General features: G+C 43.1%; 2 protein-coding genes across 3 annotated transcripts; one reads left to right on the top strand and one right to left on the bottom strand.

The window, feature by feature from the left end:
- Positions 1-52165: 52165 nt before the first annotated feature.
- Positions 52166-118349, top strand: thoc5 (THO complex 5). Of its 2 annotated transcripts, XM_063034240.1 has the most exons (20): positions 52166-52486; positions 55941-56084; positions 59936-60049; positions 61351-61448; positions 64441-64587; positions 65920-66034; positions 76644-76776; positions 77392-77427; positions 84515-84592; positions 85828-85871; positions 92933-93032; positions 96685-96793; positions 99287-99388; positions 100011-100107; positions 101321-101435; positions 106583-106686; positions 110482-110569; positions 114791-114906; positions 115654-115844; positions 117816-118349. In XM_063034240.1, the coding sequence occupies exons 1-20, from the start codon at positions 52271-52273 to the stop codon at positions 117877-117879; spliced, it is 2211 nt and encodes a 736-aa protein (XP_062890310.1). In that variant the 5' UTR covers positions 52166-52270; the 3' UTR covers positions 117880-118349. The 2 variants fall into 2 exon arrangements, with proteins under 2 accessions (XP_062890310.1, XP_062890311.1); XM_063034241.1 differs by lacking the exon at positions 77392-77427 and having other exon boundaries at positions 52168-52486.
- Positions 118350-134403: 16054 nt separating this feature from the next.
- LOC134338472 (neurofilament heavy polypeptide-like) lies at positions 134404-140020 on the bottom strand. Its single transcript, XM_063034306.1, has 3 exons — positions 138972-140020; positions 138606-138730; positions 134404-136856 (listed from the first exon to the last, which is right to left on the bottom strand). Exons 1-3 carry the CDS (start codon positions 140010-140012, stop codon positions 134948-134950), a joined length of 3075 nt encoding a protein of 1024 aa, XP_062890376.1. The 5' UTR covers positions 140013-140020; the 3' UTR covers positions 134404-134947.
- Between the last annotated feature and the right edge of the window lie 4159 nt (positions 140021-144179).

Below are 144179 nucleotides of genomic sequence, written 5' to 3'. Positions count from 1 at the left end.
GGGGAAAATATGTGCTGTGTGTTTAATATCGAAACGTTACTTAAAATGTTATGATGCTATTGACTTATATAACCATATAACAATTACAGCACGGAAACAGGCAATCTCTGCCCTTCTAGTCCGTGCCGAACGCCACTCTCACCTAGTCCCACCGACCTGCACTCAGCCCATACCCCTCCATTCCTTTCCTATCCAATTTTTCTTTAAATGATAATATCGAACCTGCCTCTACCACTTCTACTGGAAGTTCATTCAACACTTACTTCAAGCTCCCCGTCCTCCCCTGATAATTGACTTCTCGCTATATTCATGCGAGGAAAATATGCACTGTGCGTTTAATATTAAATTCGTTAGATAAACCCTTTTAGAAACGAAACTGAGTGTATTAGCCACTTATCACCCATATTCCAGTCGTGATTCACAACCCCCCCGAACAGAATCGCCAAAAATGATTTGTAGAAAAAAATCGGCACGTACACGACTACGCATGCACACTGGTGCCCGCGCAAGGCTTCATGGTCATTGTAGTCTTTATCGGGGTAACTCAATGTATTTGACTGCTACTCTTGTTCGTTGGCAACCCTACCCCCCACCCCTCCGGTCGGCCGGTCCGCAGGGCGAAAAAGGTTGGGGACCCCTGTCTTAGAACCTTTCAATACCATTACCGGTTGACTAAAATGAAGCACAAATTGAATGAAAAGGCAACCCTTTTCGCTCAGATGAAGGAAAATAAAAGTTGTGCAATCTGTGATTCCAGGACATTGAAGTCTCTCACAATGGAAAAAGAGCATTTTGTTCTGCTGTGCTGTGGGGATATAAGTGAATACATAACATTTACTAATAAACTCGACGAACAGAAAGAAGATATTTGGGAAGGTTGGTTATCCCTGATTAAAGGTAGCCTAATGTACATAATTAGATTGACATTTTAATATAATGGTGTTACTCCTGACAATTGCCAGAGCATTGTAGGATAAAGTCCCTGATTTTACTTATTAATTTATTGAGATACAGTGTGGAATAGGCCTTTCCGGGCCTTTGAACCACATTACCCAACAGTCCCCTGATTTAACCCTCGCCTAATCACAGGACGATTGACAATGACCAACTAACCCTTGCGTCTTTGGACTGTGGGAGGAAACCAGAGCACCCTGAGGAAACCCACACGGCCACGGGGAGAACGTACAAACTCCTTACGGGCAGCAGCAGGAATCTGACCATAAATAAATAATCCAAGTTGACTCTTTTGTGCTGGGGTTCCCAACCCAGGGGCCACGAACCCCTTGCTTAATGGTCTCGGTCCATAGCAGAAAAAAGGTTGGGAACCCTTGCTTTCGTGAAAGCTTGACAGAGTGTGGCATCGTCCACCAGACATTAAATTACTGCCATTATTGCACAATTGTTTTAACTTTCTCTAGAACCACTGTCTCATTTCAACCATCTTCTGCTGACAAAATCTCTCTGTCCAACTGAGCAGAAAGAGTATTGTTTTCATTCCTTTTCCATTAAAATAAAACTCACTCCTGCTTGGTTGTACAGTATAAGGGTTCCTTGACAATTTTTCTGGAGAAAGTTAAAGAATCCATCTTCCAGCAACTAAGATCAACAGTCCTGATGAGGGGTCTCGTCCCAAAATGTCCATTGTTTACTCTTATCCATAGATGCTGTCAGACCTGCTGTGTTCCTCCAGCATCTTGCAGGTGTTGCTTTGGATTTCCACCATCTCCAGAATTTGTCGTCTTTGTAACTAAGATCAACCTGTTATCTTTCCACTTCTGTTCATGGGGCCTTGCTCAGCATAAACTTATGCCTCCTTCTGTCTGCAAAATTGTGGTTTGAATGTAATTCATTAGCTGTGAAGTGTTTAATGACACCCTTAAGGCATGCAATGCACTTTCCCTCATAAAAACATAATCACATCACTGAATGTTGCTGCATGCACTTTCTGATAAGAGGAAATTATGTTGCAGCCATGTCCACTGTCCTAGAAATCATGTTTCACTAATCATGTCAAGACCTGGCTGGGAGGAATTGCAAGGCTATAAGTTAAGTGCGTATTAGCATAACTCAAGGGCAAGTAGTAAATGAAAGAAGCAAGGAATTGCTCGGAACGGAATCTTTCAACAAGCTGGAGACCAACATTGGAAAGGCATTTGACGCTGAGAGGAAAGCATCAGTTTAATTGGAGAGCGGGCACTGATTAGGGGAGACAGCTGCTGTTGTAATTCAATTTTTAGCCATGTAAACATTTTTCATAATAAAGAAACTCATGGCTGAATTTTGATGTATTGAGTTATTGGAATTTTGTTATTTTAAATAATGCAAGGCCTAACTTGGAGTTTTACCCACATTATTTTGCTGACTTTGATTTATTTGAAGTGAGTGATGCAGTGGCTACTGTAGCTACTTGCCCAGACAATGCATGCAAACGTGAAGTCGTATTAATTCCAAATTGCTAGATGCGTGCGTTCTGACCAAAGAAGAAAATGGCTGGAGTCGTTCAGCACTTTAGTGCAAGTGTACTTTATTAAGTGTGTCAAAAAGCAAACTTATAAAAATTAGCGAAATTAGTGAAAAGAAAACTGCCAATTTTCACAAATAGGTATCTACCAAAGACACAATAATACAGTACATAGAGGTACATACACCTCATGTAGTTATTATCCAACACCTACAGTCACAAAATAATATTAACACCAGTCCCTGAATGACAAGGCCTGAAGATTAACAGGTTGTAATTAAAGTGTGGGTTTTATGCTTGTTTTAAGATAGTACAATGTAATTGGCACTATTATGATAGAACAAGCAGCAGTAGTGAAACAGCAGCGATAAAAGATGAAAAATGACCAGTGTAAGATGAGAGCGTGTCTCTGAGTTGGGGAGTCTGGAGGAGGGGGTGGTCGGTAGAGGGGCACATGAGTGCTGGGTGGCAGCAGGGTGTGATGACGTCTAACAGCCTGGGAGGAAGAGGCTGTTATCCAGCCTGTCCCTTTTGGTTCTAATACTGTGGTGTCTTCTGCTTGATGGCAGCCCCGATCTCTCCCTCTCTCTCTCTCTCTCTCTCTCTCTCACATTGAGAGTGATGAGCCCCATTTACTTGGCGGCAGGACATCCCACCTTTAATTACCCACACTTCTCCGTGGATTGTCACCTTGTCGTGGTGGAGAAGCTTGTGTGGTCCTGTGATCCTGAGAGCGATGCCATCTGGAGCTTTGCTCCTGGTAGGGTCACCCAAGGCGGTAAGGTCGAGGGTGAGGTCCCTGACAAAGAACAATCCAACCAAGACCTCAACGGTGGAACAGGTGGACGAAGTTACTTCGAACTCAACGGCTGTGAAGGCGGATGAAGGCTACAACACATCTATCAGCTCCAGTCATCATGGTTTCCTTGCCATTGGAACCAGTTGGTTGATTTGTGAAGTATCGTGTGCTTCTTGGAGTGCAACATCAAGCACACGTTAAACAAATACACAGTCTTCACTCTGTACAGAACGAATACCTTCATCCTCGACCTGGAGGGATAGCCACGACGATGACGAATTACCCACAAAGCTAACTTAAGACTACACATGAATTAGAATATAATGCACACCACAATGTAGTTACAATCAATTATAAAATAAACAGAAGTATCTACCTTAAACACAGTATACAAACAATATATAAACATTTACACATCCCCATTACTAAAGAAACAGCATATTCCACCATCTATGGCAGGAAAGGCACCATAAAGCCAACCCAAATGCATCAGTTTGGTTTAGAACCCATTATGAGAATATACCGGGGGAAGACATTGAAATGTACACACTCAAGCAATGACAGCAGAATGATAAAGCAATATTTATATGTGTGTAAATGTACAAATGTGTGTACATGCATGTGTAGGAAATGCATTCACAGAGTGCCCTCTGTCACACAAATATCTTACAGGGCGTGCAACTATCTTCATGCCTTTAACGTTGAAATTATCGTTTGCATCAAGATCTCCAGCTGCAGTCCTCCTTCACCACCCAGCAAATGACTGGCGTACAGATGAATATTTGTCCTTCCAACCCATTCCCAGTCCCTGAATCCTGATGAAGGGTCTCAGCCCGAAACATCGACTGTTTACTCTTTTCCATAGAAGCTGCCTGGCCTGCTGAGTTCCTCCAGCATTTTGTTTGTGTTGCTTTGGATTTTCAGCACCTACGGATTGTCTCATGTCCCTGATATCACTGTTCCCTCTAAACCGTGTGAGCGTGTGACCACACCGTAACTGAAATGCTCCCACATACATGGCCTTTGTTCCCTTGCAGCTGGAGTTTTCTTTTATATAATATCGATATAATTTTGCAATAAATGTTAATATAATTGTGAAATGCCCTGTAATTATGTTAACAAATAGAATCCATAATTTTTCTAGATAATAAACATACCACAAACTTTATTTTGAAACATTTTAGAGCTTCAACATATTGACATTGTCAGTGTTTCAAGTTACAACACTGTTAAAAATTGTAACAATAAACACAGAATGGAAGTTGGAGCTCATTGTTAATAAGCTACCAGCCCACTGAATCCCAATGCCATCTAGTCAAAACATTTTACTTTTGCCATTGTGCCTGTCTGTTGCTTTGACTGCCTGGTATTGTTTATTTGTGTTGTGAGTTGTGGTTTGTCTTTCTTCGATGTGAAAAAAATCGATATTCTGACGTCTTTTAATTACAAAAAAAAAATTTAAGATGCCACACAGTTTTCAAGCTATATGAAAATTTCCTGCTCAGAGCTAGTCTGTGCAGCTGCAAACAAAAATTAGAGGGAACGTTGCTGATAATGCTGTATAAGATCACAGGTGGCAAGAACCTGGTGGCTTTCTGACAAGAAAGTAGCCTAGGCATTTTTAAACATCCATCTCTTAGTTTCACTCGTAAATAGATAAAAGTTACTCTCAGAGGAGTCTAAAGAATCTTCTACTGAGTCACTTGCTAACACATTAAGATCACTTTGGCAGGTTGCCATCAGTATAATTTATCTGTTTCCCAATGTCTTGCAGACTGTGCTAAGTAACAAGAGGGAAGCATGGAGAGTTCTAGATGATGTGTCAAGTTTATTTAACATTTAGATTCACGGAATGATGTACATGTTGTCAAGTACATCATGCATGACATCACAGTCATTTACATATACTATGGTTAGCAAGTTCATTCCAAAAAGACTCTTCTATTCAATGTACATATGAACATCACTACATAGAGACATTACAGCAGCTGCATACACTTTCCTCAACATCTACAATAACTGAACTGGATCCCACTGTTAATTTGCTCTTATTTTATTCCAGAGCGTACCGAAAATATCTGAAACATGGTGTGTTCTAGAGTGTTCAGGTCTGTCAAATGTCATCCACACAGCAGTATAGGGACCATTTAACTCTGAAGCCTGTAATACCAAGGCTGACCAGCACCTCATTCCCTCACTTCATCTAATAAAAATCTCTGAATTCCATTTTTAAATGGTGTTGTTGATTTCAGAAGAGATTTCCAAACATCTACACTTGGCTATGTGGCAGTGAACCCCAAATTTCAGCTCTGTGGTAGTGCACACAATCATCTGTCAAAGGTAGTCCAGAAAGTTACACAACTACCAATTCATCTGTCGCATCCTTCTATGAAGTTTACTTGTCCTAATGTACCCGCAAAAGATCAAGTGTCAATACTTGAAGTACATTATCTATTTAAAATCCAAATTTAGTATCAGACAGCCACAGGAGGATTTTGTCTGCATATTAAAATGATATGCTGGACCATCACAGTATCAGCCATACATAGACTTTTAATTAACCTTTCTGAGGCCCTCTTACAGCCATGTCCACAGCACAAAGCATTAAGTATAACACATTACCCAACGAGGAAATGTGTAACGCTGCTTAGAAAATACCACAAACACCAGACAACTCAAAAAGGAACAGAAAGCTCAGTGAAAAATATGATGATTTGTTGATCTGAAAACTTAATACTCCAAAGATGCTGCCTGACCTGCAGATATTTAGCAGCAGATGGTAGCGGCACATTAGAGTTTAACAATACAAGCAAGTTCCATGTCACAGTGCCAAGTTCAGCAACCAGGCAGAAACAGTGCAAAATAGAACACTAGTTAGCAATAATGCAACAGAGAACCATCCAGCACCTCAGCATACTGCAGCCCTGGGGCCCATACACGAGCCACCAGCCATTATCCAACAGTTCACCACTGGCGTCTCCAGAAAGTTACACAGTTATCAGTTCATCAGTCACAAAATACTCTGCAGATGCTGGGGTCAAAGCAACACTCACAACACGCTGGAGGAACTCAGCAGGTCGGGCAGCATCCGTGGAAACGATCAGTCAACGTTTCAGACCAGAATCCTCTGTCAGGACTGAAGAGGGAAGGGGCAGAGGCCCTATAAAGAAGGTGGGGGGAGGGTGGGAAGGAGAAGGCTGGTAGGTTCCAGGTGAAAAACCAGTAAGGGGAAAGATAAAGGGGTGAGGGAGGGGAAGCAAGGAGGTGATAGACAGGAAAGGTGAAGAAGGAATAGGGGAAAGTACAATGGGTAGTAGAAGGAAGTGGAACCATGAGGGAGGTGATAGGCAGCTGGGGGAGGGGGCAGAGTGAAATAGGGATAGGGGAAGGGAGGGGGAGGGAATTACCGGAAGTTGGAGAATTCTATTTCATACCAAGGGGCTGGAGACTGCCTAGATGGTATATGAGGTTTTGCTCCTCCAGCCTGAGTTTATCCTCATCATGGCAGTAGAGGAGGCCATGTATGGACATATCTGAATGGGAATGGGAAGCAGAGTTGAAGTGGGTGGCAACCGGGAGATCCTGTCTGTTGTGGCGGACGGAGCGGAGGTGCTCAACGAAGCATTCCAGGTGAGGTAACACTTCACTTGTGAGTCTGTTGGAGTCATCTATTGCATCTGGTGCTCCCGGTCTGGCCTCCTCTACATCAGTGAAACCCGATGCAGATTGGGGGACCGCTTCGTCGAGCACCTCCGCTCCGTCCACCACAACAGACAGGATCTCCCAGTTGCCACCCACTACAACTCTGCTTCCCATTCCCATTCAGATATGTTGTGAGTTCATCAGTCACATTCTTTACCTGTCTTGATATTCCCCTAAAAGATCAAATGTCAATGTTTGATGTATATTATCTACTGAATACCCAATTTTAGGAACAGGCTGCCACAGGAGACTTCATGTACAAAATACATTAAAAAACTAGATCTCCACAGTATTACAGAACTGCTATATTATATAGAGTCTGGCAATGTAGTCCATTACCTGTCAGCAAAGTACTAACAGACATTATTTTTCTGCATAGTTACACAGACAAAGATAGTTCATTCGTTAAGTGCCATGTCGTTTGACGTGGGAGATCATGGTCTTTTCATGACCATGATTGTTCTTTGCAAATTTTTCTACAGAAGTGGTTTGCCATTGCCTTTTTCTGGGCAGTGTCTTTACAAGACGGGTGACCTCAGCCATTGTCAATACTCTTCAGCGATTGTCTGTCTGGCGTCAGTGGTCGCATAACCAGGACTTATGACATAAATCATTTGCTCATTTGCTCATACGGCCATCCACCATCCGTTCCCATGGCTTCATGTGATGCTGATCAGGGGGTTAAGCAGGTGCTACACTTTGCCCAAGGGTGACCTGCAGGCTAGCAGAGGGAAGAAGTCCCTTACACCTCCTTTGGTAGAGACGCATCTCCACACCGCCACCCAATCAAATATAGTAGGCCAATAAAATAAATATATTACCTAGAACAAGAATGAAGTTCTAGAAACGGACTCCAATACAGTCCATTACCTCACAAGATAAAGGCCAGCTATACATCTGATGGACATTGTTAAGCAAGACCACCACCAGAAGGACCTGAGAGTCGAAACTACAGAAGCAGGTTGATGGATGGTGGTTCACTTCCTAATCCCTCAAAGACTTTCCACCATTTGCATTCGGCAGGAGGATCATGGAAACCCCTCAGCTTGCAGAATAATTAGAGCTTCCTCACCAAAATAATCATGCTATGGTCCAAGACAAAGCAACTCCTTCGCTTGTTGCTTCATCCAGCTTTATGAAACCATCACTCACTCCACCATTATGACTATAGTGTTTCCAGTCCATAAGAAGATTGGAAATGACTGACAAGAATTTTCTACAGCTGCTTAGAGACACCCTTAACCCTGGCACCAGGGAGGCAACAGACCAGCTTCACATCCCTTCTGCAGCCACCCAATCCGCTGTCTGTCTCCCCTTATATTTTGTGCCTCAGAGGAAGACGTAAGGAAAAACAGGTTTAAGGATGGAATTCCCCAGCTCAGGTTCAAGGGAGTAGGCATTTTAAGTGGTTTGGTACAGACTAGATGGGCTGAAGGGCCTGTTTCTGTACTGTACTTTTCTATGACTCCTTGACTCTCAAGGTTCCTTCAGCAACATCTCCAAAACCCACTTCTACCTCCTGAGGGCAAAGACAGCAGACACAAAGGACTCTCACCACTTGCAAGTTTTCGGCATCCGAATCAGACACCAATGCTCCTTCATTGTCTTCAGGTCAAAACCCGGCAACATCTCTACCTTCACTGCATCAGCAAAAGCAGTTCAAAAAGGTGGGCCCACTATCACCTTGTGAACTTCAGCAGGGGATGGGCAATAAACAATGCCCGTGATGTCAACATCACACAAATTAAAAATCCCACTTGTAAATAAAACGAAAGCTATCATGTAGCAAACTTATTTACCCTGGTGTGGAAGTTGTCCTGTCCAAGACTGAAAGAAGCTGCAGAAGATCGTGAACACGGCGCAGCACATCACATAAACCAATCTTCCGTCCTTGGACTCACTTTACACCGCACGCTGTCGGAGCAGTGCTGCCAGGATAATCAAGGACACGACCCACCCAGCCAACACACCTTTCGTCCCTCTTCCCTCTGGGAGAAGGCTCAGGAGCTTGAAGACTTGTACGGCCAGATTTGGGAACAGCTTCTTTCCAACTGTGATAAGACTGCTGAACAGATCCTGACCCGGATCTGGGCCGTACCCTCCAAATATCCGGACCTGCCTCTCGGTTTTTTTGCACTACCTTACTTTCCATTTTCTATTTTCTATTTATGATTTATAATTTAAATTTTTAATATTTACTAATTTTTACTATTTTTAATATTTAATATTTGTAATCCAGGGAGCGGAAAGCACAGAATCAGATATTGCATGATGATTGTGCATTCTAGTATCAATTGTTTGGTGACAATAAAGTATAAAGTATACCCAGATATGATGGCACAAAAGCTTGCAGATAAGCAGATCTCAAAGCATTGAGCATGAGAAGAAACCTCTTTGCATAATCCATTCATTATAAATTTACCTTCAGTCTCTTGGGTCTGAGATTAGTTTGCTTCCACCCCAGTTCTGTCATTCCAGAGCTAGCTAATGAGGTCAACATGGCACTCACAGCTCCAAGTGGGGCTTGAAAGAGCAGAGGTTTTGTGTCGATTGTGCGTTGCTTTCTCTTTCTGCTGCTTACACTTCGACTCTATGTACTCCCAAAAGACAGCCACAGAGCGCTCGGAGCTCTCTGGGTTACATCTCTAACAGTTTGATCCAAGAATTCCCATGAGTCAGTGAGGATAACACATTTTTTTTTAAAGAAGACTTTGAGAACAGCCTAGAAGCATTTTGTCTGCCCTGAAAATCACACTCAGAAGAGTCTGCTTACATCAGGAGTCTGGTGTCAGGTATGTGAACGATGTAGTCTGCTTGTCAAAGCTGATCGAATATGATCGCCACCTCAAAACTGGCAGTGCTGGCCTCAAGGAGAACAGGAACGTTAGCTTGCCTGTCCTAACTGAGAATATGCAATGTTGCAGAGACACCTTTGATGGTATTTCTCCAGCGCTTTGACATATCTGCTGTAAGTTGTCAATGTCTGCGATGCATACTGATGTATAAAAATGCAAACCACACAATCACAGATTAAATATATCAAAAAAAGCTGAAGTGTCTGAGTTTAATAGAAATTGATCTATTGCAAATTACAAGAGTCTGTTGTGAATTAGCGTGAAATGAAAGCAAGCTGTGTAGAATATCAATTTAAATAATATTCTCTCCAGAGGTCTTCCTTTGCTGTCTTTTGCTTTAGCAGAGTAATTATGAGAAATATGTCTATTCTGCGCTGTTTTTTTTTTGAATCTAACTATTTTTTCAGCCTTAGCAACACACACAGAATGCTGGAACTCAGCAGGTCGGGCAGCATCTATGGAGATGAATAAACAGTCGATGTTTCGGGCTGAGTCCCTTCTTCAGGAGGAAAGTGAGAAAGTGATGGATGAAGCCAGGCGGGTTGGAAAGATAAGGGGCTGGAGAAGAGGGAACCTGATAGGAGAGAATAGTGGACCTGGCTTCACCTGTCAGCTTCTAGCTGCCCTCCTTCCCCTCCCCTCACCTTTTTTTTTATTCCGGCATCCTCCCCCTTCCTTTTCAGCCCTGTAGATGGGCCTTGGCCCGAAATGTCGACGGTTTATTTATCTCCGCAGATGCTGCCTGACCTGCTGAGTTCCTCCAGCAGTTTGTATGTGTTACTTTGGATTTCCAGCATCTGCAGCCTTCCTTGTGTTCATTGTTTTTTCGCGAGGAACAGAAGACAGTCAGATAGCCGATAAACTGAACAAAGCAGTCCAGGGATTGAGGCCACATACCAGTGAACGGTACAGCTGGAGTACACGGAAGAAATGTCCAGCAGGGTGAGAAACTAGAGCTTAAAGAATGGCACTGAGGTAGTACAGGGAAGCTGAGGTGTTGACGATCATTCAGCCCGACAACTGGAGTAACACTCTGGAGATTATTGCTGAGTATGACATAGAAACACAACCAGGACGGAGACAGAGCAGAACTGAAAGGCCACAACCAAAATTCTGACAATGTGAAGTGGAGCCTAAAGATTAAAAGCCACAGTAAAGGGAGGCTGGAAACACGTCAAGATCCTCCGGTCAAAGATGGCGCCTACGTACTATGCTCCTTCGGTCGACATCTTCTGGATAGATCATGAAAACCTACGGAGTATAACACTGAATACAATCCAGGAATTACATGTACATTAGGTCTTCATTGCTTCCCAAAGTCCAACCCTACATCCCTATCGTGAGAGGTGGAAACGAGTAAGACCAGCCAACAGGGCTCTGGTGAAGCTGTGTAGGCCAATCCCCTGTACTGTGGACACAATGGATTACAGAAACATTGAAGGACTCCAACCATCCCATCGACTTTGTGAAGGACGACGGAGATGGGAGGTTATCAGTGGCCTGTGTTCTACAGGGAGCTAAGGGCCCAAGAAGAAGAAGAAGATTTTTATTAAACTTAACAACCTTAGATCTCACGTACAATTACATCATCACTTCACAAGTACATATAAGGTCCAGAAAGTTGCTCTTATCTTTCTAGCAAAAACCGTAACGGTTGCATCAGCCTCTTCATATTCTGTAGGGTTGCTTCTGGTGGTTTAATTCTGTACCTAGAGTCTTCACAGAGTTATACAGCCACAACTGACTCATACTGACCTAGTTGTTCAGCAGGCTAGTCCCATCTTCCTATGCTTAATCCATTGCCCCCTGAACCTCTTCCTTCCATGCCTGATCGGTAGCGTGGTGAGTTAGCACAACGCTTTACCGTACAGGTGACCCGGGTTCCATTCCCGCCTCTGCCCATAAGGAGTTTGTACGTTCTCCCCGTGACCGTGTGGGTTTCCTCCGGGTGTTCCAGTTTCCTCCCACAGTCCAAAGACGTCACGGTCGGTAGGCTAATTGGTTATTGTAAATTGTCCTGTGATTAGGCTTGCGTTAAATCAAGGGATTGCCGGGCGGTATCTCAATAAATAAATAAAAATGACAATCTAGATGCCTTTCAAATGTTGCTTTTGTGCCCAGCTCCACCATTTATTCTGGCAGCTCGTTCTGAAATCGCTCCAGCCTCGTGCGATGAAGCTGCTCCTGATCTCTCTTTTAAATCTCTCACCTCTGACACTTAAACCTACGCCCTCTTGTTTTTAGCTCCCCCTCCCTGAGAAGAAAGACTATGTGTTCTCGCCCTGCCTATGTTGGGACCAATGGGCAGAATAGAATGACAATTGGAATTTAACGCAGACAAGTGTGAGGTATTGTACTTTGGGAGAACCAACCTGGGTTCATGGGGACTGGTAAGCAACTGAGGAGTGCAGTAGAACAGAGGGATCTGGGAATACAGAATAATTCCTTGAAAGTAGAGCCGCAGGTGGATGGGGTTGTAAAGAGAGCTTACTATGTTTCATAAATCAAAAGTACCCCTAAGTATTGAGTGCAGGAGTTGGGATGTCACATTGAAGATGACAAAGATTTTGGTGAGGCCTAATCTGAAGCATTGTGATATCAATAAGACTGAAGAGTGCAGAGAAAATTTAGAAGGATGTTGCCAGGACTTGAGAACCTGAATTATGGAGAAAGATTGCATAGGTTAGGACTTTATATGCTGGAGCACTGGAGAATGCAGGGGGATTTGATAGAGGTATACAAAATTATGAGGAGCATCGTCATCTTCATCATCACTATGTGCTGTGTCATATGACATGGGCAAACGTGGTCTATCCATGACTATTACTGTTCTTGGCAAATTTTTCTACAGACGTGGTTTGCCACCATCTTCTTCTGGGCAGTGTCTTTACAAGACAGGTAATCCCAGCCATTATCAATACTCCAGAGATTGTCTTCCAGGCGTCAGTGGGTCACCTAACCAGGACTTGCGATTTGCACCATTTGCTCATACGACCTTCCGCCACCTGTTCCCATGGCTTCACGTGACCCTGATTTTGTTGGGGGGGAGTGAGGGCTAAGCAGGTGCTACACCTTGCCCAAGGGTGACCTGCAGGCTAGCGGAGGGAAGGAGCGCCTTACACCTCCTTTGGTAGAGACACATCTCCACACCGCCACCTGAATAGATTGAGATAAGTGCCAGTAGGGTTTTTCTACTGAGGTTGCGTGCCACTCGAACTGGAGGTCATGGGTTAAGGATGAAGGGTGAAATGTTTGAGGGGGTAACTTCTTCACTCATAGAGTGGTGAGAATGTGGAACGAGCTACCAGTGGAAGTAGTGGATGTGGATACAATTTCAGCGTTTAAGGGAAATTTTTATAGGTACATGGATGGGAGGGGTATGGTCCAGGTGCAGTTTGATGGGACAAGGCAGCATAATAGTATGGCATAGACTAGATGGGCCGAAGTGCCTGTTTTTGTTGCATAGTGTTCTATAACTCCATGTCTCTATGTCCCCCATGATCATATAAACCTCTGTCAGGTCACTGCTCAATCTTCTGACAGATTTTTAGTCCTGACATTTTCAGGTAAGTACTACTGATAGAAGATCAAAAGCAATACATTATGTGTTATAACGTTCAATAATCAGATTTGCCAAGTCGTAGTTAAGTATACAGAATGATCAACCACACTGAAGAAGAATTATGCAAAGGAGCCAAGGATCAATTGGATATATGTATTTAGGGCCTATGAATACTGCAACTTTGGAAAATATAATTAACAAATCTGTAGAAATCTTTAAATTTGTTTATACTGGCTTTACCAAGGCAGTCTATTCTGTAAAATGCAATTACTAGAGGAGTGGACAGACTCGGGCAGCTGCTCACACTTTAACCACACACAGATAGGGTCTACCCACGTGTATACAGACGGACCTAAAAACAGGCCTCTTGCCTTCACCACTTTACCCGGCCCTCTTCACTCATCTCACTTCTCTACAATCCCTGTTCATTACATTCCTCTTCCCTCCTTCATCCTACCTTTGTGCAGTCAACCCTGCTCTCTCCCTTTCTGATCATGACACCCCACAGAATCTTCCTCCTCTACCACTCCACTAGCTCACTCCCGCTCTTCCAGGCATATACGATGCTTAAACATAGAGACTTCCTGATAGACGTGACGCCATAAGATTAAACTGGCTGCAAGTTCCATCATTAGCAACACGCACAAAACGCTGGAGGAATTTGGCAGGTCAGGCAGCATCTATGGAAAGGAGTGAACAGTCGACTTTTGGGGCTGAAGCCCTTCTTCAGACTTACTCGTGGAAGTTCAATCATTATTCACTTAAAATTCATTGGCATACAGAGTCATGGGGCCATAAAGTATAGGGAAACAGGCCCTTTGCCCCATCATGTTCATTCTGTCCATTCTGCCTCTAATCCCATTTGCCTGCACTGTCCTTCTTTGCAGATCCTTGAGGCTAGCAAAGCCAGGGATAGGTAGCGGAGAACAGCTCAGACTGCCTACTAAACACTCCCAATAGCGTGCACCTCAAGTATTCTCTGACAGCCAAGTCCGGCTCCTGGCCTCCGCGTGAGGCTTAGCTGCTAAGCCTGGTGGAACCGTTTCTACTGACAGGAGAAGGGGCAAAGACGGGTTACTGGCTCCTTAAAACCAGTTGCCTTTGTGTAGATGGGACCCGTCAGCTCATCTAGGAGAAGGAAAACTTTGATCTCAAACTCCTACTGCCTTGCATCTATACCTGTTCATGGGGAAGGATTTGGAAGTCAATCCCAAGGGAGAAGTCCAGAGCTGGAGGCCCTACGGCAGTCCTGCAATGAATTCAATGCTGACTGGGAACTCCTGCAATGCTTCTGGGACCAAACTGTATCGGTCTCTGCCATTCCTTTGGGCTCACCAGATGCGTGGAGATCGGGCGTTTGCTACATTGCCAACAGCTTGCTCTCCATATTGTACGGCCCTGGCTTATGTATCGAGACAGCTCGTTGACCCATGGTCGACCCTGACCAACGGAGGCCTAAGATCCTCCCATGCCTTGCCTCTTCAAGTGTCTGTCTAAACCGTTCTTAAACATAGAGATCGTGCCTGATTCCACCAACTCCCTCACTGGTGAGCTCCAGGTGTCAAAGCTCTCTGTGTCCAAGATGGCGCTGTGTTGCTACCTCTATGGAATGGCAGCTCAGATTCGAGTGTTTTTTTTAGGTTCGTAAGGATGGTTTTGAGGACAGGGAGGGGAGTTAGAGGTCAAGTTTAGGGTCAGGTATGGGGATGTGGGGGAATTAGAGGTCAGGCATAAGTCTAAGTCTTCACTCCACATTCCAAGTCCAGTAATGCAGATGTGCGACATTCATGGTTGGGTGTCAGATATAGGGCTGGCAGGAAGTGAACGAGCTCCCCCCCCTCCCATGGTCAGCAAGTTGTCAGGGGGCTCCAGAGTCAGAGTTCCATGTGGACAAGAGGAATGAGGTCCATTAGCCCTCCGGGTCTGTGAATCAGTGAGTCCAGAGTGTGGAGCCTAATGTCCTGTGTCCTGTCACTGAAGAGTCCAGAGTTTGAGGCCTAGTGCTCGGTGATCAGCATGTCCTGGGATCTATGCCAAGGGTCGAGGCCTGAAGGTAGAATCAGAAGTCGGGAGGTCAAGGCCTGTTGGCTGGAGCCAAGTCTGCAAGTCCCGACAAGTACCTGGGGAAATCAAAGCCCAATATCTGCCATCTTGAGCCCAAAGTCTGCTGGAAGCCGAAGACAGCCAGTATTGGGGTTTTAGGGCTGTGTATGTGTGTGGGTGGGAGGGAGGAAAGGGGTTTGTATTGCTGTAGTTGTTTTGTTGTGTTCTCTATTGTTCTGATGAGCTTTGCGGGCTTGCTATGTCGGTGTTGGAATGTGTGGTGACACTTGCGGGTTGTCCCAGCAAACCCTGGGATGTGTTGGCTGTAAACACAATCTGAATCACATTTAATAACTCTGGTATATTTCATGAAATGTGTTGTTTGTTGTTATGTGGCAGCTGTACATTGCAATACCTAATAATAAAAATACTAATAGGCATCCGTTAGTCTCATGAGACCATGGATTTGCACCTTGGAAGGTTTCCAGGGTGCAGGCCTGGGCAAGGTTGTATGGAAGACCAGCAGTTGCCCATGCTGCAAGTCTCCCCTCTCCACGCCACCGATGTTGTCCAAGGGAAGGACATTAGGACCCATACAGCTTGGCACCGGTGTCGTCACAGAGCAATGTGTGGTTAAGTGCCTTGCTCAAGGACACACACGCTGCCTCAGCCAAGGCTCGAACTCTCGACCTTCAGATCACTAGACCGACGCCTTAACCACTTGGCCTCGCACCAACACATAAAAATATTATTGTTGTAAATTACAGTGTATGTATATATATTTCAGAAGTTAGATTAAATATGTAGTGCAAAAAGAGAATTTAAAAAGTAGTGAGTTTGTTCATGTCCATTCAGAAATCTAACAACAGAGGGGAAGAAGCTGTTCCTGAATCATTGACTGTGCGCCTTCAGGCTCCTGTACCTCCTTCCTGATGGTAGCAATGAGAAGAGGGCATGTCCCGGGTGGTGGGGGCCATGAATGATGGACGCCGCCTTTCTGAGGCATCGTTCCTTGAAGATGTCTTGGATGCGGGGGAGGCTGGTACCCTTGATGGAGCTGATTGAGTTTAAAACTCTCTGCAGCTTTTACTTTGATCCTGTGCAGTAGCATCACCCCCCCCCAACCCCACCCTCCATACCAGACGGTGATGCAGCCAATTAGAATGCGCTCTGCAGTACACCTGTAGAAATTTGCGAGTGCCTTTTGTGACATACCAAAGCTGCTCAAACTCCTAAAGAAATACAGCCACTGTCGTGCCTTCTTTGTAACCGCACCCTTCACTGTTCGTTTCAATGTCCACATCTTAAATAAACTTGAATCTTGAATAAAAAAGTCTTTCAATCAAGTCCCCTTTAAAACTAGTTTCTGTCACCTTAACCCTATGCCCTCTTGTTTTTAACAACCCTACACTGAGAAAAAGATTCTGATTATTTACCTTAGTTGTTCCACATGAACAGCCGGAGCAACTTACATGGAAGCTTCCTAATTCATGTGAACTCTGTTTCCGTACTACTTAAATAAAAACAGGTTATTTTGGTGGAGATGCCCAGATTCTCTTGAAAAAGCGGATCTCCTTTAATAATATTTTTCATACCCCTTACACATAACCCCACTACAGGTTTCCTTCAAAGATTCCACCGGTGGACCCCAGCTTAACTGTATCCATAACCCACCGACTAGCAACTAGTCGGGACCCCTCCCAGCACAGACTGAAGGCCGGAGACCCCCCCGATCCTTCATATGTCCCACCAAATGACGTTCTGACCTTTCCTCCCCTAGTGACCTATAACCCGTGGCCACAAGTGAGTGCAGACGCTGGAATCTGGAGCAAAAAGGAAATTGCTGGAGAGACTCAGTAGATCAGGAGGAATCTGTAAAGAGAAACGCACCATGGATGTTTCAGGGTGAGAATATTCACCAGTTTACAGGTAGAGACTGAATGGGTAATAGATCCGGTCAAGAGGTAGCAATGGTTACAGGGCAAGTGGGTGGCTTTTTATTATTTCAGCCGTAGTGGAGCTAGCAGAGAGAAGGACTTTGAGCATGTTTTCAGTGCAAGCTCTGCTCTACTGTATACCTTACCTTGGGACTCTTGCACATCACAAAATATACACAAAAACTGCAATCATCCACAGCACCTGAACAGCTTGACATCACTTCTGAAGTGCTGAGCAAATTTCAGCTCAGTTTATCTTCTGTGGAATATTTGTGAGGACCGGCTTAGATTTAATAACTTTTCAGCGGCAAGAAGAAAACATGATTTTTACAATTGTAATGAACCTCAAAGGAGGTTCATGAAAATTATTCTGGAATTGAAGAGCTTGTCATACGTGGAGTGCTTGATGTTTCTGGATCTCTACTCATTGAAATTCAAAAGAATAAGTGGGGGAGGGATGGCCTAATTGAAATCTGTTGAATATTGAAAGGTCTTGATAGAGTGGACGTGGAGCTGAAGTTTTCAATAGTGGGAGTCTAAAAGCCAGAGGACATGGCCTCGGAATAGAGGGGCATCCCTTTTGGAGGAATTTCTTGAGCCAGACAGTGGTGAATCTGTGGAATTTGTTGCCACACGCAGCTGGGGAGGCCAAGTCTTTGGGGACAGAGGTCGAGAGATTCTTGATTAGTCAGCGCGTGAAGGGATACGGGGAGAAGGCAGGAGATTGGGACTGAGAGGGAAAATGGATCAGCCATGATGAAATGGTGGAGCAGACTCGATGGGCCAAATGGCCTAATTCTGCTCCCATATCTTATGATCTTGTACAGGTTTATAAAATCCTAAGAGAGCAAGACAAGGTAAGCGTTAGGAAGCAAGTGAGTGCAGATGCTGGAGTCTGGAGCAAAAAGGAAATTGCTGGAGAGACTCAGCAGGTCGGGCAGAATCTGTAAAGAGAAACGCACTGCCGATGTTTCAGGTCGAGAATCCTCACCGGTTTACAGGTAGAGACTGATTGGGTAGAAGATCTGGTCAAGAGGTAGCAATGCTTACAGGGCAAGTAGGTGGCTGGGTAGGGACAATGGGAGGACAATTATGTCTGGCATGAATCAAGAGAACATGGTACTAGATTCTGGCTGCAATAAATCAAGATGCTGGAAGAATACTGTGAGTTAGGCGGGATATGTAGAGGAAAATGGAGGGTCTCTGTTTAGGGTTGAGACCCTTCGTCTGCACAAGATTGAGATAGGATTGAGATGTTTCCACCTGTGGGGGAGTCTTCAACGAGGGCACATACTTACAAGAGAATGCAGCAGTCATTTCAATCTGAGATACGGTGCTGTGCAAAAGTCTTAGGCGCACATATTTAGCTAGGGTGTCTAACACTTTTGCACAGTACTGTAGTAGTTTTATGTATTGTACTGTCCTCCTGCCACACAGCAAAAAAAAATTCATGTCATACGAGTGATGATAATCCTGATTCTGATATGGGTCTTAATTGTGAAATGAGAGTCATGGCTCCGTCTGTCTAAGTAGACAATGGATGCGCCCGGTTCTGGGGCGCAGACCTGGGCGGTGAATATGGAGATCCTGGTCTGCCCAGATATCAAGATCCCCCTCTCGGCCAAAGGAATGCAAAGCAGTACATTTGGCATCAGTTTGGCTGCAGGAGCTGCCGGGAGGTGACGTGATACGTCATCCAACCGCCCTAGGGGCTCCACTCCGGATTTGTGTAGGGTTTACTCCTTAGCCTTCTCTTCTCCCGAAGATACCCAGAAGGCAGTGGGATCCGTAACCCTGGGTAGGGGCCCATACTGGGTACTGTCAGCCGGAGCCAGCTGAGCCCAGGACTCGTGTAAGGCAGGGTCGTCACGCCCTGTAGTAGTGACATATGGAGTCACTACCCACTACCTGATAAAGTGAGAGTGGAAGAGGGGGATCTTGGTTGGGGAGAAGAGACGGGAGAAGGAAAGAAACGGGAAGCACCAGAGAGGCATTTTGTTATGGTCAATAAACTAATTGTTTGGAATCAAATTACCTTTCCCGGTGTGTCTGCACCCGGAAAAAATCTCCGCCCCGGCACTTCTTCCCTGCCACGTGTCCCACACCCGTCCCACCCTTGCCATTCCCAACATTCTTCGCATCTGCCAGATTTACAAACTTGCAGTCCACTCCGTCACAAAGAGGGCGGTGAAACTCAGCGACTCTCTAATCCAGAGGGTCTGGGAGAGTAAACCACCAGAGGTACTTAAGGAGGATCGTAAACACAAAATAATCTGCAGATGCTGGGGTCAGTTGTATTTAAGGAGGAGGCAGGTACATTTTGAGAGATCTGATCATTGAAGGCTAGTTGGAACTGGCACAGAAGCATAGCAGCTACCATAGCGACTCAGGTTCAATTCCCATTCTCGTGACCACGTGTGCTTCCCCTGGGTGTTCCGGTTTCCTCCCACAGTCCAAAGACTTACAGTTTAGTAGGTTGTAATTGTGCAGTGTGGGGTCATGGGCTGGCAGGGCCTGTTACCAGCTATATTGCTGAATCAGGGGTCCCCAGTCTTTTTTTTAATGCCATTGACCCCTACAATTAACCGAGGGGTCCCTGGACACCAGGTTGGGAACTCCTGGTCAAAATAAAAAAGTACAACAAAGAGCTGATAGACCAACCACGATTATATTAAATTGCAAGAGGACCTGTGGCCTACTCCTGCTTCCATTTTCTTGTTTCGATTCTTGTACTTAAATAATATTGTTTAGTTCCCTTTACGTTCCACTATTACCTTGCATCCACTGACTTCAGAATATGTCAACCCTGAACGAAAGATTGGACTGGGTCAGTTTATTCACCTCTTCCTGTTCCTCGCTCTAACCTGTGGCTCGAGCCTGTTACAGTGACAGGAGATCTAGTCTCCTTGATCATGGTGACAGAAGCCCTTCAGTGACTCAGATAGGAAATCCCAGCTGGAATCCTCCATGTGCCTCTTCTACCCCAGGAGACCTTTCCAATCCCTCTCATGAGCAGTTAGCGAGGCGAACATCAAAAGCACGTCTTGCCACTATGTAGCAAAGGAACGGTTTGACCCAGCCATGCCAACTCTTTGCAGGAACCGTCAGTCGCAAGGAGAAAACAAACGAAATGTAAACCAGGTTAATTAAACCCAAAGATGTAATGTTAGAAAGCTCTATGTGTGAAGGGAGGAAATGAGACTTACAGGATTGCAAAGAGAACTTGGGAAAAAATAGCTATGGGAGAACAAGGCGTGCGACATGGGCAAGTGACAGAAACACAGCAAACTATAGAAACTTACCAAAGATAAAACTGTTAAAAGTGGAATTAGTAGTTAGTATTTCGACCCTACTTGTTGAGAATCCTCAGGGTGGAACCCCTGGAGGAGAGACGATATCGATAAATGATTTATTGAAGCTGTGGCTATTATGAGTACTTGCTATAGCGAGACAATATCGGCAGCGACAGAAGTCCAAGATCTCTGCCGTGAAATAAGGAATTAGTTCTGTTAAATCATACCAAGGGATGTGGTCAGGTTTTTTTTTGTGTAGTATTGTGAATCGACCTTCTGCGAATGATCCACTATTTCATCCAATGAACCAAGAAACAAGATGGCGAGCTACTCAAGATCGAGGAACCAGCACGGGACCAGAACGCTTCAAGATGCAGTGGATTTAATATGATCCGATGTATAATTTTATTTCTCATTTGAAGGATCTGAATTTGATTTTCTGGAAGGACTGATTATTTTTTCCAGGACTTTGATAAGTGACTGAATGAGATTTACTTTGTTTAGAAGTTATGATGTTGGAGTATTTGTCAGGAAAGGAGTTAAACCGTGTATATATATTTTTTGGCGGGAGGAGGGTTGAATTTGAATTTGTGGACACACTGACCTAAACTGAAACTGGGAATTCAGTTTGGTTTCCAAACTAACCAGGTTAGTCTGTAAACCTTTAAATAGAGAATAACACTCGATCTAACTAGTTAAAGAAATTGGAGTAATACAGGTTATTCGAATGAATTGCACTGATTCTAACTAAAAAGTGAATGGTGGTGCTGGCTTGAAGGGCTGAATGGCCTACTCCTGCACCTATTGTCTATTGTCTATAACAAGGAATTTGGTTTTCATTTGATATCTGAGATTTGGTACCTAAAATAGAATGTTGGAATTCTGAATTGTTCTTATTCATGTAAATATTTTGTACACACAAACACGAGGAAATCTGCAGATGCTGGAATTTCAAGCAACACACATAAAAATTGCTGGTGAACACAGCAGGCCAGGCAGCATCTATAGGAAGAGGTACAGTTGACATTTCGGGCCGAGACTCTTCATCAGGACTAATTGTACATTATTTTGTACATATTGCTTTTTATTATATTAATATTTTGTATTATATCACCTCCAGAAGTTTCCTGTTCACTGCCTCCTTTCAATTCCTAGAGCTTCTGAAGGCTTGCAAGCACCTAGTATAGCACAATATAATTAGATTTTCCTCATAAAGAGTGTGACGACCAGTCACACAAGATCAGACCAGCACTACACCGGTGTTACCGAGAGGTTAAAGAGAATACTTTTCAAAGGCATGAGGTATGTTTACATATATTGAGTTATGAGTCATGCCTGGTCCCAGTAAGGACTAAAGAAAATTGAATGTAGTTAAGCTGATAGATTCTGCTTTAAAAATGCCTTATTCACAAAGGAAAAACTGAGCTAATGCCAATGATTCAAAAAAGGCGAGGAAGAAGCAAACTTTCAATCGTCCTTTTCAATGCTACAATCTCTGACAGCAGCTCATCATCTCTCACTCTAATAACTGCAACATGTCACCATAAACTTAATTTGGCTGAGCAGTACTTGTCAGGGGATCTAAATTGTCTCTTCTCAAAACGCCCAGAGTTCAAGCTTCATACCTGAGGCCTGAGCTCAGACAGCTGGGCTAACACTCCAGTGCAGTAGTGAGGGCATGCTGCAATATCAAAAACTCATTCTTTACGCTTTGAAATTTATTATATGAAGAAATTATAATCCCACACAGATAAACTTAGTGTTTTTTCAATAGTTCCATTTAATATCAGAGAATATCTACAGTATACAACCTGAAATTCTTACTCTCCTCAGACATCCACAAAACAGAAGGAAAAAAAACCCAAAGAATGAATGACAGGAAAACGTGAGAACCCAAAGCCCACCCCTCCATCTGCATCACACAAGCAGCTGCAAAAGCATCAACCCCCCCCCACCCACCTGCCTCAGCGAAAAGCATCAGCTGCCCTTCCCCCACCACCCACCGTGCAAGGAATAGCAAGACCCCCAAAGAGACCACAATCTAGATTCCATCAAAAACAACTGTTCACCCCAATAGTTTGACTTAGTGAAAGTGTTTCCTAAACAGCCACTGAAACTTGGTATACCATTAGTTGCTCACCTGGACCATTAGAAAAGGAGCACCCAACCTTTTTTATCCTGTTGACCCCTTCCATTAACTGAAAAGTCCATAGAACCATTTGCAGATATTTCCGTTGTTTAATACAATTACTCACCTCAAACCCAATTAGATCTAAAATCTCTTTGTTTTATTGGACCACAAATTAAAATAAAGGCGTAGTTAAAGGAAGTCTGCTGATTATGTTCCTCCACGACCTGGATCAACACGTTGACGTCATGTGGGGGCTTGTGTGCTTCAAAGACTCCACCAGGCGATGCCAACTCAGGGCCACCCACGTTGTGGACGAGATGCCAGACGAAGATCGATCCAACCCTGGCTCCCTAACGGGGCAAACACGTGTCTGCCCCTCCTGGGCCTTGCCATAAGGAATAACAACAATGACTATGTTGATGAATTAGTAATTCAGTGCGTGGACTAAAAATACAAATAATTTGAGTTTGAATCACACCAATGGCAGCATGAAACTCTGTCATGTTTTGTAAATTAATTCCAAGGATGACACAAGAGTCCAGGAATACAGGTCTAGTTCAAGTTTACTTTAAGCGAGGCACGCACGTATCATGTGATATCATGATGACATATGCAATTAATGTATTTTTACATATAACCTATAATTAAGTATGTAAACAAATAAGAATGCTTAATCAAGTAATATACATACAATATTATTAAATTATTGTTGGAATATTAAATACACAACAAACTCAGAGAAAAGAATTGAAGTACAGAGTTGGTAACAGTAATAGTGACTGTAAGCAGTCAGATGAAGCTTGTCATATTTGTTTTGCTCAGAGACAATCAGCTGCTCTTCCTTGACCTTTCCTCAAAGGAAAGGCTGCTGAGAGAGAGTGAGCACACCAGCCCGGCAAGCTGACCATATCCTGACACCCAAGGTCTTCAAACTAAGTTCACTGCCTGTCAGATCTGACATTGAGAACTCCCAGAGCAAACCATCCGTGAGCTGGGAAAGTTCTTTTCTCCTAGGCAGCAGAGTTCAAGATTTATGATTGTAGACTGTCCAGCTCTTGACAGAGGCCTGTCAGATTGTGAGGGGGGCCCTGTGAGAGGACAGCATCGGCCAGCGATGACTTTCAGGACATCCTCAATAAGCGTCTCAATTGCACACCTGTAAACCTCATTTTTATCTGAAATTCATCGACGTAGTGGCATGGAATTGAAGCAGGACAACAAATAGCCCCTCAATTATTGCAGAGGTGTACCACCCAAGGGGGGGGGGGTTATTATGGTGGTGTCGGGGGAGGACGAGTGGCAACAGTGTCATTGGTTTTAAAAAAAAATCAAAGAACACAACTTAACACTTAACAATGTAAGAATGAAAAGGCTTGCATCGTTTATACTTGCATTTTTTTTATTACCAATAAAATTTATTTTGAATTTAAAAACCTATGCTTACCTATGCAGACATAAGCAGATACAGAAAGCACCGTTTCTTCTTTAAGGCTGATAAGTTTTCAGTGTGATATTTCTGTTTATTTTGCAATAGGATCTTATTTAACAGCGAATAGAAAGAGCAAGTAAAACCCAATTATCAGACACATCAAGATGACAATATAACATCTAACATTTATCAAAGCTGCCAAACTTTCAGTGTTACCACTCACTAAATATGCCAAAGTATCACAAATTTTCGTTTATTATTTCATCAAGGTTTTGTATAATAGCTACATTATTGGTACAAACTGGAATTATTCTTCGGTGCATGTAACAGCTGCACATTTATTTACTTGTTTATTTATTGAGATACAGCACGGGTATTTGCTGATGGTGCAACTATTGTTGATAGAATGTCAGATGGAGAAGAGAAGGCATACGGGAGCGAGATATGCCAACTAGTGGAGTGGCGCCGTAGCAACAACCTTGCACTCAAGGTCCGTAAGATGAAAGAGCTGACTGTGGACTTCAGGAAGGGATAGTCGAAGGAACACGTACCAATCCTCATAGAGGGATCCAAAGTGGAGAGAGTGAGCAGTTTCAAGTTCCTGGGTGTCAAGATCTCTGAGGACCTAACCTGGTCCCAACATAGTGATGCAGCTATGAAGAAGGCAAGACAGCGAATATACTTCATTAGGAGTATGAAGAGATTTGGTATGCCAAAAAAAAATACTCAAAACCTCTATAAATGTATCATGGAGAGCATTCTGACAGACTATATGACTATCTAGTATTGGGGTTGGGGGGGCTACTGCACAGGACCGAAAGAAGCTGCAAAGGATCATAAATTTAGTCGGCTCCATCTTGGGTACTGGCCTACAAAGTACCCAGGACACTTTCAAGGAGCGGTGTCTCAGAAAGGCAGCGTCCATTATTAAGGACCTCCAGCACTCAGGGCATGCCCTTTTCTCATTGTTATTATCAGGGAAGAGGTACAGGAGTCTGAAGGCAGACACACGGCGATTCAGGAACAGCTTCTTCCCCTCTGCCATCCGATTCCTAAATGGACACTGAACCCAAGAACACTACCTCACTTTTTTAATATATATTATTTCCATGTTTGCTCAATTTTTAATCTATTCAATATACATATACTGTAATTGATTAATTTAATTTTTTTAGGGTTTTTTTTCTTCTATATTATAATGTATTGCATTGAACTGCTGCTGCTAAGTTAACAAATTTCACGATACATGCCAGCGATAATTAACCTGATTCTGATTCTGATTCAGAACAGGCCCTTCCAGCCCTTCGAACCACAACGCACAGCAACGCACTGATTAATCCCAGCCTAATCATGGGGCAATTTACAATGACCAGTTAACCCAGCAATCGACACACCTTTGCACTGTGGCAGAAACCCAGGCAGTCACGGGGAGAACGTACAAACTCCGTACAGACAGCAGCGGCGGGTATCGAACCGGGTTCGCCTGCACTGTAAAGCGTGGCGCCAACCGCTACGCTGCCGTGCCTCTTTTAGAAGGCACAAACCAGAAGAGGTTTTGTTTGTTTCACTATTGAGATCAGTCTGTTGTTGCTCAGCTGCACAATACTTGTGTCCTGTGGAGAAGGTGGACTGCTGGCCACTCTGCTGCTGCATTCATTAAATTACTAGAGTACTGGTGTCAAGATGATGTTGTGATGTGTCTAGTGAGGAAGTGCAGCAGGGAGTACTTGTCACTCTCAATTTCAGCTTTCACCACTAGCTAGCAGTCTCACAAATAGGAGAGCTGAATGTGTAAGTGTCTCCCTGTCAGCACACAGCCTTTCCAACAGCAAGACTCGTGTAGTGCCTCCTCGCTGGTGACGCACGGAAACTGAGCTCCTTTCAGACTCAGGCTGAACTACAGAGGACGGGGAGGAGGTCTGGCCCCTGCACACGAAGCACGCAGGCTCACCGGTGTGTGCACACGCCCTGGTGCTCGTGAACCAGATCCCCAGCTATGGGTAAATGGCCACACTCACAACACGCTGGAGGAACTCAGGTCGGGCAGCATCTGTGGAAACAATGAGTCGACGTTTCGGGCCGGAATCCTTCGTCAGGACTGAAGAGGGAAGGGGCAGAGGCCAGAGGCCCTATAAAGAAGGTGGGGGAGGGCTGCAAGGAGAAGTCTGGTAGGTTCAGTTGAAAAACCAGTAATTTGAAAGACAAAGCGGTGGGGGAGGGGAAGCAGGGAGGTGATAGGCAGGAAAACAATGGGTAGTAGAAGGAGGCGGAACCATGAGGGAGGTGATAGGCAGCTGGGGCAGAGTGAAATAGGGATAGAGGAAGGGCGGGGGAGGGAATTACCAGAAGATGGAGAATTCTATATTCATACCAAGGGGCTGGAGACCACCTAGACTGTATATGAGATGTTGCTCCTCCAACCTGAGTTTAGCCTCATCATGGCAGTAGAGGAGGCCATGTATGGACATATCTGAATGGGAATGGGAAGCAGAGTTGAAGTGGGTGGCTACCAGGAGATCCTGTCTGTTGTGGCGGACGGAGCGGAGGTGCTCGACGAAGCGGTCCCCTAATCTGCGTCGGGTTTCACTGATGTAGAGGAGGCCGCACCGGGAGCACCGGATGCAATAGATGACCCCAACAGACTCACAAGTGAAGTGTTGCCTCACCTGGAGGGACTGTTTGGGGCCCTGAACGGTGGCAAGAGAAGAGACGTAGGGACAGGTGTAGCACTTACGCTTACAGGGTAAATAGCCCCACTGCCTCGTGGGCAGCCTCAGGAGAGACAAAGGTTACAGGAGTAAACCCAGACAGCAGATCTGGAGTGGAGCCCCTAAGGTGGCTGGACATTATTGAACAGCCTTCTGGCAGTTCTTGCAGCCAAGCTGGTGCCAAAGGTATTGCTTCATGAGCTTTCCTTTGGTGAGGTCAAGAGGGAGATCTTGACGACTGGGCATCTCAGAATCCCCATACCTTCCGCCCAGGCTTGTGATGATGATTGTCCTTCGAGACAGACAGATGCCAACCACTAGAGTACTGTGCAAAAGTCTTGGGCTCCCTGGCTATATATATGTGCCTAAGACATTATCACAATAATGTATTATATTATTTTTAAATTTATTTGTGATCATCTTATTTTATGTGTCATGTGTGAATTATACGTACTGTGTTGTCCAGAGGTGTTGTTTCATTTGTTGGTATACATGTATACTGCTGAATGACCATACACTTAAACTTGACCATGAGCTCACAGTGCACTGAAGGGGTAATTTCCATGCTAAATCTCTCTATGATTCTAAGAGATTCAGAAAATAGCAAGCAAAGGCAAAATCAGCATGCAAAGGCATTCTGCTGCTCTTAATCGTGCAAGAAATTCTATTCCTTTGGTTAATTTAATTTTATATAAAACCTACTCTGAAGAGCTCCTATGAAGCTGGTCTCTGATCTTTGTTATAACCTGCTCCACATCATGTGTAATGACCCTTGTCTTTATTCCAGCTGTTGAGGTCTATTAACAGCTTGATCACAGCCTAATGATGCTGTCTCCCCAGTGATTGATTTACTGACTACACGGCGGTACAGAAATAGTCGAAAATAAACTGATTTTGTCATAAGTCTCCCTCACTATCAAGCCCAGTACATTAAGGAAGTTCCTAATAGTCTGCGATTCATTACAACGGTCTGAGACCTTTAGAAGAAAGAGACCAGATTGAATAAGAACCTGAAGAGAATAGGTGTATGAGAGCTTCAAATCACAGACATGAGAAAATCCAAAGTAACACACACATAAAACACTGGAGGAACTCAGCAGGTCAGGCAGCATCTATGGAAATGAATGAACAGTTGACGTTTTGGGTCGAGACTCTTCTTCAGGACAGAGAAGGCAAGGGGAAATGTGCCTGAATAAAAAGGTAGGGGGAGGGGAAAGAGGCTAGCTGGAAGGGTGGATAGGTGAAGCCAGGTGGGTAGGAAAGGAAAATGGCTGGAGTGGAAAAAATCTGATAGGAGAGGAGAGTGGACCATAGGAGAAAGGGAAGGAGGAGGGGAGCCAGGGGGAGAAGATAGACAGGTAAGAAGAGGTGAAAAGTCAGAGTGGGAAATAGAGAAATACAGGAGAGGGAATGTTTTTCTCAGGAAATTATGAATCCAAAGACCTAAAAGAAAATAATGAGGGGTTACAAGAGGATCTAATAATCAGAGAGTTGAAGGCAAGGAGGTCTAGCAGGGTTATGGTCTCAACCACCCCCAATATCATTCCAAATGTGTATGTATAACTTGAGATTATGAGCAAACACACACCTTAACCCCTTTACATTAAGCACATAGGTACATGACTCTAAAAGCAGGCTGATTTGAGGCCCTGCACACCGCCCTGATTAAACAAAAAGTGAGGAGGTTGTGAAGGTGGAGCTCCAACAAACCAGGGTCTGAGAACAGCAGGAAAAAGGGAGGTGAAGCTGAAACAGAAGGAACTGGTGGGGTGGTTCAGGAGGGAAAGAGATGGGCTGCACGAGTGTTTTGTCGTTACTATAACTGGACACAGCTCGTTGGTCCCTGCTTTACATAGAGTACCAGTTCAAATACAAGGAGCTTCCCTGAATTTCCAATGGCCTGTGAGAGGGGAAGGAGTGAAGGAGGGAAGGAGAAGAAGGGAAGGTACATATCCCATAATAGAGTTATGCCATCTGCTTGATCTGGACCTGAAATTTAAATCATTCTCTAAATGCTGTTAGTATCCAGTGTAGTGTGTGTCTGGAACTTTATGATGCCTTTGCTGGATACCTAAAGAGGAGACTTGATTCTGTCATATTCAGAAAGCAAGGAATCCCTGAACTTATCAGAACCTGAGGCATGAATCTGGCTGACGGGGGCAGTGAGGGCTCTCCCTTATAGCATGTAGTGGCAGTAATTGTGCCACTCCCTTGTGGGGGAGGTTCACATACTGTACACTCTGGGTTGTCAATGACGTTCAGTTAAGTATCCTGCATGCTGATGTCCTGGTGTGATCTGCACCATCCCTCAATAATGAACACAACATAGCACATGATGTGAGTAGTTTGAATCTGACACTAGATTTTGCTTATGATATCAAAACAGTTTAATGAGGCAGGTCTTCTCTTGAGAGCCCAGCTGTGACAAAGAGCTGAGCCTGCCCCAACGTCTTTCCCACACCGCCACCATGAAGTCCCATGGAATCGTGAAATCTTCCAAAAGCCCTCCGCCTCCCCATGCCGGGACAGACTGTTCATGTCAAGCTTTCATCAGGTGAAACCTGTGCAAAAAGCCTCATTCAAATGAATGGAGCATGTTGGTTTCCAGGAAAGGCCTTGCGTGCCCAGATGATAGGGTAGGGACAAGGTAAAGGAGCACTGCATGGGAAAGGAACATAAAATGAGTTGGTGGAGATGCTAGAGTGGACTGGGGGAATCACGAAAGGAATGGCCCATCCAGGATGCTGAAAGGGTGGGTGTTGTGCTTCATAACTTCAAAATATTAAACTTATTCGAAGTTAGACGTGGGAGTCCGAAACGTGGGTCTAACTTAGTGTTCACTTCAAGTGAGGCACCCACATATCCCATGGTAGCATGATTACATATGCAGTTCACTTATAAGACCATAAGACAAAGGAGCAGAAGTAGGCCATTCGGCCCATCAGCCATTTTATCATGAGCCGATCCATTTTATCCTATTTATACATATAACCCATAATGAATTATTTAAACAAACAATGCCTAATCAAACTAAAGAGGTAGATAGAGATAGAGAGATAGTGAGAGGGATAGATAGAAAGAGAGATAGAGAGTGATATTTATACAAGATTAGTCAAGTATTAAGGAAATACTGAATACAGAACAATGAGGAAGAGGGAAGATATGCCTAATGTTGAAATTGTGTTGTTAGTGATGGAGAGTGCAATGAATGAACCCAGGGAGGTTTGTGGAGTGGAGAGAACTAAGACGTTCTGCCCTTGTCTATTTGAGTGGGAAATAAGATGTGACGTGGCCAAAGGCTCCGAAAATGGTGATAGAGGGGAGGGCATAGATGAATGGACATATTTTTTCTTTAATTAAGTCAGTTGACATGTTTCAATTGTTTTTCAATCATTGTGCATACTTCTACTACCTTATGACAGATCTCAAATTTAATTGAATGCTTCAAAATATAAAAGGTTTTCAGAAACATTCTGGAAGTGAAATATTTTGACAGCTGGTGAAGCAACAGTTGGGACCGCACCATCTATCAAAGTCCTTCTATGATTGCAGCCAACTGCTTGGGCTGAGATAGCCCCCAGTGCTGCCCTCACTTCGCCAGAGAGAAGTACTGGGAACAGGGGTCCCAGTGGTAGACAATGTTAGGGCCACATCAGAAGAGGAAACGTGGTCCATATTTACATTCAGAGATGCTCTTCTGCACATCACTGTTGTAAAAGTTATTTGAGTTACTCCCTGTCAGCTTGAACCAGTCTGACCATTCTCCTCTGACCTCCCTCATTAACAAGGCATTTTTTTTTGTCCACAGAACTGCACTCACTTGACGGTTATTTTTTTTGTTTGTTTATCTCACCATTCTCTGTAAACTCTATCTGTAAACACTAGAGACTGTTGTGCATCAAATCCCAGAAGATCAGCAGTTTCTGAGATACTCAAACCACCCCATCTGACACCAACAATCATACCATGGTCAAAGTAACTTAGATCACTTTTCTACCCCATTCTGACGTTTGGTCTGAAAAACAACTGAACCTCTTGACAATGCTTTTACGCATTGAGTTGCTCTCACATGATTGGCTGATTAGATATTTGCGTTAACAAGCAGGTGTACAGGCGTACCTAATAAAGTGGTCACTAAGTACAATGCTGGTCTTTTTCCTGTGTTGAGATGAGGCCGTGTCAAAGCTAATTCTCTCTATTAATTGTTAAAACTACCTTCAGAACTTGATAAGCTGTCTCTCTTGCACAGAGCCATTGCTAGTTCTTAAAGACACGAGAAGTGCAATTGTGAACATGACCCCAAAAAGGAAAAAACTTCCTTCAAAAGGTGCCAACCATTTCAGAAGTAGCTAATTACCCTGAGGCCCATTATCCCAATTCCTTTCCTAGACACTTTGCTGGTTATCTCATTTCACTAAATACAAAGCACCTAGGAAATTGAGACAATGCATCAATCATACATCTTGCAGGTTCAGCAAAAAAAAACAAGTTCCAAATGTCAAAAGGTGTTTAATTATGCAGATGGAACAATTTCTATTGCTGTGCCCCCACTAGAACTACAATTAGATATTCATTTAAATTATGCTTTCTTCTACTCCTTCGTGCTATCTTTGCCAAAAAAGTAAGGTTGATTCACAATACCTGAGATATGCTCTTAAAAGCACTTAATGCCTCTATAAACTGTACTGCTGAGATTCGCACTCACCAGGCTTCATGCTCTCATGTATGTGGGCATCTACGAGCACACTTCAAAGGTTCATAGGTTCATCTATAATCAATGTATGCATGCAGTATACAACTCTGAGATTCATCTTCTCTAGATAGCCACGAAACAAAGAAAAACCATGGAAATCAGTTCAAAGAGAAAGGGCAAACTCATCCCTCCCCGCACAAAACAGAACAGCAACCTGCTCGTCAACCCCCCCTCCCCCATACCCCCACCCCCACACAAAACACAACATCAACCCCCAAATCCCCCTCCCCCGCACAAAACTCAGCAAGAACGTCAACCCCCAAATTCCCCTCCCCTGCACTAAAAACACTAACAAAAATGCAACAAGAACATCAGAACATCGCCTCCCCCCAAACCACCGACCCCCCCCCACACACACACACACACACACACACACACACAAAAAAGCAATGAGTAAGAACGGTCCACAACACAGTATATGAAAACCACAAGACTGAAAAAGTCTGTAGTCCATAGTCCAAACCCATAAACGCAGAGCCTCGGTAACATCCTCCGACACTATCGAAAGAGACGCTGCTCGAACACAGAGGCCCACCCTCCAAGCAGAGCAATAGGGCCACGCTAGGCTCTTCCTCCAGCAGCAGAGCGATCCCGTCAGCCATCAACGGGCAGGTAGTCAGCACTTACCATGCTATATTGAAAAGCAGCACCCTTATGTAAAATTCATGCCTGTTCCTTCATAAATTCTGGTCGAGGCTCTGTCTGTCAAATGATGAGAAGGATAAGAGAGTGAGTGGTTCCAATTACAGTCGATCTCAGAGGCTCTGAGATTCTTGCTTTGGTCAAGAGATGCTCCTCCAGGACCTGACCTTGTTTCTCCTCAAGGTCAGATTTCTAGTCACATTCTCTTTCAGGTTTACAGTGATTTCCTCAATGCCTTCTAATTCCAATTTTTAAACAAATCATCATATCGGTGACTATACTTAATATATATATTTAATCCACATTAATTGTTTTTTTATTTCAGCAGTTTTATCTATGAAAAAAGTACCTTATTTAAACATACTGGCCCTGGAACTCTAAACTGTTACTGACATTGGTTTAGGGTCATATCCACAAAAGGAATCTTTTTGTTGTTGGATATAGTCATTTCTGCCAGCTTTACACCTCAAAATGGTGTGCAGTTCTGTGAAGTAGAGAACTTGCATTTTTGACCAGGTTACTGGTGATAAATTAAGTGTACTGACTTTAAGGATTAAGATTAAAGATTGGCTTTATTTGTCACATGTACATCAAAACACTGAAACGTGCAGAGAAATACCTCATTTGCGCCAACGACCAACACAGACCCAGGATATGCTTGGATTTCACTCTTGCCCCATCATCAATCTGAAGGATGTGGTTCCTTATGATGGGACCTCAGTTCCCACCATTTCCAATTTAGAAATGAATCTCACAAAGTAATATTTTGCGCATTAGTCCTTTGATAAAACTGTATGGCATTTAAAATTGACTTGTTTCCACTTGCAATGCAAAACAAGTATTGCAAGTGGAAACAGGCTGATAAGTACGACAATATTTTACAGAACGAGCAGTGATCCACTTCCTGAGATATATGATTATATTTTAGTGTACGATTTTATGCATGGGTGTCCAGGGAGGAGTAGTATCTCTGGTGAGGGGGCTTGTCATGTCCATTCCCCGGCAGCTCACTCACTTTTGGTCCCCACATTGAAGGCAAGCACTCAATATAACCATATAACAATTACAGCACGGAAACAGGCCATCTCGGCCCTTCTAGTCTGTGCCAAACTCTTACCCTATCCTATTCCCACCAACCTGCACTCAGTCCATAACCCTCCATACCTTTCCTGTCCATATATCTATCCAATTTAACTTTAAACGACAACATCGAACCTGCCTCAACCACTTCTGCTGGAAGCTCGTTCCACACAGCCACCACTCTCTGAGTAAAGAAGTTCCCTTTCATGTTACCCCTCAACTTTTGTCCTCTAATTCTCAACCCATGCTCTCTAGTTTGAATCTTCCCCACTCTCAATGGAAAAAGTCTAACCACGTCAACTCTATCAATCCCCCTCATAATTTTAAACACCTCTATCGAGTCTCCCCTCAACCTTCTACGCTCCAAAGAATAAAGGCCTAACTTGTTCAACCTTTCTCTGTAACTTAGGAGATGAAACCCAGTAAACCTCCTCTGTACTCTCTCAATTTTATTGACATCTTTCTTATAATTCAGTGACCAGAACTGTACACAATACTCCAGATTTGGCCTTAACAATGCCTTATACAAATTCAACATTACATCCCAACTCCTATACTCAATGCTCTGATTAATAAAGGCCAGCAAACCAAAAGTTTTATTCACCACTCTATCCACATGAGATTCCATCTTCAGGGAACTATGCACCATTATTCCTGATCCCTCTGTTCTAAAGCATTCTTTAATGCCTTACCATTTACCATGTACGTCCTATTTTGATTAGTCCTACCAAAATGTAGCACCTCACATTTTTCAGCATTAAACTCCATTTGTCATCTTTCAGCCCACTTTTCTAACTGTCCTAAATCTCTCTGCATGTTTTGAAAACCTACCTCATCATCCACAACACAATCAATGATTCAGGAAGATCTTCTTCCCCTCTGCCATCCAATTTCTGTCGTCGTGGATTTTGAGCGTTCTCGCTGTGACCTCATGGCTGTCTCCTGGGTACCCTTTCATGGCGGGGTGGAGATACGTCTCTCCCAGAGGGGGTCAATTGGTCTGATGACATCACTTCCATTTGTAAAACAAACCCACCACGTCATAAGTACATGGGATTAAATTTCCAACACAATTCATGATGAAATCAGCTGTACCACAGATGTTAGTCCAACTGCAAAATATCAGAATCAGGTTTATTATCACCGGCATGTGACGTGAAATTTGTTAACTTAGCAGCAGCAGTTCAATGCGATACATAATCTAGCAGAGAGAGAAAAAAACTAAGTAAAACAAAACATCATAATAAGTAAACAAGTAAATTCATTACGTATATTGAATAGATTTTAATATGCAGTTTTTCTGTGCAAAAACAGAAATACTGTATATTAAAAGAAAGTGAGGTCATGTCCAAAGCTTCAATGTCCATTCAGGAATCGGATGGCAGAGGGGAAGAAGCTGTTCCTGAATCGCTGAGTGTGTATCTTCAGGTTTCTGTACCTCCTACCTGATGGTAAAAGTATTGGTTTCTGAACTGCGATCAGAATTACTAACAGGTTTGGAGAACTGGGAAATAATTCCTCAATTAAAGGCGGATGAAATAATGAAACTATTTACAATTACTTAATGGGTTATCTTGTTGAAATATCTAACTACTATTTGCTGTAAGTGAAGAATGTATTTTAATGAGATCTAAGATCAAACAAACAAATATGGGGTAACTTTGATCGGCAATAAATTGGAAATTCTGCCCTTTACAACCACATCCATTGTCATTGCAGTAATCCCATTAATGCCTTGCCTCTGTACATTGTACAACCTTCGTTGTTTCCAACAACCTTGCTATTTTCCTGTCCACGTTGCAGTAAATCTTTACACTGTCATGGACTTCAACTTTATGACAATCCTCTTAACAAAAGCCTTTTGGAAGCCTACGTCAATCACATCTCTCCCACTCACCCTATAGCTTACCTCATTAGAAACCCAGATCTGGGCTGTACCCTCCAAATATCCGGACCCGCCTCTCGGTTTTTTTGCACTACCTTACTTTCCATTTTTCTATTTTCTGTTTATGATTTATAATTTAAATTTTTAATATTTACTATCGATTTGTAATCCAGGGAGCGGGAAGCGCAGAATCACATATCGCTGTGATGATTGTACGTTCTAGTATCAATTGTTTGGTAACAATAAAGTATAATGTTAGCTGAACCAAACTTGCCTTGAACAATCACATGGACCGTTATCAATCTACCCTTGCCCAAGTAACAACTATTTCTGACCCTGATTATTGTTTCAAGCACTTCCACTACTATTCAGGACCATCACTGCACTTTACAGATGACATGCAATAATAACCTGCAAACTGAATTCCACTCATTTTGTGTGTCAGATTAATTCTTTTCCAGGACAGCGTACAGTATGTTCCAAATGAGTGTAATTTCACTGATAAAAAGCACAGCTTTATGTTTGCAAACAGGTTTTGATTTTAGCTGTAGTTCCTTTCCTCCACTGACCCATTTGTTCTCTTTATAAGTCATTCGTTTTGGTTCCTACACATTGCATCAGCACTGGGCTTCGAGGCGAGTAGTCCTGGGTTCGAATCCGGCCGGCTCCTTGCACGCTTCCCCTCTGTGCTGGGTTGAGCATCGAGCTAGCAATTTTTTTAAAAAGGCAAAATGCTAAAGAAACTGTGAGGTTGCCACCCAGTACACCACGAGGTGCAGAGAGGAATAACACACAACAGTATTATAGCAGTAGTGTGTCTCAATATGCAAGCTGTGTAAAGTAGTCATAAATCTGACATTAAGTCATAATCAGGTTTAATATCACTGGCATATGTACATTGCAATACATAAGAATAAAAACTGTGAATTACAATATATATATCTGCAGGCTGAGAATAAACAGGGAAGACAAGAAACAAGTACAGAACTTTTGCTACTTAGGAAGCTGGGTGACATCAGATGGCAGGTGCGACTTGGACATCAAAAGAAGAATAGGGATGGTAAAAGGCACCTTTACGAGAATGAAGAATATACTGACCAACACTGAGCTAGGCATGACAACCCGCCTCAGAGCACTGAAATGTTACGTTTATCCAGTTGTGTTATACGGCTCAGAATGTTGGACAACATCTAGTAACATGAGGAAACAAATTGTAGCAGCAGAGATATGGTTTTTGAGGAGGATGCAAAGAATATCATAGATGAAACGTATATCTAACGAGCATGTCATGAACAGAGCAAACACAAAAATGTATGAGATCATGAAAAGGCAATGTAACTTCATTGGACACGTGATTAGGAAAGAGGAGTTAGAATGCACGGTAATTATGGGAAAGATTGAAGGGAAGAAAGCAAGAGGAAGACAAAGACAAATGATGATGGAGACAGCAGCCAGAGAACTGGAAATGAATACCAATGAATTGATCCACTTGACCCGAAACAGGAGTGTGTGGGCCATGACAGTCAAAGCTCAAACTGGGCACGGCACCTGATGATGATGATGATGATGATATATTTTAGAAGTTAAAATAAATACATAGAACAAAAGGAGGTAGTGAGGTAGAGTTCATGGATTCAATGTCCATTCGGAAATCTGATGGCAGAGGGGAAGAAGCTGTTCCTGAATCACTGACTGTGTGTGCCTTCAGGTCCTGTACCTCCTTCCTGATGGTAGCAATGAGAAGAAGGCACGTCCTGGGTAATGCGGGTCCTTAATGATGGATGCCCCCTTTTTGAGGCATCGCTCCTTGAAGATGTCAGGGATGCTGGGGAGGCTGGTACCCCTGATGGAGCTGACTGAGTTTACAACTCTCTGCAGCTTAGTTTGATCCTGTGCAGTAGCCACCCCCCATCTCCCTCACCCCCCCCCCATACCAGACGGTGATGCAGCCAGTTAGAATGCTCTCCACGGTACATCTAAAAAAATTTGTGTGTGTCTCGTTATTTATTGCTATTTGTTTATATTTGTATTTGCACAGTTTGTTGTCTTCTGCACTCTGGCTGATCTTTCACTGATCCTGTTTACAGTTACTATTCTATAGATTTGCTGAGTATGCCCACAGGAAAATGAATCTCAGGGTTGTATTTGGTGACATACATGTACCCTGATAATAAGATTTACTTTGGATTTTGAATTGGTTTATATCGTCGTACTTACTGAGATTTATTCATTATGCGCTGTGTTGTATGACATGGGCGATCATGGTCTTTCCGTGACCAAGATTGTTCTTGGCAACTTTTTTTCATAGAATTGGCTTGCAGTCACCTTCTTTTGGACAGTGTCTGGGCAATTACTGAGGTACAGTGAAAATAAACTTTGTTCTCCATGCTATCCATACAGATTACTTCAGCACATCAGTGCACTGAGGTAGAACCTGGGAAAACGATAACAGAATGCAGAGCGAGGTGTTACAGAGGAAGCGCAGTTCGGGCAGAGCAATGAGAGTAGATAATGAGATCAAGGCTCCATCTAATTGTACTATCATTAGAAAAGTGTGATAGAAGTTGTCCTTGGGCCTGGTGGTATGTGCTTTCAGGCTTTTGTATCTTCTGCCTGATGTGAGGAGTTCAGGGTGTGGGGGTCTTTGATTATGTTGGCTGCTTTACAGGGGCAGCAAGATGTATAGGCAGATTCTATAAGACGAGGCTGTTTTCTATGTTCAGCTAGGCTGCGTCTACAACTCTCTGCCACTCCTTGCAGTCACAGCCCTAATCAAGCCCCCTTCGATTCATTTAAGGGAGAAAAAAATGAATCATACCACCCGTGATCTCATCCCCATATAAACTCAGGTTAACGTTTCCTTGGTCATCCTGCTGGTTGGTAACGTAACTACAGTCCCATCCTACAGAGCGGGCCACGTCCACTCTACCTTAAGTCACTTGCGCCCCCTTGTGGCTGCAGGGAACAAAACACACTCCTTCTCTTTGCTGTGAAGATAGACCTGAGTCTCTCTCAATCTTCCTTTGCAACTGTCTGTCAAACATAGGAACATTTAAGGTATTCCAATTCTTCCAGTTTTGTAACATTAAGTTGACCACAATAGTATGCTTTTCTCACAGAAAATAATTGTGGAAATTGGTTTATTGTTGGCACTCGAACTGAGAGACAGTGAAAAACTTTTGTCTGCATGCTCTGCAGGTCTTTCCAGACACAGGTACATCAAGGTTGTACAAGAAGAAAACAATAACAGAGGCAAAATGTAGTGTTACAGTTACAGAGAAAAGTACAATGCAGACTGGCAAATACAGTGCAGGGGTCATGGTAGGTAGATGGACCGAACAAAGGGTCAGCTTTAGTTGCAAGTTCAGAATCAGAATCAGAGTCAACATCATGAAGACCAAAGAACTGACTGTGGACTTCAGAAAGGGTGAGGGAACACACACCAGTACTCATAGAGGGATCAGAAGGGATATAGTGAGCAATTTCTGGTTGGCTGCCGGTGTCTAATAGTGTTCCACAGGGATGTGTCTCGGGAATTATTCTTTTTTACGTTATATGCCAATGACTTCGATGATGGAATTGATGGTTTTGTTGCAAAGTTTGCAGACAGTATGAAGATAGATGGAGGGGCAGGTAGTTTTGAGGAAGTAGAGAGGCTACAGAAGGACTTAGGTCAGGAGACTGGGCAAAGAAACAACAGATGGAATACATTGTCGGGAAGTGTAAGGTCCTGCACTTTGGTAGAAGAAATGAAAGGGTTGACTATTTTCTAAATGGAGAGAAAATACAGAAAACTGAGGTGCAGGGGCACTTGGGAGTCCTTGTGCAGGATTTCTTAAGGGTTAATTTGCAGGTTGAGTCTGTGGCGAGGAAGGCAAATGTAATGTTAGCATTCATTTCAAGAGGACTGGAATATAAAAGCAAGGATTAATGTTGGGACTTGGTAAAACATTGGTGAGGCCTCACTTGGAGTATTGCGAGCAGTTTGGGGCTCCTTATCCAAGAAAGGATGTGCTGACACTGGAGAGAGTTCACAGGAGGTTCACGAAAATGATTCCAGGATTGAATGGCTTGTCATATGAAGAGCGTTTGATGGCTCTGGGCCTGTACTCACTGGAATTCAGAAGAATGACACATGACCTCATTGAAACCTATCGAATGGGGAAAGGCCTTGATAGTGTGGATGTGGAGAGGATGTTTCCTATGGTAGGAGACTCTAGAACCAGGGGCCACCTCCTCAGAGTAGAGGAGCGTCCTTTTAGAACAGATATGAGAAGGAATTTCTTCAGCCAGAGATTGGTGAATCTGTGGAACTGGTTGCCACAGGCAGCTGTGGAGGCCTAGTCATTACGTATATCTAAGGTAAAGGTTGATAGATTCTTGATTGGTCAGGGCTTGAAGGGATACAGGGAGAAGGCAGGAGAGTTCGGCTGGGATGAAAAATGGTCAGCCATGATGAAATAGGCCAGATGGTCTAATTCTACTCTTATATCTTATGGAAAGTGGTGTCACAGGTAGATAGGGTCATAAAGAAAGCTTTTGGCACATTAGCCTTCATAAATCAATGTATTGAGCACAGGAGATGGGATGTTATGTTAAAGCTGTATAAGGCAATGGTGAGGCCTAATTTGGAGTATTGTGTGCAATTTCAAAGGTTTCGAAGGTACATTTAATGTCAGAGAAATGTATACAATATACACCCTGAAATGATTTTTCTTCACAACCATCCACGAAAACAGAGGAGTGCTCCCAAAGAATGAACGACAGTTAAATGTTAGAACCCCAATATCCGCCCTGGCTCCCCCTCCCTCCCACACATGTAGCCGCCCCCCACCCCCGGCCACCCTCAGGGTCGCTCGGCTCGCTGTCGTCTAGGGAAACAGCCTCGGCCCCGGCAAACTGGGTAATTCGTTTGTGTGGATGCTGTGTGAGGTATCCCACCCCGCCCAAATAACAGACAATACATCAGATGCAATTAAATGATTTACAGTTTATAGATATTACTGGAACTATATAATTCAAAGAGAATAAAATATAAAAGGAAAATAAAAGGCGCCACACTTATCAAAGTTCAATCTCTTCGTGCACAAACAGTTGGAGCTCGGGACCCTTCTTCTTCACCCTGCGACCCCTCGGACCACCTCGACCAGCCGCCTGGGACCAACAACGGTGGTCGACCAGACGCTCCACACGAGTCCGTCTCCGTCTCCTCGCCAAACGTCCCGCTCAGGTCCGACCCTGTTAGCGGACTCACAGCACCTCGTCCATCCTCTGTCTCGCTCTCCCGCCTTCTCCCCCAAAACCCCGCTCATACAGTATCTTCAAATACACCAAAACCATAACAACTATCTCAATTGGTTAATAGTACTCTCTTATCACACTCTAAAGCAAAAACAAACTGCTAGTGCAAACTTTCTCGGCGTTTAACACAACAAAGCCGCATTCCCCAGATTAACATAACAAAGACGCCATTTTAATTAGCCTCCGCAGTAACATAAAAGTCGAAACCCCCTTACACTCTCCCCCCACCAAATAAAGTCATGTCCTCATGACTGCTAAATAACTCGCCAAACAGTCCTGCAGACACACAACACACACATACACAGATACACACAGTGACAGTGCTCCCCGAACAGTGGACCTTACTCCCGTCCCACAGGCGCTACATAGGCCAACCTATCTGGGAGCTTCTTAACCCTCCGAGACCCCCGTACCCCCTCACCTAAACCCAAAAGGCTCAGACACTACTAGGGATACCTCGGGCCTGCTTGCCAACTCCTCTCTCACTCAGGCCACCACTACAGCTCGGAGCCCCCTGTCCCGTGTCCGGGGCCCCGCCTCTCATGCTTCCTGATCCTGCCATAACTCAGACTGCCCACAGCTAGCCCTCCCCACTACACCTGACTCAGTGGGAGAAGGGCCAAAGGTCTCTTCCTCAATCACGGGGAAGTTAGCAAAAGGCAGCATGTACCACATGTGCAGCACATCATCCTTCGAACCCATATCCTTCCTCAGTCCCTCGATCGGTAGATGCTGTTTGAGTTTCTCCAAGCTGAAACAGTTAGCCGGGGCTGCCCCTTCAGCCTCCTGCAGTCGAGACGTCAGCTTCTTTGGGGACTCCTTCAACTCTCGCCACAGCCTCCGCAGTTCTGACTCAGGGTTCCTGGCCATCTCAATCTGGGACACAGTTACCCCACCAGCTTCTTCCACCCTGACCTGAAAAGCAGCAGTTAAAGAAAGTTCAGCCTCCGGTTGTTTCTTCCTGATGACGTCTTCCAGGTCAACTTTCAGTTTTTCCACTTCATTTAAACTCGCGATAGTCACCTTCAGGTTCCTTTCAAGCGTCCGCCTCCCTTTTCCGAGATCTGTCCTCCATTTCTTTACCTCCTCGGGAGTGTAGTCAAACTCCCCTCCCTGGGCTCTCGGTTTTCTGTTGACCTTAGTCAGAACACTTCCTTGATCTTCCCCAACTTGTAAGTCTTCCAATCTGTTCTGAATCGACGTCTTGAGTTTCTGCTGATCCCTTCGAAGGTGGGTCATTGCTTCTTCCCGCTGGATTAATTCATCAGTACATGACCGCAGTGCGGTGCAAATCCCCTCTCTTCCCTGTGTCTCATTCAGGTTGACGACCTGGGTTTCCATCCCCAGATCCACCACCGTCTGTCCCAACACCAGGAAGTTCAACTGGTCATTTTCCTCACATTGTACCAAACTCCTCCACATTTGACACTTCGCTTCGGTCGCCCGGGCTCAGCCACTCGCCTCGCCTCGCCTCATAGTCCCCCCCAGGCGAATCCAAGCTCTAGGCGGTCATCCACATACGTCAAAACTCCACACACCTTCACTTCCCCCATGGTCTTCCTCATGCCCCGCAGGAAGGATGCAGGGGCTCCGGATATGCCCTTGGGCATCTTTTCGGATCGGAAGAATCCTAGGGAACTAGTAAAGGTCATCTTCAGCTCAACAGCCGCACTCCTCAGGATCTGGCAACATCCACCCCTCAGATGCAGCACATTAAACCACATCGCATAATCCACACACACACACTGCCTTCATCTTCCACGCCGCTAGGGTCCAGTTGCCGTGACCTCTCTCTCACTGAGGTGTCTTCAGCGGTCAACTCCCCTCCCTCGTGGTAGTTCGGAGCATCTACTAAGAGGGTCTCACCCTCAGCTACTTTCCCCAGGCCGTACCACCGCTGGGTCTCGTTTAAATTCAGTACCGGCTCAAGGCTGCTACACACGTCCTCAGAAGCAACTCGACTCGCTGGGTGCCCAGACAATGCCCCCATGAACTCCAGGGTCATTAACCAATCATCGTCTTCTGGATAACTACTGCCACTAGTACCCAAAGTCTCCGGTGCCCTTGCGGTTGTCAAGGGTAAATGCTTCAGACACTGGTTGTAAAACGAACTGTACAACAACTTCACCTGTGCCCCGGGGTTGAGGATAGCTTTAGCATCGCTTCCATCTATCCATAGCGACACCCTGGGGTGTGGTCCCTCTAAGCCTTCAGGAATAGGGTCTTTTCCTTTCGGAAGTTCATTGGTACATTGCTGGGAACGTGCTTCCCCAGAGACCCCAAGCCGTTCCCCCACTGGGCCTCCACTAAGTTTCCTGACACCTCTCTGATCAGCTGAACAACTGATCCCCTGAAATGATCCCCCTAGCACTGTAAGCAATTTAGCCGCCCTCCTCGCCAGAGAAAACACACTGAAAACTTTCCCCCCCTTTCAAATAACTGACAGCTGTCACTACGGTGTAAGTGAACCTGACAGCTCTAACACCGTCACCAGTCCGCCTACTTAAACTTTCAACCAATCCCTGTCGCTCTCCCTCAACCGAGCAGTGCCACTCATCTAACAACTGAGAGATCCGCTCCGCCCACGTCTCGCACGCCTCTGCCCCTCTTTGGGTGGACACTATCCCAAGTGCCAGGCGGAGCCTGCCAGAGCTAGAACATTTATTCGCAGCCCCTACCTACAAATCAGACCACTCTTCCCTCTCTCTCCCAACCGCATGGGCAGCTCCGAGTTCCACCTCCAACTCGTCAATGCCAGCCCGAACTCGAACAAAGACCTCACCCACCACGCATACAGCAATCACCAGCAAATAACCCACAGAGACACACATTACAGATTTAAACAGGGTAACCACACAGCATACCAGCAGACTCAATCCCGGACGAGCCCCCACAATGTAGCCCCCCCCCGGCCACCCTCAGGGTCGCTCGGCTCGCTGTTGTCTAGGGAAACAGCCCCGGCAAACTGGGTAATTTGTTTGTGTGGATGCTGTGTGAGGTACCCCACCCCACCCAAATAACAGACAATACATCAGATGCAATTAAATGATTTACAGTTTATATATATTACTGGAACTATATAATTAAAAGAGAATAAAATATAAAAGGAAAATAAAAGGCGCCACACTTATCAAAGTTCAATCTCTTTGTGCACAAACAGTTGGAGCTCAAGGACCTTCTTCTTCACCCTGCGACCCCCTCGGACCACCTCGACCGGCCGCCTGGGACCACCAACGGTGGTCGACCAAACGCTCCACATGAGTCCGTCTCCGTCTCCTCGCCGAATGTCCCGCTCGGGTCCGACCCTGTTAGCGGACTCACAGGACCTCGTCCATCCTCTGTCTCGCTCTCCCGCCTTCTCCCCCAAAACCCCGTGAATACAGTATCTTCAAATACACCAAAACCATAACAACTATCCCAATTGGTTAATAGCACTCTCTTATCACACTCTAAAGCAAAAACAAACTGCTAGCGCAAACTTTCTCAGCGTTTAACACAACAAAGCCGCATTCCCCAGATTAACATAACAAAGACGCCATTTTAATTAGCCTCCGCAGTAACATAAAAGTCGAAACCCCCTCACACACGCAAGCAGCAGCAAGCAACAATCCCCACTCCCCCCACCGGCAAAAAAAAGTATCGGCACCCGCCACCAAGCACTCAAGCGTGAGCAAGGCAACAGCAAAGACACTGACTTGCAGTACTCCAAAGACTACTTGTTCACCCGGTATTAGACATACCACAGGCTCTCTCTCTTCCTAATAAGGGAGAAAGAGATGTCTCCGTTTCACAGTGAGAGGGGAGATATAACAAACAACTCACTGGATAATGGTGTTAAAAATCCATTGCGTCGCTTTTTCTCAGCTCTGTGCCCAAAGATCTCGGGTCTCTGTGCATACAGCCCTAGATCTTCCATCTAGCACGACACACCTATCTCCTGCCCGGACACTGACCTCCGACTGCCTGTCTCCAGAGCTACGAAAACTCGGTCATCCGAAGGTGAGCGGAGATCTTAGGCCGAGCCCTTGGCGTACCGAACAATAGTCAGTAGTGAAACCCCAAGAGCAGGACCCATTCCCACAAAGAACCATAGTCAGCGTGTAACTCCAGGTCAGGGTCTTCAAAAGAACCCTGAAAGGGAAAAATAGAGATATTAAAGATAGAAATAGAGCTGTTTCTGAAGATGCAAGCAAAGAAGTCGGCGTTTGGCCCCATTAATCCTCCTAAGCTCCGCCTTCTTTTGGTCACTAACCTACAGGAAAGATGTAAATGAGGTTGAAAGAGTAAAAAACAATTTACAAGGACGTTGCCAGGTCTGGAGGGCCTGAGCTATAAGGAAACATAGAAACATAGAAACATAGAAACATAGAAAATAGGTGCAAGAGTAGGCCATTCGGCCCTTCGAGCCTGCACCGCCATTTATTATGATCATGGCTGATCATCCAACTCAGAACCCTGCCCCAGCCTTCCCGCCATACCCCCTGATCCCCGTAGCCACAAGGGCCATATCTAACTCCCTCTTAAAATAGCCAATGAACTGGCCTCAACTGTTTCCTGTGGCAGAGAATTCCACAGATTCACCACTCTCTGTGTGAAGAAGTTTTTCCTCATCTCGGTCCTAAAAGGCTTCCCCTTTATCCTCAAACTGTGACCCCTCATTCTGGACTTCCCCAACATCGGGAACAATCTTCCTGCATCTAGCCTGTCCAATCCCTTTAGGATTTTATACGTTTCAATCAGATCCCCCCTCAATCTTCTAAATTCCAACGAGTACAAGCCCAGTTCATCCAGTCTTTCTTCATATGAAAGTCCTGCCATCCCAGGAATCAATCTGGTGAACCTTCTTTGTACTCCCTCTATGGCAAGGATGTCTTTCCTCAGATTAGGGGACCAAAACTGCACACAATACTCCAGGTGTGGTCTCACCAAGGCCTTGTACAACTGCAGTAGTACCTCCCTGCTCCTGTACTCGAATCCTCTTGCTATAAATGCCAGCATACCATTCGCCTTTTTCACCGCCTGCTGTACCTGCATGCCCGCTTTCAATGACTGGTGTATAATGACACCCAGGTCTCGTTGCACCTCCCCTTTTCCTAATCGGTCACCATTCAGATAATAATCTGTTTTCCTCTTTTTGCCACCAAAGTGGATAACTTCACACTTATCCACATTAAATTGCATCTGCCATAAATTTGCCCACTCACCCAACCTATCCAAGTCACTCTGCATCCTCTTAGCATCCTCCTCACAGCTAACACTGCCACCCAGCTTCGTGTCATCCGCAAACTTGGAGATGCTGCATTTAATTCCCTCATCCAAGTCATTAATATATATTGTAAACAACTGAATAGATTGAATAGATTTGGACTTTATTCCTTAGAACATAGAAGACGAAGAGGAGTTTTGATAGAGGTATTTAAAATTGTGATGCGTATCAATAGGATAAATGCTAGAAGGCTTTTTTCACTGAGGATGGGTGGGACTACAACCAGAGATTGTGAGTTAAGGGTTCGAGGTGAAATGTTTAAGGGTGAGAGGTGAAATGTTTGAGGGGAACATGAGGTTTGTAAGAGTGTGAAATGAGCTGCCCACACAAGTGGTGCATATGAGCTCACTTTCGATGTTTTTAACGGAAGTTTGAACAGGTACGTAGATGGTAGGGGTACGGAGGGCTATGGCCCCAGTGCAAGTCAATGGGAGTAGGCAGTTTAAAAGGTTTCAGTGTGGACTAGATGGGCCAAATGGCCTTTTACTGTGCTGTACTTTTCTATGACCGTGACTCTAACCTTCCTTCCCAATGGTCTACCAAACATAAAAACATTTAAGGTATTTCAATTCTTTAGGTTTGTAACATTTAAGTTGAAAGATAATTTTGGAAATGAGCTTATTGTGAGTTGAGAGACACTGAAAAGACAGGGAAAAAATAGTAGTGATGTAGTATTCAGAAATCGGATGGCAGAGAGGAAGAAGCTGTTCCTGAATCATTGAGTGTGTGCCTTCGGGCTTCTGTACCTCCTCCCTGATGGTAGCAATGAGAACAGGGCATGTCCTGGGTGATGGGGTTCTTTAATGATGGATGCCGCCTTTTTGAGGCATCGCTCCTTGAAGATGTCCAGGATGCTGGGGAGGCGAGTGCCCAGGATGGAGCTGACTGAGTTCACAACTTCCTGCTGCTTATTTCAATCCCGTGCGTTGACCTCCACCCCCTCCCCTCCCCCATACCACCCGGCGATGCAGCCAGTTAGAACGCTCTCCACAGTACATCCGTAGAAAATTGCGAGCGTCTTTGGTGACGTACCAAATCTCCTCAAACTCCTAATGAAATATAGCCACAGTCATGTCTTCTTTGTAATCGCACCAATATGTTGGGCCCAGGGTAGATCCTCAAGAGATGTTGATACCCGGGAACTTGAAAGGCACATGATAAAATGGGCTGTAGTCAGCATGATTTCCTGAAGGGAAAACCTTGCCTAACAATCTGTTGGAATATTTTGAAGAAATAACAAGCAGGATAGACAATGGAGAATTGGTTGATGTTGTGTACTTGGATTTTCAGGCATTTGACAAGGTGCCACACATGAGCTGCTTAACAAGCCCATGGTATTACAGGAAGGATTCCAGCATGGATAAAGCAGTGCCTGATGGTAGGAGGTAAAGAGGAGGAATAAAGGGAGACTTTTCTGACTGGCTGCCGGTGACTAGTGGTGTTCCACAGGGGACTGTGTGGGGACAATTCTTTATACATTATATGTCAATGATTCGGATCATGGAATTGATGGCTTTGTTGCAAAGTTTGCAAATGATACAAAGATAGGTGGAGAGGTAGGTAGTTTCGAGGAAGTAGAGAGGCTACAGAAGGATTTGAGACAGATTAGGAGAATGGGCAAAGAAGTGGCAGATGGACTCCAGGGTGTAAGGTCATGTACTTTAGTACAAGAAATGAAAAGGTTGACTAATAAAAAGTAGAGGAAAAATACAAAAAACTGGAGCACAAATAGTCTTGGGAGTATCTGTGCAGGATTTCTTAAAGGTTAATTTGCAGGTTGAGTCTGTGGTGAGGAATACAAATGCACCGTTAGCATTCATTTCAAGAGGGCTAAAATATAAAAGCAAAGATGTAATGTTGAGACTTTATAAAGCACTGGTGAGACCTCACTTGGAGTATTGTGAACAGTTCTGGGCTCCTCATCCAAGAATGGATATGCTGAAGCTGGAGAGGGCTCAAAGGAGGATTACGGAAACGATTCCAGGATTGAATAGCTTGTCATATGAAGAGCGTTTGATAGCTCATGGCCTGTATTCACTTGATGTCAGAAGAATGAGGGGTGACCTCATTCAAACCTTTCAAATGGTGAAAGGCCTTGTTTGAGTGGATTGGAGAGGATGTTTCCTATGGCGGGAGAGTCTAAGACCAGAGGGGACTCCTCAGAATAGAGGGGCGTCATTTTAGAATGGAGATGAAGAGAAATATCTTTAGCCAGAGAGTGGTGAATCTGTGGAATTCATTGCCACAGGCAGCTGTGAAGATCAAGTCTTTACGTATATTTAAGCCGGAAGTTGATAGATTCTTGATTGGTCAGGGCATGATGGGATACGGGGAAAAGGCAGGAGATTGGGGCTGAGAGGAAAATTGGATCAGCCATGACGAAATGGCAGAGCAGACTCGATGGGCCACATGGCCTAATTCTGCTCCCATAACTTATTTTATGGTAAATTGCTCACCCTTTCCACTTGTGATCCCTCGATGAGGACGTGTGTGTGTGTGTGTGTGTGTGTGTGTGTGTGTCTTCATCTTAACCTTTCTGAAGGTTAATCCTGACGTTGAGCACATGGTTGTTGCAGCAACACCACTCAACCAGCTGATCTATCCCACTCTTGTACACCTTCTCGTCACCACCTGAAATTCTGCCAACAATAGTTGTGTCAAGTAGTTCAAGTTAAAGTTTAATTATCATTCAGCTATATATGAATACCCATGAATACGGCCAAACAAAACAGCGTTACTCTGGGGCCAAGGTGCAAAACACAACACCAACAGTCACACACAGCACAAAGCACACATACAAACCTATTACAATTTTTTGAGGAAATTACCAGTAGGCTAGACAAGGGAGATGTTGTATATTTGGATTTTCAGAAGGCCTTTGACAAGGTGCCACACATGAGGCTACTTAACAAGATAAGAGCCCATGGAATTACGGGAAAGTTACATACGTGGATAGAGCGTTGGCTGATTGGCAGGAAACAGACAGTGGGAATAAAGGGATCCTATTCTGGTTGGCTGCCGGTTACCAGTGGTGTTCCACAGGGGTCCTTGTTGGGGCCACTTCTTTTTACATTGTACATCAACGATTTGGATTATGGAATAGATGGCTTTATGGCTAAGTTTGCTGACGACACGAAGATAGGTGGAGGGGCTGGTAGTGCTGAGGAAATGGAGAGTCTGCAGAGAGACTTGGATAGATTGGAAGAATGGGTAGAGAAGTGGCAAATGAAGTACAATGTTGGAAAGTGTATGGTTATGCACTTCGGCAGAAAAAATAAACGGGCAGACTATTATTTAAATGGGGAAAGAATTCAAAGTTCGGAGATGCAACGGGACTTGGGAGTCCTCGTACAGGATACCCTTAAGGTTAACCTCCAGGTTGAGTCAGTGGTGAAGAAGGTGAATGCAATATTGGCATTCATTTCTAGAGCAATAGAGTATAGGAGCAGGGATGTGATGTTGAGGCTCTATAAGGCGCTGGTGAGACCTCACTTGGAGTACTGTGGGCAGGTTTGGTCTCCTTATTTAAGAAAGGATGTGCTGACGTTGGAGAGGGTACAGAGAGGATTCACTAGAATGATTCCGGGAATGAGAGGGTTAACATATGAGGAACGTTTGTCCGCTCTTGGACTGTATTCCTTGGAGTTTAGAAGAATGAGGGGAGACCTCATAGAAACATTTCGAATGTTGAAAGGCATGGACAGAGTGGATGTGGCAAAGTTGTTTCCCATGAGGGGGGTGTCTAGTACGAGAGGGCATGACTTACGAATTGAAGGGTGCCCATTCAGAACAGAAATGCGAAGAAATTTTTTTAGACAGAGGGTGGTGAATCTATGGAATTTGTTGCCACAGGCAGCAGTGGAGGCCAAGTCATTGGGTGTATTTAAGGCAGAGATTGGTAGGTATCTGAGTAGCCAGGGCATCAAATGTTATGGTGAGAAGGCAGGGAAGTGGGACTAAATGGGAGAATGGATCAGCTCATGATAAAATGGTGGAGCAGACTCGATGGGCCGAATGGCTGACTTCTTCTCCTTTGTCTTATGGTCTTGTAGTACCTCATAAAGACAAGAAAGACTGGAAATCCAGAGCAACACACTCAGAACGCTGGGGGAACTCAGCAGGTCAGGCAGCATCTATGGAAATGGATAAACAGTCGACGTTTCGGGCCGAGTCCCTCCTTCAAGACAAATAACACGCAAGGTAACAAGTAAAATATACAGTGTCACTCAAAAATATATTACAGCCCAACTCCCTGAGTGACATGGCCTGCAGATTGATGGTGCATGGGTGTTATTGGCAAGAACAAGTAGTTCTCAGCAGTCTGCAGACGAATGCGTGCCTGCAATTCCATTCAAGAGCCAGGAGAGAAGCTGTCTTTGAGCCTGGTGTAGTTGATAGATTCTTGATTGGTCAGGGCATGATGGGATACGGGGAAAAGGCAGGAGATTGGGGCTGAGAGGAAAATTGGATCAGCCATGACAAAATGGCAGAGCAGACTCGATGGGCCACATGGCCTAATTCTACTCCCATAACTTATTTTATGGGAAATTGCTCACCCTTTCCACTTGTGATCCCTCGATGAGGACGGGTGTGTGTGTGTGTGTGTGTGTGTGTGTGTGTGTGTGTGCGCCTCAGTGACCCAGAGAGCTATGTTGGCTGGAGTCAGGACTTTATGCTTTGGCTTTTGCTGCAGTGACCCATACCAAACAGGTCAAAGGGTAGAGGCCAGACTAAGAGTGGTCCACCGATCCTCCAGGTTCGGGGGTTCAGCTCAGGGCTAACAAGCCTGACTGGTCAAACAAAATTGTTACAGAAACAGCAATGAAGAATCCTTCTACATCTAAGTGTGACGGTATTCCTGAGTCTCCACCCGGGACTTGTGTGACCGACAGTTAACTGCAAGGAAGCTACTGACACGGTGAAGGAAGCCATGCGCACCACTGGAGATGGAAGACCTTCATTGCTGCCCTAAACACTAGTAGGTAACTCTATAGATACTAAACCTTCAGTACGTTGACCAATGTATGATGTGGGATTCTCAACCTGAACTTCAACCACCCTCCAGTCTCCACAGCTGCTGCTGGACCCACCAAGTTCCTCCAGCAGCTTATTCTGTTGCCCCAGTTTGAGCTGATAATGTCACAATGACAAAACCAAACAGAGAAAGTTAACAAGCACACTCCGAGTCTTTTAATTCACTTGGCACCTGACCAGCACTACTCAGCAGGAAGGCAGGTCAAACCTGCTTTTGCTGGTAATTTGTTTGCAAATAGTAATTTCCAGTTTTATGGTTGATTTATATTTTCTTGTAAATGCTACTTACGTGCCTGTAACACTGCTGTAAATAGGTTTTTAATTGCATCTGTGTACAAATTTACTTGTGCATATCGCAATAAAGTCAACTGTGACTTGTAAGTTACTTTCCCAGCTGGGAAAAAATAATTTTAATAACTGTTCAATTATCTGCCAGAGACGTTATGGCTTAATTTGTCCCAGAACTTTTCCTGGAGTTAACTAAAGCAACTGAACATTTCAACGAGTATGATTCAAAGACGACAACAACATAATTTCACTCTCTCAGTAACAAAACCACAACTTGATTAAGATAGGGGCAGAATCCAGTTCATGAAATTGTTTGTAATTACAAACAAAAAAATCATATTTTTTGCCCGTGCATTGAAATGTAAAAAAATTTATCATTTCAAGGGTTCCTCGTCTCTTCTCCAACAGCGCCTCCCGCAGGCGATGGACGGGAAACTCGTCCACTCTGAGCGGCCGCAGCGCCCCAGGCAGGTGGGGAGGACCGGACTCCGAGCTCCAGCGCCCCAGGCAGGCGGGGAGGACCAGACTCCGAGCTGCAGCGCCCCAGGCAGGTGGGGAGGGCCAGACTCCGAGTTCCAGTGCCCCAGGCAGGCGGGGAGGACCAGACTCCGAGCTCTAGCGCCCCAGGCAGGTGGGGAGGACCAGACTCCGAGCTCCAGCGCCCCAGGCAGGTGGGGAGGACCAGACTCCGAGCTCCAGCGCCCCAGGCAGGCGGGGAGAACCAGTCTCCGAGCTCCAGCACCCCAGGCAGGGAGGACCAGTCTCCGAGCTCCAGCGCCGCATGCAGGTGGGGAGGACCACTCTCCGAGCTCCAGCGCCCCAGGCAGGCGGGGAGGACCAGTCTCCGAGCTCCAGCGCTGCATGCAGGTGGGGAGGACCAGACTCCGAGCTCCAGCGCCGCATGCAGGTGGGGAGGACCAGTCTCCGAGCTCCAGCGCCGCATGCAGGCGGGGAGGACCAGTCTCCGAGCTCCAGCGCCGCATGCAGGTGGGGAGGACCAGACTCCGAGCTCCAGCGCCGCATGCAGGCGGGGAGGACCAGTCTCCAAGCTCCAGCGCCGCATGCAGGCGGGGAGGACCAGTCTCCGAGCTCCAGCGCCGCATGCAGGAGGGGAGGACTCCTCCATTCCCTGACCGTGCGCCCCTCGCCGTGACTGTCCCCTTCCGTCGGAGCGCAAAGCTCTTCCGGGTTGTTGTTTGGAGTCGGAGCCCCGCAATGTCCACGGAATCGGTGAAGAAAAGAAAAACCAAAGTAATCCGGAGCGAGGGCGGCGCCGTGGAGAAGGAACCCAGGAAGGGTCGAGGTGATGGCGACCAGGTGGGGGCAATGAGCAGGAGGTGCAGGCGGCAGCGGGGCCTGGGGCTCCGGTCGGACGGACGGAATCTGCAGAAGAGCGGTAAACGCTGTCCATTCGGTCACTGGCTCGCCACGTCCTTCCACACTGCTCACCTTCCTTGTGTGCCTCAGGAAATCTAACAGTATCGTTAAAAATGCCTGCCACCCTGGCCATTACTTTGTTCTCACCCGTAGAATTGTACAGTACAGTAGCGGCTCTTCAGCCCATCTTTCAACCTACTACACGATCAACCTAACCCCCCTCCCCCACACAGCCATGACCCCCTTCCCCGTATTATTCTTACACCCTTGTGCCTATCTAAGGCTCTTTTAAATGTCCCTAGGGTATCAGTCTGTATCACCACCCCTGGCAGTGCGTTACCGGCTCTTGGCACTCTTTGTTTAAAAAATGCTCTACCTCTGACATCTCCCCTAAACTGTCTTCCACTCGCCTTAAAAGGATGTGATCTGGTGTTAGCCCGTTGCCACCCTGGGAGATGGGTACTGGCTGTTTACTCTACCTACGTCTTTGGTATCTTACACATCTCCATCTAGTCCATGCTGCATCCTGGTATAAAGCTCCTCTGCACCTTCTGTGAAACTTTCACATCCTTCCTATAATGAGGCAACTAGAGCTGAATTCAATATTCCAAGTGTGGTCTAACTTAGAGTTTTATAGAGCTGCAGCTCTTGATCTCAATCCCACAACCGATGAAGAACCATACGCCATATTCCTTCTTATCCTAATTGGGGGGTGGCCTAATTGAAACGTATCGAATGCTGAAAGGTCTTGATGAGTGGACGTGGAGAGGATGTTTCCTGTTGTTGGAGACCCTGGAACCAGAGGCCACATCCTCAGAGTAGTGGGCCGTCCATTTAAAACGGAGATGAGGAGAAATTTCTTTAGCCAGAGAGAGGTGAATCTGTGAAATTCATTGCCACAGGCAGCCGTGGAGGCCAAGCCTTTATGTCTATTTAAGGCAAAGGTTGGTAGTTTCTTGATTGGTTAGGGCATGAAGAGATACGGGGAGAAGGCAGGTGATTTGGGCTGAGATGATTAATGGATCAGCCTTGTCAAAACTGAGGGCCAAATGGCCTAATTCTGTTCCTATATCTTGTGTTAACCATCCTATCGACTTGCATGGCACTTTGAGAAATCTGTGGACTTAGATCCCTGTCTTCCTCCGCAGTGCTAAGAATCCTTGTACACTGCTTTCGAGTTCGATCTCCAAAGGTGTATCACTTCACACTTTTCCATCTTGAACTCCATCTGCCACTTCTCTGCCCCACTCTGCATCCCGTCTAGATCTCATTTTAACCTACAATAACCGCAACCCCTTCAACCTTCGTGTCATCTGTCGACATACTTACCCACCCCTCCAATTCCTCATGCGAGCCATTTGTAAAGATCAGAAAGAGCAGGGGTCCCAGAACAGATCCCTGCAGAACACTAGTAGTCACCACCCTCTAGGCAGAATACACTACATCCACTACCACGCTCTGGTTTCTTTGAGCAAGCCAGTTTCAAATCCACAAAGCCAAATTTCCGTGCCTTACGACTTTCTGGATGAGTCAACTGTGAGGAACTTTGTCAAACACCTTACTAAGATAAATATCTACCACATGCATCACTTTTAAACGCTGCTGGCGTTTAGGGCAGCAATGAAGGTCCTCCATCTCTGGCGGTGTTCAGGGCTTCCTTCATCATGTCAGTAGCTTCCCCTTGGTTTTCAGTCACACAAGTCCCGGGTGGAGACTCAAGAATACTGTCGCTCTCAGATGTAGAAGGATTCTTCATTGCTGTTTCCGTAACAGTTTTGTTTCGCCGGTCAGGGTTGTTAGCCCTGAGCTGAACCCCCGAACCTGGAGCACTCTTTGTCTGGCCCCTGCCCTTTGACCTGTTTGGCGTGGGGGACCCTTCCAAGAGACAAAGCATAAAGCCCTGACTCCAGCCAGCACAGCTCTCTGTGTCATTGAGGCACACAAGTCTCCAAACCATGGCAAGGCTGTGATCTTCTTGGAGGACGAGAAGATACAGGAGTTTGAAGGCTGGGACAGCAGACTCAAGAACATCTTCCTCACTGCCACCTGAACTAATCACCTCCTCCACCTCCCCTTCCTGGGGATGCTGCCACATTCTCTGAATCTCCAGTCTGCTTCTCGTAGTTATTCTATTATCATCACCTTAGCATTTCTGTTTAAACAGCTCCCGATTGCACTATTTTTCAACATTTGTTCCTTTATTTATTCTTATATTTATTATTACCGTTTATACTGTTTACTTTGTGAGCTTCCGGCAAGGGAGAATTTTCATGCACCCTGGTGAATCCGTCGATAAACTAATCTATTTTTAAGCTCTACCCATATGGCATCATTTGAAGTCTTTTAGGACATCATCCCTCATTACTACCACCCCCCAACCCCTCTGCTATAATCTTCACTATTGTCAAAGTTCAAAGTACGTATACATTATACAACCTTGAGATTCGTCTCCTTCCAGCCAGCCCCTAAACAAGAAACCCATAGAAAATGACAAACACCCAACGTGCAGAGAGAGGGAGAGAGAAAAAACAAATTGTGCAAACAATAAAAGTAAGCAAACAGCATTTAGAACGAAGATGAGTCCTCAGATACAAAGCTCGGAGCGGGGCCACAGCCTCAGCTCAGTACATAGTAAACGTCACAGATCCTGCAGACACAAAGCCCCGAGCAGGTCCACAGCCTCAGCTCAGTACATAGTAAATGTCACGCAGCCCGCAGACACAGCTCGGAGCAGGGCCACAGCCTCAGCTCAGTACATAGTAAACGTCACGCAGCCCGCAGACACGAAGCCCCGAGCAGGTCCACAGCCTCAGCTCAGTCCATAGCAAACGTCACACAGCCCGCAGACACAAAGCTCGGAGCGGGGCCACAGCCTCAGCTCAGTACACGAAGCCCCGAGCAGAGCCATAGCCTCACTCTCAGTGCAGCAAAGTAAATGTCGCAGAGCACCGAGCAGAACCTGCCAGCCCCTTGCCTCTGGCCCCAACACCCTGCCTTTTCAATTCATCTGGCCCGGCATTTAAATCGGCCAAACACAGGGTCGTTCCTTGCTCTGGAACCCGGGCCCTGTCGTTCTGGGCCTGGACCCCACCGCCACATTTCAGCCCGTACCCAACCTTTCCAAAGCAGCCCACAACACCTCCAGCCTTGGTGTCTTCTGTAGACTTAATAACCCACCCTCAATTCCTCATGCAAGTCATTTATAAACATCACAAAGAGCAGGTTCCCACAACAGATCCTACAGAACACTATTAAGACCTTCAGGGTCAAGCAGCAAGATCTGTCATCCTGCACGTTGTTAATTCCTGTCAAAAATCATCGTGCTTATTCAGTTAATTAGCGTGTGCTCACCTGACACTATTGACCGGAATACTGAAATGCATGTTTGTTTTAGGAGAACAGATCTTATAGTGAGGAAGCAGAGGTGGAGATGAGAGACCCTGCCAAAGACTACGATCTCTACAAGAAAACATGCGAAGATCTTCAAAGGTTGATGGCTGAGATTCATGAGCTGAAGAGTAAAGGAGGGAAAGATGCTGTAAGTATCCGGTCACACTAAGTAAGAATAATTTTCAAAAATATTGAATGACTTAAAGGTCTGCCGAATGTCTGTACCTCCACAGCTTGGATCCTAGACGAGTGCAGTTAGTGCTGCTTGTATGAGGGAAGTGGTTTGTGTTCTTATGCAGAGACCTCAAGCATTCGCTGTACCAAGGAGTGTGGGTCCCTAAATTAATCTTGTCTCCTGTGGTGAACCATAATTGTGTGTAAGGACAAAGAAATGGAGATTGGTGAAATGGTCTAATATAGTCAGGATTACTCTGCGAAGAATGTATTAATTAAAGCGAAGGTTAAAAAAAGCAAAAAATTTCCTCTTCAGTCCTGAAGATGGATCTCAACCCGAAACATCGACTGTTTACTCTTTTTCATTGATGCTGCCTGACCTGCTGAGTTCCTCCAGCATTTGTGTGTGTTGCTTTGGATTTCCAGCATCTGCAGAATCTCCTGTGTTTAAAAAAAAATACAAAATTGCTGAAACTTGATTTGTGACCTTTTAAATAAGGATTAAGCAGTCTGATCATTAACCATGCTAAGCTTGTCAATTTTATCAATGTTGCCTCTAACTTCCTCCCTGCCCTTAAATTCACTTGGTCCATCTCTGGCACCTCCCTCCCCTTTCTTCATCTCTCTGCCTCCATCTCTGGAGAGAAACTGTCAAACGACGACTTTTATAATCATACTTTATTGATCCCGGGGGAAATTGGTTTTCGTTACAGTTAAAAAGTAAGAAACTACGGAGCAACTGTAACCGGCTGCACGCATGACCGGCGCATGCGCACAAACCTGCTGATTCCCAAGCCATCTGGACGCTACCTCTTCCCACCCTACCTCCTGTAAAAATACTGTTCCCTTTTCTCAGTTTCTTCACCTCTGCCGCATCGGTTCCCAGGATGCAGCTTTCCATTCCAGGACATCAGAGATGTCCTCCTCCTTCAAAGAATGGGGTTTCCCTTCCTCCACCATTGATGCTGCCCTCATCCACATCTCTTCCACTTCCTGTACATCCATGCTTACCCTATGTCTTCCCACTGCCACAATAGTGATAGACTCCCTCTTGTCCTTACCTACCACCCCGTCAGCCTCTGCGTCCAATGCATTATCTTCCACAGCTTCTGCCATCTCCAAAGGGATCATAGAAACATAGAAAATAGGTGCAGGAGTAGGCCATTCGGCCCTTCGAGCCTGCACCGCCATTTATTATGATCATGGCTGATCCTCCAACTCAGAACCCTGCCCCAGCCTTCCCTCCATACCCCCTGACCCCCGTAGCCACAAGGGCCATATCTAACTCCCTCTTAAATATAGCCAATGAACTGGCCTCAACTGTTTCCTGTGGCAGAGAATTCCACAGATTCACCACTCTCTGTGTGAAGAAGTTTTTCCTAATCTCGGTCCTAAAAGGCTTCCCCTCTATCCTCAAACTGTGGCCCCTCGTTCTGGACTTCCCCAACATCGGGAACAATCTTCCTGCATCTAGCCTGTCCAATCCCTTTAGGATCTTATACGTTTCAATCAGATCCCCCCTCAATCTTCTAAATTCCAACGAGTACAAGCCCAGTTCATCCAGTCTTTCTTCATATGAAAGTCCTGCCATCCCAGGAATCAATCTGGTGAAGCTTCTTTGTACTCCCTCTATGGCAAGGATGTCTTTCCTCAGATTAGGGGACCAAAACTGCACACAATACTCCAGGTGTGGTCTCACCAAGGCCTTGTACAACTGCAGTAGTACCTCCCTGCTCCTGTACTCGAATCCTCTCGCTATAAATGCCAGCATACCGTTCGCCTTTTTCACCGCCTGCTGTACCTGCATGCCCACTTTCAATGACTGGTGTATAATGACACCCAGATCTCGTTGCACCTCCCCTTTTCCTAATCGGCCACCATTCAGATAATAATCTGTTTTCCTATTTTTGCCACCAAAGTGGATAACTTCACATTTATCCACATTAAGTTGCATCTGCCATGAATTTGCCCACTCACCCAACCTATCCAAGTCACCCTGCATCCTCTTAGCATCCTCCTCACAGCTAACACTGCCACCCAGCTTCGTGTCATCCGCAAACTTGGAGATGCTGCATTTAATTCCCTCATCCAAGTCATTAATATATATTGTAAACAACTGGGGTCCCAGCACTGAGCCTTGCGGTACCCCACTAGTCACCGCCTGCCATTCTGAAAAGGTCCCGTTTATTCCCACTCTTTGCTTCCTGTCTGCTAACCAATTCTCCACCCACACCAATACCTTACCCCCAATACCGTGTGCTTTAAGTTTGCACACTAATCTCCTGTGTGGGACCTTGTCAGAAGCCTTTTGAAAATCCAAATATACCACATCCACTGGTTCTCCCCTATCCACTCTACTAGTTACATCCTCAAAAAATTCTATGAGATTCGTCAGACATGATTTTACATTAGCCACCCTCCAATCCTCAGGAACTAGTCCAGAATCTAACGAGTTTTGAAAAATTATCACTAATGCATCCACTATTTCTTGGGCTACTTCCTTAAGCACTCTAGGATGCAGACCATCTGGCCCTGGGGATTTATCTGCCTTCAATCCCTTCAATTTACCTAACACCACTTCCCTACTAACATGTATTTCGCTCAGTTCCTCCATCCCACTGGACCCTCTGTCCCCTACTATTTCTGGAAGATTATTTATGTCCTCCTTAGTGAAGACAGAACCAAAGTAATTATTCAATTGGTCTGCCATGTCCTTGCTCCCCATAATCAATTCACCTGTTTCTGTCTGCAGGGGACCTACATTTGTCTTTACCAGTCTTTTCCTTTTTACATATCTATAAAAGCTTTTACAGTCAGTTTTTATGTTCCCTGCCAGTCTTCTCTCATAATCTTTTCTCCCCTTCCTAATTAAGCCCTTTGTCCTCCTCTGCTGAACTCTGAATTTCTCCCAGTCCTCAGGTGATCCTACCGCTAAACATATCTTTACCTCTCCCCCACCACCCACGACTTTCAGCAGGGATTTCCCCTTCAGTGATTCCCTTGTCCATTCCTCCCAACCAAACTACTCTCCCTCCCGGCACTTATCCCTACAAGCGGTCTAAGTGTAACACCTGCCCATCCATCTCCTCCCTCGCTTCCATTCAGGGCCCCAAGCAGCCCTTCCAGCAGAGGCAGCATTTCACCTGCAAATCCGCTGGGGTCACCTTTGTGGTCCGGTGCTCCCGATACGGTCTCCTCTACGTTGGTGAGACCCGTCGTAAATTGAGGGACGGCTTCGTTGAGCACCTCTGCACCATCCGTCACAAGTGGGACTTCCCGGTGGCCAAATAATTTCATTCAGATTCCCATTTCTGTTCCATCGTGTCAATTCATGGCCTTCTCTTGTGCCAAGATGAGGCCACCATCAGGGTAGAGGAGCGTGCATTCTGTTTGGGTACCCTCCAACCTGATGGTATGAATATCGATTTCTCCTTCCGATGAACAAAATTTCCCTTCCCTCTGCTTCCTCTATTCCCTACTCAGACCTTTTACTTCTTCTCACCTGTCTATTACTCCCCCCCCCCCAACCACCCCCGGGGGTCTCCTCCTCCGTCCCACTCTCCTCTCCTATCAGATTCTTTCTTCTCCAGCCCTTGGCCTTTCCCACCCACCTGGCTTCACCTGTCACCTTACAGCCAGCCTGCTTCCTGTCAATTATTTAATTCAGGCAGTTTCCCCTCTCTTCCCCCCCCCCCCCAAAGTCCTGATGAAGGGTCTCGGCTGGAAACATCGATTCTTTATTCATTTCCGCAGATGCTGCCTGACCTGCTGAGTTCCTCCAGCATTTTGTCTGTGTTGCTTCAGTTCTCGTGTGTTCTTCTGCAGGCAGCAGAGATCGACGAGCGGCGGATCCAAAGTTGCATTCACTTCATGACTCTAAAGAAGCTGAACCGCTTGGCTCACATCAGATTAAAAAAAGGCCGCGATCAAACACATGAGGTAAGTACTACGAACGTGAAGATGGGATGGAATGGGGCAAAATAAATATCAGTTAATGGGAACATTTGCTTTATTTTTACAGTGTGTTGCAAAATTGCCTGTCAGGCCTCCATCGGTCAGAGTTGGCCATAGATATTGCGTCCTAGCTGAATAGATAGGCAAGCCTGGGCAGTACGATATGCAGAGCAAGCAGTCGCCCATGTAGCAAGCTCCCTCTCTCCCCGCACCTGATGAACTCAAAGGAATGGCAGAAACCAGCACCAGCAGCGTCACAGGAGTTACCAGTCAGTATGTAGGACTGTGTTAGGGACTCCAGCTCCGGATTTTTCCCTCGGGGTTTACTCCCGAAGCCTTCCTCGTGAGTGGGTGTAAACACAAGGCAGTGGAGGTTTGCGATCAGAGTCTCCTTCTGTTTGAAGAGCTGCCAGCCATGGCTGATGAGCCCAATCTGCCCAAAGCGACTGGTTTTAAGGCGCCCAGTAACCTGCCTTTGCCCCTTCTCCTCTCAGTAGAAACAGTTCCGCTGGACTTAGTAGCTAAGCCACATGTGAAGTCCAGGAGCAGGACTTGGTTGTCAGAGGCTATTTGAGCTGCATGCCATTGGGGGCATTTAATGGACAGTGGGAGCTTGCCCCCATTACCACCCTCCAGCTACAACAACCTTATTGAACCTGCAAAATTGTACAAAGCAATTTACTCTTCCATCATATTAAGTTCAAGCCAGTTTGCTTTAAACCAGTAAAATGGTATCATTCTTCCATATATTTAGGTGTTCTGCCTGGTGTTAACTTACTTAAGACCATCATCCCTACTGTGGCTTTGGTCCTCCGTCCTGGGCAAGTCTTTGAAGTTGTCTCCAGATGCAGCCCATCTTGGTGTCTTCTAAGTGAAAATCCTTCCTCTCCCAGGGGTGAGGTCTTTGGTGCTCCTGTAGCTCTGGGTTTTTACGAGATGGGGTTGCTAGCCCCATACCCAAGAGATGGCAAACCCCCTTTGTAAAATCATAAATGCAAGAGATGCTGCAAATCTTGAACAACATACAGAAATGCTGGAAAAACTCAGCAAGTCAGCAGCATCTATGGAGGGAAATAAACAGTTGGTGTTTTGGACCAAGAACCTTCATTAGCATTGATCCTGATGAAGGGTCTCGACCCGAAACACTGACTGTTTATTCCCATCCATAGAGGAGCCTGACCTGCTGAGTTTCTCCGGCATTTTGTCCGCATTGTAAAGTGACGGTTTTTGAAGTAGTAATGTAAATAGGTTTGTTTCGGATATTAGAGGTGCAAGCTGTTTTACAGGCCAAACAGAAGGTGGATGCCCTTCATCTTCAACTTCAGAATCTTCTGTATGAGGTGATGCATCTTCAAAAAGAAATCACAAAGTGCTTGGAGTTCAAGTGAGTTTCCCCTTTCATTTCTAATATTCTGTTATTTGCTTTTATTGAAATCACATAACTTATTGTAGTGATTTAGAATTGGAATTTAGAAGATTGAAGGGGAGATCTTATTGAAACGTATAAAATCCTAAAGGGATTGGACAGGCTAGGTGCAGGAAGATTGTTCCCGATGTTGGGGAAGTCCAGAACGAGGGGTCACAGTTTGAGGATAAAGGGGAAGCCTTTTAGGACCGAGATTAGGAAAAACTTCTTCACACAGAGAGTGGTGAATCTGTGGAATTCTCTGCCACAGGAAACAGCTGAGGCCAGTTCATTGGCTATATTTAAGAGGGAGTTAGATATGGCCCTTGTGGCTACGGGGATCAGGGGGTATGGAGGGAAGGCAGGTACGGGGTTCTGAGTTGGATGATCAGCCATGGTCATACTGAATGGCGGTGCAGGCTCGAAGGGCCGAATTGCCTACTCCTGCACCTGTTTTCTATGATGTTGTCAATTCTAAGTAAAATGTTTAAAATCTGGTAATTAAGTGTGGTATAACACAGGGGTCCCCAACCTTTTTTGCACCGCGGGCCGGTTTGTTATTGACAATATTCTTACGGACCGGCCGACCCAGGGTGGGGGGGGTGGTTAGGGTTGCCAGCGGACAAGAGTAGCAGTCAAATATGTTGCATTTACCCCGAGAAAGACTACCATGACTGTGAAGCCTTGAGCGGGCACCTGTGTGCACATGCGCGTACGTGCCGATTTTTTTTTCTACAAATCGTTGTTGGCAATTCTGTTCGGGGGGGAGGTTAATCACGACCGGAATATAGGTGATAAGTGGCTAATACACTCAATTTTGTTTCTAAAAGTGTTTATCTAACGAATTTAATATGAAACACGCAACACATATTTTCCTCGCATGAATATAGTGATAAGTCAATTATCAGGGGAACTTGAAGTAAGTGTTGAACGAACTTCCAGTAGAAGTGGTAGAGGCAGGTTCGATATTATCATTTAAAGAAAAATTGGATAGGTATATGGACAGGAAAGGAATAGAGGGGTATGGGCTGAGTGTAGGTCAGTGGGACTAGGTGAGAGTAGCGTTTGGCATGGACTTGAAAGGCAAAGATGGCCTGTTTCCATGCTGTAATTGTTATATGGTTATATAAGTCACTTATAAGTCAATAGCATCATAACATTTTAAGTAACGTTTGGATACTAAACACACAGCACATATTTTCCCCGTATGAACATATAAAATCATTGCAACACACCAATATCGCTGAATCTGTGGGAGCCCTGGGCTTGTTTCCCTGCAACAACATGGTGCCATCAAGGGGTGATTGGAGACAGCGATACTCGAACGGGATTCCTTATGTCCAGTCTATTTTGCAATTTAGTTTTCGTTGCAGAGATATGTTGGAAATGGAAGCAATGTTTTCAGTGCTTTCGTGGCTATCTCAGGATATTTAGCCTTGACTTTGATCCAGAATGCTGGCAGAGATGTTATGTCAAACATACTTTTCAGCCCGCCGTCATTTGCAAGCTGGAAGAGTTGATCTCCTTCCCGCGCTGACATAGATGACGCGTGCGTAATGACCTCGCGTGCGTTCAACGGTGGGCGTGACAGGGAATGAGGAAAGGTGCAGCTGACTCATATCGCCAAATCACATTGTTTCCTTGCGGCCTGGTAGCACATGCTTTGTGGCCCAGTACCGGTCCGCCGCCCAGTGGTTGGGGACTACTGATATAACAGACAACTAAAGTATTACTTAGTGAACTGGTAACAAATAGCTTAAATGTTGTGGTAATCCACTTTTTAAAAGAAGAAAAAATTCTGAAAATACCTGGCAGATCAGTCCATATATTTGAAAGCGAGAGAGAGAAAGTTAACATCTTAATTCACTAACTTTCAGTGCATAATCTTGTGTATTTCACCCTTGTTTGGTGTAGTTAAAATGATTATTAAGCTTAGATAGATAATAATTGAAACTTTTACAGCCTGGTAAAATCTGGTGCTCCCCATGCGGGCTTCCCTAAAAACTTACTATAAATTGAGGAACTGCTTCATCGAGCTCTTCCGCCTCCATCTCCCACAAGAGGAACTTCCCGATGGCCAAACATTTTAATTCCCATTCCCATTCCCGTTCCAACGTGTTGGTCCATGGCCTCATCTTGTACCAGGATGAGGCCACCTTCAGGGCGGAGGAGCAACACCTTATATTCTGTCTGGGTAGCCTTCAACCTGATGGCATGAATATCGATTTCTCCTTCCAGTTAAACAAACACCCCCCACCACCTCCCGCTGCCCCCCATTCCACACTCTGACCTTTTACCTCTTCTCAGCTGCCTGTTACTTTCCCCTGTGTCCCCTCCTCCTATTGTCCACTCTCCTCTCCTATCAGATTCCTTCTTCACCCAGCAACCTTCCAGCTAGAGTCTTTCCCCTCCCCCTCGAGCTTTTTATTCATTTCTATAGATGCTGCCTGACCTATTGAGTTGCTCCAGCATTTTGTGTGCGTCACTTTATATAGTACGAGCAGTGTTTTCATTATTCGTGGAATTACGGGCATCTGTTACCTATTCCTTCGACGAGGTAATTATGAGCTTTGAACCATTGTGGTGCACGATAGTAAAAGTGATCAGACAACATCGTTGGGAATGGAGTTTCAGCTACAGTGTGAGATTTGTAATAATTGTCCAAATGAGAATCTTGTGTGATTTGAGGGAAACTGGGATGTGGTAGTTTTCCCATGCACCTTCTACCCTGATTTCATTTCCAGTTAGTGCTACACAAGAAGCCTCAGGGATGTAATACAGTTTCTTCTCTGGATGATATACACCAAGATCATGAATCAGTCTACTTATGTAGGGAGTTGGAAGTTGCAGATCAACTATACAAGCCACTTGACTCTGATCCCTGTATTTGATGTCAGATGTATTTGTCGTTAGAAATAAACATTGTTTTGTGCTTATTTTGAATTTTTTTACCACCGGTATTATCTTTCAGATCGAAACATGAAGAGATTGACTTGGTGAACGTGGAGGAATTCTATAAAGATGCTCCAACAGAAATTAGCAAGCCGACTTTAACAATGAATGATCCCCATCAGCAAACTCTATCCCGTTTGGACTGGGAACTTGAACAGCGTAAAAGGTAAGGAGCAGTTCTTGAATCCAGGTTTGACATCATCACAGATTCAGTTTGAGATTCATTCATTTTTCACATGCGCATCAAAACATAGAGTGCAATGTGTCTTTTGCGTTAACAACCAAAACAATTTAAGGATGTGTTGGGAGTAGGCGGCAATTGTCGTCACACATTCCAGTACCAACATAGCATGCCCACAGTGCTCGACAGAACAACACAGAACATGCAAGCAACAAAACAAACAGCAAAACAAGCTCAAACAACAGGAATTCTGCAGATGCTGGAAATTCAAGCAACACACATCAAAGTTGCTGGTGAACGCAGCAGGTCAGGCAGCATCTCTAGGAAGAGGTGCAGTCGACGTTTCAGGACGAAGGGTCTCAGCCTGAAACGTCGACTGCACCTCTTCCGAGAGATGCTGCCTGACCTGCTGTGTTCACCAGCAACTTTGATGTGTGTAGCAAAGCAAGCTCCATTTCTCCCTCCCACACACAACCACAGACAGTACTCCAACCCCAGAACTGGCCTCCAGTGGACTTGCAGACAAGTTCTCCCCATCACCACGTGCGTTTCCTCCTACAGTCCAAAGACGTTCCAGTTGGTAAGTTAATTGGTCATTGTAAATTGTCCTGTGATTAGGCTAGGGTTAAAGTGGGGGATTGCAGGGCAGCCCGGCTCAAAGGGTTAGAAGGAGCAACTTGATGTTGTATTTCAGTAAATAAGTAAGTAAATAAAACCAAATTTTATGCATATTGTTTTTTTAATACATCCTTTATTGTGATATCAGTGGCATCTTCTTAAATGTGGTACTCCTTAACTCCATAAAGTTATATTTCTATTTGTTTTTCAGATTCATCTGGCTACCTTTATTCCCTTTATAGAGATTTTAGTTTATTTTTGTGTTGAATGCTAATCTTACTTACTGCCTTTTATGCCTGCTGGCACTTAGGACAGCAGTGAAGATCCTCCATCTCTGTCTGTCTTTGGCCACTCAGGTGTAGAAGGATTCTTCATTGCTGTTTCTGTAACAGTTCTGTTTGCCCAGTCAGGGTTGTTAGCCCCGAGCTGAACCCCTTGAACCTGGAGAACTGGTGGACTACTCTTATTCTGGCCTCTATCCTTTGACATGTTTGGTATGTGACCCTACCAAGAGCCAAAGCATAAAGCCCTGACTCCAGCAGACATAGCTCTCTGGGTCATTGAGGCACAGAAGCTTCCAAACCCAACGGCAAGGCTGTGGTCCTCTTGGAGGTGAATCCTAATCAGTTAGTCTTATTATCTTCGTACCCTAAGAATATCTGCCTATCTGAGTTTGATTCTTGCTTATTTTTGTTTTAGGTTGGCAGAAAAATACAAAGAATCACTAGCGAATAAGGAGAAAATTATGAAGGACATTGAAATCAAAAAAGAATATTTAAGCAGCCTACAGCCACGACTCAATGCTATTATGCAGGTGAGGGAAAAGCTGTTGCTGAGCTCCACACGAATCAACATTTTTAACAGTATGATGATAATAGAATTTTTTTTTTGCTGGTGAGTGATGATGTAAGTGTAATTCAAGCCATGTACACCCTCCAGTGAAATAAAATCCTGCATTCAATATATTTTGCTTAATAATAATGGGAGAAGATTGCAATACAGATACTGTCATGTCATCAGTAATTGACAGGCTCCAGCCTTCCTGAAGCTCAAGCTACATGTTTATAACTTTGGAGTTTTAAGAATTCAGTGTTTCATTGAAATTTATGCCAGACATTCTTAAATCAAATGTTAATTCTGCCATTTACATTTCTGAACAATGTACCTGAGCCACAAATACTGTAGGTCAGGAGTTCCCAACCTGGAGTCCACAGGCCCCTTGCTTATTAATATTGGTCCATGGCTTAAAAAAAGTTTGGGAGTCCCTGCTGTAAAGCAACCCTGTACCAGAGACTCTCTTCCACCTGGTTCTGGTTCCATTCTGCCCATCACCCAGATACCTAGGCATATGGATCTCTTCTCCTTTAGTTTACCTTTCCCACCCCTTCTGCTGGTTCCATCTTACATCTATCCTTCACTTACTTGCTTCCACCTATCACAGCCCCTTCTACATACCGGGTATCTTCCCTCTGCATACCGGGTATCTTCCCTTCTACATACCGGGTATCTTCCCTTCTACATTCTGGGTATCTTCCCTCTACATACCGGGTATCTTCCCTCTACATACCGGGTATCTTCCCTTCTACATACCGGGTATCTTCTCTTCTACATACCAGGTATCTTCCCTCTGCATACCGGGTATCTTCCCTCTGCATACCGGGTATCTTCCCCTCTGCATACCGGGTATCTTCCCTCTACGTACCGGGTATCTTCCCTCTACGTACCGGGTATCTTCCCTCTACGTACCGGGTATCTTCCCTTCTACATACCGGGTATCTTCCCTCTACATACCGGGTATCTTCCCTTCTACATTCTGGGTATCTTCCCTCTACATACCGGGTATCTTCCCTTCTACGTACCGGGTATCTTCCCTCTACGTACCGGGTATCTTCCCTCTACGTACCGGGTATCTTCTCTTCTACATACCGGGTATCTTCCCTCTACATACCGGATATCTTCCCTTCTACGTACCGGGTATCTTCCCTCTACGTACCGGGTATCTTCTCTTCTACGTACCGGGTATCTTCCCTCTACGTACCGGGTATCTTCCCTCTACGTACCGGGTATCTTCCCTGCTACATACCGGGTATCTTCCCTCTACGTACCGGGTATCTTCCCTCTACAACCTTGAAGTGACTGCGGTGTCTCAACCCAAGATGGCAGCCGTCCCTTCGCCTCCATGGCTGTAGGTGGACCTGCTGTGTTCTTCCAGCAGTTTGTTTTCTAGTTGTCATGCTTCTAAAAATCACATGTTACATGTCTACCTATTTAAGATTTAACTTACCAGAAGAGGCTTTTCCCCCTCTCGCCTGTATTCAAACTAATGTTTCATATAGTTGAGACTGGGCAAATAACAAACAATGTCACCTAATTTCTCTGAAATAATCAGCACATAATTGAGTAATATCATTGACTATTCAAAGAATGTGAAATCCTCTGCTGGTAATGGAGGTAATCTCTATAAAGGATTTTGGTCAGATATGTTTAGCAGGAAACAAAACACTGTAACTTTAAACAGTTTTTGTGTGACTGTATTTTACTGATATCTCATATGGGCTTTGTGCTGTGTGTGACTGTTGGTACTGTGTTTTGCACCTTGGCCCCGGAGTAATGCTGTTTCATTAGGTTGTATTCAGGGATATTCATGTTTGGTTGAATGACAATTAAATTTGATCTATGAAGTAGAATACCAAATAATGATTGAACTGTGCACAGTGATTGAGCTAGAAACAGCAATAATACTACAAATTATTTATATATTTTGAAATATCCATTTGAGAATATTACCATATGCCTGTGTAAAATGAGACTTTTACGATACCTTGTTAAAATCTATCTCAAACAACAAAGTGTAAGATTATCAGTTCTATTTTTAACAGGACAGCAGTTGAGGTGATTACCACCCCCCCCCCAGGTTGAATCGGAGAAGTCTACAAAGATTGCAGCAGCTGGGTGGGGTTCTGAATCATCAACAATAGTGTCGTTCTAAAAATTAAATGAAACTTGTGCAGAAATCCCACAATAACTCCGTTTTGCAGAGTAATGCTTGTGAATGCCTGAAAAGCCAGGCCAAGACGTTCGCCAGCTGTAATATTGTCAACCCTCCAGCAGAAGGTGGCATTCATAGCAGCTATGGTGATCAGTCCAGTGTTTCAGGCAGCTTTAGAATCTTGTTTACTAGTTCTGTAGTAGGATTCTGCTCCAGTGTGTGCAGATCTCTGACAATGTGATTGCTCCTGCAAGTTGAGAGAGTGGAGTGGCGAGTCAAAAGAGAGAGAAAATCAAAAATTAATATGTGATGATGCTGAATCATTTTACGGGGAAACAGTACGCGGAATCTCTAGGACCAAAGCAAACAATTCTGTAGTGTTCAAGGATCAGCATATAGAGGGGAGAATGAAAATCTGCCACAACAAAAACTCTCACTCAACGTCAACAAGACCAAGGAGCTGATTATTGACTTCAGGAGGAGGAAACCAGAGGTCCACGAGTCGGTCCTCATCAGATCAGAGGTGGAGAGGGTCAGCAACTTTAAATTGTTTGGTGTTATCACTTCAGAGGATCTTCATGTGTCCAGTTAAGTGCAATTACCAAGGAACCACGGCAGCAGCTCTACTTCCTTAGAATTTGCGAACATTCAGCATGACATTTAAAACTTTGACAACTTATTTAGATGTGTGGTGGAGAGTATATTGTGACGAGAATACACATAAAATTAAGATGTTTGCTGGCCTGGGCTAGCATCAGTGGCATCAGCAGTTGGTCTGCCACCTGCCCTCAGGGGAAGGAGAGATAAGGAACAATGGAGCAGCGTCTGGAGATGTGTAATGAAGGAACGGGGGAGAGAGAGAGCTGTCTGGAGCGGCTCCCCTCTTTGAACCTTGAACTGTTTGAAGTGGTGGACAGGCGATACCCCAGCAGGGGGATAAAAAGGGACAGGTTCGCTAAGACAGACACACACGCCACCCGAGATAACGAGACCCTGGAAGCGGTGCGCCTCTCACGAGTGGGTGAGAAGTATCAGACAACGACCAGGGTGGAAAGGTACGATCAGCGGGAACCCGGTGTGTGTCCGCCCTTGCCTGGGTGCCGGGTTCACTGCAGAGGATCGACTGCACCTGGAGGAGGGGTCACAGTCGGTGACCTCAGGTGACATCACCAAGGACCCGCCCAAATGCTGTTTGTGAGCCATCTCGCTGGTCTGTGAGTGAAGCAGTGTTCTGAATGATCAGTTGTTCCTGTTCTCTCTGTCTCTCTTCCCCCACGTTGTCCATCGCCATGGCAACGATTACTGCGAACTGAACTGGACTGAACTTTGAGTCATTTTGAAATTTGGTCATTTACCCCTAGACAACGATAGAGCTTGATTGATGCTGTTATCTTAATGCTGTGCACATTAATGTGTTTATCATCGCTGAACTGTTGCATTTATTATCCTTTCGATTACTGTGTTGCTTGTTTCTTTAATAAAACTTTCTTAGTTCTAGTACTCCAGACTCCAACTGAGTGATCCATTTCTGCTGGTTTGGCAACCCAGTTACGGGGTACGTAACATAAGTGGGGTTCTCGTCCGCGATTTTGAACGCTAAATTTGGGACGGAGTAAATTGATTGGGTTAAAATTCCCGAAAGAAAGAAAAGACAAACAGCAGAAATGGAGGCTGAGGAATTTATAAAGGCGCCGACCTTGGAGGCATTAGAGGATGCCAGGAAATCGGAATTGATAGCTGTGGCAAAACGGTTGAATCTTGCTAAGGTGAAGTTGACAATGAGGAGAGAGGAGATACACAGAGCTATTGTAGAGCACTATGTATCTAAAGGTGTGTTTCCCCAAGGTGAGCTGGGGGTGGTGTCTATTGAAAAACCTGCTGGAGACGCGGTACAGGTACAGCTTGAAAAACTGATACTCGAGCACGAGTTCCGGGTACGGCAGTTAGAACACGAAGAGAAGCAGTTAGAAAGGCAGGAGAGACAGTTAGAAAGGCAGGAGAGAGAGTTAGAAAGGCGGGAGAAAGAGAAAGAGGTAGAAAGGCAAGAGAGAGAAAGACAGTTGGAGAGAGAAGAGAGAGAGAGGGACAGACAGTTGGAGAGAGAAGAGAGAGAGAGGGACAGACAGCTGGAGCGAGAGGAGAAACAGAGGGAAAGGGAATTTGAGCTGGAGAAGTTAAAGATAAGGGCCGAGCAGGGGCTCGTGCCGAACCAAGGTGGAGGGTTCCGGGCGACCCAGGAGGTTAGGCTGGTTCCCCCATTTGACGATACCAACGTGGATCAGTACTTCCTCCACTTCGAAAAAGTGGCTATAAGTCAGGACTGGCCGAGGGATAAGTGGGTTGTCTTACTTCAGAGTGTGCTGAAAGGGAAAGCCCAACAAGCTTACTCCGCTTTATCCGCGGAAGATGCCCAGAAGTATGAGGTGGTGAAAGAGGCCATCCTCAGGATTTATGAGTTGGTCCCGGAGGCATACCGGCAGAGGTTCCGGAATGCGAGGAAGCAGTGGGACCGCACGTATTTGGAGTTTGCCCGTGAGATGCAAACATATTGTGAGCGTTGGTGCGCCTCGAAAGGGGTAGAGGGGGATTATGACAGACTGCTACAACTGATCCTGATTGAGCAGTTTAAAGGTTGTGTCCCTGAGGGTATGAGACCCTACCTCGATGAGAAAGAGGCAGCCACGTTAGCCGCAACTGCTAAGTTAGCGGATGAGTATGCGTTGACGCATAAAATGAAGTTTGCCCCGAGTAAAGGCTACCAGAAGGGTAGTCAGGACGGCGGGGAGAGTCCGCCGGAAAAGTCGGAAAGTAAGCCGGGGACTAGTGAAAAGGATAAGGTAGACCGGGAGCAGTCTGGTAGGAAGTCTCCTGGGGTCGTCTGTTATAATTGTGGGAAAGCCGGATACTTTGCGTCCAGGTGCTTTGCCCCAAGGAAGGAGACGGGGAAAGGAAAAGCGGAAATTTGGAATGGCTGTATCGAGCTGTTAAGCGAACCGCTAGGGAAGGACAGGTCTGAAAAAGTCCAGGAAGGGCGCGAGAGGTTTATCTCGGCCGGACTGGTGTCAGTGAAGGAGGGGTTAAAACCAGTTCCAGTGCGGATCTGGAGAGACACGGGAGCGTGTCAGTCACTAATACTGAAGAGTGTATTAGAGTTTAGCTCAGAGACCCAGACTGGGGAGGTAGAGGTCAAAGGTGTTGGGGAAGGGACAGAGTCAGTCCCTGTGCACCAGATACACTTACAGAGCAACCTGGTCTCTGGATTAGTCACGATCGGGGTGAGGTCCGAATTACCGATGAAAGACGTGGAAGTCTTGCTCGGTAATGACATCGCCGGAGGAATTGTGTTCCCAGTCGTGAGATTGGCGGGTCAGCCTGCCAGCATTGAGGCCCCGCCCATGGACTCACAGGTTCATCGCGGGCCCCTGATGGTGAAATTGGCTGAAACATTTCTGCCAACCTTGTATGAGACAGGATGTAGTGAGATAAGAGGTAGTGAGGGAGCTGGGACAGACGTAGCAGTAGCCAGGAAAGAATTTGTGCAGACGCAGGAGCGAGACGAGGGGCTGATGGTTTTGGCAGAGACCGCTCTCTCTGACACAGCTTTAACAAGGGAACTAGTAGGCTATTGTGCGGAGGAGGAAGTGCTAAGGAAGAAAGGGAAATCAAGTACAGTACCCGCAGATGAGGAATGGGGGGTGGTGCAAAAGAGTTATGGGGATGAGGTTTTTAACATGGCCCATGAGGTACCCCCCGGTGGACATTTTGCGGTGCTGGAGGAAACAGTTGGTGGAATCATGAAAGAGATTTACCGGCTGCCCAGGGGGAAAAATGTTATTGATCATGACCAACGCGAACTGAGACGGTCACCGGCTTTTGATATGCTAACAAACCTAGTCGGTGTTAGCGTGGAAATCAATGAAGCTAGGGGCCCCCTGATAAGAGAAAAAAACCATTTTGAAAAGATTAGGATGGGATCGGTCAGATGGGAGAAGGCTATTGTTTTGGCCAGGTCTACTGATAAGGTCTCTCCCTTAATCCCCGAACAAAGCAAATCTTTAGAAGGAGTAATTAAACGACTCGCACCCATGTGTTTGATTGTCCCGAGGAAATGCAAAGAACTGGGACGTTGGGTGATTGTGGTTACAATAGGGCAGCCAAGTAAACAACACCCATAATTTTTGATTAATTCAGTGACTAAAGGGTTGATGAACACAGAGGTGTGTATTGGCAATTTAATACGGCTGTCTGAAGCCAGTTTGATAGTGAACCTTGAAAAAAATGAATTCGGCCACACGAGGGTCACTTACCTGGGAATTGTGACACAGGGGCAGCTGGCAGTGATGCAAGCTACAGTGCAGGCTATCGCTGACCTCGCAACCCCGACAGACAAGAGGGCCCTCAGAAGGCTCTTGGAGATGGTGGGGTACTGCAGGAAGTTTTGCAATAACTCTGCGGTCAATACCCGTCCCCCTCCTACTAAGCCCTTGCGAGAGAAAATTGAGTCGGAATGGGACGACCCTTGTTGTTGTGGTCCGGGACAAAACCAAATGAGAGGTTACATTGGTCGCAATTCATCAGTGTTTTTGGCCACTATGAAGTTTGCTGAGTTGGAGCCTGGTCTAAAGGATTATTAATAACACGTGTAAAAGGAACAGAAAATGTGATGACTGTCTGTCAAGGTGTTGACAGCTTCAAACTCGCTGTGTTAGCCAAATAGCTGATAAAGATGTATATTGTGTATGTATCAAATAATGTAGTCATGTTTGTAATTTTTACCTCCCGGTAAAAATCCTTAAAGGGGGGAAGTGTTACGAGAATACACATAAAATTAAGATGTTTGCTGGCCTGGGCTAGCATCAGTGGCATCAGCAGTTGGTCTGCCACCTGCCCTCAGGGGAAGGAGAGATAAGGAACAATGGAACAGCGTCTGGAGATGTGTAATGAAGGAACGGGGGAGAGAGAGAGCTGTCTGGAGCGGCTCCCCTCTTTGAACCTTGAACTGTTTGAAGTGGTGGACAGGCGATACCAGCAGGGGGATAAAAAGGGACAGGTTCGCTAAGACATGGACACACGCCACCCGAGGTAACGAGACCCTGGAAGCGGTACGCCTCTCACGAGTGGGTGAGAAGTACCAGACAACGACCAGGGTGGAAAGGTACGATCAGCGGGAACCCGGTGTGTGTCCGCCCTTGCCTGGGTGCCGGGTTCACTGCAGAGGATCGACTGCACCTGGAGGAGGGGTCACAGTCGGTGACCTCAGGTGACATCACCAAGGACCCGCCCAAAAGCTGCTTGTGAGCAATCTCGCTGGTCTGTGAGTGAAGCAGTGTTCTGAATGATCAGTTGTTCCTGTTCTCTCTGTCTCTCTTCCCCCACGTTGTCCATCGCCATGGCAACAATTACTGCGAACTGAACTGGACTGAACTTTGAGTCATTTTGAAATTTGGTCATTTACCCCTAGACAATGATAGAGCTTGATTGATGCTGTTATCTTAATTCTGTGCACATGTGTGTTTATCATCGCTGAACTGTTGCATTTATTATCCTTTCGATTACTGTGTTGCTTGTTTCTTTAATAAAACTTTCTTAGTTCTAGTACTCCAGACTCCAACTGAGTGATCCATTTCTGCTGGTTTGGCAACCCAATTACGGGGTACGTAACAATATTGACTAGTTGCATCATGGCCTAGGGAGGAAACACCAATGCCCTTGAATGGAAAATCCTACAAAAAGCAGTGGATGCGTCCCAGTCGATCACCTGTAAAGCCATCCCATCTACCATCAATGTCTGCAAGGAGCGCTGTTGCAGGAAAGCAGCATTCATCATCAAAGACCCCCACCACCCAGGCCATGCTCCCTTCTCACTACTGCCATCAGGAATAAGGTGCAGGACCCTCAGGACTCACACCACCAGGTTCAGGAACGGTTACTACCCCTCACCTATCAGGCTCTTGAGCCATTCAATTTCACTTGCCCCATCACTGCACTGTCCTCACAACCCATGGACTCACCTTCAAGGACTCTTCATTTCATGTTCTTGACATTTATTGCTTATTTATCTTTTACCCTTTTAGTATCTGCACAGATTGTTGTTTTTTGCACACTGGTTGTATGCCCAGTTGGTGCGGTCTTTCATTGGATCTATTATGGTTTGACTGATTGTATTGGATTTGCAGGGAGGGCAGTGTCGCAATGATTTTTCCTATGAGTGTCTTTGTCCTAAACACCTGCAAGTGATGGTGAATTGCAGCCAGACTTTTTCTGCTGACTTGACAGTTTGTAGTTTTTGTACTCTGGGAGAGGATGCTACACCAAAGCAGACAGTAATAGCTGATGTAAGGATGCTCTCTTGTGATGGTGTAGAATTACACCAGTAGATTCTGGGGAAAGATGGAATTTTACCAAATGCCAAAAAATAACCTCTCAACACACCCTTCAGTTAGTCCTGACGAAGGGTCTCGGCCTGAAACGTCGACTGCACCTCTTCCTAGAGATGCTGCCTGGCCTGCTGCGTTCACCAGCAACTTTTATGTGTGTGCTTGAATTTCCAGCATCTGCAGAATTCCTGTTGTTTCCCAACACACCTTGCCTGCATATTCCACTATTCAATAACGCTGATTCTATTTAATTCTATTTTTTCACGTTAAGTTTGCTTTGGGTCTTCGTTTATCATTTGTTCACAAATCAACTTTGGGAGCTGTGAGCTTTGCTACAGAAAAACCAACATTTATCACCATCCCTTATCCAACATGTTTTTTGAGCTGAAAGGCTTGCTAAGTCGTGCAGAGGAGAGTTAATGGTCAGCTATGGTGGTCAGCAGTCAGATGTAGGGAGATAGAGAATGTCAATGAATCAGATGGATTTTTGTCAGGATTTTCAAGGGATGTTACCGAGATAAGTAGTGGTGGTTGCAATTGATAATAGACATAGATCTGAGATCATATCTCCTGTGTAAATCACAGTGGACAACAATATTTTTCAAAAGTGTTATTTCCTCAGAATATTATTTTTATTTACGATAGACCACTGTAAGCTGAACACAAATATAATTTCAGACTACTTGTGTCGCATGGGAATTTGGAGAAACAAGAAATTAACTGTTATTGAATGTAATGCGTTTAATTGCAAAACGGGTGCTGATGCTTTGCAATAGTTCAACTAAGGTAAAAATGTTTTGTTGATGATTTTGATTTGTACTCAGTGTCTGAGGCTTCTTGCTTATGTGTCCAACAATAAACAGCCAGCATTAATGGATTCCAGTTGCCCTGATACAGTTTCTCCATGACCGCAATGAGCTGGTGAAACCATTCACCATGCTCGTCACTGCCAGCACCAAGAAATCCAAATGACAATGTAGAAAATGAATCTTTAGTGACATGTTGCACTTTATGGTTTTGTATGCTTGAAGCATGTTGTCAACCAGGGTGCTCTAGTTGCAAAGAAAATTTTCAACAGTTTTCAATGCCTTCCATGTGATTTAGACAATAGGTGCAGGAGTGGGCCATTCGGCCCTTCAAGCCAGCACCACCATTCACTGTGATCATGGCTGATCATCCACAATCAGTATCCAGTTCCTGCCTTCTCCCCATAACCTTTGATTCCGCTATCTTTAAGAGCTCTATCCATCTCTATCGTGAAAGCATCCAGAGATTTGGCCTTCACTGCCTTCTGGGGCAGAGCATTCTACATATCCACCACTCTCTGATTTTCTCCAGTCTCACTAGAAGCTCTTCGAATTGCCTGTCATTGATGACCTGATTGATTTGTGGACCAACAGAAATGCCTTCCTTAAACTTGGCATCAGTTATTCGGACTAGAATTATGGATTGAAATAACAAATATAGGCGAATTTTTAAAAATGGTGCATAATCGAGAAATATCATGGTGACTTTCATGGTCGGGCATGGATGAGAGAGCACAGGTTAAGGTATTTTTAGCTTTCTTAAGGGGTACAGGGGTTTTTTATAGGATATGACAGATAAACAGGAATAGGGTACTAGGATGGCCAAAGATGGGAGGATAAAGTGTAGGTTAGGGTGTGTGTGTGTGTGTGTGAGAGAGAGAGAGAGATTGGATGAAGGGATTTAGAATGTACGTCTATTGCACACTCCAGAGCAGAAGGTGGTGGTAATGCACCATTAAGCTGGGTGCCAACCGCCGTAAAACAAGACACAGACAGACAGACTTTCATGGTCAGCAGCCCAGAATCCGTAAGATAAACCCCAAAATTATTCAGGAAACAAAATCTTTGTTGTCTTGTGTTATTATTCCATTGTTCAGTTTTGAATCATCAGGAAATTGAGGCACGTGTGAGATTGTCCAAATCTGCTTGAAACTATGGTGTGTTGAATGCTCATAAAATAAATGAATTAGTTGTATACTGTAGGTCTGAGGTTTGAATATCCATTGACAATTTATGTTACTGTCTCAATAGGCATCTTTACCAGTCCAGGAGTATCTTTCTATGCCATTTGATCAAGCTCATAAACAGTATGAAATTGCCAGACACCTGCCTCCTCCACTCTATGTGCTGTATGTACAAGCAAATTCTTACGGACAAGCTTGTGGTAAGTCAAATGTTACATTGATTTGAGTGCAGTGGCATGCAAGAAGTTCAGATTAGTGATGCATATATTTCCCATCGTTGCTTCTAACATTGACTAAATATATCTCATAACAAAACTTTATATAAATAGTGAGTTAAATACATTAAACTCTCTTTTCTGGTCCTCACATATTATTGGTAAAGATTACAAATTAAATAGCACATCTTTGTATTTGTGAACATATTTAGTAGTATTGTAGGTTTTTTTTTAATTTCACAGCAATGTCAATGTTTTCTATCGCGTTATTAGTTTAGCAGAGCTCTTTGACCAGATCTTTAAGAACTTTTGCAAGCAAATAGTTCGGCATATTTGTGACCTTTTACCTCATCTCTTGAGTAATTTAAGTGTGTTATGCTGTGAATGTCATTTGTAAAGTCTCGTGTTTTGCTATTCTTTATCTGCAGATTGACTAGCGATACTACTGTGTGGTCTTTGATTTAGCTTAAAAATTAAATATTGAATTAATTTCAGCTTTGTTGCTGATCTGTTTTCTTTTACTGACATCGTGTCTCTCTTTCATAACCTTTTTTTTTATTTGTAATCCTCTTCTGGCTGTGGTGGTGGATGCCCCATTAGCCCAGATGAACAAGGCCTCCCAGCCCTATGGGCGGGGTGAGTATTGGGACTTGAATCTTTTTAAAGCTAAGCTTTGAGTTTTTTTTTGCATTTAGAACTGTGCTATTTGTAATGCATAAAAGACAGTACACACAGTGATTTAAACCAAATTGAAGATCTTTGAGCACAAAATTTCAGAGGGCTTGACCATTTCTGACCAATTTTGGTACAGGTTTAATGGGATAGATTTCTTTTAATTTTTTTTTAAACGAAGGGTTTTTTTGCATTCAACCCTAATTACCAGATATATATATTTTTTTTTAATCCCATATAGTCATACTACAAAATTAGTAAGCTACCTTAAGTATTTGACATTTTTAATATTTCTACATGTACTTCCATGGTGTTTTATCTTAAGGGCAGTATCATTGACCTCTTATGCTTGAGTTCCAATCACAATTATTTCATTTGGGAAGAAACTACCACTACTCACTGATACTGCGTCACTTTCTCAGAGTGTATCAATATATTCATCCAAGTTTCATATACATAGTTTAACTGAGAATGCGTACTTGTTGTCCGTAACACACACAAAAAATGCTGGTGAACACAGCAGGCCAGGCAACACCTCTAGGAAGAGGTACAGTCAACGTTTCGGGCCAAGACCCTTCGTCAGGACTAACTGAAAGAAGAGATAGTAAGAGCTTCGACTAATTCCGCTAGACGGAGCAGAGTGGTGGTAAAGGAGAACTGGTTAGGTCTGGAATCCAAAAAGAAGCAGAGAGCTTTGAGACCTTCCTGGTGGGGGATGGAGATATATAGGGTCTGGACATCCATGGTGAAAATAAAGCGGTGGGGGCCAGGGAACTTAAAATCATCGAAAAAGTTCAGAGCGTGAGAAGTGTCACAAACATAGGTAGGAAGGGATTGAACAAGGGTGTATAAAACAGTGTCGAGGTATGCAGAAATGAGTTCGGTGGGGCAGGAGCAAGCTGAGACAATGGGTGTACCTGGACAGGCAGGTTTGTGGATCTTGGGTAGGAGGTAGAAACGGGAAGTGCGGGGTGTGGGAACTATAAAGTTGGTAGCAGTGGATGGGCGATCCCCTGAGCGGATAAAGTTGGTGATGGTGTGAGAGACAATGGCCTGGTGCTCCTTAGTGGGGTCATGATCGAGGGGTAAATAGGAGGTATCCGCGAGTTGTCGCTGTGCCTCGGCAAGGTAGAGGTCAGTACGCCAGACTACAACAGCACCCCCCTTATCGGCGGGTTTTATAGTAAGGTTAGGATTAGTGCAGAGGGAGTGGAGAGCAGAGCGTTCGGAAGGAGTGAGGTTGGAATGGGAACAAAGTATGGTGAAGTTGAGACGGTTGATGTCCTGTCTCGTCGGCAGTTATCTCTTCTTTCAGTTAGTCCTGATGAAGGGTCTCGGCCCGAAACATCGACTGTACGTACCTCTTTCTATAGATACTACCTGGCCTGCTGCATTCACCAGCATTTTTTGTGTGTGTTGCTTGAAATTCCAGCAACTGCAGATTTCTTTGTGTTTGTTGTCCGTAGAGTGGTTCGCCGAGCCTGAAGGTTAGGTCGCAAACGTTTTGTCACTAGTCAAGGTGACATCATCAGTGCATAATTGAGTGTTGTTTCTACCGATTGCTCATCTTTATATCGGTCTGATGACGTTCTGATTGGTCAGCTGTCGGGCTGGCTGCTAGTCACTGCTGAGTCTTGGCCAACTAGGTAGCTAACCCAGACCAGCGGAGATCACTCAGCTATCTGGTAGGCCAGGAGCCAGCGGAGAGCAGTGGTCAGTGCGACAGCCAACCAATCAGAACCACGAGTCGGACCAGTATAACCACGAGCATTCGGCAAAAACAACACTCAGTTGCACACTGGTGATGTCACCTCGACTGGTGACAAAGCGTTTGTGACTCAACCTCCAGGCTCAGCGAACAACCCTACAAACAAGCAGCCAACTCGAGCTACCAATCTTCTCTTTCATTTCTAATGTGTGCTTATGTTTCATGGTTATTTCTGGTAATCTGGGTACATGTGCTTACGTAACTCACACAATCTAAATTCTGATTTGACTTAATACATTAAATGAAACATGCTGATTATTATTTCCAATGTCCTGTCTTACTGCTATTGCAAAAATTAAATACAGAAAATATAAATGAAAAATATCTTAAATTATTGTACAACTGTTCTCTATGACATGGTCCAAATGTATTTTGGAGTATTTTTCTGATATGATTGATATACGTAGATTTTAGGAATAATAAAACTAAGATTCAAATAAATATCTAAACCAGGGGTTCCCAAACCTTTTTTAATCAAATACCATTAAGCAAGGGGTCCATGGACCCCAGTTTGGGAACCCCTGATCTAAATAGTCTAAACAAAGGAAGGAAAATAGAACAAAATCCAAAATTAATATCTATGAAGGTATTTTTAAATAAATGAAGGTATTTAAAAGTAATTTTAAAATTTGTGTTGCAAATACGAAAGTTTACTGAAATTCAATTGGGCAACCAAGATCTTCATTTTCACACAATCAACGCCAAAAAAAAATGAGGTAAACACAGCTTTGATTGGTCAAGGCTTTATTTTGTTACTTTTTTAAAAAGTGGGTAGATGATCATAAACAACAGCATTTTTGGTGTATTTCCTAATATGCTTAATGAGGATATAAAATGGACATTTGTATTTATCTTCCTTGTGACTAGACTTTTCATTATTTGTGACTCTATTATCTGAACATTAATACTCTGGCTTGTTATTTGAAATAAGGTGGGGTTCCATTTGCAACTTTAATAAAGTTTGCAGAGGGTGCTGATGTATATAATAAAATTACAGACAAATTTATGAATTTTATGTATTTCACACCTCCTTTCACACCCTTAGATACAAGGTTGCATGAAAATATGTTTTTTTTTAATTAAGCCACACCGCTTGCATTGTAATGATCTGCTTTGCACGGAGTTGGAGTAGCACCACAATCTCGTCTTGAGCAATGACAATAAAGTTCTATTCTACAAATAATCAGTGCACGTTCAGAATATGGACTTTGAAATAGTGCCATGCTTGTGGAACAAAGGAGGAGCTGTTCATATTTTGCACTATCTAAGGATTTATATGTTCATGGTAAAAATCTTAAATTAGTGTCTTCATGAAATCACTAGAATTTAAAATGTAAATGTTTTATATAATAAATCATTACTCTAATGCTGTATGATTGTAATTAAACCAGTACATGCCCAATAGGACAGTGCACATAAATTTAGATTTGACTGCTTTTAGAGACCTACAATAAATATGCATTTACTATTAAACAAGATCAACATAAGCACGAATGTAAATCATATGCATTGAGTATGTCCGGCTTTACCATTCGTTTAGCATTCCGGTAAATTGTAATCATCATATGCTGACATATACACTACACTGTCTTTTATTATTTTCTAGCAACCCCCTTTTTGTTTCTGTGTTTTGTCCACACTTCCTTAAATTAACTTTTTTGGCACCTGGGCATTGCTAGCAAGACCAGAATGTTTTATTGCCCATCCCTAGTTACTCCTGTGAAGGTGAGCCCCCACCAAAAACAACTGCAGTTCTTCTAGTGAACTTCCTTCCACGGTGTTAAGGGGGAGAAAATTCCAAGATTTTGCATGATGCTGAAAGTATGAAAATCTGCTTCCAAGTCAGAATGCTAGGTGATCGGCAGGTAATGGTGCTCCCAAGCAGCTGCTGCTTTTATCCTTGGCCACAGAGACTGTATTTTTACAGGGTGCTGTCTGAATAGCCTAGGCAAGTAACTGTAGATGGAATGTGCCTCAGTCTCTTCTAATGGTAGTGAAGAGCTTGATTGTTTAGCATGGGTGCTGGGGGTGCCAATCTATCAGGCTGCTTTGTCCTGGATGGTGCTTTGCTTGGGGGGAGGGGGGTGGCAATGGAATGTGCTTAGATTATGTTGTTGCGTACGGTCATTGTTTTTCACTTCCGTGCTGCAAAGTTTACCTAGCACTTACCAGCCCATGCCTGGGTGTTGTCTAGGACTTGCTGCGTGCAAACATGCATCTTTCATTTGCCAGGAGCTGTGAATGAAACTGAACATTGTCTGTCATTAGCAAACTTCACTGTCTCTGACTTTACAATGAGATGAAGATGATAGATGAAGCAATAGAAAAATAACTGTCCTAGATCCCCTATACTGATGCCTATGGGGGTTCTTTAGATTATTGGCTGCCAACCCCCACCACGATCATTCTTTGCAAAGTGTAGCTCTGGTCATTGGAATGTTTCACCTTGATGTCCCTTGACGTAGGATGCCTTGATGCCTTACTCTGTTAAATGCTGCTTTGATGTCGACGACAGTCCGTGTTACCTCAAGAATTTAGCAGTTTGTTATATGCTTGGCTAGGACTGAGATCTGGAGCTGGCTGGTCTTGGTAAAATGGAGACCAAACATCAGTGAACAAGTTGTTTACTGTTATTTGCCAGTATTGTTGATGATAGCTTCTATCTCTCATAATTGCAAATCACACAAAATTACATATTTTTGACTAAAGTCTTAGAAAAATATTGTACTTCCGGAGTTAGAATATATCACCCTTCAATCCCAGTTTATATATAGCATTTGCTTTTCACTGTAAAATAATTTATTTTGAATTTAGTTTTACTGTCATTTAATTGAGAAATCTAATTTTTAATAATCTGTGTAGTATCTGTTTCAGACTTAATTTTGGAATATTCAAAAAAATTAGAAAATATGATCCATAAATATGGGGTAATTATATAATATTTGGTATTATCCAAAGATTACATTGGGCTGAAGCCACTTTAATTGTATTGTACTGACTAAAATTAGTGGATGACCTAATATAGTAGTTTCCTTAGGCTGAGAACAAAAATTGCTGGAAAAACTCAAGTCAGACAGGATCTATGCAGAGAGAAAGAGAAGGCAACACAGTCTTTACGTTTCAGATCCATGGCTTTTGACTTTCACCAGAAGTGATGAAAAGTCAGCAATGTGAAACATTGACTCATTTTTTGCAGATCCTTCAAGACCTGTTACACATTTCAGACCCCTCTCCTTTTATGTCAGATTGCTAGTATCTGCAGCGGTCTCTTCTTATCTCTTGTATTTGCATTCTGTGATGTGAAAGGGAAAGAAGCAAAAGAAAACTAGCGTCACCTCCACCGTTTAATAAGGTCCTATCCGATCTTTTTCCTGCAATCACATTTACCTAGATTCCAAGGGAAAGGTAAAACATTTTACTTGACCATACAATGAGTGTAATCTAATATAGAGACAGCGTGCACTGTTGTTCCAGTCAAAAGAACAATAAGATTAACAGGACTTTGGAGCAGGTGACCTGAAATTTGAAGCATGCTAGTTTAGCTATAACACGAAATTTCACTGGCTGAAGAAGTGTACTGTCATGTTATTCCATCATCAGTGTGGACTTTGATCTGTTATGATCAGTTTTCGGTTCAGTTTTCGTTTATTGTCATTTAGAAATGCATGCATTAAAAAATGATACAATGTTCCTCCAGAATGATATCACAAGAAAAACACAGGACAAACCAAAACTAAAACTGACAAAACCACATAATTATAACATATAGTTACAGCAGTGCAAAGCAATACCATAATTTGATAAAGAGCAGACCATGGGCACAGTAAAAAAAAATTCTCAAAGTCCAGATAAACTCATCCTCTCACGCAGGCGGCAGAAGGGAGGAACTCTCCCTGCCATGAACCTCCAAGCGCCGCCAACTTGCCGGTGCAGCACCATTGGAAGCACCCGACCGCAGTGGACTCTGAGTCCATCCGAAAACTTCGCGCCTCCGACCAGCCCTTCTGACACAGCCTCTCCGAGCACCATTCTCTGCCAAGCGCTTCGACCCCACCCCAGCCACTGAGCAACAAGCAAAGCCGAGGACTCGGGGCCTTCCCCTCCGGAGATTCTGGACCACACAGTAGCAGCAGCAGTGAAGCAGGCATTTCAGAAGTTTCACCAGATGTTCCTCCGTGCTCTCACGTCCATCTCTATCAAATCAGGATTGTGCACGGCACCCTACTTGACAGATAACAGACATCACCACCGGAGTGGCCGCTGCGGGCTGCGTCGCGCCACCATCTTCCCGCCTACACTTTGAATTGATCAACCTGAATTGTGCAACCCGTTTGGTGGGGAGAGGGGTGTGGGTTGTGTGGATGGGATGGGGTTAGTGAGTGGTGTACTTCTGTTCCTGCTTCCCTTGCATTAATTAAAAGCCTGCCAAAGTATTGCTGGTTCGTTATGTGCTGTGTCATATGACCGTGGGCGATCATGGCTTTTCCTTGACTGTGATTGTTCTTGGCACATTTTTGTACAGAAGTAGTTTGCCATTGCCTTCTTCTGGGCAGTGTCTTTACAAGGTGGGCGACCCCAGCCATTATCAGTACTCTTCAGAGATTGTCTGCCTGGTGTCAGTGGTTGCATAAACAGGACTTGTGCCATGCACCAACTGTTCGTAAAACCATCCACCACCTGCTCCCCTGGCTTCTTGTGACCCTGATCGGGGGCTAAGCAGGTGCTACACCTCGCCCAAGGGTGACCTGCAGGCTAGCAGAGGGAAGGAGTGCCTTACACCTGCTTTGGTAGAGACGTATCTCCACCCCACCACCCTAATAGTTCTATCATTGTAAAATAAATGTTAAAATGGTGCATTTATGTTGTCTTTCTACTTGATTATAAATGGTATTTATAGTTTGAATAACTATCCATGAGCCTATCAGATAGGCAACAATAAAAATCAAAGCAATAATGATCAATTTACTTGCTATCAGGTATGATAGTACTAAGTATGTTACTAATACCTCCAGACTCCAAGCTGAATATTTGTAGAATCATTTTAATCCTCAAGATATTGATAGCATATATGAAAGCAGGCACTTTGTGTAGTTTCCTGATACAATGCTGTGATTAATTATGAACTTTTGTGTGTGTGAAATGCTGTCTAACGAAAAAGATGAGCCATATTTTCTGCTAATGAACTGTTGTTATGATGGCTTTTACTTATAACACAACTTGTTTAAATATCTAAATTTTCCATGTGTATCCACAGCTAAATAGATCAAATTTTTCTTTTGCCAGATAAAAATCTTACAGTAGCAATTGATGGGGATGTGGAAGAAGCCAAGGCACTTGCAAGACCACCAGAAGATTCCCAAGGTAATAACTAATCTTATTTATTGAGACTTGAGAATTTCACTCAAAGTTTGCTTTGATTGGCATTCAAGTGTTTTTGGCATGGTATATTTGCCTGCTAAGCCATGTGCATCCGTGAGGCCCCAGGTGTCACTCACAGTTGGATCTCATTGTGGCTTGTAATGAATTGAATTGACTTTTTTACTTAATCCTTCATATATATGAGGAGTAAAAATCTTTGCAATATGTCTCCGTCTAAATGTGCAATATGCAATTATAGTAATTTATAATAAATAATATGTACAACAGGATAGTCAATATAACACAGGAATACAGTGGCGTCAGCATGAATTAAGCAGTCTGATAGCCTGATGAAGAAGCTGTCCCGGAGCCTGTTGGTCCTGGCTTTTATGGGCGGTTTCGTTTCCCAGATGGTAGCAACTGGAACAGTTTGTGGTTGGTATGACTCAGGTCTCTAATGATCCTTCGGGCCCGTTTTACACACCTGTCTTTGTAAATGTCCTGAATAGTGGGAAGTTCACATCTACAGATGCACTGGGCTGCCCACACCACTCTCTGCAACGTCCTGTGATTGAGGGAAGTACAGTTCCCGTACCAGGCAGTGACGCAGCCAGTCAGCAGGCTCTCAATCGTGCCCCCAAAGAAAGTTCTTAGAATTTGTGGGGCCATACCAAACTTCTTCAATCATCTGAGTTGAAAGAGGCGCTGTTGTGCCTTTTTCACCACATAGCCAGTATGTACAGACCACATGGGATCCTTGATGATGTTTATGCCGAGGAACTGAAAGCTGTTCACCCTCTCAAACCCAGATCCATTGATGTCTATAGGGGTTAGCCTGATTCCATTCCTCCTGTAGTCCACAACCAGCTCCTTTGTTGAGGGAGTTGCAAGTTGAGGGAGAGGTTGTTTCCTTGACACCACTGTGTCAGAGTGATGCCTTCCTCGCTGTTGGCTGCATCATTATTATTTGAGATTAAGCTGATCAGTGTACTGTTGTCAGCAAATTTAATTAGCAGAATGGAGCTGTGGGTGGCGACACCATCATGGGTATACAGAGAGTAAAAGAGGGGGCTTAATACACAGTGTTCTGTTGGAAATCAAGAACTGGCTTCAGGTTAAAGTGGTAGAGGATTATCAACCACTGTTTACTTCCCTATCACTATCCTTTGTTTCATCTAAACAATGTGTGATTGTCAGTTCGTGTTAAGTTTCTTAATTTCTTTGCCTTTACATCGCAGATGATGAAAGTGACTCGGATGCAGAAGAGGAGCAGACAACAACTGTAAGTAACAGTAATTTCGGCAGAAGTCGATCTACTCTGGCTGGCATTGTTGCATTCCTAAACAAAATCAGGAATAGTGCTCCTTTGACCAGCAATCACTAGACCAGGCAGTGCTTTGAAGTTTTGCGATCTTCCATGATTGTTCTTGGCAATTTTTTCTGCAGAAGTGGTTTACCATTGCCTTCTGGGCAGTGTCTATACAAGGCAAGTGACCCCAACCGGTATCAATACTCTTCAGAGATTGTCTGCCTGGCGTCAGTGGTCCCATAACTGGAACTTGTGATGTGCACCAGCTGCTCATATGACCATCCACCAGCTGCTCCCATGGCTTCTCGTGACCTTGATCGGGGTCTGATCTGAACCACTTAATCTGAAGCCAGTTCTTCATTTCCAATAAAACAAGCCACAATGAGATCTGACTGAGAGTGATACCTGGGGGCTAAGCAGGAGCTACACTTTACCTCAAGTAGGCTAGTGGAGAGCAGGAGTGCCTTACCCCGCCTTTGGTAGAGACGTATCTCTACCCCGTCGCCCTCTGATGCTCCTTGTAAGCAAATGACACAAAGCTATGATTGTCAACCTAGTGTATACAAAGCAAGGTTGGGGTGCTAGATTTAGCCTGTCAGCGGTTGTTTTTAAGGGGGTCTTTTTTTCAGAGAAGGTGAATTGCAGAGAATAAGGCTTGAGCGCCTGAAGCAAAAAGTATCAGGATGTCTGTATTCTACAACTGCTTTAGGAAAAGATTTTAGATTAGTGTGTTACCATGCAAGTGAGAATGGGTCAGGCAGCCAGCAAGGACTTTGATGATGTGTGTGTGGGTTGGTGCATGATAATATCAAGGACCAGCATTTTGAGCAGGTGAGTGTTAGGAAAGCTGGAGGATAGGAGGCCAAAGACACAGGTAAAGCTTTAATGATGCAGAGAATGAGGGTGTCAATAAATAAATCTTGAAGTTAATTAGAAGCTATATGTTGACAGGTTCATCATGGGGTCAAATAAGTTGGTATCTATTTCTTGACCTGTAACTAATTATGGTTTTTAGTTTACTTTTAATCCCTAAACATGCATCTGCAATTATGTAATATAGAAACAAAAACTCCTGTTAGTATAAGAGGAAAGATTCATTAAGGAAACTTGTTTGTTGAGTTGGTTCTTTGATAACATTGTCATGGGGCATAGATTATTTTAATATGCTATATTACTTCAGAAGAAAGTAGCCAAATTTCCACTGGGGTTGGGTGGGACTACAACCAGAGGTCATGAGTTAAGGGTGAAAAGTGAAAAGTTTAAGGGGAAATTGAGGGGAAACTTCTTCACTCAGAGGGTCGTCGGAGTGTGGAATGAGCTGCCAATGCAAATGGTACATGTAAATTCAGTTTCAACATTCCTGCCTTAGCGAACCTGTCCCTTTTTATCCCCCTGCTGGGGCATCGCCTGTCCACCACTTCAAACAGTTCAGGGTTCAAAGGGGGAGCCGCTCCAGACAGCTCTCTCTCCCGTCCCTTCATTACACATCTCCAGATGCTGTTTCATTGTGTTTCTTATCTCTCCCTTGAAGACAGGTGGCAGACCAACTGCTGATCACACAGGACAGCTAACATCTTATCTATGTGTATTCTCGTCACACTCTAAATAGATATTTCTGAAAAGTCTTAGATTTTGCGTACTGTGAAATATAAACATGCATTTTTTTATTTTGGTCTTGTGTCTTTGTTTAAGTAGGAACTAGAAGCTGATGAAAGGAAGAGAGCAATACTGTTAACACTTTTGAAGTAATCTATAATCTGTAATTGTCACCGTTTTCACTGCCTTGAGTACTTAAGGCAGTAATTGATTATTTTTGCAAAAGTGAAGATGTTTCCATATGTACCCTTTAAACAATTTCGTATGATAATGTTTACTGCTTCAACCTTTACCAAACAGGAAAAACTCACAATGCTGGCGATCAATCCCAAGGTCCCCTGTAGTGCTGAACAGGGAAGGGAGATGCTTCTTGAACTCTATCTTAGTGAGTGAGTGAATATAATGATTCATAGTAGATGCTCACCATGGTAACCACTTTACATTGGACAGTAGAATATTGCAGAATTGTTCAGTCACTTTTTACATGTGTTTAATACCTCAGATGCTCTTTGGTCAGAGATGAGATGCTAGACTTTACAACAAATGCATTCCATGATTTGGTCTTTCCAACAGCATGAATATTAATTACTTTTTCCCAGAATGGACAATATCATTGAAGGCACATTTGCAATGTTTTTTTTAATGGTTGGGTAGGTTCCTGGTTACATTTATCATCTTAAGGAGAAGGTGGCCTTGTGGTGAACGGCATTTGGAGAGCAGTTCAGCTGAAGTATACCAAGTATCCCACATGGCTTCAATTTTTTTTTGCACCAACTATCAGAGCCAGAAGTGTTTTTCAACACTGCGTAACAGACTATTGCAACATAGCATTTAACAGCGCTTCTGCATTGAGAGATTTGTCAGCATCTGACAGTGTCTGCTGTAAAAGTTGAATGCAGAAGTTTTCTGCAGTCATTCATTGCCACAGAGCTACTAATTTTCCTGACAGCTTAATAAACAGCTAATATGTCAACCTTGATGAAGGGGCGTATCTACGGAAAACAGCGCCTGTGACAAGCACTGAAATTGCACCCCTGTCCAAACATCTGGCACCCATCTTTTAGATAACTTTACCATAATATCAGCTCAAAAATACAAGTCAAGCTCGTTAATCTTTTAATTAACAAATTATGGCACTACATGAAAATTATTACTGCACCTTCCTTGCTTTCACTGATGCAAATTGGTCTATGATGTGATCAAAGTCGGTTTTTTTCTGTTTCTTCTCTTTCTACACTTAGCAGAGCAAGATCACAGAGTCTGCCTTGACCCATGGAGGCTCTCAAATACGAAAGTATTAGTTTTAACTTGCTGAATGATCTCTCACAGCTGGTGATGGATGGTTAGCATTATCTGAATAGCAATGCGAAGATCGGGGAAGACGCTGTCATCTCCATACTGAACAATAAATTCAAGAAGCTCTTCAGATCTTGATATTTTCCTGTTGACCCGCCTTGATAGCAACATTCTGCAATCCAAAATTTCTTCATATAGCTGCTGTCCATCAACGTCAGAGCTGTACAATTCGCCCAAATTTTCGCACTTCGTTAGGTCGTTACTGTGGGCGCCATAACACAGTCCTTCGACTTCGAGAAGGAACCCAAACTTGGCGTCAGTGTCGTGCAAACAAGCAGACATTTCGTCCATTTCTCTGAGAAGACTGTCGAGTGTTCCCTTCATGACTCTTCCCATTTCCTCCTTAGCTGTTATCCCAGTGTCTCTCGAGTTCTCATCAGCCATTCGTTTCTTTCGTCTCTGACGTCTTTCAACTTCAATATTCCATTCTTGAAAGAGACCGACTCCTCCTTCGAGTGACTCACTGACCAATGCTTCTCTTTCCATCATAAAAATGATCTCGGAGGGCTTTCAAATCCAGGGCAGCATCGTGGAAGTTCATGCTAGGATCCTGCAGCCTCTTTTGAATACGGTCAATGCAAATGTGTACTTAGTTCCAAAATCCTAGCAAAAATACCAGAAAATTGTAACTCAACATGCAGTTGTACAGCTGCCTTGCGTCACTACTTGTTTCACTGGTCTCGTTTTCATTGTCTATCATGTCCTGGAGAACTTGAAGTAGCTCCTCAAGGTACTTGTTGATGGGCTTCACTGCTTCTGTCCTTGCACTCCACCTGGTTACAGACTCCGACTTAACAACCATAGGCACAGCATTTTTGAGTTTTTTCCCAGCGCTGTGTTCAACGAGAGAAAAACACGTAGAGAGCTTTGATGGTTCCAAAAAACGTGACCATCATTGTATCTTGCTTGGCTGCATGTACAGCCATCAAACTGAGTGAGTGATTGTTGCAATTCAGAAACACTGCCAGGTTGTTTTTCTCACTTATTCTTTGATGAACACCACTTCTTTGTCCAGCCATCACAGCAGCATTGTCATAGCACTGTGACCGACAATCAACCATTTCGTCCTTCTCTAGCTGTTTCAAGATGTCTTCAACCAAGCTCTCAGCATCCTTCTGGCTTATCTGGATAAAACCAAGGAAGGACTCTCTAACACGGACTGTTTTCCCCTCAAAATCAACTTCCACATACCTAACTACTTCTGACTTCTGCTCACAGTGTGCCTGATCAGGAGTCAAGTCGAACATGAGACCATTGTACTTGGCTTTACGAATGCTTCTCAGTAAACACTGGTGAACAGTGGATGCCATCATGTGGATGAATTCGTTCTGGACACCCGGTGAAAGATAAGACGTGGATCCAGGATGACTTTCCAAATGAGTGAGGTGTTCTTTTATGACAGGGTCGAAGATGGCCAGTAGTTTCAGTAAGCCAAGGAAATTTCCCACATTGGAGTCATTGTCTAGCTGAAGTGACTCCCTGTGTCCTCGCAAAGCCAGGTTCTGAGTCGCAAGGAATTTTATGCAGTGAAGGATTCTCGTCAAGATATCACACCACTTCTGCTTTTCCTTCTCAATCTGTGACTGAAATACCGCATCAATAACTCCTCTGTTTCCAGCTAAATTTCCTTCCATTTCTTTCCACTGTGTGAAGCTTTCCTGCTGATTCTTGGCATTTTCATGAACACTAATCCTTTCAGGTGCTTTCCACTGATTGAATCCACTTTCCTGCTCCAATGAGGATTGATGGTCTGACCGGGAAAAGAGAAGACAACAGATACAAAATGCAGACTGTTTAGAAGGGAATAGACCAGCCATGAGTGAGTCACTTCCTCACCATGACCATTTCCCAGTTTCCTCTTGAACCAAGTTTTGTTCATTGAGTAGTTATTTGTTGGTAAGAAAGGTCCCTCACTGTTCTGGAAATACTTCAAACCCAGCTTTATTATTTCTGTTCTGAGCGCGCCAGTCAGAATTGCTTTTCCAGTATCCTTTTCGAACTTCAGAAGTCCAATGTCATGTTGTTCAATCACTTCTGGCATGACAGTTTGAGGGTCTTTGACACCATCCAGTTCACTTGGTTCAGTGTCGTCAGGTTCAAACTCATCAGGTAAAGTCTCACCGATAAACTCAACATCACCACCACCACCATCGTCTTCCCCTCCTATCATGTCCACGTTCTCTGTGGCAGCCTCACTCTTAATCTCGTCATACTTGGATTTATCTGACTTGACTTCCTCCTCGGCTTGTGATGCATTTGTACTTCATCCACCTTCGGATTCTAACAAACTTGTAGCAGGTGCAGGTGACTCCATGGAACGTGTTGAACTACTTGTTCCGGGCTTTTCAAAGAAGGGCGTGAAGAACTTGATCAACTTCTTGGCTTCCTCCACCTTCAACTTTCATCTCTTCTGTCCTTCAGCTCCACTCTCCTTCTTCGTGAAGAAACGTTTTATGGTTTTCTTACACAATGCTCTGAAATAAGGCCATCCTAGTGCTTTTCACCCATGATAATCAAAGTCGGATCATACATCTGAAGAAAATACTTTTTTTCATTATCCGAGGATGGCTTGTCTGACTTGAGTAGAAACTGCTCAGTGATACCGAGGGCACATGCCATACTGACCATACCTTAGATACGCCACTGCCTTGATGACAGTCTTGGCAGAGTACCCACATTCAACATGTTCACACTGAAATGGTGGGTGTGCTCTGCAAGAGATCCCAGGCATTTGTCCATGCTGATGACAAGCAAGCATATTAATTGAAGAAATCATGAGGGTTGTAAGCAAAGGAGTCCTACTGATTTGTTTTCTAAATCTAGTGCTTCTATTCTATCTAGATATTACTATTAATCTATATGGGTAATTTACCCAAGACTCCTTTACGAAATATATTGCCTTCATCCTGAAAGAAACTCACAGTCTCATCATACCAGCACCAGTATGAACTAGCTCAGGAAGCCAACTGGAGCCACATAAATGAAAGAGAAACACGTTTCACTAAATTTAAATGTATCTTACAGTACTGTGCAAAAATCTTTAGGTGCGTATATACAGTGTGTGTGTGTGTATATATATATGGTGCCTAAGACTTTTACACAGTACTATACTAATTTTATGTATTGCACTGCACTGCTGCTGCAAAATAAAATTAATAACATGTCAGTGATGATAAACCTGATTCCATTGCGGACTGAGAGTGGGAAAAGGGCAGAGAGAAGGGAATCATGGTTAGGAAGAGTGGAGGGAGTGGGAAATACCAGAGCAACCTTCTGTAATGATCAATAAACCAATTGTTTGGAATCAAATGACTTTGCCTTGGTCTCGGGGCTGGGTGCTTGGTGTGACTGCACCTGCGCCACCCCTACCCCTGCACCTGGCGTCCTTCTCTGCCACCTCTCCCATGGTGCTCCACCCTCGCTATTCCCAACATCCTTTGCTTTTGCCAGATTTACAAACTCACTCTCCACTCCACGTTGACAAATACAATCCTGTGCGCAAGTCTTAGGCACTCTTTTGTGTGTGTGTGTATATGATTATGGCTTTTGCACTGTACTGTATGTCTTCACTGTTAAAGGGAATTACCTAACTTTGGACACTGCAGGTACTAAGTTACTATCAAGCTATCTAGGTTGATTGACTCCACTGATGGTTATGTTTCTCTCAGCAGTTAGTCCTAATGGGTCTACCACATCTACAAATAACGTGCTCTTATGTCGTTATCAAATTGTTATGTCAAAACAGATATATTCTAAAAATGATCTTACTCTTCATCTATTTAGAAAAGGATTACTTAAAACTGTTTTCTTCTAAGACAAATAAGGTCTATGTTGAATAATAAATATTAGGAATGTATTCTGAGAAGCATCTTCACAAAAGGAAATGTAAAGTTTCTTAAATTATAACCAGGAATAAGTATCATAAGAAGATACTCAAAATGATTAGCTCAAGTCCCGTTATGTCTTATTCTCAAGTTAAGATTTTGTTCTTGACCGGCTGTTGTAATAACCAAAAGCAACTTCCTGTTATCAGATTCACTGGGAGTGTAAATGATTCCCCAGACTATTAATCTGTTTTTCAGAAACGCCGTCGCCCGACTCTTGGCCTACAGCTAGATGATAAACGCAGAGAAATGTTGAAACGGCACCCTTTGTCTGTTGCTTTAGACCTGAAATACAAAGGTTAGAGTTAATCATCCCTCCATTGCCTTAACCAATCGTAATGTAAAAGGGTATGTACCTTTGAACTATCTAAAATCACAGAAACCAGCTGGAAAAATACCAAGGCAATATAGGCTATGTAAGTTCAATAGTGCTGTTTTGTTGAGGTATTACTTTTTAATGTGCTGCTACAGATGTAGAATTATATCTGTATTTATTGCTAAGAGTGGGATTGTCATACAGCATGGGGGCCAAGGCATTTGCCCCACCACATCTACGCTGACCAGTAAGCACTATCTATGTTAAATCCATCTTCCAGCACTTCGCTTTAGCATTCTGGGCTTAGACAATTCAAGTGCTGCTCTAAGCACTTTTTAAATTCTGTCAGCAATGAGAGATTTATGTTCTAAATAAGTGCTATGCTCAGAATTTTAAAAGGACCACTTGTAACATCAGTTTTTTTCTCAAACATTTGGATTCCTCTGGCATTTTTAAGTGCCGCAATGTATAGCAGCTCAAAATTCTTTTTGAGAAGAGATTGGTTGGTTTATATTATTTACAAGGAACAAGGCACAGAAAACTGAGTGACAGTCAGGAAGGGGAAAGGGGTTAAGAAGTTCGTGCAGATTATCCTTGTGGCTGTCCCCCTTGACAACAGGTATATCACTTTGGGTACTGTCGGAGGGGAAGACCTAACAGAGGCAAGTCACAGCGGTCGGGTCTCTGTACTGAGTCTGCCTCTGTGACTCAGAAGGGAAGGGGAGAGAAGAGGCACGCTGCGGTAATAGGGGATTCGTTAGGGGAATGGACAGGAGGTTCTGTGGGTGAGAGCAACATTCCCAGATGGTAGCTTGCCTCTCGGTTGCCAGGATCCGGGATAACTCAGATTGCGTCCTCAGCATTCTTAAGTGGGAGGGTGAACAGCCAGAAGTCGTGGTCAGTGTGGGTGTCAATGACATGGGTAGGACGAGTGACGTGACACTGCATGGGGAGTTCATGGAGTTAGGTGCTATGTTAAAGGGCAGGACCTCCAGGGTTGTGATCTCAGGATTGCTACCCGTGCCACATGCTGGTGAGGCCAGAACAAGGAAGATGATGGGTGGCATAAGGTTTTTGGACCATTGGGCTCTCTTCCAGGGAAGGTGGGACTTGTACAGAAGGGACAGTTTGCACCTGAACTGGAGGGGGACTAGTATCCTAGTGGGAAGGTTTGTTTAATGCTGCACGGTGGGGTTTAAACTAGAGTTGCAGGGAGATGGGAACCAGAGTGGCAGAATAGTTAGTGGAGAGTTTGCGGAGGCAGATATTGGTAAGACTTCAGACAAAGTTAGGAATCAAAGGGTTGAGCATGGTGCGACTAGTGTCCTGAGCTGTGTATATTTCAATGCAAGTATCGGAGGAAAGGTGGATAATAGTGGCTGGTTTACAAACAGGCATTGTGGATAGAGCTAAGGAAGTGCAAGGGTAAAAAGATCCTGATAAGAGTTGTATACAGACCTCCAAACAATAGTAAGGATGTGGCCTACAAATTACAACAGGAGATAGAAAGTGGATGCGGAAAAGGCATTGTTACAATAGTCGTGGGGGTCTTCAATATACAGATAGTTTGGGAAAATCAGGTTGGTGCTGGATTACAGGAGTGGGAATTTCTAGAGTGCCTATGGGATGGCTTTTTAGAGCAGCTCGTGGTTGAACCCCCTAAAAGACCAGCTATTCTGGATTGGGTGTTGTGCAATGAACCAGAATTGATTAGAGAGCTTAAGGTAAAAGAACCCTTCGGGGAAAGTGATCATAATATGATCAAATTCACCCTAAAATTTGAGAAGGAGGACCTAAGGTATCAGGTACAGCGGAGTAAAGGGGAGTACAGAGGAATGAGAGAGGAGTTGGCCGGAATTGATTACAAAAAAGCTCTGGCAAGGATGCAGGCAAAGCAGCATGCTAGAATTTCTGGAAGCAATTTGGAAGGCACAGGATATATACATCCCAAAGAGGAAGAAGTATTTTAAAGGAAATATGTCACAACCATACCAAGAGAAGTCAAAGCCAACATAAAAGCCAAAGAGGGCATATAATAGAGCAAAACATAGTAGGAATTTAGAGGATTGGGGTGCTTTTAAAAACCAACAGAAGGCAACTAAATAAAGTCATTAAGAAGGTAAAGATGGAATATAAAGGTTACCAAAAGTTTCTTCAGATACGTAAAGTGTAAAAGAGAAACAAGGAGTGGATATTGGATCACTGGAAAACAATGCAAAAAATGTAGTACTGAGGGACAACGAAATAGAAGACGAAGTAAATAAGTATTTTGCATCAGTCTTCACAGTGGAAGACACCAGCTGTATGGTGGAAGCTCCAGGTGTCAGGGGCATGAAGTGTGTGAAGTTACCATAACTAGAGAGGAGGTTCTTGGAAAACTGAAAGGTCTGAAGGTAGATAAGTGACCACCAAATTGTATACACACCAGAGTTCTGAAAGAGGTGATTGAAGAGATTGTGGAGGCACTAGTAATAATCTTCCAAGAATCAGTAGCTTCTGGAATGCTTTCGGAAAACTGGAAAATTGAAAATGTCACTCCAGTCTTCAAGAAGGGAGAGAGGCAAAAGAAAGGAAACAATAGGCCAGTTAGGCTGACCTCAGTGGGTGGGAAGATGTTGGAGTTAATTATTAAGGATGAGGTCTCAAGAGACTTGGAGGCACATGATAAAATAGACCGTAGTCAGCATGATTTCCACAAGGGAAAATCTTACCTGACATATCTGTTGGAATTCTTTGAAGAAATAACAAGCAGGATAAACAAATGGAAATCAATGGGTGTTGTGTACTTGGATTTTCAGAAGGCCTTTGACAAGGTGCCACACATGAGTCTGCTTAACAAGCTACCAGCCCATGGTATTACAGGAAATATTCTAGCATGGATAAAGAAGTGGTTGATTGGCAGGAGACAAAGAGTGGGAATAAGGGGAGCCTTTTCTAGCTGGCTGCTGGTGATTACTGGTGTCTGATTCTTTTTACATTATATGTCAATGATTTGGATGATGGAATTGATGACTTTGTTGTAGGGTTTGAACATGATATAAAGATAGGTGGAGGGGTAGGTACAGTGGATGTTTCCAATAGTGCGAGAGTCTTAAGACCAGAGGACACAGCCTCAGAATAGAGGGGTATCCTTTTAGAACGGAAATGAGGAGGAATTTGTTTAGCCAGAGAGTGGAGTCTGTGGAATTTTTTGCCAGAGGCAGCTGTGGAGGCCAAGTCTTTATGTATATTTAAGACAGAGGTTGATAGATTCTTGATTAGTCAGACATGAAGAAGGGTCATGGGGAGAAGGTTTGGAGATTGGGTCGGACAGAATAATTGGATCAGCCATGATGAAATGGCGGAGCAGACTCGATGGGCCAAATGGCCTAATTCTGCTGCTATATTTTATGGTTTTATGGTCTTACACATATTGCAGCCCTGTGCAGGTTGGCATAATTTAATACGTGTGCAATTGTCACTTAATGTTTGAATTTAAATATTAAGGGATATACAGTATCTGTTGTTAATTGGATGTGTGTGGATGAGCAAGTTCCAAAATACTTCTCCGTGCATTACTACTTTATGTGTGTATTAAAATGCACCTTGATCAGAATTATAATTTTGTCTTTCATTTTCACTTCCCATTTGGTAGATGGCAGTGTTCTTCATCTCTACTTCCATTATTTGATGAACCTCAATATAATGACTGTCAAGACCAAAGTAACCACAGCTACAGAAATGTCTGTAGCTATCAGTGCAGGGTAAGAGCTGGGGGTGTGGGGGGGTGTGGAATAAACCTCTAACATTACACCTATCAACATTGACTTCCAAAAGTAGTGTTTCTTCTTTGGACTGCATCAGTAAATCTGCAATCACAAATGTAAAACCTGCAGTGAGGCAAAAAAGCATATAATGGTCGTCTTTATTTTTCCTTTAGAACAGGGGTTTCCATCCTGGGGTCCACGGACCCTCTGGTTAATGGTAGGGATCCATGGTATAATGAAGATTGGGTAGCCCTGCCTTACAATGCTTTTGTTGATTATCAATATCTATTGGAGTGGGTTTATCACAAAAAGCCATGAATTTTAAGCAGCAGAAATTCTGCCGCCTATAGTCTGGGCTGCATTCAGAAGAAAATTACTTTTAGTGCAAAACTAAAATGCTACTTTCACAAGTATATACTAATGTTTCCTCACAGGAGTTGGATAGAATTTTATAGGCATGTCTTCTGGTGCCTTTGCGCCCAAAAACAGACACTTTGAACAGCCTTCCCATGCCAGCAGCTCTGAATTTCAACTCAGGCAAGTTTTGCAGACGCAGGCAAAATTAGCATAAAAGCTCATCAAAACACTTGTAAGCTTAAATTATTTTTGCCAGCATATCTTGTGTCTTTGCATTGGTTCAGGTAACTTTTTCCAAGTTAAGCTAACATTACTGGCATAAAAGTCAAGTTTATTGTCATTTGACTATATACATAAATCCTGTCAAATGAGACAATGTTTCTTCGAACCAGGGTGTAAAGCATCATAGTACACATAATGCACAATAACTTATGAAAGGTAAGAGTGAAATCTACAGATGGATTTCACATAAGTGCAGAAATTAAATATTGTAATATACAGAACCGATTAAGCAGTGACTCTTTGAATGCAATGCAGCAGGGAGTTCAGAAGCCTAATGGCCTGGGGGAAGAAACCGTTTCCCATCTTGGATCTTTTTTTTTTTTGTGCATCGGCATCTCCTGCTTGATGGTAGAAAGTCAAAGAGGATGCTGGATGGATGGGTGGGATCCTTGATGATACTAAGGGCTCTGCATATAACAGCACTCCTGATAAATGTTCCCAATGGATGGTAGGGAGATCCCTGTGATCCTCTCAGTTGTCTTCATAGTCCTTTGTAGAGACTTCCAGTCTGATGCTCAACTGCTCCCATACCCAATGGAGATGCGACTTGTCAGGGCGCTGTCAATGATGCTGCTCCTGTAAAATGCAGTTAAGATGGTGGGGGGGGGGGGGTGACTCATTTTCCTCGGTCTCCTTAGGAAGTGGAGACGCTGTGCTGCCTTCTTGTTCACAGAGGTGATTTTAAGGGACCAGGTGAAGTTATCCATGATGTGAACTGTCAGTTCTAACCCAGGTCACACTTCTGTTAGAGATTCATTGCTGTTCCAATCTCCTGCTGTCTCCCATGACCTGAAACTAACACTTAAAAGAGAGACCTCAACACTGGTTCTTCGAGGTCAATATGAATCAAGTATAGTGAGTTTTAAATTTACCTCCATGAAGTAATCTTGTGAATTGAATTTAGAATAGAAATTGTTAACTGAACATACTGATTATGGTCACCATTTTCAGAATCTTTATCTACTTTAATAGAAAATTCAGTGTGAAAAGCATAGTTTGATGTATATTTACCTAGCAAACATCTTGCACCATCTAATACAGGGGTCCCCAACCATTTTTGCACTGTGGACCGGTTTAATATTGACAATATTATTGCGGACCGGCCAACCGGGGGGAGGTGTTCAAGTAGGGTTAAACTCACCTCAACATGTCTTTTACAATTAGGGTTCCAGTAGAAGTGGTAGAGGCAGGTTCGATTTTGTCATTTAAAAAAAAATTGGATAGGTATATGGACAAGAAAGGAATGGAGGGTTATGGGCTGAGTGCAGGTAGATGGGACTAGGTGAGAGTAAGCGTTCAGCGCGGACTAGATGACCTGTTTCCATGCTGTAATTGTTAGATGGTTACGGGTATGAGTGATCCGGCTGGTGGCGTAGTGGCATCAGCGTCAGACTTCAGGATAAAAGGTCCCAAGTTCTAATCCAGCCGGTGCCCCTGCACGCTTTCCATCCATGCTGGGTTACGAGCTGGTGATCGCTTTGGAAACTCACCCAGCAGAAGGCAATGGCAAACCACTGCTGTAACTTGCCTCGTACGTGGCTCCCCACTACGTCAGAGAGGCGTGGAGGGAAATCGTCCGCTAACCGGAGAAACTCCGGATGCAGCGTACCTTTCCTTATAGGTATAAGCATTCACAATACAAGTTACAGGGATTGAGCCTAAGCAGCATGTTTGTCAATATCACTTATGAGTTTCAAAGCAAAGTACTGTGAATCTTGTATTCTAGCTTAACCGTAAAATATTTTCATGAAACTCAGAAATATCTGCTTTTCATTGGATTTGTGTTCTAATTATATCGAAAATTGTATGTTATGTAATTATTTCTTTACTTCTTAAATATTTTTTATGTAGAGATCTATTGTCTCCAGCCTCATTACTGAGTTGTCTGTATCCTGGGGACCATGGCAAGAAGACTCCAAATCCAGCTAATCAGTATCAGTTTGATAAAGTTGGGTAAGTATTTTCATTCATTGCAACACACACAAAATGCTGGAGGAACTCAGCAGGTCCGCCAGCATCTGTGGAAATGAATAGATCGTTGACGTTTCGGCCTGAGCCCCTTCTTCAGGACTGAGAAGGAAGGGGAAAGATAAATGCCAGTATAAAAAGGTGGTAGGGTGGTAAGGGGGCTAGCTGGAAGGTGATGGGTGAAGCCAGGTGGGTGAGAAAGATCAAGAACTGAAGAGAAAGGAGAGTGGACCATAGGAGAAAGTTGAGGAAGAGGGGATCCTTTGCTCATTCATTACCTTTCACTTTAGTGTGCCAGTTAAAACAACGTGACAACATCACACATCTGCTGGTGAAACCATCCATTGGAGGCATGGAGCCTTTTCCTAGGCTGATGAGCAAATGTATCTTAAATGAGCTCCTCTGATCATGTGTGGATAACTCAGCTAGCAGAAATGATCAGTCACCACTTCATTAATGCTCATCAGTCAAAAAACAGTATAATTACTCTTAATTTATGTTCCTAAAATATGAAGCAAATCTGACCTAAGAGGAATTTATAGAATCCAAATATTCTCATATTATGTCTCTATATTAGTTGAAAAAACATCTTATTTTTTCTTCCCAGAATCTTGACTTTTAGTGACTACATTGGAGAGCTGGGTCACCCCTATATTTGGGTTCAGAAGCTCGGAGGTCTGCATTTTCCAAAGGATCAGCCACAGGTAAAGCTTCAAAATATAAAGAAGTAGTTGTTAAAATATTGGTATGTACAACACGGCAAGATTTTGTTTGGATTTAATTAAAGAAGACAGAGAATGACTTTACCAAGCCGTCGTCATTCCACGCCATGAGCCTCTGGAAGATCCTCCATATTTTCTGGCTATGGTCTCCAACCACGCCTTACTCCATCAGTCATTAAGAGGACATGGCCACAATCATGAGGAAACATTGGAGATGGATTGGTCACATGATGGGAAGCAAGCCAACTCCATCATCAAAACAGCACATCATTGGACCCCTAAATGATGGAGGAAATGTGGGAGATCAAAGACAATTGGGTGTTGAACTGCAGAGGCAGTAATGAGGAACTTGAACCATACCTGGCGCACTATAGAGAGGATGGCCAAGGACGGGCAGAGATGATGGACCTTCATTGTTGCCATAACACCAGTGATGTAACAGGCAATAACTAAATTAAACATAATGTAGTACACAATCTTTAAGAGGTTTTAGCTATGAAAGGGGCAAGATGCTGTATCTAGCAATTTATGGTGTAGTAATTATTTCTTATGGGTCTTAGGAAGCAGTATATTCTAACAGTGACCTTCACTCGTCTATCTATTAAATACCTTAATTATTTTAGCTTTAGTCATGGCCAATAGGGGAATGTGTTTATTCTATTAAGTAATAAAGAAACGGTGGGCTATCGGCTCTCCTATCCTTTACATTGGGCCTTGGCCTTAGACTTTATATTTTATTCTGTGATATGGATCATTACTTTAACAAGTAAAATGAGGGAGAGCTCCATGATTACAGTGATCATGGTTGTCAGTGTGAATCATATCCAAGCACCTATTAGGATGAATTGAATAAAGCTTGACCACAAACCCTGAACCAATTTTCAATGCACAAGCTATGTACTAATAGGCAAAGAAAGAGAAAAAAAAATCTTACCTGACACTTAGAACCTGTGATGTTTTGTTGGAGCCTGACCATTCTAGCACTGGCCCACTCACACGATGGTGGCTCAGTGTCAATCAGACTTGTCCTTTTAAATTGGCTCCTACCCTGGAATGATGCCGATCTCTCCCTTGCTAATTTAAACTATGAGAAAGTTAAATTTTTTTCTGTAATATTATGATTTGGGATGTATTCTGTATTATACTGTGCCAAAACAATTATTTTGCAAATGTTTGATTTTTGCCCTTCCAACAGAAATCCGTGATAGCAGACAATTCTTTGAGTGCAAGTCACATGGAAACTACGATAAAACTGCTGCGTGTAAGATTGCAGTCCCGACTGGCTCTGCAGAAGCAATTTGCTTCACTTGGTGAGTAATAAACAACGGCTTCCTTCTTTCCAAGTTTCGGGGAGCCATTAACTAAAGTAATATCTCCCCTCTTGTTAAGTAGTGTGGAGACCAAGCAGAATATGTAGCTTTCTACTTTTTTTGCTTCTTCAAGACAGAAGTCTTTCTTTTCTTAAGTTCTCAGCAGAGGTAAATACTTCTAGTCTATTTTGCAATAAGAACCTAGAGATAGTCAAAGTATTCTTTTCTGAATCCAATATAATCTCTCTTCATCAGAAAAAAAAGGTAGTTGCAGAAAAAAAATATTTCAATAAAAAGGTAATTTAAGTAACACTAGAAAATCCTGTGCAGTGAAGGTGTAAATTAACATTTCAGAATCAGAATTAATATCACCGGCATGTGTCATGAAATTTGTTATCTTTGTGGCAGCAGTACAATGCAAGACATAATAATAGGGAATAAACATAAATTGCAGTAAATTATGTTTGTGGGTTCAATGTCCATTCAGAAATCAGATGGCAGAGAGGAAGAAACTGTTCCTGAATTGAGTGTGTGCCTTCGGGCTTCTGTACCTCCTTCCTGCAGGTATTGGTTCAATTTCTTAGGTTTACTTTCATTGCTCCCCCTGAAGTAAGCTGGAAAGAGTGCAAAGAATATGTAAGAGAATGTAGCCAGGACTTGAGAGCCTGAGTTGTAGGAAGAGGTTGGACAGGCTAGGATTTTATTTCTTGGCATATTGGAGACTGAGAGGTAACCTTATGGAGGACATGAATGGTTAGGGTACATGAGCAGAGTCTCTTTCCCAGAGAACTAGAGGGCATAGGTTTAAAGTGAGAAGGGAGAGATTTAAAAGGGTCTGAGGGCAACTTCTTCAGGTGGAGGGTAGTGGGTACACGGAACAAGCTGCCTGAGGAAGTAGTTGGGGCAGATATATTAGTAGTATTTAAAAAGCACTTGGTCAAGCACATGGATATGGAAGATTTAGAGTTCAAGGTCAAGTTTAATTGTCATTCAACCATTCACATGAATACAGCGAAACAAAACAGTGCTCCTCTGGGACCAAGGTGCAAAACTCAGTACCAGCAGTCACGCACAGCACATGGCACATATAGTTACGATAACAAAAAAACATATGGACACAAAATAATAATATAGCCCAAGTTCCAGAGTGGCATGGCCTGTGGATTGATGGTGCACGGGATGGTATCCTGGAGCCGTGTTTCTGAAAGAGCAAACACACAGCAGTTTGTCATCACGTGCTGGTGCAGCCGCAGAGGAACGCAACCCAGCTTGTCTTCCACCGAGTGAACACTGGAGGGCAGCACTGATGGGAGGGGGCCAGACCCCAACCCAGCACGGACACCAGCGCGCCTGCCGCGCTTCCGTTCTCTCCCACACCGCCACCAGCGTCTCCTTCCCTGGGAGGCTGTAACAAGCAACATTGTGGAGGCATTAGTAATGATCTTTCAAGAATCACTAGTTTCTAGAATGTTCCGGTAGACCGCAAAATTGCAAATGTTGCTCCACTCTTCAAGGAGGAGAGAGGCAGAAGAAAGGAAATTATAGACTAGTTAGTCTGACCTCAGTGGTTGGGAAGATGTTGGAGTCGATTGTTGAGGATGTGGTTTCGGAGTTCTTGGGGGCATATGATAAAATAGACGGTAGTCAGCATGGTTTCCTCAAGGGAAAATCTTGCCTGACAAATGTGTTGGAATTCTTTGAGGAAATAACAAGCAGGATAGACGAGGCAAAATCGGTGGGTGTTGTGTACTTGAATTTTCAGAAGGCCTTTGATAAGGTGTCACACATGAGGCTGCTTAACAAGCCACGAGCCCATAATGTTACAGGAAAGATGCTAGCTTGGATAAAGCAGAGGTTGATTGGCAGGAAGCAAAGAGTGGGAATAAAGGGAGCCTTTTCTGTTTGGCTGACGGTGACTAGTTTTTCCACAGGGTCTGTGTTGTTCTCTTTACATTATATGTCAGTGATTGGGATGATAGAATTGATGGCTTTGTTGCAAAGTTTGCAGATGATATGAAGCCAGGTGGGGGGGGGGGGGGGTTCAGGTAGTTTTGAGGAAGTAGGGAGGCTACAGAAGGACAGACAGATTAGGAGAATGGGCAAAGAAGTGGCAGATGGAATACAGTGTCGAGAAATGTATAGTCATGCACTTTGGTAGAGGAAATGAAAGGGTTGACTATTTTCTAAATGGAGAGAAAATACAAAAAGCAGAGGTGCAAAGGTACGTGGGAGTCATTGTGCAGGATTCCCAAAAGGTTAATTTGCAGGTTGAGTCTGTGGTGAGGAAGGCAAATGAAATGTTGGCATTCGTTTCAAGAGGACTAGAATATAAAAGCAAGGATGTAAAGTTGAGACTTTGTGAAGAACTGCTGAGGCCTCACTTGGAGATTTGTGGGCAGTTCTGAGCCCCTTAGAAAGGATGTGCTTGAAACTGGTGAGGGGTCAAAGAAGGTTCACTAGATTCCAGGATTGAATGGCTTGTGAAGAGCATTTGATGGCTCTGGGCCTGTATTCACTGAAATATAGAAGAAAGAGGGGTGCCCTCATTGAAACCTATCAAACGAAGAAAACCGTTGATAGTGTGCGTGTGGAGAGGATGTTTCTTATGGTGGGAAAGTGTAAGACCAGAGGACACGTCCTCAAAATAGGACGTCCTTTTAGAATGGAGATGAGGGGGAATTTCTTTATCCAGAGAGTGGTGAATCTGTAGACTTTGTTGCCACAGGCAGCTGTGGAGACCGTCTTTATGTACATTTAAGGCAGAGGTTGATAGATTCTTGATTAGTCATGGCATGAAGGGATACAGGAGGGAAAGCAGGAGAGAGGGGCTGAGAGGAAAAATGGATCAGCCATGAAGTGGTGGAGCAGTCCCGATAGGCTAAATAGCCTAATTCTGCTCCTATATCTTATGGTCTTATGAGGGCCTGGTCCACACAACAAACGAAGCTACCATCGTTATCGTCAATGAACCAGTGAACCAGACTTGCAGTGTTCTACATTAGCAATGTCCAACGGGGTCTTTCGATCACGAGAGAAATGTACAAGACCATCATTTGCAACATTTGTTGGACCGTGCACTGCCTTTGCCCCCTCCTCTGATGCCTTATTTCCTGGGTGGCTGCAGCAAGTGCCAAGACAGTACACAACAAGTTTAGTGCCATCGCTATTCAGCAACTTGCTGGTGGGGTAAAGCTGCGGTACTTGATGTTCTCAATATCCAGTAGTGTCTTGCAGTCATAAAAAGCTGTAAAGGACAAACAATTACACCATTGCTTGGACTCAGAGAGGCCACTGTGACTGAGTGCACTGCCATCTTACCAGAACCATAGGTCAAATGTGAGCAAATGGGACTAACTTAGATGGACTTCATGTTTAACATGGGCGAGTTGGGCCAAAGGGCCTATTACCATACAGTATTACTATCATTAGATCATCAATTGCTCTCCCAGTACCTAGATTTTCTCACCAAAATGCTTCTTGTCATGGTAGATTCTTCTATCAGCAAGCTCCACTTTTCGCAGTTTGAGTCAATTTTCTTTTTGCTTTTCCAATATTTCTGTAAATGCCAGCCATGAATTGACAACAGTAAAACACACAGCTGTTGGCTTCTCTTTGTGCCTCAGTGTTTGCTTTAAAAATGAACATATACAATGGAAGCTAAGGAACCGTTTACTTTCAGGTACAGTCGACGTTTCGGGCCGAGACCCTTCATCAGGACTAACTGAAAGAAGAGCTAGTAAGAGATTTGAAAGTGGGAGGGGGAAGGGGAGATCCGAAATGATAGAAGAAGACAGGAGGGGGAGGGATGGAGCCAAGAGCTGGACAGTTGATTGGCAAAAGGGATATGAGAGGATCATGGGACAGGAGGTCCAGGGAGAAAGAAAAGGGGGAGGGGCGAAAAACCCAGAGGATGGGCAAGGGGTATAGTGAGAGGGACAGAGGAAGAAAAAGGAGAGAGAGAAAAAGAATGTGTGTATATAAATAAATAACAGATGGGGTACGGTCCCTCTCACTATACCCCTTGCCCATCCTCTGGGTTTTTCCCCCCTCCTCCTTTTCCTTCTCCCTAGGCCTCCCGTCCCATGATATTCTCATATCCCTTTTGCCAATCAACTGTCCAGCTCTTGGCTCCATCCCTCCCTCTCCTGTCTTCTCCTATCATTTTGGATCTCCCCCTCCCCCTCCCACTTTCAAATCTCTTACTGGCTCTTCTTTCAGTTAGTCCTGACGAAGGGTCTTGGCCCAAAACGTCGACTGTACCTTTTCCTAGAGATGCTGCCTGGCCTGCTGCGTTCACCAGCAACTTCGGTGTGTGTTGCTTGAATTTCCAGCGTCTGCAGATTTCCTCGTGTTTGCGTGTCTACTTTCAGGGTATTTTTGCTGTGTGACTTGTAAGTAATCGGCCTAAGGACCGTGGTATTTATATTTTAAAATTACTATTTTCAATTTCAGTTAAAAGAGAACAATCACCAGTAGAGATTTCTTATCTAGGAAATATATTGGAGGGGATAATCACCTAATCAAATGATTATCGGACTCACAATGCCTTTGTTTCGTGTTTGAGTTGCTGCATTTATCAAAGAGATTGCAGTCACTTCATAGGCAAGGTAGTTATTGGTTTTTGAATTCTTGGCAAATTGGGAAATGTCTTAACAAATTTGGATTGATGCAGAGTGGATAAAGAGCATGGTTAATAATCCTTTTAGTCATCCCCGTGTCCACCGTGAACTTCTGTGATGATCTGTTTACAGTGGGAAAACTAAACATGCAACATTGTAAAATGACTGAAGATGATGGCTAAATTACTATGAACCATTAACCAAGGGGTTCATGGACCCCAGGCTGGGAACCCCTGACTTACTACACTTCCAAACTGAGAGGCTTATGGCTTCTGAAAATAATAGGCAAGAATTGAAAATGTTTTAGATTGTTATTTCTTTTTGTGTTTAGCTTTTGAAAATGATTAAGCTAAAATATATGTGTTCTGATGCTGGAAATTAAATATCGAAATGTCTACAATGTTGCTCATTGCAGATTTTAAGAAAATATGTAAACCTTGCCTTTGTTTCAGTGATTCCCTATGTTTGTCTTATTTTATAAATTTATAGTGATATTCCCATGCTGGCTAAATTACTGTTCTTTTACAGAACACAGTATTGTTCCAATATCCAGTGAATGTCAGCATCTTTTCCCAGTGAAGATCATATCCAGACTGATCAAATGGTGTGCCATTTCATATGATGACTATGTGGTATGTGTGCAGTGTTAATCTCTTTATTTCCTATGTTTCATCTCATAATAGCCTGACTCTTTAAAGCAGGGTTCCCAGCCTTTATAATGCTATGGACCAATACCATTAAGCAAGGTGTCTGTGGACCCCAAGTTGGAAACCCCTGCTTTAAAGGCTTCATGGAGGAAGCATTCTTAGCAATCACTATCACCAATGAGCAGAAACTTTTAATGCTTAAAATAAGTGATGTACACCACCACCACCCCCCGCCCCTCCGGTGGCCAGTGGATAATGGAAGCAGACTTTGACTATTATTAAGATAATTCTTGATATTTCCAGGCTAGTCTGGAATGCAAGATTGAGATGGCAATAAGTCAGTTGATTAGCCGAGCACACAATGAGCCAGATGAGCTGAGCCATTACTGTCACTTAGTTGTATGCTCACTCGGAGCAACTGAACTTGTACTTCAGTGTGACTTACCACATTGATTTACATACTTTTACCAAAGCCTGGGAATTTTATGTCCTGGAGTGGTTGTCCTAAGGCAAGCAAATGGAGCTATCTAGGACCTGTAGTGACTATTGATCAAAGTCACAGGAGAAGCACTAAAGCTAGTGATATAGCTGGTGTTTATTCATCATGACAAGCAAGCATTCTCACGGAGACACTCTTGGTAGAGGCACAAACCCAAAGTACATCACATCTTTATACCCTTCAGATCAAAGATAACAGTAGATTCAATACAATTTCAGTAGTTACAGTGACATTGTTTACTTCAATACTTTGAGTTGAGAAGTGGTGGAAGCACATTGTAATTGATAAAAAAAACCTCTGAAACACCTTTGCTAAGAGAAACAATAATTAGTGAACCCAAATATTCTAAAAACTTCTAACGACAGGGAGACCGATGCCCGACTAGTGATAGAGCTAAGTGATAGTATTAGGCCAGTTTGTAGGATTCCATGAACTTGTTTACAATGGTGCAAATTACATAACCTCATTACTCAAACCCTGGATTGATGCAGGCCAGTTAACACAACCCCATTGTGTTAACATTTGGCTGATGCATATGCAACCATCTCATGGTCACCACTTCGCAAACCACATCTCTCACAGACAGTATTTATTTGCAAAGGTGTGCTTTTAACTTCAATTCACTGACAGCAACCCACAATTCAGGTCAAGAGCTGAAGACTGGTTCCTGTCCAAACCAATATCCACTATATTCACACAACTGCAGATTACTCCCTAACAGGACCAGAACTCTTCTCGCTCATCTTACACAGTAGAAGCATGGTTTAAAGAGCAAGGTAGCAATGAGCATGATGCGACACAGGCAAAACAACTGGCTGTACATCTTAGTGGAATTAATTTCTGAACAGTCTCTGTTTTCACAATTATTTTGTGAGTGCTGCAACAAAATTAGTATTCCTTCCCCTGACATAACCAGCATGAACTACTGACAAAACCCTACAGGTAACTCACAGAAAGATTCTGTATGACGGATGGAAAGTGAAATATTTTTTCCTGTTCAGTGAGAGCCACTGTCAACTTGCCTATGTATTTAAGACAACTGTTCAGCTAAGCCTTACCACTGCCACCAGGACAATAAATGGTCGATGTGTTTGCAGTGACCTCTTCCATTAATCAATTAGATGTAACTGACCGGGCTAAAATGATTACAGTGGTATCCACTTAATGCTTGGGATGTGTTTCTGAGAACACTAATGAAATTAGCTTAAAAATAGGTCATTATAGCATAGTGTTGTGCAAAGGTTTTAGGCACATATATATAGTTAAGGTGCCTAAGACTTAAACATGCAATGGGGAGTGAGTTTGTAAATCTGGCAGGAGAAAGGATGTTGGGAATAGGGAAGATGGAGCACACGGGGTGGAGGGGGGGACAGGTGACAGAGAAGGAGTGCCAGGAGCAGGGGTGATGGCAGGGGTGCAGACAGACCCAGCCCTGAGACACCAGGCAAGCTCATTTGATTCCAAACAATTGGTTTGTTGATCGTTACAGAATGTTGCTCTGGTGCTTCCCGTTCCCTCCCCTCTCCCTTCCCCTTTACCCAACCATGATTCCCTCTCCTCACCCCCTTCTCACTCTCAGTCCACAATAAAGACCCATATCAGAATCAGGTTTATCATCACTCACTTACGTTATGAATTTTTTTTCTTAACCAACAGCAGTACATGAAATTACTACAGTATTGTGTGAAAGTCTTAGGCATGCTAGCTATATATAGCAGTGCTGGGCCAGAGACTTGGAGTTAACCAGTTCCACCCCAGACCCCTCGCAGTGTTCATAGCCCCACTAGCATTCTGGCAGCAATGAAAAGATAAAGTGAGTTTGCCAAAAGGTCTGGTGTGGAGTGAAGCTCCGAGGCAATGTTCAGAGGATGCCTGTTACAGCTGGCGTTGGGCAGGCTACAGTGAGCAGGCAGCTGCTCAGAGTTGAGATGCAGGTCTCACTGCTGCATCGTGGCTAGCACTGTGAGTGCCCGGGGGTGCCGGGCACTGACGGTGGCTATCCCATATGTTACAAGGAGAGTACAATGAATCAGTGGTCTGCAAAGTACCGGTGTTCAGACAAGGTCGTTAAAAGTTGCCAAACCAAGATGGATAGATGTAATTAAGATACAAATTAACCATCGTCTAATTCGGGGGTTCACAACTTTTCTTATGTCATGGAGCCTTACCATTAACTGAAGAGTCCGTAGATTCCAGGTCAGGAAACCCTATTCTAATTGAGAACGTATATTGAAGGTCCAAATTAACTTGTGTTTGGGTACATTTTTGAGCTAAATTAGGGTTCATTTATGTGAATAGATCAGAAGGCCAAGAGAAAAGAGAGAAAACGATTATCTTATTTGTCACGTGTACATCGAAACATACAGTGAAATGTGCTTTTGTGTCAAACACCAACACTATCCAGGGATATGCTGGGGACAGCCCGCAACTGTTTCCATGCTTCCGATACCAACATAGCATGCCAACAACTTAGTAATCCAAGCCTTTGGAATGTGGGTGGAAACTGGAGCACCCAGAGAAAACCTTCATGGTCGCAGGAGAAACATGCGAACTACTCACACACAGCAGCGGGAATTAAACCCCCAATGGTAATTGCTCGTGCTGTAAAGTGTTACGGTAACTGCTACATTATGATGCTGTGCTACAGGATCATGAGAAAAGTAAAGAGAAATGACAGAAGAATTCAGATTAGTGGGAGAGTCATGAACAAGGTGGAATTAAAATTGAGGTGCATAGAAATTTCTGTCTCAGGATAGTGAATCTCTGAAATTCTCTGCCCCCCCCCCCCCCGGATGGTGGAAGCCAGATCATTATCTATACTTAACCAGTACGGAATCACATTGAGATCGATGCAGACTTGAGAGGTCTGGTGGCCTACTCTAGTTCTGATGTACTTTGTGTTATGTGTCCTTCTGCAAATGGTCTCCAATAAAGACCATTCACATATCTAGAGAGGAGTTCTGAGGAAACTTCTTACTTACCATGATTAGATTGTGCAATTCACTACCATATTGAATGATTGAATTAAATATCCTGGTTATATTTAATGCAGATCACCATATCAAGAACAAGATGAGAAGTATTCAGCAAGGAGGAGGCTATATTATGGAATTTAAGTAATGGTATCAAATATTTTAGGAGAAAAGCTTGTTTCTCAGCTAAATGTCTATGTAATTTTATTGTTAGTGGTTAGGCAATTTAAGACATTCACTTGCATTCAATTATTATTACTGTAGCATTTCAGAGCAGATAAAGAGTTAATCTCATATATTCTATTTTAGGCGCTGCCTTTTACCAAACATATCATTGAGGCAGAGATGGCTCAAGAGACTGATCTCTTCTTTTCAGCTTTGATAGAACGAGGGACAGGTAAGAGGAAAGGTCCTGAAAACAGGTTGTAGCTGGGATCAAACCCATTAAATTAATTGCATAATCTTTAAAATGTTGCCCAATTACACATTGAGCATTTTTGGAGTTCAGTTTTGTATGAATGAACTGACAGCTGGAGTAACTTAGATAATAAGTATGTAAGAAATATTGCCTTTGTGCCTGCTCCACTAATCAATATCATAGGTGATTCTGTGCTTCAATAGAAAGAGGTGACACAGAGTCGGAAGGTGTTGGAACATTGTGGACAGAGCTAAGGAAGTGCAAGGGTAAAAAGATCCTGATGGGAGTTGTATACAGACCCCAAACAATAGTAAAGATGTGGTCTACAAATTACAACAGGAGACAGAAAATGCATGCCAAAAGGGCAATGTTGCAATATTCATGGGTGATTTCAATATGCAGGTAGATTAGGAAAATCAGTTAGGTGCTGGTTTCCAGGAGGGGGAGTTTCTCGAGTGCCTATAGGATGGCTTTTTAGAACAGTTCGTGGTTGTGCCCACTAGAGGATCAGATATTCTGGATTGAGTGTTGTGCCATGAACCAGAATTGATTAGACACCTTATGGAAAAAGAACCCTTAGGGGCAAGTGATCATAATATGCTCAAATTCACCTTGAAGTTTGAGAAGGAGAAGCTAAAGTCAGGTGTATCAGTATTACAGTGGTGTAAAGGGAATTACAGAGGCACGAGAGAGGACTTGGCTATAATTGATTGGAAAAGAACATTGGCAAGGATGACGGCAGAGCAACAATAGATGGAGTTTCTGGAAGCAATTTGGAAGGCAAGGTGACACAACCTTGAATAACTAGAGAAGTCAAAGTCAACATAAAAGCCAAAGAGAGGGCATATAATACAGCAAAAACTAGTGGGAGGATTAGGAAGCTTTTAAGAACCTACAGAAGACCATTTAAAAAAGTCATCAAGAAGGTAAAGATGGAATATGAAAGTAAGCTGACGATGATATTAAAGAGGATAGCAAAAGTTTCTTCTAATATATAAACTGTAAAAGAGAGCCGAGAGTGGATATCAGACTGCTGGAAAACGATGATGGAGAAGTAATAATGAGAGACAAAGAAATGGAAGACGAACTAAATAAGTATTTTTCATTACTCTAACTATGGAAGACGCGAGCGGTATGGTGGAAATTCCAGGTGTCAGGGGTCATGAAGTGTGTGGAGTTACCATACCAGAGAGAAGGTTCTTGGGAAACAGAAAGATCTGAAGGTAGATAAGTCACCTGGACCAGATGGTATACACCCCAGACTTCTGAAAAAGGTGGCTGAAGAGATTGTGGAGGCATTAGTAATGATCTTTCAAGAATCACTAGATTCTAGAATAGTTCCGGAGGCTGGAAAATTGCAGATGTCACTCCTCTCTTCAAGAAGGGAGGGAGGCAGAAGAAAGGAAATTAGAGGCCAGTTAGTCCGACCTCAATGGTTGGGAAGATGTCTGAGTCAATTGTTAAGGAGGAGATGTGGTTTCGGTGTCCTTGGAAGCGCATGATAAAATTGGCCGTAGTCAGCATGGTTTCCTCAAGGGAATATCTTGCCTGACAAATCTGTTGGAATTCTTAGAAGATATAACAAACAGGATAGACAAAGGAGAATCAGTAGAAGGCCTTTGACAAGGTGCCATACACGAGACTGGTTAACAAGTTAAGAGCTCATGGTATTACAGGAAAGATACTAGCATGGATAAAGCAGTGGCTGATTGGCAGGAGGCAAATAGTGGGAATAAACTGGGCCTTTTCTGGTTGGCTGCTGGTGACTAGTGGTGTTCCACAGAGGTCTGTGGTGTGACCGATTCTTTTCACGTAATATGCAGTTATTTGGATGATGGAATTAATGGATTTGTTGCAAAGTTTGCAGGCGATAAGAAGATAGGTGGGGGGACAGGTAGTTTTGAGGAAGTAGAGAGGCTATAGAAAGACTTAAGTTTAGGAGAATAGGTAAAGAAGTGGCAGATGGAACAGTGTTGGGAAATGCATGGTATTGCACTTTGGTAGAAGAAATTAAAGACTTTGGTAGAAGAAATTAAAGGGTAGACTATTTTCAAAATGGAGAGAAAATACCAAAACCTGAGGTGCGTAGGGACTTGGGAGTCATTGTGCAGGATTCCCTAAAGGTTCGTTTGCAGGTTGAGTCTGTGGTGAGGAATGCAAGTGTGATGTTAGCGTTCATTTGAAGAGGACTAGAATATAAAAGCAAGGATGTAATGTTGAGACTTTACATTGGCGAGGCCTCACTTGAAGTATTGTGAGCGGTTTTGGGCCTCATCTGAGAAAGGATGTACTGAAACTTGGGAGGAAGGTTCAAAGGAGATTGACGAAGACAATTCCAGGATTGAACAGCATGTCATGTGAAGAGTGTCTGATGACCTCTGGGACTGTATTCGTTAGAATTCGGATGAATGAGGGGGTGACCTAATTGAAACATTTTGAATGTTGAAAGGCCTTAATTGAGTGGATGTGAAGAGGATGTTTCCTATGGTGGGAGAGTGTAAGACCAGAGGGCAGAGTCTCAGGATAGAGTGGGCATCCTTTTGAAGGGAGGTGAGGAGGAATTAGCCAGAGGGTGGTGAATCCATGGAATTCGTTGCCACAGGCAGCTGTGGAGGCCAAGTCTTCATGTTTATTTACAGCAGATGTTGATAGAATCGTGATTGGTCAGGGGATAAAGGGATACGGGGAGAAGGCAGGAGATTGGGGCTAAGAGGGAAATTGGATCAGCCATGATGAAATGGCAGATTCGATGGGCCAAATGGCCTAATTCTGCTCCTATATATTATGGTCTTAATGGTCTTCTATCCTCTTTTCGACCGAATTACCAGATATCTGGATCCTATTATGTCTCCAAATCCCTCAATCTCAGCCTTGAATGACTGAGCATTTATAACCCATTAAGGCAGAGGGTTGTAATGAAATATTTCCTCATATCAGTCCTAAATGGTCAGCCCTTTATCCAGAAATAATGGCCCCTAGGTAATCAACTGAGAGAAAGCACCTATTTTTAGGTGCATGCCAGAATACTGCAAAATCATCTCTTAATCTTGTCAGCACTGTCAGTACCAAGTTTTCAGCGTCACTTTCACAGGGTAATCCTTTACTCCAAGAATCAATCTTATAAATCAACTCTGCATTCACTCCAAAAGCAGGATGCCTTTGCTGAGGTACAGGGAATAAAATACTTGATCTAGCCAAAGATTTCTACAATGTTCCTTACTTTTACACTCCAATGTATTTTTATCTGCATTGATTTGATTCCAAATAACTGCTTTAGAATTCTAAATTCATCCGTCCCCTGGCTAAATCTAATTGATCAATCATCTTCAACAAAATCTCAGCCCTTTACTGAACTATACAGTTATCACAAAGTCAAAATCTACAATAGATTCTGGTTTGTGAAGGACAAAGATCATTACAAATATACTACTGATTTATGAAGGATTTTTAATTGGAATGCTGGAGTTGTCAAATGAAAAACTGGGCAAAAAGTTTGAAGTAAATCTTGTTATCAAAGTACTTATATATCACCATATACAACCCTGAGATTCATTTTCTTGTGGGCATAATCAGCAATTCTATAGTAAAATAACTATTACAGAATCAATGAAAGACCACCCAATTAGGGTGTTCAACTAGAGTGCAAAACTGGCAAATGCAAAAAGAATAAACAATAATATAAATAAATAAGCAATAAATATTGAGATCATGAGATGAAAATTTTTGGAAGTGAGTCCATTGGTTGTTGGAACATTTCAGTGATGGCATGAGTGTAGTTATCCCCTTTGGTTCAAGAGCCTGATGTTTGAGGGGTAGTAGGTAGTAACTGTTCTTTAGCCTGGTGGTGTGAGTCCTGAGGCTCCTGTACCTTTTTCCTGATGGCAGCAGCGAGAAGAGAGCATGACCTGGGTGGTGGGGTCCCTGATAATGGATGCTGCTTTCCTGAGATAATGTTTCCTGTAGATTGCTTAATGGTTGGAAGGTCTTTACCCGTGATGGATTGGGCAGTATCCACAACTTTCTGTAGAATTTTCCATTAGTTAGTTTCAGAACACATGTAGATATAATCATCCTGTTTTAAAACAAATTGAAAGAAACATTAGGTGCAGTTCTGGTAATCGCAATTTACAGTAAAGGGTGAATTTGTCTTTGATTAAAAGATTGCTGAATTAACTGAAAAGCTCTTCTTTACATACTTAGCAAAACTCCATGTGGCTGTAGTGTTGAATCCGGGTTATTCATCCATTCCCCCCATCTTCAGTATCTGTTTAAATTGGAAGGGAGAGAAATCAAGTCGTAATGATGATAATCTAAAGGTAAGAAGTTAAATTGCAACTTGTTTTATGATGCATAAGGTTAGAAGCTAACTTATCCTGATCTAAGTTGCATATATGATTTGGAGTTTCAGTGCAATAAAAATCTGAATATATTTAATTTTCCTTTCAAAATTTTCTGAATCAATTAACATATTCACTTGCAATTACACAGTTAAGTAAACACTGCTTTAATTTTTCTTAATTTCAAATCACTTGTTGAAAAATATGTATTGAAAGCTTTTCAAAAATATCACTGAGCTTGGAAATACTTACAGCAATTTTGCTTTTCAGAGGGCTATGTTATTCTTTAGGATGGAATTCTTACCAAGTTCCCAGTGCCACAGTGTTGAGTGGAATTCTCTTGTTTTAATATACAGCCTCCAAGCTAATAACCCTGTGTAAGCAGCATAGAGAAGCTAGAAAGCTGTCATCTGTCTCTGCAACTTTATTTTGGAAATTAAGGCAGTAAAACAATAATGTGGTTCTTCACCACAAAAGCACTGGGCTTCACAGCAGGGCTCCTGTGAAATTTAATAACTCCACAGATACAGTCAATGTTGCTTACAGATCTAACTGCCCTCCTCCCTCTTGGGGGTGGGGGAGTCTTTCAGCCTTTCTGTCCTTATAAACTACCAGTTCATCTCCAAGCATCCTTTCCAGAGTCCTTGAACATCAAAGTGTGTTGAAGTGGTTCCAATTATATTTGTTTTATTTACCTTCTGTATCTATATGGATTGTTTTTGCCAGGCTATAGAAAGTGAGGTTAATGTGTATTTCAAGGAGTTGCTTGGTCCTAAGCCAGGCCATCAGCTGCTGACAAACCAGGTCCAGCGTTTATGCATGTGCTTGGATGTGTATCTGGAAACAGAAACTCATGATAACAGCGTGGAAGGGCCAAAGGAATTCCCACGAGAGAAGATGTTCCTGCGTCTTGTTAGGTAACTTTTTTTAATTGATCCTAGATAAAATAATTTCCTTTAATATACATTCAACTAGTACTTCAGTTCAGAAAATGACATTAAATTTGAAAAATTCACCCCAGAATCTTCCTCTCCACTTAATTCCCACTTGGGGCACATTATGTGTGCATATGGTTCTGATATAGCATTGAAATAGGTCATATACCATCTCAAGATCATAAAGGTCAGCCCAGCTAGTCTATTCAACCACAACATCCTCCCTGCTAATCCTAGTTGCTTTCATTCGGCCCAAAATCCTCCAAGCCTGTCTCCTCCAGGTACCAGGTACCTATCCAAATACCTCTTAAATGTTGCAGTTGTGCCCACCTTGACCACTTCCTCTGGCAGCTCATTGCAGGCACTCAGTACCTTCTATGAAAAGAAGTTATCTCTCAGATCCCTTTTTAATCTCTCCCCCTCTTGTATCTGCACCGTCTAGTTAGACTCCCCAACCGTGGTGTAGGGGCAAAACCAAAACAATTGTCGCTGCCAGTGACCCTACAGATTTGTTATACTTGCATGATACACCCCCCGCTCCAATAATGATTGTTCCAAAAGTCAAACCCTTTATTAGCAATTAGCAAAATACAATCTTGAAGTGATGAAATATATGTGTTCCCAATTGTAAGCTAAGCAGAACTGAGCTGTCAGCAAGGGATAGGGCGGCTGCCAGTCCCAAACTACAAACTGCAACGAGCAAAGCATGAAGATGTAACTTATTCCCATCACTTTACCACATCCCCACTTGTGATTAGTTACCTCAATAAACGCGCAGCACAAAATACAATGCAGATGGAGAACAGATCTTACACCTGGTATCTGTGAGACCATGTCATTAATGTACATTTTAAGCATGGTCGCTGGATAACAATAGGAGGAAACTTTGCATAAGATCAGCTTCCAACTTCCATACCAAACTAGGATAACTCATGATTCCAGACACTTCATATTCTATGTGATACTACACAATCATGTTAAGCAAAACTTATGCAATAAATACAAGTTGGTTTCGAGTACCTTGCAAAATAGCATTTAAATGAGCCCTTTCAGACTATTTTGATTTTGTATATTTTGTTAAATTTATTGCTTATTGTTTATGTATTTTGCAGCCGTTTTCTGTGTAATTCCAAACCTGAATATCAGATCTTCAAAACGGAGCTGAAATATCTGGATTACATTCATATACTGTGTTAATCTCTACAATTTCAAGGACCTAGATTTGATTCCCAATTAAATTTTACTAATTTTATTTTGGGCAAATAGTTGGTGGTTACTTGAATGTGGTACCGGCGCTTTATGCACACACGTGCTCTCCAAAAGAGGAAGCTGGGATGGCTGTAGTGAACTTGGGGAAATAAGTATAAATATTTCTTTTCAATAACAATGTATGATGGCAGTTTGTGCAGTGGTATTCTGCACAAGTGCTGGCCAAGATCACGTCACAATGAATGTAGCAATTCAATTACTTACTCACTGCCTGTTATGCCACCAGTGCTTAGGGCAGCAATAAAGGTCCTCCATCTTCATTACTGTTCCTGTAACAATTGTTTTTTGACCAGTCAACATTGTTAGCCCTGAGCTGGAGGACCGGTGGACGACTCTTAGTCTAGCCTCTACCCTTTAACCTGTTTGGCATGGGTGACCCTACCAAGAGCCAAATTACAACTTAGCTCTCTGGGTCCTTGAGGCACACGAGCCTCCAAACCCAACAATAAGGTTGTGGTCCTCTTGGAGGGTGGCACTTGAGTGACCAAGGATTATTGCAGCCCATGAACCTGTAGGAAAAGGACAATTGAGAGAGAGAACCTTCAAAAGTATCAAAGGCATTCAGTCACTTGAGAAAGGAAATGTGTTGAATTAATTTTAACTTGGCTGGTTTACTTTGTTTAATTAGTTGTGGATGTCCCAGATGTACAGAAATCTTTATGGTTTCACTCTTTCTTCCTTCAGAGGTCCTAATCGAATCAAGCCGTTTAAATATAACCATCCACAGGGATTCTTCACACACCGGTGACTCAGCAATACTTGAATGAAACTGATTCACGCTGCAGCGCAGTGTAGCTGTTAACATTATGGACCTTTCACACCAGTTTGGATTAAAATTTAGAGATGAAACAGCAAAAACTATGTGCATCAGTGTTAGAGCTGTGTGCTTTGTACTTTGGATTAAATATGATGATGATGCAGATTTCATGGTGGGACTTGCATTTTGTCTCTCAAGATATTTGCAAATGTTTTTTGTGAATATATTGGCTTTTGTTGTACAGTATCTCTTTCAACTATTATTGAAATTCAGTTTAAATTGCCATTGAGTGATTTACAAATAAATTTTAGCTGCTGAGTTTCTTAAAGTTTAGTTTTATTATTGAAAAGATATGTAAAACAATGAATTTTCCATTTTTGTCTCGATGACTGGCAGCAAACCATTAAATCATTCTTCTTGTAATTAAGAAATGAAAAGCTGTAATAAAATTCTGCAATATAACTGAGCAAGCGTGTAGTGACAAAATTACTTAGTGTGCTTCAACTTAAAGTATTCTGACTTGTTCCGAAAGGAAACACTTTGGAGAAATTAATTCTCGTATAAACATTATTATGTACTGGCCCGGCTGGTGGCGCAACGACATCGGCGCCAGACCTGGGAGCGAAGGTTCCTGAGTTCGAAACTAGTCGGGTCCACCCCCGAGCACGCTTTCCATCCGTGCCGGGTTGAGTGTCGAGATCGCAACTCGACCTCATAAAATAAAAAGGAAAATACTGCAAAAGTGTCTGTGTGAGGAGTGGCCACACAGTCTCTCTCTCACCCCACGCCTTGTAAAAGCCATGAAAAAGACATCATCACGGACGCACGCACGGACATGCGGACGCACACTCATGGACTCACACACACAAGCAAAAAAAAAACGAACATTATTATGTAAAATAAAATCTCAAATGCATATGAAACCTGAAGAAGGGTCTCAGCCCGAAACATCAATTGTTTATTTATTTCCATAGATGCTGCCTGACCTGCTGAGTTCCTCCAGCGTATATAATTTACATATCTAATCTGCTTTTGAAGACCATCTTTTTAAGACAAGAATCATTAATTCATCTTCAATTCCAGTGTGAAAATTGTTAAATCTTTATTTGAGTGATGAGTGAGACTAGGTGCCCCATCTAGCTTAACTTCCTATAGGAGCTCTTTAGCATCCATCACATAATTCAATATCAAAGCAACATTTAACTGAATATAGCATTAAGGACCCTGTGTACAATTGAGACTGATGGAAATTGGGAATTAAGCTACCCATAATTGCAGTCATTCCTAGCACAAGAAAGTTGGTTGTGATTCTTAAAGGCAATCATCTCAGCTCCCAGTACAATGAACAAGTGATGCTGATGCTAATGTTCAAGACTGTCATCAGTTGCTTCGTCGATGACATTCCCTCCAGTGTAATGTTTGCAGCTCCAACAATACAGAAAAAGTACTTCAGTGATCAATTCCATTTTAGTGATGGTCTACAAGTAATAAGGCATATCAACTGCAGTTTGAAAAGTGCCATGAATTTTCAGTGATCATAAAGTTCATTGCTAAAGTAAACAGAATATGCTTGTTGACTAATGTGGAAAAGTCATGATGTTACACCCCTCGTGTTAAGGGTCAAAGTTGAGTATATTTAATAAATTATAAAACCTTTCAAAACTTGGCTTTTTTGTATTCCAGTAAATGAAAATGAAATTTAGGAGTGATGAATGATTGACTTGAAGTCATAAAAACACATTTGACAGGTAAAATTGTAATGGGTTCCTCATTATAAGTAACAGCAGCAGAGGAAACATTTATATAGAGTTGCATTGTTTTTTTTCCCAGTGTAGTGAATTGTGGTCTGTGTTTAATGTTGGCCAATATAGGAATTGTAGACTGCTCCACAGAAGAGGTGAGTAATTGGTATATGAATGAGTATGACATCCCAATTACATTTTCACAGGAAGTCATACAGCTTATTGTTATTTGCTGTAATTTTCTTCCTCAGGTAGTGCTATTTTAGACAATGCCAGCCAATAATTACAGAAATTCATATCCATCCTCCACCTTAAACCTTCAGTTCATTCTACTAAGTGAAAGTTTTCAATATGAAAAGATCAAAGATATTCAATATGAATGAGCATTTAATTAACATTTGGAACTGTAGTTCACAAAGTCCCCAAGCAGAAAGAACACAGTGAAATAGGAAAAGTCTTCAGAAATGCTTACAGCAATTTTAGGAAGTGCTGATATCAGTATAGCAATATTTACAACCAGCACCATCTATGTAAGTTACCCAAATTAACATTTTGCCATCACTAAGAGAAAATCAGTGGTGGTTGGAAATGCAAAATTGCACCTTTGTCGGAGTGTTGTAAAATTTGTATTCAGACAGGGAAGAGTAGAAGTACCTGTTTTGAAATTGCATGCTTTGCCCAGGGGGAACATGATTCATTCCACTCTGTGTCCTCCAGTTTTTTCAGTGTAGTTGTATTCCGCTGCATTGCCTTTTTTAATATTTTTTCCAGAGACATAACCTTTGAGTGAGAATAAGCGTTAGTGAGATCTGCACTGCAGCACAAGAACTAATTACATGCTCTGGTGGGATGCCAATTGACCAAACAGAAACTGAAAATGTTGCAAACAAAAAATCCAAGTTTAATGCTAATTATTTTACAGCATTCATTACAAATTGTGAACTGGAAAAAAATGCTCTGCAAGTTGAAGGCTATGATTATTCTCTTAATTTGAGGAATTTTAACTTTGGGACTTCCTTGGCACTTATGCTATCAAGAGCTGAAGTGGAACAAGTGCTACACATGCCCTTACACTTCCTCCCTCACCACCATTCAGGGCCCCAGACAGTCCTTCCAGCTGAGGCGACACTTCACCTGTGAGTTGGCTGGGGTGATGTGGCCTTCTATATATTGGCGAGACCTGACGCAGACTGGGAGACCATTTCGCTGAACACTTACGCTCTATCCGCCAGAGAAAGCAGGATCTCCCAGTGGCCACACATTTTAGTTCCACGTCCCATTCCCATTCTGACATGTCTATCCACGGCCTCCTCTACTGTAAAGATGAAGCCACACTCAGGTTGGAGGAACAACACCTTATATTCCGTCTGGGTATCCTCCAACCTGATGGCATGAACATTGACTTCTCTAACTTCCGCTAATGCCCCACCTCCCCCTCGTACCCCATCCGTTATTTATTTTTATACACACATTCTCTCTCTCACTCTCCTTTTTCTCCTTCTGTCCCTCTCACTATACCCCTTGCCCATCCTCTAGGTTCCCCCCCCTTTTCTTTCTCCCTAGGCCTCCTGTCCCATGATCCTCTCATATCCCCTTTGCCAATCACCTGTCCAGCTCTTGGCTCCATCCCTCCCCCTCCTGTCTTCTCCTATCATTTTGGATCTCCCCTCCCCCTCCCACTTTCAAATCTCTTACTAGCTCTTCCTTCAGTTAGTCCTGACGAAGGGTCTCGGCCTGAAATGTCGACTGTACCTCTTCCTACAGATGCCGCCTGGCCTGCTGCGTTCAGCAGCAACTTTGATGTGTGTTGCTTGAATTTCCAGCATCTGCAGAATTCCTGTTGTTTAGGTAGATATACATTATTGATCCTGAGGGAAATGTTTTACACCTTGAAGATATTAAAAGTGGGGTTCCCAGGGATCAGGTTTGGGGCCGCTGCCATTTTTAATCTACATTAATGATTTAGATAACACATAACATATAAACTAGTAAAGTTTACAGATGACACAAAATTAGGGGGCTGGGCTGATAACATTCAGGCAGCGGAATCAATACAGTTAGATCTAAACAAAATCCAGATGTGGGCAGATAAATGGAAGATGAAATTTAATGTAAAATATTACATATAGGAAGTAGAAATATTAGATATATGGTAAATATGCAATGGGGGGGGGTCTTGAGTTAGAAAGTGCAGTGTATGAGAAGGATCTTGGTGTCCTGGTAGACTCATCACTATTAACATCTAGACGATGCACAGAAGTGATTAGGAAGGCTAATTGACTGTTGGGCTATATAATGCAGTCAGTGGAGTTCAAGTCTAGAGATCTTCTCCTCAAGCTGTATAATGAGCTTGTGAGGTCATACTTTGAGTACTGTGTATAATTTTGTGAGGGATGTAAAGGCACTGGAGAGAGTTCAGAGAAGGACGGTGAGACCCGTTCCAGGTCTGCAGAGTATGAACTATGCAGAGAGATTGAAAGAATTAAATCTTTCTAGCTAAGTAGACATAGAATGAGAGGAGACATGATAGAAGTGTTCAAAACCATTAAGGGTATAAGTAAGGTGGATGCCAGCTGCTACTTCAGAATTAATCCATCAGCAAGGGCACTGGGCCATAGGTGGAGACTGGTTAAAGGGAGATTTCAGACTAACATCAGGAAGCATTTCTTCATGCAGCGATTGTGGACACATGGAACAAACGGCCTAGTTGTGTAGTTGAGAGTAGTGCCTTAGAGACCTTCAAATCTAAACTTCAGAGTTCTTTCAACGCACTATGTGAATAGGGATTTGACAGGCTGACCGGCTTGGTTCTTGTCAAAATCTTTCTAATGTTTTAACGTTCTAATGTCAAGGCCTCCCAATATCCAGCATGTTTGGGAATCTTAATTCAAATTTAGTATTGAATTGTTATGAAAAGACTCATGCAAATCATTCATGTTAAATCCATTAGTGTATTGCACTTAAATGCCATTACAATTAGAACTAATAATTCATTAGAAAGATTTCTATGCCAAAGTGATCTGGGGACTTTGGGATTTTTATCAGTATTTTGCAAATTAAGTTCATAATAATATCCAGTAATTATAAAGATAAGAATTCTGGAGTACGGGATCGGTATCAGTAGAATTGTGGATTGCTGATGCTTGCATATGACTCTTACGTGATGATAACGTACAATATGTTCCTCCCAAACTCTCCTTGAAATCTTTTTTAATGGCTGTTCTGTACGTCAGTAGATGGACATCATTTCTGGAGTGATGGAAAAAGAATGTTTCATAAATGAAAATGAAAAACAGAATCTGCAGATCTGGATATCTGATGAAAATAAAACACACAAAAATATAGACTCAACAGGTCAGACAGCATCTGTGGAAAAGAGAATCACTGTTAATATTTCAAGTAATGATTCCATTGTTAATGTCACGTATTAATTGCAAATTATTGTGTTTATATGTAATGTTTATATTGTTCATCTTACAGTGCTGCTTCTTAATTGTAGCATTCATTAAGTAAATTGATGTACTAATTCATTTTTAGGGTCTACTCCTTTCATCCAAAAGTGTAGGAGCCATTCATCTGTTTTGTATCTGCATTGTTTTCTGTGTTGTGAATTGATTCTGTGTAGGGTGGTAACTAGTCATGTGAGTGGGGGTGTGGTAGAAACAAAGGGGATAAGTTACATCTCTGTGCTTTGTTCTGGGCATTTTGGAGCTGGTGACCAACAGATGTCATATCTTTTGTTGATCACTTACTTAAACTTAATTCCACTTATTTACACTTAATTATGCTTAATTGCATCGCTTCAAGACTTTGCTAGCTGCTAATAAAGGATCAAATACATTTCTTTGACTTTGTGGAACATCGTTCTTGGAGTGACTGAAGGGTGTAACAAATCTGCAGGGGTCCCCAGCAGCGGCAATTGGCTCGTTAGAAATGGCCGCTGCAAGTAAATGCATGTCATATGTTGTTGGGAATTGCTAACTTCTGAGAACAATTAGGAGCTTTCTTCATGCTGGGAAAATTTCATTTCTTGCCTTTATAATTTTTTAGAATTATATCCAAAATTTTTTCAGGTGCTTTATACGTTCCTAGGTATGAAAATCTTAGATTAGAAATTGGAAATTAACTTTTTCTTAAGAGGGAACAGATCTGTCTACTATTGTTTATAATGCTAGTATACACTCAGTAGCCACTTTATTAGGTACACCTGTACACCTGCTCATTAATGCAAATATCTAATCAGCCAATCATGTCATAGCAATTTAATGCATAAAAGCATGCAGATATGATCAAGAGGTTCAGTTGTTGTTCAGACCAAACATCAGAATGGGGAAGAAATGTGATCTAAGTGACTTTGACCCTGGAATGATTGTTGGTGCCAGATGGGGTGGTTTGAGTATCTCAGAAACTGCTGATCTCTTGGAATTATCACACAAAACATTCTCTAAAGTTTACAAAGAATAGTGCAAGGAACAACAAAAAAACCACATCCCACTGAGTGGCAGTTCTGTGGGCGAAAATGCCTTGTTAATGATAGAGGTCAGAGAAGAATGGTCAGACTGGTTCAAGCTTACTGGAAGGTGACTGTAACACAAATAACCGCGTGTTGCAAAAGTGGTGTGCAGAAGAGCACCTCTGAACGCACAACACATCAAACCTTGAAGTGCATTGGTCATAGCAGAAGGAGATCAGGAACAAGATACATGTACCTTATAAAGTGCCACTGAGCATATGTTCATTCCAAAATACATTGAAGCTCTAAAATGTTTCAAAGTAAAGGTTGAGGTATGTTTATTATTTAGAAGATTTATGGACTATATTCATTGACATATTAATTATAAGGTATTTCATGATTATATTAACACTGATTTCAAAATTACATTCACATTATATAAAAGAAAAATCCTGCTGGATGGTAACAGCTGGAGTTTTCTTTTATATAATGTTAAAATCCTAGCTGCATGGCAACAAAGGCTATGTGCACGGGAGCATTTCAGTTACAGCGCAGCCGCGCACCAGCACAGCTAAGAGAGAACAGTGCTGTAATGAGCCCATAGCAACCATTTGATAGAATATGACAGTGATATGTTAGTGCCTTGGGATTCCAAGGAGCTTTGCCAGAAACTTTCCTATAAATCTGTTTGCAATGTCATGAAAAGAAATCAAGATGCTTGGAAATACAGATTTTAAAAATTGTGTTTATGAAGCATTACCTAGAGGCCAAGTTCACCATTTATCTTAATTTGATGACTTAGGTTCATTAATATACTTTGAAATGTAGAAGGTTGAGGGGGGACTTGATAGAGGTATTTAAAATTATGAGGGGGATAGACAGAGTTGACGTGGATAGGCTTTTTCCATTGAGAGTGGGGAAGATTCAAACAAGAGGACATGAGTTGAGAGTTGAAGGGCAAAAGTTTAGAAGTAACTTGAGGGGGAACTTCTTTACTCAGAGAGTGGTAGCTGTGTGGAATGAGCTTCCAGCAGAAGTGGTTGAGGCAGGTTCGATGTTGTCGTTTAAAGTTAAATTGGACAAGAAAGGAATGGAGGGTTATGGGCTGAGTGCAGGTCGGTGGGACTAGGTGAGAGTAAGAGTTTGGCACAGACTAGAAGGGCTGAGATGGCCTGTTTCCGTGCTGTAATTGTTATATGGCTATATAATATGCGATATCTTGGTGTTAATTACTCTCAATAACAACAGATACAACTTTATTTTCACATTTAAGTTATTTCTGTACTCCTGCTTAGTTGTATCCCATATCAATATAATATTCTTCTTTGGCAGTCCCATTAAGCACTTTCATGGATCTTTACCCCTGTCTTCCTGGAAATCTCCTCTCATGACAAAACTCAGATACAGCAGCTGATTTGGGGATCTGGTGTTGGGCACGTAAGGAATGAGAGTTCTTCCCCCTTGCCCAGTGAGTGAATCTGATGGCTCACTCTGTCGGAGTTCTTGCCTCTCATCCTTATAATTTTGCAAATTTGTTTTAGATAAAATGATTAATTGTTGTAGAATCCACCTGTTAATAAGTATTCTGGAGCTATGTGAATTATGTGCCATGTCGTATGACATGGGCGATAATGGTCTTATCCATGCTCATGATTGTTCTTGGCAAATTTTTCTACAGAAGTGGTTTGCCATTGCCTTCTTCTGGGCATTGTCTTTACAAGGCAGATGACCCCAGCTATTATCAATGCTCTTCAGAGATTGTCTGCCTGGAGAATAATCAGGACTTGCAATATGCACCAGCGACTCATACAACCACCGGCTCCCATGGCTTCACATGGTCAGGGGGCTAAGCAGGTTCTACTCCTTGCCCAAGGGTGACCTGCAGGCTAGCAGAGGGAAGGAATGCCTTACCCCACCTTTGGTAGAGACATGTCTCCACCCTGCCACCTAAAATTCTTAAATATACCTTCTAAACCCTGGAACAACTTCAAAAAAAATAACAGATCGTTCAGAAACACCTTACAGTTCTTGCTGACAGTTTTCTCAAAGCATTAAATACGCAAAACTTCACTGAGTTTAATGCAATTATAATTTTTCATTTTTTTTTATCTTTTTCAAACCATTTGCATGTTATTTTATTTCACATTGTCAAGAAAAATCCTTGCATTTCAGGGATATTGCCTTGACATAATTACTAGCTTGGGCTGAATGTTTATCTTTTTCATTGGCAGTTGAGGTGTTGACTAAATACAATTTCACCCTGTGAAGTCAAATTACTTCCAAATGCATTCCCATAATCTTCTTAGACTGCAACTGTAAAACCATGAATTTTTGTGAATGGGGTGAGATGTTATTTTTTAAACACTTTCCATCTGCTTAAATTGGTGGGCGGTATTTCTGAATTAAATGTAGACTACCCTGTTAAATATTCCATTTTTGATCCTGTCCCCTGAGTATGGACTATTGGTAACGCATAGAAATACTAAAAGATAGTTTAGCAGTTAACACAATCACTTTACAACACCTGTGATCATCAGTCAGAGACTTATTCTCATTACTATCTGTTCTCCCTGAGATTATGTGTGTTTCCTCTCATTGCCCTACTTTTCTCCCACATTGCAAAAGACTTATGGTTAGGGTAAATAAGTTGTGGGCATACTTTGTTGGTCCCAGAAGTGTGGTGACACTTGCCACACTTGCTCTCACTGATTTGATTTGATGCAAAACAATGCACTTCACTGCATGCTTCAATGTACATGTGACAAATAAACCTTACAATCTTAGAAGTACTTGAATGTGTACTTGAGGAAACATGATGTGCAGATATATGGAAGGTGAGATTAGTTGGGAAACAGGTAAAAACACAGAGGACCAAATAATCTCTGACCATGTTGCAAATGTCCTTTTGTTGCAGGTGAATTTAATTGCTTTATTTATGTTTGATTTATAGGATGAAGTTGTATTTATATGAAGTTAATAGAAAATGGCCGGCTGATGGCGTAGTGGCATCAGCACTGGACTTCGGAGCGGAGGCTCCCGAGTTCAAATCCAGCTGGCTCCCTTGCACGCTTTCCATCCGTGCTGGGTTGAGCGTCGAGCTAGCAACTCGGCCTCGTAAAAAATGAGAAAGCCTGCTTAAAAACATGCCGTCATGACGGCATCCCGATGACTCCACTCGGAATTAAGGGCTTTCTTCTTCTTCTTCTTCAATAGAAAATGGATCTGCAAACCTCCACTAGATTTTAAAGACAATCAACAAATAAAGTTCAAAGTAAATTTATCAAAGTACGTATATGTCACCATATACGACCCTGAGATTCATTTTCTTGCTAGCATACTCAATAAATCTATAAAATAATAATGATAACAAAATCAATGAAAGACCATGCAACATAAGCATTCAACCAGAGTGCAGAAGACAACAAACTGTGCAAATACAAATGGAGAAATAATAATAATAATAAATAAATAAGCAATAAATGTTGAGAACATGAGATGAAGAGTCCTTGAAGGTGAGTCCATTGGCTGTGAAAACAGTTCAGTGATGGGGCAATTGAAGTTGAGTGAAGTTTTCCCCTTTGGTTCAAGAGCCAGATGGTTGAGGGGTAGTAATTGTTCTTGAACTTGGTGGTGTGAGTCTGGAGGCTTTTGTATCTTCTTCCTGATGGCAACAGCGAGAAGAGAGCATGTCCTGGGTGGTATAAGATGCTGCTTTCCTGTGACAGCATTTCATGTAAAGCACTCCCAGGAGATCAAGAGTTTCAGGGTACATTTTGACTCCTGTACAATTGACAAAAACCACTTGAATTGTTGTCTGAGTTGTGCAGTGCTGAGGAGCCTATTTTTAAGAAAACTTCCCAGCTTTGGTATGCTGTAATATTAATACTTCGCTGGCAGGTTGGATTTTTTCCAGATTTCTCAAACTACTGACGAGGAATCAAAATGACAATGGAAAGCAATAGAAATTGAATTAAAATGCAAGCCCCAACTTAAAAAAAAACAAACACAATTTGTATATGTGAGAATCCTTTTAAATTACTTAGTACTTCCCAGACTCTTGAATCATGTTGGGTCAGACTGAGTAAAACTCAACTCTGCATGAACTGGAAGTAGTTGATGTTGGTATTTGTTAACCAAAATGGGAATGCATTTTCTGCTCTAATATATATTAATCCTCATCCCATGTAGTTTCTGGATTGATATACTGAATGACAGAGAGCAAGAAGGTCTCAGGTACCACTGTTGATTTTGCATAGTAAGGTGCCTGTATTGCTTTATAAATTTCAGGATTTTGACATTGTTAGCATTTCAGTACTTGCTGCCAATCCCGAGCTCCCAAAACTAACATGATGATGAGCCAACTTCTTGAGACAATGGAAGCACTTCCATAATGTTAAGATACAGTGAATTCTAAGATTTAGACCCAGCAGCATTAAAGGAATGGTGATGTGTTGGAGGGGAAATTGCAAGTGATGGAGTTCCAATGCATCGTCCTCCTTGGTGGTAGAGATTGTGATTTTGACAGGTGTAGCAGTTCTGGTGCATTATGTAGCTTGATTACATTGCTAGAGAGATAGAAAGATCATGATGTGGACATCCTAATCAAGGGAGCCGGTGTATCATGAATGGCATAAAGTTTCTTGAGACTTGTCAACACGGCACTCATTCACTGTGTTCCAGCACACTCCTTACCTGTGTCTTCGAAGTGACGGAAAAGCTTTGTGATGTCAGCTACAATGCAACCAGCCTCCAACCTGTTCTTGTGGACACAATATTACCAAAGCTGTTCTGGTTGAGTTTCTAGTCAGCAGTGACTCCAGAATATTGATAGTAAGGGACTCCATGATGAAAATTCAATCAAAAGTTAGACCCCCTTTTGATAGTTATTGCTTGGACATAGATGTTACTTGTGGTCCTTCCTGCTTGAAGGCATAGGCTGCTTCACTTGGGGAGGAGTCGTAAATTGAATTCAATATCATATATCCATCAGTGATCACCCCCACTTCTGACCTCATAATGGAAGATAGATCCTTGATAATGTAAATGAAGATGATTGGCCCTAAGACACTACTTCGAAGAACATCATTAAAGCTGTCCTAGTGCAGGGCTTATTATCTTTCTTTCCAGGAGTCCAACCATTGAAGTGTTTTCCTTTTGATGCCATACTTTGGAATATTGATGACTTATGGCCAAGCCAGTTACACCTGCCTCCATTTCAGTATTCAGTTCTCTGGTTCCCATTTGGAAAAAGTCTACGAATAGGCCAAGAGCCAAATGGTTCTGGGGGAGATCTGAATCTCACCCACAACCACAGTGAAGGTAAGATTGCACTTGCTGTAATATCCACCAACAAAATATTCTGTCAATACTGGCTATCAAGATCACACATGAATGATTGGTCCTCTTTTTGAGAAACCAACAACATCCAAGGAAGAAGATAACATCATCAGAAACGGAAGAGGGAAAGCTGGTAAAGAAAAAAGAGATTTAAGTTCTAATACACTTTAATTTAAATTTCAGATTCCAATGCCAACTCATTGAAAACTCACTACCCTGCAGTCACCCAATGTGGATCATTTCAACCAACTAGTAGAATTTGTGTGGCGGAGTGGAGATGCGTCTTTACCAATGGAGGTGTAGGACAATCCTCTTCTCTAGCCTGCAGGTCATTCTTGGGCAAGGTGTAGCAGCTGCTTAACCCCCTAGTGAGGGTCACGTGAAGCCATGGGAGGAGGTAGTGGATGGTCGTATGAACAGCTAGTGAGCTGGTGCATATCACAAGTCCTGCTTATGCGACCACTGACGCCGGGCAGATAATCTCTGAAGAGTATTGATAATGGCTAGGGTCACCCATCTTGTAAAGACACTGCCCGGAAGAAGGCAATGGCAAACCACTTCTGTAGAAAAAATTTGTCAAGAGCAATGATGGTCAAAGACCATGATTGCCCACGTCATACGGCACAGCTCATAATGATGGTGATGAGCAGAATTTGAATCTTATTAATGATTGCAATCATGAAACAATTCTAGTTTTTGTGTCATTTACTTTTGTTCATCCAATTTATATTTAAAATGATGCTTGATGTATATTGTTTTATTTCTTACTTAGTGATCCTTTCCAAAATATTTTTGTCTCATATATCTAAATTAAGCAATCAGCATCCTCCAGTTAAATGTATTTCTATCAAGTATACAATAAGCTTTTTTTATTTAGATTTGGTGAAATTTATCAAAGTACTGGGATCTGGCAGGAAGAACCCTAGAGCATCAAGTTCATGATCCAGGATCTTTATCTTTTGGCCTGGGGATAAAGTGAAGCATCATAATGTCCTCTCTACCCTGGCAGAGGGACCCTGGGGCACGTCCTCAGCAGCTGCCCAGAAGCCCAGGGAGAAGGCCACTACAGTTTGTGCCATGACCAAGCGCTGAAGACAGTGGAAGAAAACATCTCCTCGGCCATTCAGAAAGCCCAGAACCTGTGCCAAAGCTGGAGGCCAACCACAGCTTCAGCCCAAATCATCAACAGGGTGGCTCCCCACAGCGTCTCACTAGGAACCGAGAGTCGGTCTTGGGAAGTAACCAAAGTTCTCTGGCTTCATCACATCGTCATCACTGAGGCCTGGCAGGGTCGTTCTGTCAGAAACCTTGAAGCAGGTGGTCATGGTAGAACTGAGAGTGCCTTGAGAAGACCGGATTGAGGAGGCACTCAAGCCTAAGAAGGCCAAATATCAGGAGGAGGTAGAGCAGTGCCAGGGACAGGGGCGGAGGGCACTTTGAGAGCCTGTAGAGGTGAGGTATAGACATTTAGCTGGCTACTCTCTCCTTGGCTTTACAGGGCTGCAAGGGAAAGAGCCATCAAGACCACCACAAAGGCTGCTGAGCGAGCCTGCAGGTGGCTCTGGATCCACGGACCAACATCATTTACAACATCACCAGCCACGGCCTGGTGACGTTGTATAAGATGTTGGTGATGCCTACTTTGTGTACAGTTCTGGTCAACTACCTGCAGGAAAGATATCAATAAGACTGAAAGAGTGCAGAGAGAATACACAAGCATACTGCTGGAACTTGAGGACCTGAGTTACAAGGAAAAGTTGAATAGGTTAGGGTTTAATTCCCTGAAGTGTACAAAAAAGAGGGGAGATTTGTTAGAAGTATGCAAAATCATGAGGGGCATAGGGTAAATGCAAGTAGCTTTTTTCGCCTGAGGTTGGTTGAGACTAGAACTAGAGGTCACGGGGTTAAGGGTGAAAGGTGAAATATTTAAGGAAACATGAGGGGGAGCTATTTCACTCAGAGGGTGTTGAGAGCCTGAAATGAGCTGCCAGCAGAAGTGGTGGATGTGTGTTCAATTTTAGCACTTAAAAGAAATTTGGATAAGTACATGGATGAGGGGTACGGGAACAAGCAGCATAATAGTTCAGCATTAACTAGATGGGCCAAAAGGCCTGATTCTGTGGTGTAGTGTTCTATGGCTCTATTCTTCAAATTCCAACACTTTAGATTCGGATGGCTGTGACAATCAAAACTTCAGTACCAGTGAAGCCAGTTTATTTCAGTATTGCTACTAAGCAATACTAAGCTACTAAGTACGATCTACTGTATTTAATTATTTGATAATCTAGTGAATCTCCTCTGATCTTATGGGTGATTCAGCAGAGGAAGTAGTACATCCTTCAGCTGTGTTTTGTTGTACCAGGCTGAGAGAGAGAGAGAAATTACACTGTCATCTCTTGAACAGGTTGCAGATATACTGTACATCTTCTTGACAACTTAATTGTGTTTTTGTATGTGTTGGTTGCTATTCTACCTGGAAAAGGAGAAATAATAGACATTAGCATTAGTGCTACCATTAGACTAGGGTGATAATATGATAACTTATAGTTTTAAAATTTAGCGCAAAACAAGCTTGTTTTGCTTTATGCATGATAGCATACAAATTGCAAACATTTACGCATGCTAACAGACTACATCCCTTTTCTTTTTTCCTATAACTGTGCATTAGCATCATGCTGGGTTCTGAGAGAGGTGGCTGAAGAGATCGTGGAGGCATTAGTAATGATCTTTCAAGAATCACTAGATTCTGGAATGGTACCAGAAGACTGGAAAATTGCAAACGTCACTCCACTCTTCAAGAAGAGAGAGAGGCAGAAGAAATTATAGGCCAGTTAGTCTGACCTCAGTGGTTGGGAAGATGTTGGGGTCAATTATTAAGGATGAGGTCTCAGGGTACTTGGAGGCACATGATAAAATAGGCTGTTTCTTCAAGGGAAAATCTTGCCTGACAGATCTGTTGGAATTCTTTGAAAAAAATAACCAGCAGAATAGACAAAGGAGAATTGGTTGATGTTGTGTACTTGGATTTTCAGAAGGCCTTTGACAAGGTACCACACATGAGGCTCTTAACAAGCTACAAGCCCGTGGTATTACAGGAAAGATTCTAGCATGGATAAAGCAGTGGCCAATTGGCAGGAGGGAATGAGTGGGAATAAAGGGAGCCTTTTCTGGTTGGCTGCCGGTGACTAGTGGTGTTCCACAGGGGTCTGTGTTGGGATCAATTCTTTTTATGTTACATGTCAATAATTTGGATGATGGGATTGATGGCTTTGTTGCAAAGTTTGCAGATGATATGAAGATAGGTGGAGGGACAGGTAGTTTTGAGGAAGTAGAGAGGCTACAGAGGACTTAGGTTAGGAGAATAGGTAAAGAAATGGCAGATGGAATACAGTGTCAGGAAGTGTATGGTCATGCACTTTGGTAGAAGAAATGAAAGGGTTGACTATTTTCTAAATGGAGAGAAAATACAAAAACCAGATGCAAAGGGACTTGGGAGTCCGAGGTGAGGAAGGCAATGCAATGTTAGCATTCCTTTCAAGAGCACTGGAATATAATAGCAAGAATGTAATGTTGAAATTTTATAAAGCACTGGTGAAGCCTCACTTGAAGTATTGTGAGCAATTTTGAGCCCCTTATCTTAGAAAGGACATGCTGAAAGTGGAGAAGGTTCAAACAAGGTTCACGAAAATGATTCCAGGATTAAATGGCTCGCCATTATGAAAAATGTCTGATGGCTCTGGGCCTGTATTCAATGGAATTCAGAAGAATGAGGGGTGACCAAATTGAAACCTTTTGAATGGTGAAAGGCCTTGGATATGGAGAGGAAGTTGCCTATGCTGGGAGAGTGTAAGATCAAAGAATACAGCCTCAGAATAGAGGGGGCATCCTCTTACAATGGAGGTGAGGAGGAATTAGCTAGAGAGTAGTGAAACTGTGGAATTCATCGCCACAGGCAGCTATGGAGGCCACATCTTTATGTATGTTTAAGGCAGAGGTTGACAGATTCTTGTTTTGTTAGGGCAGGAGGTGATACAGGGGGAAGGCAGGAGATTGGGACTGAGAGGAAATTTTGCATGATGGGCCAAATGGCCAAATTCTGCTCCAATATCTTACGGTCTTATGCTGAATCTGAATCCTGTAAGCTTCTTCGATGCAGTGCCAAACTTGTTCAGGAAGCTGCTTCTTATCTTACGATCTGTGGCCTTCTCTTGTGCCACAACGAGGCCGCCCTCAGGGTGGAGGAGCAACACCTTATATTTCTTCTGGGTTTCCTCCGACCTAATGGCATGAACATCGATTTCTCCTACTGATTTTTAAAAAAAATTCCCTCCCCCCTCCCCTCTTCTATTCCCCACTCAGGCCTCTTACCTCTTCTCACCTGCCTATCACCTCCCCCTGGATCCTCTCCTCCTTCTCTTTCTCCTATGGGCCACTCTCCTCTCCTATCAGATTCCTTCCTTGCCACCCCCCGAGCTTTCCCACCCGCCTACCATCACCTATCACCTCCCAGCTATCCTCCTCCTCCTCCCTCTACCTTTTTATTCTAGCCTCTTCCTTGTTCCTTTCCAGTGCTGAAGAAGGGTTTCGGCCTGAAACGTCGACTGTTTATTCATTTCCATCGGTGTTGCCTGACCTGCTGAGTTCCCCCAGCATTTTGTGAGTGTTACTTATTTATTTTAGAAATGTAGCACAGTAACAGGTCCTCCTGGCCCAACAAACCCATGCTGCCCAATTAGACCCATGTGACTAATTTAACTAGTGATCCATACATATTGTAATGCCGGAGAATGGCACACCATTACAAAACCCATGTGGTCACGAGGAGAACAGGCAATGGCAGGATCGAATGTGAGTCATTGGTGCTGTAACACCGTTACACTGACTGCTACACTACTGCCCCCAAGCAAAACATTCTCACATAAGCATTAGAACAAATGACAGACCTTGAGAATCCATCAGGTTCCTATTTAAAAATTGCTGCTTTATTCAAAGAAAATGCAATCATTTTTAATTATGTTGTCGTAATACATATACTTTAATAATGTAAGCATGTATTAGCATTAATATATACTACAGAGGCACATTGTATCCTTTAAGCTTTTTATTTATATATTGCACTTCATAAGTAATTGCCAGTATTTGTTGGTGCACATTTTAAATTGTGGACGTGACTTTTTTTTAGGTTTAATTCATGACTGTTTCATCATTCGATTAATATAACTCAGCAAACACTCTTTATCTGCAGGTGATAGATATACCTCAAACAATCAGTCGTTTTAAATGCACTTATTAATGAGGCAGAATAATTATTCATACTCTTCAAGTTGCTTAGCATTCTGCATAAATCACATTCTGCTATATAAGTTATCATTGATGCATTCATCTGCCTCCTTAGTGAATGTCTATTTCTTACCACACCTTGTATCTTAAACAGGGTACGATATTATCATGGCAGTTTATCAACAGTACTTGATAAACTCCTTGATGCAGTATTTCTTTGGTGATTTTTCTCCCCTTTAAATCTGTATTATGCCTTTAATTCTTCTGTCTTTTGAGTTGTGTCTGTTATCTTCGCTTCTTCTTTGGTACTGGAAGATTTTTCTGATTTTCCCTCTTTGCTATCTTTAACTTGTGTTTCTGTTTTAACTTCAGGTTTTTGTTCCTTTATAGACTCCTTATCTGATTTCTCTTCCTTTTGATCTTTTGTGGACTCTGGGGCTGATTTCTGTAATTCTGTCTTTTTCGCTGTCTCTGTCATCTCATCTTTTGTTCCTTTGTCACTTTCTTTACTCTGGTCTACAATTTGTTCTTTAGTGTCTGTTGCTTTTTCAGGCTCTTTTGCTTTAGTGGACTCTGGTTTAGCTTGTTCAACTTCTGTAGGCTTTTTTGATGCTTCTTTTATTGGTCCTGCTTCTTCTTTGGTCTCTGCTTTTGTGTCTTTCTTCACTTCCTTCTCTTCAGGTTTGGGTTCTGGTTTTGCGTCTTTCTTCACATCCTTCTCTTCAAGTTTGGGTTCTGGTTTTGCCTCTTTCTTCACTTCCTTCTCTTCAGGTTTGGGCTCTGGTTTTGCGTCTTTCTTCACTTCCTTCTCTTCAGGTTTGGGCTCTGGTTTTTCCTCTTTCTTCACTTCCTTCTCTTCAGGTTTAGGCTCCGGTTTTTCCTCTTTCTTCACTTCCTTCTCTTCAGGTTTGGGCTCTGGTTTTTCCTCTTTCTTCACTTCCTTCTCTTCAGGTTTGGGCTCTGGTTTTTCCTCTTTCTTCACTTCCTTCTCTTCAGGTTTAGGCTCCAGTTTTTCCTCTTTCTTCACTTCCTTCTCTTCAGGTTTGGGCTCTGGTTTTGCCTCTTTCTTCACTTCCTTCTCTTCAGGTTTAGGTTCTGGTTTTGCCTCTTTCTTCACTTCCTTCTCTTCAGGTTTGGGCTCTGGTTTTTCCTCTTTCTTCACTTCCTTCTCTTCAGGTTTGGGTTCTGGTTTTGCCTCTTTCTTCACTTCCTTCTCTTCAGGTTTGGGTTCTGGTTTTGCCTCTTTCTTCACTTCCTTCTCTTCAGGTTTGGGCTCTGGTTTTTCCTCTTTCTTCACTTCCTTCTCTTCAGGTTTGGGCTCTGGTTTTGCCTCTTTCTTCACTTCCTTCTCTTCAGGTTTGGGCTCTGGTTTTTCCTCTTTCTTCACTTCCTTCTCTTCAGGTTTGGGCTCTGGTTTTGCCTCTTCCTTTTCCTCCTTCCCTTCAGGTTTGGGCTCTGCTTTAATGTCTTTCTTCGCCTCTTTTTCTTTTGGTTCGGGCTCTGGTTTTCTGTCTTTCTTTTCTTCATCCTTGTATTCTGCTTCTGATTCCTTTTCCTCTTCAGATTCTTTGGTTTTAGAGTCTAGTTCAGAGAGTTCCTCTGTTTCCTTCTTTTCTGTTTCTTTAGCCTCTGGCTCCTTTTCTGGGCTTTCTTTCACCTTTGGTTCATCTGGTATTTTATCTTCCACCTTTATCGTTAGTTCTTTCTGATCTTTGCCTGGTTCCGCTTGTTTGTCCTCTGCTTGATCCTTGCTTCCCTTTTTCACATCTTCTTCCTTAACTATTTCCTCTTTTCCTTTCTCTTCTTCCATCTCTGTTTTGGCTTTAGTGTCTTCATCTTTAACACCTTCTTCATCAGATTTAGTCTCTTGCTTGTCTTTTGATTCTGCTTTGTCACCCTCTTGCTCTATTGCTTCCTCTTTTTCTTCTTCCTCTTCTTCTCCAGCCTCTTCAGATTCTTTAGTTTCTTCTGGTGTGGTTACTTTTTCTTCCACTTCTTCTGAAACCACTTGTTCCACCTCTTTATCAGTTACTTTGGCTATTTCATCAGACTTGAGTTTAATATGATTTGGCACTAAGGGTCCTTTATGATACCCTTCGATAGAAGAATAGGGACTTGCCCCAATAAATCTTGATTCTTCACCCTCCAAAAGTTTCCTTTACAAAATAAAATGACAATAGTCATACATTTTAACTAAGACAACTGCTGTTGATACTTTACAATTCTGAACCAAACAAGAAAAAACATTGAGTACAAAAGTGCATCAGAAGTTAAAATGGTAGAAATACACGGCAGACGGTTGCCTTATGAAACAGAAATAGGATTGCAATGAAAAAGGATGCCATGCTCTCTTTTAGTTGTCAACTCATCTATTGTATATTTCTAGCACTATTGATTTTTTTCTATACTGCAGACAAGGCTTGCTAGAATGGTTCAGGAGTTAAAGGACCTATGTAATGGAAAAAGATTGGAGAAGCTGCAGATTGTTCTCCATACAAAAATTGGAGAAGATTAAGAGACGTGATCGAGGTATTCAAAATAGATGGAATAGATAGACAGAAATGGTTCTCAATGGAGGAAATGCGGAGAATCAGAGAATTTAGATACAACTATATTTGCCAAATAAATTACAGTGACCAATAAACAATCATGTTTATTCAATGAGTGGATGGGATCTGAAACCCCTTGGTGGAAGTGGATTCAAAAGGGAATTGAAGCAGCAGAGTTATATAGTTGTGGAGCACAAAAACAGGCCCTTTGGCCCAACAGATCTATGGCAACCAAGTTGCTTTCTTGAGTTAGTCCCATTTTTCCATGTTTGGCCCATTTTCCTCCAAGCCCTTCCTCTCCTTGCACCTATCTAAATGACTTTTTAACATTGAAATTGTACCCAGCACTACCACTCCATTTTGTCAGTTCATTCCATATACCCACTACTCTAAGTGAAACGGTTGCTTGTCAGATATCTTTTAAATGTTTCCCCCTCTGTCCTTAAACCTATATCTAGTGTTTCAGACTCCGCTACCCTAAGAAAAAGACTGTAACCATTCACAAAATGAATGCACCTCTTAATTTTATAAATCTCTTTGAGGTCAATCTTAAGTCTCCTATGCTCCGGGAGAAATAGTCTAGGAGAAATCTATCCATTCTTTTTTTTATAGCTTATGCCTTCCATACAAGGACATGCTTTCAGAACAGAAATAAGGAGGAATTTCTTTAGCCAGAGTGTGGTGAATCTGTGCAATTCATTGCCTCATTCAGACAGCTGTGGAAGCCAAGTCATTGGGTATATTTAATGTGAAGGTTCTTGATTAGCAAGGGTGTCAAAGGTATTGGGGGAAATGAAGGAGAATGGAGAATATGAGATAGATAATAAGTCAGCCATAATGGAATAGGGGAGTAGAGTCAATGGGCCGGATGGCCTAATTTTGTTCCTATGTCTAATGGTCTTATGGTCCAGTCCCGACAGCAACCTAATGTATCTTTTCTGAAGCCTTCCCAGTTTAATGACATTGTTCCTATACCCAGCCTCACAGAACACTACCGCATATAATGTTCCAAGTGCAGTCTGACTAATATCTTGTACAGCCATAACGTGATATCCCAACCCCTGTACTTCTGTGGTTGACTGGGGCATGGGAACAGCTGGGCTACAGAGAAGGATAGGGAAGTGAGAGATAGAATGAAGAGCACAAATATCCTCCTTTAGTTTTCTTTGGCCATTTTATGATTGTTTCGTACTTGGGTGCCAAGGCCAAAACCTCCTGCAATCTATATTGTAAAATCTCGGGACTTTGTGACATCTGCGTGGACATTGTGAGTATTTACATTATCTGCCAATTCCTCTTAAATTGAATCCTTGTGCCTTCACATTCACTCAACACATCTCGCATTTGACATCTTACCTGTAAGCCGCAATTTCAATATCCAAGGCCATTTTAACATTGAGCAAGTCTTGGTATTCCCTGAGTTGTGCAGCCATTTCCCATTTTGTATTCCTTAATTCGTTTTCAAGTTGTTGTGTCGCATCCTGTAACATTAATTATTTTAATGAAATGTAAATGCGCACTAAGCCTTTAACGATGCAGAGCTCGTAATCAAATTGCGCTAGTGTGTTAACATTTAGAATTGGGAATCTGAGGACCGCCGACATTTATAAAATATACACTTGACTCTCAAAGTTTGTATTACATGTTAAGCGAATGCCATTAGGATTTTTTTTCAAAAACATCGTCTATTGTAAATTACTGAGATAAGTAACTAAAGAATACCTGATAGCTGGAAATATCCGCATTATGTCTATCTTCCATCTCAATCCTTTGCCTCTCCAATGAGTCTTTTGTGCCCTTCAACGTCTCCAGTTCGGTGTTCTTGGACTGCAGATGCCTGCGATATTCTAAGATTTCATCCTGGGCTGCTTGAATGGCGTCCGTGTTGACCTTGGCGGCTTGGTTCAGCCTTTCCAGCTTCACTTTGAATACCTCCTCGGTCTGACTGGTGGTCTTGACCGCATGGCCTTCCATCTGCGCGCGGATCTCTCGGAGAGCCGCAGTGATGTCGGACTTCAGCGAATCCCGCACTTCCAAAGTTATCTGTGAGCCCTGGATCTGATTCAGCAAATCTCTAACTTCATCGTCGTGATTCGCCTTCATGAAAGAAGCCTCCTCGGTAAGGTACCGGAGTTTCTTGTCCAAATCTACCTTTGTCAAACCTGCGTTCTCGATATACTTGCTGAGGGCTCTGATGCTGGCGTCGATCTCTTCCCTCATCCTGCTTTCATCCTCGTATCTCTGTTTGATGTGCTGGATGTCCTCCTCCAGGTGTTCCTGCTCCAGCTGTAGCTGCGCCTTGTCATTGCTGATCTGCACCAGTACATTGCGCAGATCTTTGATTTCTCTCTCGTACAGCTCCCCTATGGCTGATCTGCCGGCTTGCTGCTGCCTCAGTGAAGCGGCCTCCGCCTCTAGATTTTTGTTTTGAAGCTCCAAGTTCCGTACCTTGTCGATATAAGTGGCGAAGCGATCGTTCAATGTCTGCAGCATCTCTTTCTCGTTGCGCGATCTAATGTCTCCATTTATGGCCCCGGATTCCAGGCTCTCCGTGGAGGCCGTGATCTGCGAGCTGAAGTTGGCGGTCAGACTTGGGGCAACCCGTTTGTAGGAGGTAATTGTGCTAGGGCTCCGGGACCATGTCTGGGAATGGAAGCCGCTGCTTGCTAAAGAGCCTGCGGATCGGGATGCGGGTCGGGGCGAGTCCCCTAGTATCCTGCGGTAGGAGCTGGTGCCGAACATTGTATCCAGACTGTAACTCATCGTGCGGAAGGAAGAGTTGCACTGCAGTGGGGAGGGAGGCGGCTGCGCCTTTTATACGCTGCAGAATGTGCTAATTTGGCAGCAACTGCTCCAGCCACATCTCAGTCGCCAATCTGCTAAATATAGCTTAGCTCATCTCCACCAAACCACCCCCCCCCACACACACGCACCCCACCCCGAAAGACAACCATCAGGCTATCGAGATAGTTCCCCTTATAGATAAAAGAAAACTAATAATAACAATTTATTTTGAATAAAAATTCTATCTGTCCTTCGCCTACTTCAATATAGTTAAATCATGATGTAACAGATGCACAGAAAAATTAGAGTTCTGATCATCTTATAAAGTTAAGATAAATATTTTATTATGGCAAAATGTAGTCAAAGACTTGAACGGTCCCTGGAAAATGTAAACGGTAAGAAAACTTCTTATTTTGTCCTCTGCCTCGAGGTGTCATTAAATTCCGCAATGATATTAATTATTCAAAAATTTTTAGGAGGCGTCTTATTCCTATTTTATCTCTTAAATCAAATCATTGGAAAGTTTGCGTGCGAGTATGCATATATAAAACTCGATTCTTTGGTAAAAATGTTATGTTGCTCAATCGGAAAATTTCAGATTTCTTTAACTATTAATGAGCAAAATATGACTCGATTAAAAGGTGTTTGTGTTCATGTTATTTTTAGTTATATGTATTTTAAATAGAGAGAAAAAAAATAAGCCCGACAAACATATAGTGCGGAGAAAGTTTTATTTTAATGTGAGACAGAGCGCATTTTCAGCACTAAGTTTCAGGACAGCGCCTTCCGCAGTGCTGTGTTTGAGGAAGGTGTGACCTTTGCTATAGAGTGATAAATACTACTGTATAAAGCTATAAAAACCATGTGCCAATAAGTATATAGAGCTTTTAAAACGGAAGGTAGATATAACTACAGTCTTTGAATTTCTTTGATTAGATTTTGATTAAAAGTTGGTAGGATCCAGTGACTGAATAACGCAGAATCTTAGCAGTTGACTTTGAGTTTACCGCCAGAGATTAACAATTAAATTCCATTTTTGAAGCGAGCTTTTTGCATTAATACCTTATGGTATAAGTTGATTTTGCAAATTATTTTCAAAGCATTCAGTAATTAAAATAGGCAGTATAAAGTCGATTTTCTGGGTTTTGTTCCACTATGACAACCCGACCCCCCCACCCCCACCCTGTTGTCTCGATGAAAAGTCATTTATCCCAACTAGTGCGGAACGACGGAAGATTGACAATTGTCTGTTGATGACAGTTTTTCTTTAATTGTTCTGTAGACTTCACTCAATCAAATCTTCATTAATATGTCTTTATCCGTAAAAAAAAAGGCAGAATGGACGCTGACTCAGATAAGCTAAAATTAGGAGGAAAATCTTTCATCCGCATTTTTGTTTGATGTGAAGTTTCAAAATCAGCATTGAGCAATGACGTCATGATCCTGCACGTGTCTATTTAACAGAACAGCTAACAGAATTAAGTCATCCCACCTAGCTGCTAAAGGGCGAGATACCCGATTGTCGCATACTTTCCTTCAAAATTAGCTCAGAATAAAGATCGGATTGGGATTCTTTCAGTTCCCCATGACTCAGCAATACATACAGAAAGCCTCTGCCCGCTTTTTGAAGCAGCTTTTCAATGATTCCTTCGCTGCTGCTCGGTCCCCTGAGGCTTGCGAATTCCATCGTGTCAAATGCAAGTTTATTTTTCCTCTGCACTTCTAAAATTTATAACGATTTGTCAAGATGCATATGTCCAATGGAGCTTATGGTTATCCTGCCAACAGAAGAATGGTGCAAAATGGAAAATATATTCACTGGATTTCATCGAAACATATAAAACATAACTCTGTCCTGACGTGATTCTAGTATCTTATGGAAGCATAGTATTTAAAAAATATACACTGCTCTCTATACTCATGTTGATTTACTGTTGTTTTGTTTATGGTGCATAAATTGAGTCATTTTTTCTTGTTATCTTCCTAGTAATTAACTCCATTTGTGTAAACATGTTACCCATATTTCAAAACACCTTCCAATCTTTTTATATTCTCAGTGACTGAAGGTGTAAATGCCTGACCTTTGCACAAAGCTAAAAAGTGCAAAATATAATATTCCACAATAAAAAGTCTGCACTAGAATGTTTCTAATTGTCTTTTAAAATATTTCAACATTTTTCACCGTCTTTAAAAATGGTTAAGAGAGAGCCCTGTGTCACATCTGTGCATTCTGAGTAATTGCAATGTGTAGCAATTAAAAAACATTTCAGCAAAGCTCTTATTTTAGATTTCTGTGCTTTTCATACAGTATATAAAGTAAAAATGGCTCGAATGAGGATGATATGGAAATAATGCGCCAGTGGGAGTTCATAATGACGAGAATGAGCTGAGAAAAAGAGGGAAAGTGAATGAAAGGATGACGAGTGGACAAAGTGAAAAGGGAAAAGCTTCTCTGTGTGATACCTATTCCTGATCTTGGCATGGTTCCTTAATGATGTTATAGCTAGGGTGGGGGGGGGGTGGGTTGGAGGGGAGCAGTAGTGGGGATAAACTCCCACTACCTGTTAAATGTTCCCAATGGTGTCCATCTTAAATAGCCTCTGACAACTAAGTACAACTCCTGTCTTTCATATGTGGCTTAGCTGTATCCGAGATGCTAAGTCTGGCAGAAGCGTTTCTACTGACAAAGGAAGGGGCAAAGGTGGGTTTACCAGCACCTTGCAACCAGTCGCTTCAGGCTCATCAGCTGTGGAGAACAGCTCACCTAGGAGAAGAAAAGCTCTGATCTCAAACCTCCACTGCCTTGTGGCTATACCCTTCACGGGGAAGGCTTCGGGAGAAAACCCTGAGGAGTTCCTGAGGATACTGGGTTTCCACACTGACTGGCAACTCCTGCGATACTGCTAGTGCCAAACAGTATCAGTGTCTGCTATTCACTTGGATTCATCAGTTTCATGGAGAGGGGGGTGTATGCTGCATGGGCAACAGCTTGCTCTCCATATTGTACTGCCCTCTACTGCATATTGACAGCCAGAATGCAACATTCATGGTGGACTCCAACACACGGAGGGTCTCAAATAGATCGAGGCAATTAAAAGGTTATCCACTTTCATCCATCTCGCCTTTCAGGCCCTTCTCTCTCATCTCCACTCTGCGTCAATGTCTCACTCCAAAGGATAATGGAAATGACAGAAGAAGTACAGAGAAAGGGACAAGGAACCAATGCCTGTGCTACAGAAAGAGCAGACATTTGCATTCCTCAGTTTCTTCACTTGGCTCCTTTCCATAAATTTCTGACCCAAATTGGAAAAAGAGAAAAAATAGATGAGAAGGAGCACTAAGGCTGCATTAAAAATAAGAAAGTCAAGAAAGGGGAAGTCTGTGTGATGAATACAAATGTGAAAACATAAAGTAGGTAAGAGGGGGGATCCAGTAATCTTTGGCTGACTACATCTCTCTTTAGACCAGAGGTCCTCAACTTGGGGTCCATAGCATAAAAAAGGTTGGGAAACCCTGCTTTATATGCTGCAGTTCAATCTTTTTACATTTTGCTGCAGATGCAATAGATGAGAGGTAACTATTCATTCACTATTTCTTGGGTTTCAGTGAAAATATACCCAGCTGTCTTCTGAGTGACGCTGATGTGGCCATGTTATATAAAGCAACAGAATATTATTTTATTTCTTCTTTTTAATCCCACGGCATTTTTTATTATAGAAGATGAGATGGATGCCATTTTGTTCTTTTATGTCAGTGTCGTCAACTCTTTACTAACAATCTAAAAAAAACCCCAATGACCTGCTTTCACCCAATGATCCTATATACTCCTCTCCTTCAAATATTTTCTAGGAAGGTACTTATCGAAAGAGTTCTACAAAGTAACAGGTTATTATATAAATAAATTTCTCTTGACTAACAATGCACACAAATTGCTGAAGGAGCTCAGTAGGTCAGGCAGCATCTATGAAATGAATAAACTGTCAATATTTTCAATAAGGCTCTTCATAAGGACTGAAAAGGAAAGGGGAAGATGCCAGAATTTCTCATGTTTAAAATTTCTCTTGACCTCTTTTCCTAGTATATTGGAGATAATCTTAGAGCCATAGAAAGATATAGCACAGAAACAGTCCTTTCAGCCTATCAAGT

Source organism: Mobula hypostoma, chromosome 27, assembly GCF_963921235.1.
Source record: "Mobula hypostoma chromosome 27, sMobHyp1.1, whole genome shotgun sequence".
NCBI classification, from domain to species: Eukaryota; Metazoa; Chordata; class Chondrichthyes; order Myliobatiformes; family Myliobatidae; genus Mobula; species Mobula hypostoma.
This window is presented reverse-complemented; position numbering and strand designations above follow the sequence as displayed.

Coding starts and splice junctions, on each gene's coding strand:
- LOC134338472 (XM_063034306.1), bottom strand. CDS start 140,012: ATGAGTTACAGTCTGGATACAATGTTCGGCACCAGCTCCTACCGCAGG. Junction 138,731..138,971: donor CGGATATTTCCAGCTATCAG/GTATTCTTTAGT, acceptor TTAATGTTACAG/GATGCGACACAACAACTTGA. Junction 136,857..138,605: donor ATTGAAATTGCGGCTTACAG/GTAAGATGTCAA, acceptor TATTTTGTAAAG/GAAACTTTTGGAGGGTGAAG.
- thoc5 (XM_063034240.1), top strand. CDS start 52,271: ATGCAGGAGGGGAGGACTCCTCCATTCCCTGACCGTGCGCCCCTCGCC. Junction 77,428..84,514: donor CTCCCAGCCCTATGGGCGGG/GTGAGTATTGGG, acceptor TTCTTTTGCCAG/ATAAAAATCTTACAGTAGCA. Junction 100,108..101,320: donor TTCCAAAGGATCAGCCACAG/GTAAAGCTTCAA, acceptor CCCTTCCAACAG/AAATCCGTGATAGCAGACAA.